Raw genomic sequence first — 114,549 nt, forward strand, 5'->3', positions numbered from 1 at the left:
CCCCAACTGATGTGTATGACGAGAATACCTGTACGCAAGTCGAGGCCTCTGACTCGACGCTCTACCTAGTCACGCGTACGGTCCTCGACGGTCATAGTCTTGAACACGGAAAGAGCGTCCTGCGAATCGATCAGGGCTCGAGCACCGGCTACCGTCGAACACGGAAACAGGCTCGAGCAAACCGGAAGGCCTCGAGCGCAAGGACGCCGCCCGCCGCCTAACGCAGGCGCAGGGATCAGGGGCATTTAATGCACCTGCAGTGTTCTCACCTGACCCGACAGTCACGGGAAGCGTGATAGGAGACCAGCACCCGTCCTATCATCCCTTTTACAGCTTTCCCCATCATACCAGCCAGAGCGTGGCAGAGTACAGAGAGCGAGTCGAGACGTCTAGTCACGAACCTCCTTGAGATGCCCAAAGTCAGCGCTCTGGCCCGTGAGTCGTTACATGGCACCGGACCCTCGAGTAGGCACGTTTCCTTCCTGGGGAAGGGTCGGGCGTCGAATGACAACGCTGCAACCACTCCGACGTAACTGCTACCACGACGTACAAGCATGCGACAGATAAACCAGTTCAGAATGGCGCACAGGAGCAGGATTCAGGGGCATGCGTAATCATCACCAAGGTACCAAGACAAGACGGCTCGAGGCCACGCCGGTATGGAGGCCTCGAGTAGGTCAGCGCGCCGCGTCCCTATCGATCCCTACTCAGTCGCCTATGCATGTAACCTAGGCCTCCCCTTAGAACTATAAAAGGGGAAGCTCAGGAACGCAACGCACAAGCCATACGCAGTAGAGCAAATTCACTCAAACTCCATCCATATCACGCTTGTATTCACCCCTGTACAAGCACTTAGGTGCAAGATAATACAAACTCTCCCCCCCCTCGCTGGACGTAGGGCCTTCTCTTACCCGAACCAGGATAAATCTTTGTGTCTTTTCTTGCATCACCATCTGGAAAAGGGAGCACGCATACAAATTTACTCGTTGGTGTGACCCCCCACGGGGAAAACACCGACAGTTGGCGCGCCAGGTAGGGGTCCTGCGTGTTTTTTTTGCCGATTTCCCATTCCTTTTCAGATGGCCACTCTCACTTTGCCGATCCCGCGCTCCACAGTGATTTGGTTTGGGAGTCTCGAGTTCATGTCTACTGGCTCCGGCTATGACATGATCTTGCTTTCGATCAAAGGACCGGGAGGAGCCCGCGTTGCGCCTACACGGTTGAGGGCCCCAAGATGTCCTTGCCACCACGCCTCCCCGCCCAAGAAGAGGCGTGGAAAGCACCACCATCACCCTTCTGCCTCGTCACGATCGACAGTTCATGCCAGGCAGGAGATGGCACAGGAGCCGACAGCCCCGCGCGCCGAAACCGCGGGTATGACGGCACAACGCCACGAAGATCGCGCGACGACAACAAGGGATGGCGTGCCCCGCGCGCTCTCCCCCACCGCCACACTGCTTCCACATGGGCTATTCGCCCCAAGAAGAGCGTTACCATTCGGTCTGGACAATGTCGCAGCGTCGCTCGCCAGGGCGAGATGCCCGAACGCCCAGACGTACATGGAGAGACCAATGGTCCTTCCACGCGACAATGGAGCACGGCCACAGGCGTCCGAGCTACCAGACTTCTCGCAGGTACGAGGCCTCCGCCGCCTAGGCCCTGGGCGGTACACGATTACCTCCCTCAGGCAGCGGCTGCTGGAAGAAGGACGCAGATGTTTCTACGCTGCTGAGCTGGACTCCGATTCTGAGACCGACAACTATGACCCTACTAGGGAGTGCTTCCATATCGACGGGATTGTGGAAACCACCGACGAGACACAAGACGTTGTTGCTGGCGGTCGAGCCCCCGCAGCAAGGGAAGACCCTAGGACACCTGGGAACGACGGTCGGATCGACCCCCCTCCACAGGAAGATAGAGCCGCGCAAATTGCGCAGCTACGAGAGCTCAAGGCAAAGCTCGACGAGGATCGCGAGCGCCTTGTTCTACTTGAGTAGATCCTCGAGCAGGACCTGCCTTACCCAAGTGGTGGAAGTGTCCGCAGACAGGCTCGAGAGGTACATAGGCAGATCATCGGAGACGAAGAGCCCAAGCAGCCCGTCAGCCGTTTCCCTCGAGTAGGCCAGAACGTCGTGGCGGCGACAATGCTGCTGCATAATATGCCCGAGCCCTCGAACTCCCAAGCACGGCACATCAGAGACGAGGTGCAGACTCTGCTCCAGGTGGCGGCAGTTCAGCAAGCAGAAAGCTCGGCCTCCCGACGTCGAGGGGTAGCTACAGAAAAGCATGACGAGCCAGCCCAGAACGAAAAAGAGGTGTCAGTCCATCAGCAGCCACCCCCTCGAGGGAAAAAGACCACGCTCGTCCTCCACGTCGACAACCAACGATGACACGACGCACGACGCAACATTGAGGAAAATCGTCGCCGTCGTTACGGGGACGCAGAAGAACGCGGTTACAGCGCCCACCGCGGCGGGAGATACGACAACGACGAAGACCGAATGGCCGCTGAGCCACCGGGCCCTCGGGTGTTCAGCAGGGCAATCCGCAACAAGCCGCTGCCCAGCCCGTTCCGACCCCCGACTAGCATTGCAAAATACAACGGCGAAACCAAGCTAGAGCTATGGCTGGCAGATTTCAGGCTAGCCTGTCAGCTGGGTGGCGCTCGAGGGGACGATCGAGCCATCATCCGACAGCTGCCGCTCTTCCTCTCCGACACCGCCCGCAGATGGCTCGAGGAGCTCCCGGCCAACCAGATCTACGATTGGGTCGATTTGGTCAAGGTGTTCGAGGGAAATTTCAAAGGGACCTACATACGGCCCGGCAACTCATGGGACCTCAGCAAATGCAAGTAGAAGCCGGGAGAAACTCTTCGAGAGTACGCTCGACGCTTCTCGAAGCAGCGCACCGAGCTGCCGCACATCCCTGACCACGACGTCATCCTGGCCTTTGTCTCAGGCACCACTAGCCGAGATCTGGTGCGGGAACTAGGCAGGAATCGTCCTCAGACCGTCGACGAGCTGATGGATGTAGTGGCGAACTACGCTGCAGGGGAAGAAGCGGTCGACGCCTTCTTTAGTTGTGAAGGAAGGAAGGGCAAGCCGTCCACCGATGATGGTGAGGGCCCCAGTCGAGGTCCCAAGAAGAACAAAAAGAAGAAGAAGACACGGTCATTCCAGCGGGAGGACCTCGACGACGATCTCGTCGCCGCCATAGAGCGCAAAAGGCCTCGAGGCCCCCAGAGGGGGCCATCTTCGACAAGATTCTAAAGGAGTCATGACCTTACCATAAGGGAGGGGCAAACCACAAACTCGAGGACTGCCATATGCTGAAAAAGCATTTCGACGGTCTGGGGTTCAAGAAGGACGCGCGTGACGACTTGAAGAAAGAAAAGAGCGGCGACAAGGGGGAAGGCAAAGACGACGACGGTTTCCCTGCCGTCCACGACTGCTATATGATCTACGGTAGGCCCTCGACGCAGCTGACCGCAAGGCAACGCAAGAGGGAACGCCGTGAGGTCTTTGCGGCAAGGATGGCGGTGCCCCAGTACCTCAGCTGGTCGAGCACCCCCATCACCTTCGATCGAGACGACCACCCCGACAAAGTAGTCGCCCCTGGCGTCTACCCGCTCGTCATCGACCCCATCATCGTCAACGCCAGGCTCTCGAAGATGTTGATGGACGGCGGCAGCAGCCTAAACATCATCTACCTCGAGACCCTCGACCTCCTCGGTATCAACAGGGCGTAGCTCCAACCAAGCGCCGGTGGCTTCCGTGGTGTCGTACCTGGGAAGAAGGCGTTACCGGTAGGTCAAATCAACCTACCGGTCTGTTTCGGCACGGCGGCCAACTTCAGAAAGGAGACCCTCACTTTTGAGGTGGTGGGATTCCGAGGCACGTACCACGCCATCATCGGGCGTCCGGGTTACGCCAAATTCATGGCTATCCCCAACTGCACCTACTTAAAGCTGAAGATGCCCGGGCCGAAGGGGGTCATCACCGTCAGCTCCTCCTACGAGCACGCGTACGAATGCGACGTCGAGTGCATCGAGTATGGGAAGCTGTTGAGAGCTCCACCGAGCTCTCCTCAAAGCTTGAGGCCCTGGCTGCAGAGGCTCCAGAACCCAAGCGCCACGCGGGCAGTTTCGAGCCAGCAGAAGGAACGAAGAAGATCCTGCTCGACCCCAACGGCTCCGACGGCAAGGTGCTGACGATCAGCGCTGACCTCGACCCCAAATAGGAAGTCGTGCTCGTCGACTTTCTCCGTGCAAATGCCGACATGTTTGCATGGAGTCCCTCGGACATGCCAGGCATACCGAGGGAAGTCACCGAGCACTCCTTGGAAATTCTAGCCGGTTCCAAGCTAGTGAAACAGCGGCTGCGTCGCTTCGACGAAGAGAAGCGTAAGATCATTGGCGAGGAAATCCACAAGCTTTTGATGGCCAGATTCATCAAGGAGGTTCACCATCCCGACTGGTTAGCAAATCCTGTACTAGTTAAGAAAAAGAATGGGAAAATGAGGATGTGTGTCGATTATACGAGTTTAAATAAAGCATGTCCGAAAGTTCCTTTTCCTTTACCACGTATCGATCAAATTATTGATTCTACTGCGGGATGCGAAACCCTTTCTTTCCTTGATGCTTATTCTGGTTACCATCAAATAAAAATGAAAGAGTCCGACCATCTCGCGACATCTTTCATCACGTCTTTGGGGATGTATTGCTATGTAACCATGCCGTTCGGGCTTCGAAACGTGGGAGCACATATCAGCGCTGCATGCTCCATGTGTTTGGCAAACACATAGGGTCGACGGCCGAGGCCTACGTCGACAACATCGTCGTCAAGTCAAAACAACGGGGAGACCTGATTCAGGACCTCGAGATCGCTTTCGGTTGCTTACGCGCCAAAAAGATCAAGCTCAATCCCGAGAAGTGCGTCTTTGGTGTCCCCCGAGGCATGCTCCTGGGATACATAGTCTCCCAACGTGGCATCGAGGACAACCCCGAGAAAGTCTCGGCAATCACAAGAATTGGGCCGATCCGAGATGTCAAGGGAGTGCAAAAAGTCACGGGATGTTTGGCGGCGCTGAGTCGTTTCATCTCGAGGTTGGGAGAAAAGGCATTGCCACTATATCGGCTCTTGAAAAAAGCCGAGCGTTTCTCTTGGATCCCCGAGGCCGAGGAAGCCCTCGATAACTTGAAGAAAACGCTGACCTCTGCACCAGTCCTGGTCCCACCTCAACCCGCAGAACCTTTGCTTCTGTACGTTGCATCGACGACTCAGGTTGTCAGTGCGGCGGTGGTGGTCGAGAGGCAGGAGGAGGGGCATGCGCTGCCAGTCCAGAGGCCAGTCTATTTCGTCAGCGAGGTGCTCTCAGAGACCAAGGCACGGTATCCGCAGATCCAGAAGCTAATCTACGCCGTGATCCTCGCCCGACGCAAGCTGCGACATTACTTCCTTGGCCACCCTATCACGGTGGTCTCGTCCTTCCCTTTGGGTGAGATCATCCAGAGTCGGGAGGCCACGAGAAGAATCGCTAAGTGGTCGGTCGAGCTCATGAGTGAGACCCTCACTTATGCGCCCCGCAAAGCTATCAAGTCACAAGCCCTGGTGGATTTTGTCACAGAATGGATAGACTCCCAGCTCCCCCCGGCTCAAGTTCAGGCAGAGCTGTGGACGATGTATTTCGACGGGTCTCTCATGAAGACGGGAGCTGGGGCGGGCCTGCTATTCATCTCGCCCCTAGGCGTTCATATGAGGTATGTCATCAGGATACATTTTGCCACATCCAACAACGTCGCGGAATACGAGGCCCTTGTCAACGGTCTGAAGATCGCCATCGAGCTAGGAGTCCGACGCCTCGACGTTCGAGGCGACTCCCAGCTCGTCATCGACCAAGTTAAGAAGGCCTCGAACTGCCACGACCCGAAAATGGAGGCATACTGCAAGGAGGTCCGTCGACTCAAGGATAAGTTCCACAGCCTCGAACTCGTCCACATCGCCCGTCGCTACAATGAGGCAGCTGACGAACTCGCTAAGATCGCGTCGACTCGAGGCACGGTCCCACCCGACGCATTCTCGAGAGATCTTCGCGAGCCATCTGTCGATTTAGGCTCGGGGGCTGATGTCGAAACCACTGCCCCCCAACAAACCGACGCCATCAAAGCCCTGCTAGCGGCAGCGGAGGTGATGAAGGCCGAACAGCGACCCGGTCGACCGTTCGACTGGCGCACGCCGTTCCTCGACTGCCTAATTCGCTGTGAGCTGCCAGAAGACCGATCCGAGGCCCGCCGTATCGCTCGACAGGCCAAATCGTATGTAATTTACGGCGAAGGCAACAAACTATACCGACGAAGCCCGACAGGGATCTTGCAGCGCTGCATCACCATAGAGGAAGGCCGAAAGCTCCTCGAGGATCTGCACTCGGGGGCTTGTGGCCACCATGCTGCTCCACGGACCCTTGTAGGGAACGCCTTTCGACAAGGCTTCTACTGGCCAACGGCCGTAGCTGACGCCATCGAGCTTGTGCGCTCGTGCCATGGATGTCAATTCTACGCCAAGCAGATGCATCTGCCCGCCCACGCTCTCTAGATGATCCCCATCATATGGTCGTTCGCGGTATGGGGACTCGACCTAGTAAGGCCTCTACAGAAGGCAGCAGGGGGGTACACCCATTTGTTGGTGGCCATCGACAAATTCTCCAAATGGATCGAGGCTCGACCCATCACAAACATCCGCTCCGAGCAAGCCGTCCTTTTCTTCACCGACATCGTCCACCGGTTCGGGATTCCCAACGTCATCATCACCAACAACGGCACTCAGTTCACCGGCAAAAATTTCTTGGACTTCTACGATCGGCATCCCATCCGTGTGAACTGGTCTGCAGTGGCCCACCCTCGAACTAATGGCCAGGTCGAGCGTGCCAACGGCATGATTTTGCAGGGGCTCAAACCGAGGATCTACAACCGCCTGAAGAAATTCGGCAAAAAATGGGTCGAGGAGCTTTCTTCGGTCCTATGGAGCTTAAGAACGACGCCAAGCAGGGCCACAAAATACACCCCATTCTTCATGGTCTATGGCTCTAAGGCCGTGCTCCCGACGGACCTCGAGTATGGATCCCCTCGACTCAAAGCATACAACGAGCAATCAAACAAAGAGACTCGAGAGAATGCGGTCGACCAACTCGAGGAAGCTCAAGACATGGCCCTCCTCAACTCCGCCAGATACCAGCAGAAGCTTCGACGCTACCATGATAAGCACGTGCGCAACAGAGATCTGAACGTGGGGGACCTTGTCCTACAGCTGCGGCAAAGCAACCAAGGACGCCACAAGCTGACTCCACCTTGGGAGGGCCCATACGTGGTGGCCGAGGTACTGAAGCCGGGGACATACAAGCTCGCGGATGAAAAGGGGGCGGTCTTCACCAATGCATGGAACATCGAACAACTACGTCGATTCTACCCCTAGAATTTCAAAGCTTTATATCCCCATGTACATTCTGTACCAAAGGCCTTATAAATGAATGCATGAATGAATAAGATCTTTCCCTCGAGCGATTTACTTTTTCACGGGCCGAAATCTCGAAGTTAGAAGGGAGTACCAACTATGACCCATCATAGTCGATACCCCCTCGGGGGCTAACAGGGGGATACCCCCCCAAGCATCGAAAAAACCAAATAATTCTTTCGTTCCTATCAGTAAACCTTGTAAGGTCGAGTAGTAGAGGCACCTAGAGCCCCTTAAAGGCTGAGAAACAACGATCCTGAGAGCTCCTATGCCCCCGAGCTACGGAAACTCTACTCACTTCCTCACCCTTGAGGCAATCGAGATCACCTCAAACAAAAGACCAAACGAGGAATACAAACATAGGCGCAAAGGGAAGACAAAGGAGCCTCGAGCAGAAATACAAACATTTACAAATCTTATAACCCACTTAAAACATGGTATCATTTAAGACAGAACGACAAAGTACTATACAAGGGGCCTCAGCACCCAGAGTAGGCTCGCAGGCCTCAGTCTACGTCCCGACCCTCACCACCATCGCCCTCGCCCGGGCTAGTCTCGGGGGGAAGTACTTCCGGCTCGAACATCTTGGCCAACCTCTCCCCAGGGACCTCCGCGTCATCGATCGAGGCGTGGAGCCTCTCCTCGTTCTCCGCATCAGTCTTGGAGATGTCGGTGACGAAGCCGTGGGACACCACCTCCATATCGTATGAAAAGCCTGAGCAGACTACCGCCATCGCCCGCTTCACTCCGATATGAAGAGCATCCCGCACTCGATCCCTCAGCGTCGCGCCTAGGTAGCACAGCTGATCGACCAGTGCGTCGCCTCAAGCCTCCTCCCTCGACTCGTCCATGGGCTCAACTTCCCAAGAGGTCGAGAGATCGCGTATCGCCGTCCGCAACCGACAGTTCAAAGCGACCTCCCCTCGAGCTGGGCCTTGGCGGAGCGAGCCTCGACTTGGGCGGCCAGCAGCTCGTCTTTAAGCCCTGCAAAGACCAACACGAAGAAATTAGCTAACACCAAGCACACCTCAGAAAAGAAACTCGATAGTAGAAACGTACCACGAATGCCCTCCTCCAAAACTGTGTTCTCACCAACCAAGTTGGTGTTGGCCCTCTCGATCTCCTTATGGGAGCACACCAGCTCAGTGTTGGCGACGCGCAGATCCTTGATCACCTTGCCGGCTTGCGCGATGGCCCCATCTTTTTCCAACAGCGCTCTCTTCAGACGATCAACGTCATCAGAGAGGCTGTGGGATCGAACCCGCTCCGCCTCGAGATCCTCAATAGCCTTCTTTTTGGCTTCCTCCGCGGCGCTCCTGGCGATCTCACCATTCACGCACTCCACCTTCATCCTTTGGAAGGATTCTCGGACAGAGGCCTGGTCAGTCTTGAGGAGGCCCTTCTCCTTGTCCAGGTTAGCGACGGCGTTCTTGTAAGACAAGGCCTCCTCCCGGGCCTTGGACGCGACTTCCTCGACCATCATGGCCCGCTCCCTCAGCAGCGTGGCCTCCTCCACCGCCTTCTTCGAGGCCTCCCAAGCTTCTGACAGAGTGTTGGGTATTTTAAACGCAAACAGAAAAATCCGCAAGCGCACGGATACCGATGTAGCTTTCACCCGGAAGTATTCCAGAGTATCGATTTTCCACAGAGAACGTGAGTGTACTAATTAAGATCCAAGATCGCCCAAGGATAACTATATAATTATTTTTAGTGGGAAGAGAGAAAGTTTCCTAAGAGTTCTCTAGTTGATCTAAGAATCAAGAATTACTTCAAGATTATCTATTTTGGGACATCAGAGCACTAACCACAGAAAGAGATGAGAAGGGGGCTAGGAAGGTCTGACTACGGTCCTACAAACACCGATCCGAACGTGGTGGAATACGTCGACCGTTAGGGCTGTCACTACCCTAAGGCTACCACAACAATCCGCAGGACTGGGTGCAATTCTAGGTAATTGCAAGACTAAACACCACGTCTAATCTATTAATTACTACTCTAATGTTTCAAAGATTAGAGCACTTGATGCAAGCAGGAATCCAATAAATAACTTGAATGTAAATAAAAGTAATTAGAGAACTCAGGAGTTATGAATTGAAGAACCTGGAGAACGATGAAGAACGAACCAGATGCTGCAAAAGTACAATGTTGAGGAAGATCCGACAGATCCGGCTCCTCCTCCGCTCTCCTCTTCTCTCTCCCTATTTTCTAGATTACAACTAGAACTAACTAAAACTAGAACTAGAGGAACTAGAACTAGAACTAGATGAACTAGAACTAGATCTAGATGAACTAGAGGTAGAACTAGAAGAACTAGAGGGATCCTCTCTACTTGGATGAAGAATTGAAACCCTAGCTTTGATTCTGTAGAAGAGGTATGATCTCCAGGGGCCAGGGGGTCTGGTTTTATAGTCCCTTCAAGTGAATCTGGGCCGTCGGATCAAACCGATATTGATCGTGTGGTTTTCCTTGATCCTTTAGGTCGGTGGAGCATAATACGTGAAACGGGTCTGAATTGGACACTGTAGCTGGGCGGGCGCCCAGGAGAGTTGGGCGGGCGCCCTGCCTCCGAGCCTGATCGGCCTCCCGTTCGTTCCCGTGGCTTCTGGAGTCTTCTAGATGGTAGAAAATTGTGCGGCACGTTAATATCTCTATGTAAACCCGACGTGTGGGCCTTTCCTCCATATTTCCTGATAACCCCCTGCAGAAATAGACAAACACCAAAACTCGTGGAATTCTGTCAGATAAAACCCTAAGTCTAGGTGTTGGTTGCATTTGGATCCTTTTCCATAATTAGTTGATGGTTAAATATGAGCATTAAGGACCGTCAACACAGAGCAGCCTCCCTCTCCTTCTTCTCCTCCTCGAGCGCCAAAAGCTCTTTATAAGCCTTGAGGAGCTTCTCCTGCGATTCTAGGAGTTGATCCTTGAGGAGAGGGAGTTGCTCCCAGCCACCCCTTGTTGCATGGATGAAGCTCGATTTGATGCGGGAGGTCTCTTTCAAGTCCTGCGAGCCAGCAATTGGGTAGTTAGAACACAAAGCCAAATGTTCTATAAAGATTAAGGCCCGAAAAGCACTTACAAAGTAGGCCGGTCCGAGCCTGTTGTTAACAACGTCGGACAGGAGCCCCACCGTATGCTTCATCGAGAGGCGAAGCTCCTCGATGTGCTCCCACTTTTCGGCCTCCTTCCGGTCGTCTAGGAAGATGTTGGGTTCAGACGGATCGGTGGAAGCCCGGATGCGGATCCGGTCGGGACACCAGTTCTCCATCTCCTGGTCGGCGCGCGCCTTGACGCCTCGAATGAGCTCCTCGACGGTCTCAAGCGACCCCCCGTGGCGCAGGAACAAGTCGACGAGGGAGGGGAACCGCCCGTCGTCGTCCACCATTTTCCAGGTCCCGGTCTTGCTGCCGCCACCGCCGCCCGACGTCCCGATCTCGTCTTCCTCGGTGGGGATGCGGTCCTCCCACGACCGACGCTCCTGGAGGAACCCCGGAGCAATCTCGTCCATGCCGTAGATCGTGCGCCTGATCTCGGACTGAGGATCAACGAGGGTGCGCATCATACAGGCGAGCGCCACCACGCCGTCCGCCCGCCCCGACTCTGCTGGGATCGAGGCGGGTGCCCCTGGACGGAGCCACGCCGGGGTTGGAGGACCGTAAACTGGTGGACCCTCCTCCCGGTTTCCAAGCTCTTGCGGCGCCGGAGGCACTGGTTGGGGCGGACCGTGAGAGGGAGGCTCGAGCAGTTCCTCCAACTGCTAACCTCTCTGCTGCTCTAGCTCCTGGAGCTCCAGCAGCTCCTGTTGACGGTCCTGCTCCAGCAGCTCCTCGAGCTGGGGATCCGCTGGCGGATGCCCTTCCTCTCCTTCTTTCTGCTGCAGCCGCTGCTCCTCCCGCGGCTGCTGCCGCGTCTCCTGCTCGCGCTCTTCTTCCTCCTTCTTCTGCTCCTCGACGGAGCGAAGCCCGATGGGCCAGGGAGTCCGCTTCGCGACGAGAGAGGTTTCAACACCCTCGTCCATAGGGCGGACATCCTTCCAAGACCCGTCGCCACCAGACCCATCACTTATGGTGATTGGATCCCCCTCGACCCCAGATCGGGGAGGCTCGGGGGCTCCCTCCTTCTCTTGGGGGTAAGGTACCTCGGCCCGCTTCGGCGGCGGCGGGATGGACCCCCCCGTCGATAGGCGAGGCGGGGCGATCTCAGCACCAGCCGGGGGCCGAGGTTCGAAGGAGCCAGCGAGCACCCAAAGGCAAAAAGTCAATCGCTGTGGTAATCGACAACACAACCCCCTTAACAACGAGGAATGAGCCGCTAACCTGAGTCTTTGGAGGCCGCTCCCGCTTTAAGCCTCTTGGCCATCGAAGGCTGGGCCTGCTCGAGCGTCCGCTTCAACCTGAGGAGAGAGGAACGAGCATAAGAAAGACCGTTACGCGAGAGAACACAAATACATGGGAAGAAAAGAATCGTAAAGCCAAAGATCTTACCCCACAGAGAGAACAGCCCGCCTGCCGGTACCTCGACTGGTAGGCCTCGAGCCACCCCGCGCCAAGGCTCTAGGCCCCTCACGAACTGGTGGGGGCCTCGGCTCGGCATCCCCGGCCTGGTGAGCGCCAGGACTAGTGCTCCTGCGGCTAGCTTCCCCCTTGCTGGAGGCCGCGGCACGGCCACGGGTCTACGGCCCCATCGCCAGGGGCTTAGCCCGGTCGTCTGCCTTAGACGCAGGGGGAGGTTGCGGCCGCGGGATGGTCCGACCTTGCGCAGACGCAGGAGGGGTATCAGCATGGGAGCGGTGTAAGGATGACTCCCTCTGTCGCCTCTCCGGAGACCCGCTTGGCCCCCCTTTGGAGCTCCTGTCCGCGGGGCGTCAACGTCGGTCTGGAGATCCTGTCCAGACGGGACGCCATCCCCTCGGAGTCGTCGCTATCATCGTCATTGTCGCCACAATCGTCCTCATCGGGGGACTCTTCCTCAGGCTCCCCCCTCTGCCTGGACTTCGATCGGCGCGTCTCCAGCGCTTGGCGCTCGAGATTCTTCTTTTTCTCCTTTTTCTTCTTTAAGTCCAATGCGGACTTCTGCTTTTCAGCGGACTCTCGCCGCTTGTCGCGGTCGACCTCGTCCTCCTTTACCGGAGGCCTCGAAGACCGAACATCGATTGAGCCCTGAGCAAGTGGAGACAAATTTTAAGAAGGATCGAAGAAAATCCAGAATCAAAACCATGAGCAATAAAGGAACTTACCAGGTCGATCGACCCTTGATCGGGCCTCATAGGGAAGCCATTGACATGTTTAGGTTGGAAATCGCCTGCAACAGCCGCCTTAACCCTGGCAGCGACCTCATCGTCCGCTGGAGCCTCGTTGGACATCCGGCAAGCCTCGAGATCCTGGAACGAAACGCCGGGACCCATCTCATCCATCCTCAACGGCCGAGACATCAATGGGAGAATCCTCCGATGATGGACGGCCGAGAGGACGAGAGCGGCTGTCAAACCTTCCTCGCGTAGCTTCTTCAGGGCGCCGAGGAGGGGGTCAAGCCGCGACTGGTGAGCTTGGACGACGCCATACTTCCAGTGCTCGGGGCGCTCTGAGATCAGGCGCCCGGTGTAGGCCGGGAGGACGTCCTCGTCGTTCCGCAGATAAAACCATTGGGAGTCCCATCCGGCGTGGTTCGACGTCAACCCCACTGGGATGTACTCACGCGGCCTCTCTGACTTGCCGGTCTTGAGCACCAGGTTGAGGCACCCGGCTCGAACTGGCTTCCTTACTCCTGTGCTTCCACCAGGGGCGTTGAAGAGCTCGCCCCGGTACAGATGGAGCCACAGATCCCAGTGGGGCATCATCCCCAAGTAGCCCTCACACATCGCGGCAAAGACCGCCGCAGCGGTGATGGCGTTTGGGGAGAAGTGCTGGAGCTCTGCCTCGTAGTGGTGGCAGAGCGCCCGCATGAAGCGACTCGGAGGAGCGCCCAGGCCATGGCGATGGAATTTGGCGAAGGAGACCACGTAGCCCTTGGGCGGCCTCGGCTCCCGGTGGTCCACCGCCGGCGCGATCCACTCCAGCCGCGACGACGAAGTACGGGGGCGCAGGAGCTCCTTCTCGAGCTCCAACAGCCGGTGCTCCGTCATCGACGACGGGTGCCAGTCATCGGCGGCAATGAGTCTCACAGGCATTCTCAGGTTGGAGAAAGGCGAACTCGCTATTGCTCGAGGATGCGCGCGTGGGAGATGGCAAGAAGGCTGCGGCAAGGACAAAGGCGAAAGGCGGAAGGAGCGACGCCAACGAGGCCATGGCGTATTTATAGATGGCAGTCCACCAACAGACAGATCCGATAAGCACGGTAACTCCTCCCATAAATACGCCATCTAACAGTCCTTACCTCTCTCACAGATGGGACGCTACGAATTCCACGCCAGTTCAGTACAGCAACGGCTCCTGTCTAAAAATACGCACCCAACGGGTGAAAAGGCGAACCGCCACGGCCTCTTCCTTCTCCCGTAAGCTAAGGTACGCGTTCGTCATAATTAAAATCTCGAGAGGTTGCAGGCTGACCCGCCGAATGGGTTCGACAGCCGATCTCGAGTGCCAGAGTCAGGGATGCCCGGCGAGTGGTCAAAAATCGAGGCCCGCCTCGAGAACTCACTGGGGATGTCCAAGGTAGGGCTAAGACGGTCAAGAGGAATCCCACCGAAGGGAGGCATCGAGCCGCTGGACTCTATCGAACGAGACCAGTAACCCCGACCTCGTCGACCCTGCTTTATGAGGATGCCTCCGAGCTAGAGCTAACCCCCTCGAATGGGGCATGGGTCCTCACTTGGATTACCCGTTAGGAACTCAATCTGGGGTGGATGACGCTCGCGCTATCGAGAGTACGTCGAGACCCCTGCGCAAAGCAAGCCAATCAGAGCCCCCCACCACAGGTGTCGAGGGCGTTTCAGCAAATTAGGCGATATAACCCTCAAAGGAGTCAAAAACTCCTCCAAGGGCTTGGGGGCTACCCCCGCGGGATCACTCGAGCGCCCCCACAGAACCTCGATCACAAAAATATAGCCTCCACTCGAGTGCAAGCGCTCGAATTGAGACTCGAGGGCTACTGTCGAGGATATCAGTAAAGGGTACCCCAACTGATGTGTATGACGGGAATACCCGTACGCAAGTCGAGGCCTCTGACTCGACGCTCTACCTAGTCACGCGTACGGTCCTCGACGGTCATAGTCTCGAACACGGAAAGAGCGTCCTGCGAATCGATCAGGGCTCGAGCACCGGCTACCGTCGAACATGGAAACAGGCTCGAGCGAACCAGAAGGCCTCGAGCACAAGGACGTCGCCCGCCGCCTGACGCAGGCGTAGGGATCAGGGGCATTTAATGTGCCTGCATTGTTCTCACCTGACCCGACAGTCACGGGAAGCGTGATAGGAGACCAGCACCCATCCTATCATCCCTTTTACAGCTTTCCCCACCAAACCAGCCAGAGCGTGGCAGAGTACAGAGAGCGAGTCGAGACGTCTAGTCACGAACCTCCTCGAGACGCCCGAAGTCAGCGCTCTCGCCCGTGAGTCGTTACATGGCACCGGACCCTCGAGTAGGCACGTTTCCTTCCTAGGGAAGGGTCGGGCGTCGAATGACAATGCTGCAACCACTCCGACGTAGCTGCTACCACGACGTACAAGCATGCGATAGATAAACCAGTTCAGAACGGCGCACAGGAGCGGGATTCAGGGGCATGCGTAATCATCACCAAGGTACCAAGACAAGACGCCTCGAGGCCACGCCGGTATGGAGGCCTCGAGTAGGTCAGTGCGCCGCGTCCCTATCGATCCCTACTCAGTCGCCTATGCATGTAACCTAGGCCTCCCCTTGGAACTATAAAAGGGGAAGCTCAGGAACGCAACGCACAAGCCATACGCAGTAGAGCAAATTCACTCGAACTCCATCCATATCACGCTTGTATTCACCTTTGTACAAGCACTTAGGTGCAAGATAATACAAACTCTCCCCCCCTCGCTGGACGTAGGGCCTTCTCTTGCCCGAACCAGGATAAATCTTTGTGTCTTTTCTTGCATCACCATCTGGAAAAGGGAGCACGCATACAAATTTACTCGTTGGTGTGACCCCCCGGGGGGAAAACACCGACAAGTAGCGGGATGTTTTGCAATAGCAACCATAGAGCTACCATTACCGTCCTTTCTAAGCATAGTATTATCATCAATTGAAATAGGCTTAGGATTATTACCTAAGGGACATGAATAAGCCATGTGTCCCCTTTCCCGACACAAGTAGCAACTTCTCTTTGATTGAGCCTTTTCTTCCTTGCTCATGTGTTGCTTCTCATTGCCTTGCCTCTTGAGAGTTGCTTGAGCCTTCTTCTCAAGCTTGGTAGGACACCTCGAGGCAAAGTGTCCATCATTCTTGCTCATCATCTTGGCATCTTGGATTTGCATTGGATGCTTTGCTCTTCCACCCCTTCTTGTTTTCTTCTTCTTCATCATCAAGTCACCGTGATCGTTGAACTTGACTTGAGCTTGGGGATTCTTTTCTTGCTCAACTTGTGGCTTAGGTTGAGGCTCTTCTTGTTGCTTCACCAATTGCTTGGTTGGGCACATTGAGGTGAGATGACCCCAAGTGCGGCACTTGAAGCACTTGACATGCTTTAGCCTCTCTTCTTTTATCATCTTGAGCTTCTCTTTGTTTGGGCAACCATTAGCAAGATGACCCATTTCATGGCACTGATAGCACATGAAATGAGAGAGCTTTTCTCTCTCTTGCTTTCTTTTGCCCTTTGTCTTCTTCTTCTTGAATCCAAGGCCACATTTGTCACCATAGTTTCTTTGAGTCTTCAATATATGCTCAAAGGTGACTTTTGAGTAGTAACACCTCTCTAACTTGTTGCTCAAATTCTTTACTTCACTTTTGAGCTCATTTTTCTCCTTCAAAAGGTTAGTCTCACAAGACATAGAAGTAGAACAAATGTCTAATTGTGAAGAACATGGCATAGATAATAAATCATCACAAGAGGTGGATACATGCTTCTTGCCTACATCACAAGGGTTAGTAACAATATATGATTGATTATTTGACCCAAATGATGAGCTGTCACTAGTTTTAGTTTCTTTAATAGAAATCTTCTTAGTGAGAAAAGCATGATCTTTTACAAAGTTATCATGAGTAACACAAAGTTCCTCATGAACCAATTTTAGCTCCTCATGTGAACAAGTAGTAACATAAAGTAGATGCTTTTGTTGTTCACATGTGGTCTTTAGAAATGAGTTTTCATTTTTCAATTTACTTGTTTTAGCCATCTCATTTCTTAAAGCTTTGGTGAGTCTACATACAAGCTCAAAATTTGGATCATCACAATCAACAATCACACTTCCAATAGATACCTTGCCGTCGCCGTGAGACATGGAGGAATGTGATGAAGTGGATGAGCTTGTAGAAGCATCACTCTCATAGCCATCATCTTCATCCTCACTTGACCATGAGGTGGAGCAATCCTCCACAACCACCATGTTGTGGTCATGCTCAACATCCTCACGTGCATCCACCTTTGGCACATCATCTTCTTTGGTGATCGCCCCATATTTCTCATTGAGATAACTCCAAATCTCATGAGCGAACTTCATATCCATGATCTCACCAAATATGTTATCTTTCATGGATGAATAGAATATGTTAGTAGCTTGGTAGTCGAGATGTAGACATTTCTCTTGTGCTTGAGTTAGATTCTCTTCATCCAACACATGAAAAGCCTACATCTACCATCCACCACATTTGAGGAGAAATAAACTTAAAATTGCATGTCATCCAATTTCTCCACTGTGCAAAGTGTGTGCCATCAAAAATGTGTGGACACTCAACATCTAGCCCATAAGCCGCCATCCTCTCTGGTTGCTAAAGACCACAAATGAGAGACCTAGCTCCGATACCACTTGAAGGGTCGAGATGACGGACTAGAGGGGGGGTGAATAGTCCTTTCTAAAACTTATTACGCTGGCTAACCGAAACAAATGCGGAATTAAAACTATCGGTCTAGCCAAGACTACACCCCTCTATCTAAGTTCTCTAGCACCTTGAAAAGATCCTAAACAAGCAAGCAAGGTGCTACCTTAGCAAGAGCTCACCTAACCAATTCTAGGAGCAAGGTCACACAAATCTATGCCACTAGTACTTTGCAAACTAGGGGAGCTCCTACACAAACTAGTGAGGCAAAACGCACAAAGCCTAAGCTCACTAGCAAGCTCAATAACAAGGCAACTAATGCCAAATTAGGGAGCGCAACTTACTTAGCTACACAAACTAAGCAATGTGACTAACAAGGTTACACAAACCAAATTAGTCACGCAAGGAAACTACTTCTAGCTACACAAGCATGAAGGTAACTAGCAAGCTACACAAGCTAACTAATTACAAGGGAAACTACACAAGCACAAGTATATGAATGTAAGAACAAGCTTGTGTTAGGGACTCTGCAAACCAACGGGAAGAACAATGTTGACACGATGATTTTCTCTCGTGGTTCACTTGGTTGCCACCAAGCTACGTCCCCGTTGAGACAAGCTCCAAGGTTGCCGCCGGTCCTCTTGCTAGTGGTGACCCACAAGTCACACTCTCCCATGTGGAGTGCTTACCACAAGCTCTAGCACTTGACCTGGCCGGACTACTTGTTGCTCTTCACGTCTCGCTCAACTAGAGTTGCTCTTCGCGATCCCGGCGGGGTGAGCACCATACCCCTCACAATCTCTTCTCCGGAGCACCGCACAATCTCCTTGCGTGCTTCGACGGAGTCACAAGCCACCAAGCCGTCTAGGAGGTGGCAACCTCCAAGAGTAACAAGCACCACCGGCTTGCAACACGAACACCTAGTGCCACTCAATGCAATCTCTCAATGCAACGCACTAGAATCGCTCACTCGCTATTGATTCACACTCTTGCGAGCACAAGTGAGTTAGAGGCTTTCCTAGCACTCCCCAAGCATGGACACCAAGTCCCAAGGGTGCTCAGCACCAGCCAAGGCCGGCCACCACTTCTATTTATAGCCGCAAGGGCTAAACTAGCTGTTACCCTTCACTGGGCAAAAGTCGACCATACCGGACGCGTCCTAGTTCACACCGAACGCGTCCGGTATTGAGCAGACCAGCGTCCGGTTCTCCTGACCGTTAGAAAAGTAGCCGTTGCCTCTGACACTGACAAGGCATCGGACTCTCGCTTTTGAAATACCGGACCCAAACTCAGGGAGCGTTGCAAACTTGAGCCAACACTGGTCGCCACACCGAACGCGTCTGGTGTGCACCGGACTCACACCTAGAGAGCTTTGCAGGAGGAGTTTGCACCAGACGCTAACTCAGACGCGTCCTAGTTCACACCGGACGCGTCCGGTGTGCACCGGACGCAAACTCAGAGAGTTTCACTGAGAAAGCGACCTCACCGGACGGAGCACACCGGACTCTGTGCGAAAACTGTTTCCGCGTCCGGTACCTCAACTTGAACGCGTCCGACCTCATACCGGACGCGTCCGGCTTGAAAGCACTGCGCGAAAAGATCTCAACTGCTTCCCTTGCTTCCATGTGCTAACACCAAAGTGTCTCCACACTTGTGCATGTGTGTTAGCATTTTCACAAACATTTTTCCAAGGGAGTTAGCCTCTCAACTTGCCACGCCACTCGATCCTAACATGTATGCAAAGTTAGATCGCTCAAGTGGCACTAGATGACCGATATGCAAACAAGTTTGCCCCTCTTGACAGTACGGCCATCTATCTTAAATCCGGTCATAAACTTCTCTACACACCTATGACCGGTGAAATGGAAATGCCCTAGGTTATACCTTTGCCTTGCACATTCCATTCCATCTCCTCCGATGTTGATGCAACACATGCACCAACCAATCACCAAATGATATGATCCACTTCATATCATCACGTGACCGTATTGGTTCATCGATCTTGACCTCACTGGCTCTTCACCGTTGCCTCGGTCCATCGGCGCCAAGTCTTGCTCAAGCTTCACCGTCACACGCGGTCCCTCGCTTCAAAGCCTCCGACTTGCCCTTCACTCTTGCAACCGGTCCATCGAGCCAAGCCTCATCATGATCTTCTCCACCTTGGTCACATGACTCCATGTCATGTCTCATGTGCAATGAGCTCCTCCATCATCACATCATCACCTGTGGACTAATGTCCTGTGTATCTCACATAAACACTATTAGTCCACCTAAGTTGTCACTCAATTACCAAAACCAAACAAGGACCTTTCATCGGGTGCTCTAGTTATTAATTGTGCACCCAGTTCTATGGATAGTTGTGGTAACCCTAGGTGGTGACAGCCCTGACGGCCGACGTATTCCACCACATTTGGATTGGTGTTGTAGGACCATAGTCGGAGCTTCCTAGTCCCCTTTCTCATCTTTCCGTGAGTAGTGTTCTGATGTCTCGAAGTGTTATTGTGTGATTGCTTTACCTACCATGAATTAGTTATTATAGAACCCTAGTAATAGAGAAGTATTTAGGAACCTTAAACTCTCGTGTTGTCCTCTCACTTTAGCTATCTACTCTTTTATCATAAATTCTCCATTGTGTGTCATATATGCATAATTCCTATAATCTATTATTTACCCCTACTTTAGTCTAGTTGGTGTATTAGTTAGTATATACATGATGGTGAACTATCAATCTTTATCCATTGTTTCTTAGTGGTAAAATATAAATAACAATACCTAGAATACTCCCGGTAAAATGCTACAATGGTCTTCTATGCACTTGCGGAATCCTTCATATATTAATTGTGCATAAGAAATACCAACACTGGCTTGGGCTCGCTCTCTTGGCCATTTTCATTGACATAGCAACCTTGTAAGCCTAGCTAACACACTCCCACTCAATTACATCACTGATTCATCATCTTTGTAAGATTGGGAGAGCATCCAAGTGCATTGCTTGAGTGATTGTATCTAGAGGCACTTGGTCATTGTGTTTTTCTATGGGATTCACTTGTTACTCTTAGAGTTTGCCGACTCCTAGATGGCTAGGTGTAGCGAGGATTATCGAGCAAAAGATGGTAATTGTCTCCAACTCTGATCGTGGTGATTGTGAGAGGTTCTTGAGCCTTCTCTTTGGAAGTTCACAAAAGACATCTCTAGTGGATTGCCTGTGGCTTGTGTGACCCTCATCTTGTGTTAGACAGGCTCAACATACTGGTTGACTGCTATATCCTGAAGCTAGCTATTGGGCTATTCCTATGGGATCCTAGAGGACATCGACATCTTCATCAACCGTTGTCCAAGCTTCTACCTCGAGGACGACTTCTCAATAGAGGGAGAGATGTTATGTGGGGCCGACAGTACCAAGCCACGTCATGCCTTGAGATGCTACTAGGAATCCAGCAATAGCATGCAACTATGATCAATAACAATTAGTTAATGGTTGAGGATTAGTAGTTATGGCTACAACAATAGAGGCGCATGCAGCTGCTAGCAGCATAGTAGTAAGAGCATACGGCTGTAATCAATGAGAATAAGTAGTATGGTTGAGAAATTAGAGTTAATAGTGGGGAGAGAAATGAGAAGCTAGAGGCTAGGCACCTAGAGGCCGACCAGCTCTATTTATACCCTCTAACCAGCTTATGATGAATCAAGCAATGAACAACACATAATCTAGTTACCACCAAATATTCTAGTCTCCCTCCACGCCAACTTTGACCGAACTTCCTCTTGGCAATGTTTATCCTCCCTATCCCTGATATGAACTAGGGTTCATAGCGGTTATGCAGTCACTTAAATCACTTGTTGCTGGAATATTTATGCAATGGTTGTGTCATTTGTTCCAATATGTGTTTAAATCAAACTCTATACGATCACTAAACACACAAACACACACGGTTCTAACTCTTATGAACACAAACATGAAGATCATTATCTTTAGTCAAACTTGAGATGTTTTAACTCTCCAAGAATATTAGAACGTCATACAATTTGGGATGGAGGAAGTACCAAAATGGTGGAGCTCTCCTAGTATTTTAAGTAGTAATATGAATAATACACTAGTCCTAACACATGGAAGTCCTCTCTAAGAGACATTTGGTAGGGAAAAGCTCGTACTAAATGTTGAATGTTAAATACTAGGAGAAAACCCCACATTGCTAGTGTTTCTTGCCCTAATTAAGCCCTATACTTAGCCCATTTCACCCCTATGTGCCTAAAAGTGTTTCTATTGATCTACCAAATAAAAGTTTTGCACCCTAGATTCCAATCCTACTCTAGCATGGTAATTCTAGGAAAGTAAATACAAGAATTGAAATGTTTTAAAGTAAATACACAAAGTAAAGAGAGGGAAAGGAACATGGTGATGTTTTGCCAAGGTATTAGAGAGTTGCTGCTGCCCACTAATCCTTGTTGGAGCACCCGCACAAGGGTGTAGCTCCCCCTTGATCCGCGGAAGGATCAAGTGCTCTCTACAGCCTTGTTCTTCGTCACTCTGACATGGTGAAACACTCACAACTACTCACAACATGAGTTGGGTCTTCCACAAGCTCTATTGGATGATCACCAAGCTCCCAATCATCACCAAGCCATCTAAGTAATGGCGATCACCAAGAGTAACAAGCACAAACTCTCACTTGACCATAACACGTCTAATGAGGAAGGTGGATGCACACTTGCTACTCCCTATGCACTAATGAGGTCCTTAATCTTAGATTCTCAAATCTCAATCACCTTACTAGGCTCCTACACTCCCTTGCACTCCAAAGGTGTCTCTCAATTGAAGAAATGAGCGAAAGAGCTAATTTGGATGAGTAGAGGAAATACAAATACCCCCACTCTAAGACATGATTGTTACTGTCCAAATCAACTAATCTTGGGTGCACCGAACGCATAGGTCCAAATGGCTATTGTATATCAGCTGATAGAGATGTTAGTTATGTTGCATCAGACATAGTCTAGCATCCAGTCCATAGCCATCGAACACGTCCGGTCGCTCATAACCCATTCTGGAACATCTCTGAGTAGTGACCGGACCCTGCACCCAACGTCTGATCCAACCCTGGTCAGCTTTCAATCCTTCAATCAACCAAAGACATGCTATTGTGCAAGTATCGGCTCGTCTGGTGCATATTACTATGTAGCTTCCAGTCACGCTAGAACAACCCTATACTGACCGGACTGACACCCTAGCGTTCGGTGCATGTACTTCCAGCGTCCAGTCAATAGAAAGACACTGCATCAAAATCCTTTGTGAATGACTTTGACTCCATGTGATCTTAGGGCCTCCCCTAAGCTACCTAGTGCTAAGTTTGACAAGTGTGCACCGCACCTAACACATTAGACTCACCTAAGTCAAGCTACTAGTCCATACCCCCTTTGTAGTACGGCCAAAGGAAAAACAAAATCCTAAACTAGTCTAAGTGTCTCAGCAACGCTAAATGACACTTAGAACTAGTGCATTTTTAACCTTCTCATCCATAATTTGAAAACCAAAATCGATTTCCATCAACGGGGGCAAATACCATAATCGCTGAATCAATCACTATTACCATGACCTAACTTTCATTGCCTCTGCAAAACACACGTTAGTCATAGTAAACTCATGTCGTCATTAATCATTGAAACCCAACTACGGGCCTAGATGCTTTCAGGTAGGAGAAGCTACTAGGAGACATTTAGAGATTGTGGTTGTGATTAGTGTTGGCTCTTCCTATGGCTTATTAGTCTATTATTCATCACTAACGTGTGACTAATTAATGGGTCATCAAGTCACAATATATGTTGTTAATTTGTTTTTGATGTATTGAAGAACACTAACATTTGCTTCATTTGTGATGAATTAGGCTTGATAGGTTGGTCTCAGTTTTCAAATCTCTTAGATAGCATTAAGACGTACCCACTAAACTTTTCACGTATGCACAAGATATTTGAGACATGATTTTATTGAAACATATAACTCGACCACACGATAGAAAGATCGTGTGAGTGTGTGTGTATATATATATATATACTAGGTTAATGCCCGTACGTTGTTACGGATTTTAAAATCCACATACTCTATGTTTCTTCATTGTTATTTTATTTTTTGTCTATATTCTTCCTTTTTCATTTCTTTTCAGCTTTTGTTTTTCGATTTTATTTTATTTCCTGTCATTTCCTTATTCTTTTCTTGTTTTAAGTTTACCTTTTATTTTCTTTTTCTTTTGGTTTTATTTTATTGTTCTTCCTTGCTTCTATTTGTTTTTCTTTTCCTTGCTTCTATTTGTTTTTCTTTTGTCTTCTCAGGTTTTCTATGTTTCTTCATTCTTATTTTATATTTTAATTTCTTTTAATCTTCTTTTTATCCTTATTTAAATTATTCATTTATTTTATTTGCTCTATGCACTTTTTATCATTTGTTAATCATGTTTGTTTTTATATTTTTCTTAGTAATTTTATTTTTTATTTTTATGTTCTATATATATACGATGTTTATGTAGTATATAGTTAGTGTTCTATGTTGTGTTATGTCATGTTTACGTAGTATACATGTGATGTTCTATGATGTTTCTTATGGTGTTCACTTAGTATACATGTAATCTATAATAGATGTGATGTTCTATAATACATTTAATGATGTTCTATGATGTATTTAGTGATGTTAATATTCTATAAATATATTTACGATATTCGAAAAGTAACCCTTTGACATTATTTGAATTTTTTCTCCATTTTGTGTTTTTATTTTTTTCTTATGCTTTTTTACTCTAGATTTTATTATTATTTTTATCGATGTCATGTATTTATGTATTTTTATGTATATTGTAATATCAGTTTCATAAACCTAAAACCAAAATACTCTTCTTCTAAATCGATAATATTTTTTTAGAAAGACAAAACATTGTCTGTTCAACCTAGAATATTGTCTCTACTTAATAAAAGAAAATATTTTATCTTTATAAGATAAATATTCATTAATAAAATTTTATCCAAATATATCCATGTGTGATCTTATTTTGAAGGATTTGTTATAAGAAATTTAATGGTGCAATCAGAATTTAATTTATATCTTTAGTTTATGAGTTATGATTTTTTTAAATGGCTAAAATAATTTTGCATGCATAAGTGAGTAGGGTATAGATTGATGGGATAGCGTGTCATCGCGCAGTAAAAAGACCACCAAAGGAATGAGAGTTGTGGATGGGTCCTCTCCATAATTTTTAGTTGTAGAGATAAATATTCATTAATAAAATTTTATCTAAATATATCCATGTGTGGTCTTGTTTTAAATGATTTGTTATAAGAAATTTAAAAGTGCAATCGAAATTTAATCTATATCTTCGGTTTAAGAGTTATGACTTTTTTTAATTTGCTAAAACAATTTTGCATGCATGAGTGAATGTGGCCTGAGTTGATGGGCTATCATGGCATAGTAAAAAGAGAAGTTATGGCTTCACCATGGATATGGTAGATGAGTCCTCTCTATAATTTTTAGTTATCCTAATTAATGCTACTGTATGAACATTTCTCTATACATGATAATATATTGGTGGCCCAAATTTGCTCACTAAAAACCATGTTTAGGCCAAATAAATTGCTTGCAGCCTTAAAACATTGCAACACTACTGGAAGCTCAAAATTCCTGTCGGTACTAGACCAACCAACAGAAAAAATTATTCCATCGGTTTATAGTAAAACACACAAGAAATTTGCAAAACCGAAAAAGATCATAATTATTTTGTGTGTTACTGTAGAACAGACAGTAAAAATCATAATTTTTCTGTCCATTATTGTAGTACCGATAGAGAAATTCTGATTGACATGCGCCCACAAACAAAGCTGGTTACCAACCTAGGCCTGGGCTGCGGTGGCCTTTCAGCCAGCCCAAATGAGGACAGACTTAGCTAGGACACATATATAAATGGTGCCCCATGCTCCACTGTAGGTTTTGTTTGATGAGGATGAACCCTGATAAGTATTCAAAGAAGCCTAGTGCAAGATAGGTTAAATTAATCTTTGTATACATAGTGTTAGTGATATATATTGCCCCTAGATTGTTTGTTGTACTTAATAATTTATTTATATGGGTGGATTATTTTATACCTATCATTTGAATCTAGTTATATGTCGGTTGTGCCCAATATATTATGATTTGTTAAATGAAGATTCGTGATATATAAATGGTCTAAACTAAATTTGAGACTGTTTCAGTGATTTAAAGTTCTTTTTTATTTTTCTTTGGCTAAAGTGTTCATTTGTTGATATAAAAACAAATGAGATTCACATTTTCCTATCGATTATTTACATTTTTTTGTCGGTTATCTGTAGCACAGATGCAGTTCTAGACCTGGTGGCTACAAATTTTCCTGTCGACATCATGCCGACAAAGAAATTGGTGTCCCAACAGGAAAATAGGTTCACCGACAGGCATTTCCTATATTTCTCTATCGCTTCAGTTTTGTTTGTATTTTTCTATCATTTTGACGACAAGAAAATTGATTTCCTAATTTTTCTGTTGGTACATCGTTTTTCTCTGTTGGTTTTTCATCGACGGGAAAATTTTAGTTTCCAGTAGTGCAACAATATAATTGTTTTTAACATATGATGAATAATTATGCTGTGGAGCTTGGTTGCTTGGTCCCAACTATCATATCTAATGAAAGCTATATGCCAGATTGATATTTGACATTTGATGTACATAATGACATAATATGTTAAGAAACATCATCAATTAATTAAAAACAAGAACACAAGGAAAGTAAGGACACCAACAAGAAAAAAACAATCATAAATAATTTAAGTCAACAGCTATGCTTCTTCAAAGTTATAGCTAGGAACTTGGACATATATACATTACTGGGCCTTCCTAGTCAATTAAGCAACTTCTATTTGGTCAAGAACGTGATCCATATGATCATTTATTGGGACTTTGATAAACAACTTAAGTACTATATATTGGGACATTGATAACAACATAAGTATATATTAATTAAGCATATATGTATATGTACGGTTACCACATTATATTAGGCTCTGTTTGGATCCTTTTTTTTTTCAGTTTTTAAGAATCTGACTTTTGAAAACTGTGGTATCCAAATAAGCCAGTTTTTGCTGCCAGTTTTCGCCAGGTTCTTAAAACAAGAAGTTGTTTTGCCAGATTCTTATGAACCCAATGAGCAATAAATAAAGTCAGATTCTTAAAGAAACTTGTTTTAAAGTCAAACAAGAGATAAAAACTTGTTTTTAAGAATCCAAATTAAAACTGATCAAACAAGGCGTAAAGGATGCGTGTATGTGAAAAATCCCGGCCGTAGAAGCGATGCATCAAAAGACGATCTGTAGAACTAGAAACCGTATGAATTGAAGTTGTTCCCGCGTCCAATGCGGCTTTAATTTGTCGTTCATGGTGGCGTGCGTGCGTGCATGTGCTTATCATGTTCTTCTCCTCGATATCCTCATACGGGTACAAGTGACCCATACATACATTGTCATTATATTAAACACGGTCTAGAGCTAATGCATGACCCGTTTTCTATAGCGTCGAGGCTTGACGATTTTAGGCATCAACCAATGCCTCGTTCTATAGTAGTGGGCCAGTCATAGAAACCAGCGTAATCAAAGTTTTTTTTTTGTTTTTTCAGGGAAGGCTTCTTTGGTGGCAGAAGCAACTGACATGGTCATGTGTGGAGGTTTGGCTCTGGCTTCGATTCGATTCCTCTATTTCCTTTTCTTAAAATAAACTAATCGTTGAAGTTATTGTATTTGGTTTACCAGTTCTGAAATCAATTCTTGCACCATGCATGACGAACCAGACCTTATGGTACTAAACAAAGCATAGGAAGGAACACATGCAAAAGGATGATGCAAAGGCAGGAAATTAGCGCGGCCATCGATGAGCAAACACTATGCTCACGGTCACGGAGAATGATTTAGCCCCACGTCGGCCTGATTCGTGGAGCTCCAGAACCGCTAGCTGTACACGTATATATAATACTCCTGAAGCTAGCTAGGCAACTGGGATATTGGTACGGTGGATAATATTGTTTTGCTGCAAATTATACAGGTAGCAAGGTCCTATATCTGGACCATCGTCTAAACAGATCTCTCCAATCAACAGCATGTTTCATGGTACTAAAGTTTCATGCCATTTTGTTTTTGGCAAAAGGGGATTCCTTACGTATGGTCTAGGTAAATTATAAAGGTAGAGAAAGGGTTCCTTGCATTAATTTACTTTGGACGATCGACCAAATTTGGTCTCTCCGATCAAAATCCATGTTTTTTTCTTTTTGCAAATAAATGGAGAAAACAGCTAAATACAAGAATGCATATACAGGCGACAACGTTGTACTTGATTTGTCAAGTACGTTGTGTGATGAAGAATACAACGGACGTAATGAATAAATGAATTTAGACCCTATTTGAATCTCTCCTCATACATAAAATTTAGCTACTAAATTTTGGACCACTTTAACTCTAGAGATTCTAAACATGTCAAAACTTTAACCGTGGGCCTTTTGCATTTGCCAAAAACCTCCACGGCCACAAGGTACCTAAAAAACTAAAAACTTGCGATTCTAAAGAGTTAAAAACAGGACCTCTCGTTCAACACACCACACAATCATTTATTTGTATATATAATACGTTATCTTTTTATATCAATATTTTGTAATCTTACATTGGGTATTTTAGCTACTAAATGAACTCAAATGAAAAACTTTTAACTACAAAGTTTTAAAAAATCTTATCGAGTACTACAACTTTGATATATAATGTATCGCCATCAGAGAAAGTTTGAAAAATTCAAAAAAATGAACCTTAAAATATATGAATTTCAAACACATATTTGAGACTCTAGGTGATTTTAAATCAAAAACTTGTCAATATCAAACATGTTGATCAGGTGGACCACTAGAACTTTGGCATTAACTATGTGAACATAGGAGATCATTTAGGAATTCAAAATTTTAAATTTTAAAATCTATAACCTTCGAACACATGCTTGAGACTCTAAACATATTCAAATAAAAAACTTTTCAACTACAAAGTTGTAGATTCTATCGAGAACTATAACTTTTGTATAGACCATGTCAATATCTGAGATTGTTTGATAATTTTAAATTTCAAAATTTGCACACTTAAAATAATATTTTTTGGACCCTAAACATTTTCAATTCATAAATGTTTCAACTAAAAAGTTGTAGATCTCATCAAGAGCTACAATTTTGATATAAAAGTTTGTCTTCATCCGAATTCATATGAATAGGTTATGAATTATTTTTTGTTGCAATCATTAACCGAGGCGGAAATTGTAACGTAACCGCCACAGTTAATGAGTTCCTAACCGTGGCGGGTGTTATAAGCAACCGCCATTAACCATGGCGGTTACCTTACAATGTCCGCCACGGTTAATAACCGTGGCGGTTACCTTATAATGCCCACCATAGTTAATTATTAACCGTGGCGGTTGTCCGGTGGGCTGGCCGGCTTCAGCCGGCCGTGAATAACCGTGGCGGGCAAAAGCAACGCCCGCCTCAGAGCCTTTATATGAGACGCTACGCAAAATGAAACGTGTAGTAGTGAGCCACATACGTGAGCTAACATGGTAGTATAAAGTTTAGTCTTTAACCTTAACCAACTAAGATTTTAGACCATAGCATCTAAACAGATTCTTAGTTATGTTGCCCGGACACTCGCTCGTCCTTTGCCTTTGCTATATGTCGGGCCAATGATGGAGTTAGATATTTGCTTTTCTCAAGTTTGGTCAAGTACGTTAAGCACATCTAACAGCAAAAGCAGCCAACTGAAATTGCCGGCGAAGCCGCGATAATGATGAAGGGGGCCTGTTTTATACTTCCTTCATCCCAAACTATAAAACATTTGACTTTTTTATCCTAAGTTTGATCAATCATCTTATATATTCAAAAAATTTATGTAAACATAGTCAGATTTAAATCATTGAAGAATTTTTATTAATAAATCAAGTCATGATAAAAAAATAATATTTTACATAATTTTTTGAATAAGATGAGTGGTCAAATTTGATGTTAAAAACGTCAAATATCTTATAATTTAGGATGAATTGAGTAGTATGGGCCTTTGTTATGGATTATAGAAAATTAATAAAACTATCCGTTAATATGATTCTGAAGAAGATTCGCAAAAAAAAAGGTTCTGAAGAAGAGTAGTGTTGGAGCAAGATCTTTACTCTTATTTAAAAAAAAAAGAAAAGATCTTTACTCCTTTGCGCTGAAAAAAAAGTAGATGTGCACATATATTAGGGCTTCCATGACGCTATATGTAGTCTCCTCGGGACTCAGGAGAAGAAATACTTGTAAATATAGGAAAAAGTCTACATCACCCTCTGAACTATAGGATGGTGTCTACTTTACACTCTGAACTATGAAATGGTCTAATTTACTCCCTGAACTATGCAAAACCGTTCAAATCATCCCCTAGTTTCAGGAGGTAAATTAGACCGTTTCATAGTTCGGGAGGTAAAGTAGACATCACCGTTTAGGGGGTGATGTAGACTTTTTCCGGTAAATATATATGTGAGTGAGTATATATACGACTGAATGTAGGTAAATGTGCATTTATCTTTGCACGCCGCGGACACACATATAAAATAATCGCAGTTTTAAAGCATAATTTTATTTCTAATATTAATTAGAAATGGAAATGCATACTATTTGTTTAGGAGTCATAGATGGGTTGTTGGACAATTAATTAGTTAGGTCGTACGAAAATCAAACTTTCTAGAATCTGGGCATCTAGTCTACGTTGAAACGAAACCTCTGACCCAGGCAAGCCCACATCCAAAGTATCTGAGCTCTAATTCACACATTGTTACATGGGTTATGTCGTATGATGATGAAGGGAGAAAAAGGAGGCAAGTAGCAATATCCTGATATGGAAATATACTCACTCTGTCCTAGAATATATAATATAGAGAAGCATAAAAAAATAAGGAATATTTTCTTTGCGTTAAATAAGCACAGAAATTTGATAGATATTATATCGTTTATCTTTTATATTCACTTTTAGTCTATATTAAGTATTCGGTAAATACTAAGTATTTATACTTAAATAGGCTTAAAATTATCGGTCTAAAACAAGACAAAGGAGCGAAAAACAGCAACATCATATGAAGTAATAATCAATTATTAAATAATATATTATCTTAACTTTTATGTTAAACAACAAGACAAACATAGATACGTTCCCACTTGTGCATATTTTTTTTCCTATGATCATCTCTAACAGACTAAAATAATAAATTTTGTGTTTGATGAAATTACCATAGGGCGCGCCCACTAGTGAAAGTCCACTAATTTACTAAAATAAATCATGAAAATGTGAGTAACCGAGGACTCCCAATGGGAACGTATGTTCCACCTAAGACCTAGCTATATACTTAGGCTCTGTTTAGTTTCTAAAATTTTTCTTTTTGTCTCATCACATTGAAGAATCTATAGACACATGCATGGAACTTTAAATGTAGATAAAAAATTAATTGCGCAGTTTGTATATAATTTGCGAGACAAATCTTCTGAGTCTAGTTAGTCCACGATTGGACACTAATTGCCAAATAATATGAAACTACTATAATACCCAAATTCCAAAAAAAATCATGAACTAAAAAAGTCCTTACTTCTTGAACTATTTTAATTAATACAAGTAATCACGAAGAGAAGTGGCAAGTTTATGCAAAGATGACATCAACCAATACAACTTGGCAAGGCAACAGGGGTCATAAACATGATGTCAGTTTAGGTATATGATTTTATTTTGTTTGGCCTTGTTTACTTCCATTCCAAAACCTAAATTTTTTTCAAAATTTCCCGTCACATCGAATCTTTACATGCATGCATAAAGTATTAAATATAGACGAAAATAAAAACTAATTACACAGTTTGGTCAGAATTAACAAGATGAATCTTTTGAGCCTAGTTAGTCCATGGTTAAACACTAATTACTACAAATAAATAAAGGTGCTACAGTGTCATGAAATTTTTCCCTCCAACGACTAAACATGGCCTCGGTGGTAGGGGTAGTTAGTGCAACGCACTTCAATCGTTTTTTTTGTGGGTTTGGTTTTGCGGACTTGCGGTTTCCTCTCTTGTTGTTTTGGTGTTTCTTTTGACTCCGGCTAAAGGGCGTACTTGAGTTTGAGTCTGCAATCATTTTTTCCCCTTTCTTCGCCTAATGAAAATAACATCAAAACTCTTACCGTCCTTTTTTTAATTAAAAAAAAGAAGAGCTAACCGATCCAATTTTTAATTTCCAAATCAGGTAGAACAATTAGTTCATCTAAAACCTTATTAATATACTGCTGAAAGATGGTCAACGTAGCACAAAAGACAATGAAACAAAAACCTATCTTATCCATCAATCTCTGTAAGGTAAAGTAGAACAATAAAAATGGGCATTGAGCTTAGTTAATGAAAGCACGCAGGTCTGTATAGGCCATTGCGACTGCATCTTTTGTCATCAAAGAAGTCTTGCTTGCACCACGTTCCCTCGCCTCAAGATCTGTGCTTGCTACTAGAATCCCTTCTATATAAACCGTCGTGTGTTATACCTCGCTGATACAAAACACACACACACACACTCTCTCTCGGAGAAACATACAAGTAGAGAGTAGCTAGATCCAGCTCCAGAGGCATACATTACGGTCATGTCTCCGGCTGCAAGCAAGGGAGGAAGAATGGGCGGTGGTGCGGTGGCGGCAGCGGCCATGGCGGCCGCCGCTGTGCTGCTGTGCCTCCAGCTGCCGGCGGTGGCCCGTGGCCAGCTGCAGGTGGGGTTCTACAACACGAGCTGCCCCAACGCTGAGTCCCTGGTCCAGCAGGCCGTGGCCAGCGCTTTCGCCAACGACTCCGGCATCGCCGCCGGCCTCATCCGCCTCCATTTCCACGACTGCTTCGTCAGGGTACGTATACATACGACATGGATGCTGGCCGCCATCCGTCCCCTTGGATTTGGATTTGGATTTTTTCTGTTTCTTCCCTGCTTGCTTGCCTTAATCTCGATCTAGCTTCTGCACAATAATGACGACCGATTCTTTATCAACTAACCTTGCTAGCATGTTGGATTAACTCGCTAATAGAGTCTATCGTTGAATGCATGTTTCCATTCCTTTTTTTAATGGTTAACTACTCTAACAGTCCAGGGAGTACAAGATAAGGGAATTAGGTAGCAATTACACATTAATATTGGCCTTGTTTTGCGGCCCATTTGTATATGGTCATATGGACGGAATAAAGAGTTGAGTTAGTCGACAGTCACATATGCCTTGCTTCCATGCATGATGCCATCCTAACTGGTTCTTCACCTAATCACCTTTTGTTTTCTTTTGTCGGTTTCCCCTCTTTTGGAGATATGGACAACACCTCATGGACTTGTGATTTTCCAAGTAACAGTAGTTGGAAAATGTTGTATGTATTTTTTATAAATCGAGTCAAAGTTATTGAAATCCAAATCATGGCGACAAATATTTAGAAATAAAGAGAGTAGTTTATAATCTCTCTGTTCCATAATAGATAACGTTACATGATACATGTTGATCAAATTTCCTCAACTTTAATTAAATTTATTAAAATTATGTGCAATACTTATAGTCCATAGGCCATAGCTGCTAGCTTTAACCCATCATCTCCAGTTTCTCTTGCATGGCTAGAAAGCTCCAAATAATAATAAAAAAGAGCAAAAGTTCACATACAGTACATACATACATGTATATGAATTGTCAAACAAAGTAACGAACCATCAAGATCGACGTGAAAAAAGTAAAGGAGATAGCTCCGTTACTCCGTACCGTCGTTCGTCTCTCTGTCTCTGTCCCTCTGCTGCAGATCGAACAGCTTTTTCGTAGTCCACACAGATGCAGATGAGCACGGCACCACGTGCATCTTCTTCCTCGTGGACAGACTTGTGGTCATCGCTGGCCACTGTAGCCACACTGTCGTAGTACGTCCTCTGGGTGGGAGAACATTCAGAAAAAGCATCTGCTGTGATTGATGTTCCTTCTTGGAACAACGACACAAACAGCGGTAAAAGATCCACTGTGACTTTTTTTTGTTAAATGGCAAGAATTATTACCACAGCACACATAACATGATTATCGAGCAACTTGGAGTTCTTTTAATTGCACAATAACGACGACCGATTATCACTTGACCTCTAGCTATTAGCATCGGATTATTAACTAAGGCCTTGTTTAGTTCACCCTGAAAACCAAAAAGTTTTCAAGATTCCCTGTCACATCGAATCTTGTAGCACATACATGAAACATTAAATATAAACGAAAACAAAAACTAATTACACAGTTTAGCTGTAAATCACGAGCCGAATCTTTTGATCCTAGTGAGTCCATGATTGGATAATATTTATCACAAACAAACGAAAGTGCTACAGTACCGAAAATTTTTCACTTTTCGGAACTAAACAAGGCCTAAGTAATATATAGTAGATTCTGCAGTTCAATGTTTCCAAATTTTTGTTACGGCTAATTACTCCAGCAAGTACTATAGCTAAGGGAATTAGCTAGCAATTGTATGCACGATAATAATATTCAAGTATTTTGGCATGCTTTTGCAGTTGCATATGGACGGAATAAAGGGTTCAGTTTTAGTTGACAGCCACATATGTCTTGCTTCCATCCTAACTGGTGCTTCCTTCACCTTTTGGTTTCTTTGGTTAGTTTCCCTTCTTTTAATTAGGAGATGTGGACAACACTTCAGAGACTTAGAGACTTTTGTGCTTCAAGTAGTATCGCAAAGAAAAAAATAGTAGTAGCTAAAATACAACTCATCATCGAAGATGTAAATACTCACCGACGATGCATGCAGTCCAAGAGAGATGTCATGCATATAGCACACCTACATAGCGAACTCATCATCATCTCCGTTGTCCTTACATGGCTAATATAGTATAGCTGGAAATTAGCTCAGCGAAAGTTGTTCCCCCATAATACTAACGTCCATGTACCCTTGTCAGGCCTTGTTTCCGATCGAACAGCCTTTTCAATGCAAGTCACAGAGATGCGGATGACCATGCACCACGTGCATGTGTTCTTCCTTCCCTTGTGGTCAGTGGTCGCCGGCCGCTCGCCACCGTAGTCACACTGTCGTAGGTGGAACATTCAGAAAAAGCATCCGCTGTTTATGTTCAAACAAGTATTACCACACCACACATGGTATTATTATCCTCCAATGCAATTTCTAAAATAACCTGGAAACTTTTACACATATATTAACACTGCATTAATTACTGCAACAGCAGGGAATGAGAAAGAAATTCACTACAGTATATATATCTTGAGATCATCTACCTACTCTACTTGTGTGATTTTGATTTTGCAAACGGCCGGGATGTTGATGGTGCACAAATATATAATATCAGGGCTGTGACGCGTCGGTGCTGCTGACCTCCCCGAACAACACGGCGGAGCGCGACGCGCCGCCCAACAACCCGAGCCTCCGCGGGTTCCAGGTGATCGACGCGGCCAAGGCGGCGGTGGAGCAGAGCTGCCCGCAGACGGTGTCGTGCGCGGACATCGTGGCGTTCGCGGCGCGCGACAGCATCAACCTCACGGGCAACCTCGCGTACCAGGTGCCCTCGGGCCGCCGCGACGGCAACGTCTCCCTCCTCTCCGACGCCAACACCAACCTCCCCGCGCCGACGTTCAACGCGTCCCAGCTGGTGGCCGGCTTCGCGGCCAAGAACCTCACCGACGAGGAGATGGTCATCCTCTCCGGCGCACACACCGTCGGACGCTCCTTCTGCACCGCATTCCTCCCGCGCATCTACAACGGATCCACCCCGATCGTACGTAATTAACATATGATGATGATGATATATATATACTAATAATAACAATTGACGTCTGATGATGCAAAATAATAATTCCTCGATCTGCATGCCATGCAATATTATATTTCAGGTTGACACGGGGCTGAGCGCAGGGTACGCCACGCTGCTGCAAGCGCTGTGCCCGTCCAACGCCAACTCGTCGACGCCGACGACGACGGTGATCGACCCGAGCACGCCGGCGGTGCTGGACAACAACTACTACAAGCTGCTGCCGCTCAACATGGGCCTCTTCTTCTCCGACAACCAGCTGCGGGTCAACTCCACGCTCAACGCCTCCGTCAACAGCTTCGCGGCCAACGAGACGCTCTGGAAGGAGAAGTTCGTCGCCGCCATGATCAAGATGGGGAACATCGAGGTGCTCACGGGGAGCCAGGGAGAGATCAGGCTCAACTGCAGCGTCGTCAACAACGGCTCCTCGTCGTCGTCGTCGTCGGTGGGGATCCAGCAGACCACCGCGTCCCTCGATGAGATCGCCACGAGCTGATCCCGATCGGCGGCCGGCCGGCGTGATGATGATATATGAGCACTCTGGATCCATTTGTGTGCATGCACCTGTCCATCTTTGGGGTTATCTTCTACGTGTTGTTTACAGTACCTGGCTATAGTACGTTTGTTCCGCATACGAGAGTGTAGTGCGTAGTTTGATCGTGTGTGTCATGCATATGCACGTAAACGAATTTTTCGTTATCACCATGGATATGTATCCCGTGAATGTCGGAAACCATCATCAGTAAATAAAACTGGTGCTCTTCATTACACCGGCTGTTCTGACCATTTTCTATCGCTAATGGGATAAACTTGGATGAAACATTTCACACTCAATGCAAAGTTTTATTATATATATTTTATAAGTATTTAATTTCATGACTCTTAGCTAGAGTTGATAATCATACCAAGATGAGCTCATTTCTTCTCTCTTTCTTAAATACTCTGCTATATTATAAAAAATACATATATAGCAACCTATTTAACGCAAATAAAACTCACATGAAATTTTTACTGTGACTGACCTAATGATCACCATGGAGGAGGAGACAGAGAGAGGGTAGCCTAACAATAATCATTCTGTAATTAGGGCTTTACTATGAAAATGTCAACTCACAGTTCTAATTTTAACCCTGAACAAATTAAAGACGACACGTCGTGCATACCATACTTACGTGTGTGACTCTTGATTATTCAAGCCAAAAACATAAAGAATGTCATCCATATGATTACTTTTAGTGCGGTGTGTACTGAACTGCAAATCAGTTTGGTAGTAATACACATAATAATAACTAGGAGTAAACAATATATAATTGTGTGTGTATGCAGAAGTAAAATCAACGACATGGATCAACAAAATCCGCTTGACTCGCCGCGTTATCCAACCTATAACAGGAGTTATCAAGATGGACACCACTTCTGCTGGAAATCAGGGACCTACCGCGGTACCTCTGGCTTGACTTCTGAGGCAACATCGATGGGAAAATGGGAACCAAACGTGAGTCAGTCCGCGTCATGCATCTATCCTATCATTCATCACTTCTACTGTACACGCTAAGAGCAACTCCAAGAGCTTGACTAAACTTAATAGCCAATTCTATTATTTAGCTATTTTGTAAAATAGAAAACGGCGTAAAAAAGAAGAAGTTCACAATTTGCCATTTTACAAAATCAGTGTGTCAGTGGTTGGCTATATATCGCCACCAAAAATCAAGGGATAGCCAACACTACTACAGAAGAGGCCTTTGGACGATTGCCAAAATCGCCAACAGTCTCGACAACTTTCTATTATACAAAACCAGATAGCACATCTGTTGGAGCCTACTTTTTACTTTGCAAATTCTAAAATAACCTTCACAACAAGAATAGTCAAGCTGTTGGAGTTGCTCTAAGAGGACACCTCATAAATAGATATGATCATGTAAGGATAATCTCAATACTAAAAACTACATGTAGTTTCTATACATATTAATTCCTATATATATATATATATATATATATATATATATATATATATATATATATATATATATATATATATAAACTATGGTTTCCACGAATCGTTTTTATAGAATATTTTTTTATCCAATCACATACATTCTCTCTCCATTCTCTATAATCACAATCCTTTCGTGCTTTGATTCTCGTGTAGACATGGTTTCTAATTTAGACCTGATTTTTATGGTTTTTGCTCTCTCTTTGATAATTATCTTACCACATCAGCAAAGCGCTTAGGTGATAATATAATTAATGTCTATAGAAACTATCCCGGTTGAAAGTGTCCTAAAGTAGTACCGCCACGTACCTATAGATTTATCATTTTCTTAATTAAATTACAAACTATCAATATTTTTTATGCATACTACAACGGATTCAATTTTTACAGGGTATCTCTAGAAATCAATATTTAGAATTTTAATAAACAACGTTAAAATAGAAAAAAGAAAATAAATCATAGACTGAACCCACAAATTACATAATAGCAAAATTTAGAGACGTCCTACAATGCAGATGGGGCTCTAATCCATCTAAAAATGGTTCCAAAAATAGACTATCTTTAGAAATCATCTAGAGGTAGTTTATATGTTTTAGTTGCTTCTAAAAATTGTCTTTATTTTCAAATGCGGTTGATAACGTCAACCGCCTTAATTTAGAATTTGATTTCTAGAGGCGGTTTGTCATGTACTCCACGCTCTAAAGACAGGTGCATCACAAAAAAGTCATAATATTGCAAAGTCGGATGGCTACAAAGTTTATATGAAAGTCATAGACCTCGAAGGAGTTCATCTCTTCACCATTTTTATTGGTCTCGCGAACAAAATGAGGTGCTCATCACCATCTTATTTCCACAAACTAATAATTAGTATAAACAGGAAAGTAGAACCGTTCTATCTCAAACCATAACATGAAAATGATAGATTTAATGGATGAATTCATAATGTACCACTGGGATGATAATTCTGGAGAAATTCTGAGCCTAATTTTCCCCTTCCCCCGAGCGCTCCAGCAACGGGCGACTCGGGGGTGACCTCACTGGCGCTCAAGGCCACCCGCCCCAGCATCCCCCCAGCCGCCGCTATCATCCTCTGGCGTGTGACAGCAGTGGCGGCGCCCCGAAGAAAGGGTGCCGCCCGCAGTCATCTCTCCCTCCCACCTCCCTCCATCTCCACCCCTAATCACCTCCCCTCTGGCGAGTTTGCGCCTCCGGTCGGCTAGATTCAGCGCCCCTAGGTCTAGATCTGCGCGCCCCTCACTCCTTTCTATCGAGATCTAGGGTGACGCTTGTCAGTCCTACCGTTAGCAGCGGCGGTGTGGACACACGACTGCTCGGCCAGACCCGGCACCCTTGGTCTAGATCCACGTGCCTCTACTTTGCAGGGATTCAGGGCAGCCTAGGCACCGTCGAGGTCTAGGGCCGTGGCCTGGATGCTCGACCGTCCGTGCCCACACGTCTCCCGGACACCGTTGTGCGTGTGTCTAGGCATCTGGCCGGCCGCCTGAGCCGTTGCCTGCGCGCGGGGGGTCCCCTGGCGGGCGAGTGCATGTCGTGCTCATGCGAAGGTCGTGGCGGCGTGTTGCGTTGCACCGTGCCTCCTGCCTACCAATTGCCAGGCGTGGGGCTGTAGTGGCCTCCTTAGGTTCGCTCTCCAAGCTAGGCTGGTGGGTGGGGCTGCTCCCCTACGCCGGAGCTGTGGTGGGTGGTGTCGGTGGCCTCTGCAAGGCACTATGGTCCTCGGTTCGCGGTCCAGCGCCGTCGTGGGTCAGTGGTTGGGGACAAGAGACCCTCCAGCAACCGTGAGCAAGCTCCTGAGTGAAAACCTTGCCCGTCTTTTGCCTAGGGCCTGCGGCGATAGCGCAACTGCGTCATCCTCCTTCCTGAAGGCGTCATCGAAGGAGTAGTTCATCTCATGGTTGCCGTTTCTGGGACGAAAGTCCTTCTTGTGCCCTTGTCAGCGTTGTTGACATCTGTGGACGTCATACCCTCCTTGGAGGCTTCGTTGTTGCCCTGCATCTGCCGACGCCGCTCCTTGCCTGTGTTGTCCCTGCCTGCACTTTTGTTTTCCTCGCTTTGGTCTATCCACCTCGGGTGTCGGTGCTATAGTCGTCGTCATCGTCGTTTTCTTCGTAGTGGCTACCTGGTCGCTGGTGGATTCGTTGCCTTCTTCGCAGCGGCTACCTGGTCGCTGGCGGATTTGGTCGCCTTCCTCTTCGCAACGACTACCTGGTCATTTGTGGATGGATGGATGGATGGATGTTGAGCTCTTTACAATGGCTACCTGGCCACTTGCGGATGGATGGTGAGATTTTTACTGGTGGATGCTTTGGCACCATGGCTTCGGCCACCCTGTTTTGGCGACCTTACCGCGGATGTACTCTTTCTTTGGCAGACATAGTCGATTGGTGTTTAGTGATGGAGTTCCACAACCCTCCCCCCATGTATTCTTGTTGTTCCTTGTGTCGTTCGGATTCCGTCGGTAATCCTAGAATTACTTGTGAGTCCTTGTATCCGTGCTGTGGCCTTTCTTATGGTCCTTCCTCTTAATGAAAAACGGATGAAAGACCCGATCTCGAAAAAAAATAATGTACCACTGCATCTATCTATAGGATTGATGGACAAGTTTCTCAAACCACAAACACCAAGTTAACACATCCATGTCAGATGGATGAAGAATTAGAATTTTCTGTCTCATACACTCATTTATTTCGCAACCACATAATTGACGATGACATTTCAGTTTGGACACGAGCCAAAGCTTATTTAGCCTCTATATCTATATAAAGTATGCTAAGGTTGCGTACTAGCTACTTTTCTTCTCCGGCTGCTATCTTACCCAGCACTCTGCTAAACAAACCTGCCAGACGCCGGGCGCGCCTCTTTATAAACACTAGCTGAACCATCGAGTTAAACAAGTGCCTGCTCAGAAATAGCAGCAGTGTGATTGAGACTATACAGCTAGCATAGCAGGCCTAAGTACTGGCAATGGCGGGAGAGAGGATGAGCACTAGCAGCGGCGGCTTTGCCGGCCTGGTGGCGTGCGTCGCCACCGTGTGCCTGCTGCTGCCGACGGGGAGCCGCGCCCAGCTCAAGGTGGGGTTCTACAACACCACCTGCCCCAACGCCGAGGCGCTCGTGCGTCAGGTCGTCACGGCTGCTTTCGCCAACAACTCCGGCGTCGCACCCGGCCTCATCCGCCTCCATTTCCATGACTGCTTTGTCAGGGTACGTACGTATATACACAATTAAACATGCATGCATGTAAGTGGTGTCTCGGCAGATCACACATGTGCAGTACATGTATAGACTCTACTTGATTTTTTTTCCACGTTTTTCATCTCTACTACTTCGTACTTCAGACGAGCTGGTTCACCCAATTCCATTGCCACGGTCGTTCAGTAGTTTTTAATCTAGCGAACAATCCGACAGCTAATGCATGCCGGTCGTCCATCCTTCTCCCACCACTTCTCTTTCCCTCTGCTTTTGACATCATCATGAAAAAAATAAAATATTTATTTCAAATTACTATAACTTTTGAATGATGTATCTATTTTTAATTCCGTCTTCACCGGTGTGTTCAACGTGACAAGACGAACAAAACTAGACCCCACTTCTATATGTTTCGAGGATTTTTATTTTTCTAATAACAATTTATGTATATAAACTTATAACATATAAGTTATGTTGCTAACTTATTCTGCTAAATTATGCTGCTAACCTATTCTGCTAAGTTGTATCGTATAACTTCTGTTTATGTATAATAAATGTCATAACTTTCTATATGCACTAGTGTATTAGTTGTGCAACTTATGTACATAAGTTGTATTGTGTAACTTATGTCTCTCTCTATTCTAAATTATAAAATGTTTTGATATTTCTACATATATTGATTTTGTTATGTGTATACATATATAGTTGTGTCTAGATACATACTAAATTCAATTTAGAAAAGTCAACGTGCCTTATAATTCGAAATAGTGGAAGTAAACTTATGTACATAAGTTATATACTATAACTTTTTGAGAACGACTAAGTTAGCAATGTTAAGTTATTTCTCGAACTTATGTTGTCTAGAAGCACTTCTAAGTTAGTACTGTTAAGTTTATCGTGAAAGTTACGCTTTTTTTTAATTCCATTTTATAAGTTATGAGCACATGCTTCTTAAAAAAAATATATTAAAGGGCGGGTGATCTAGGAAAAGAAAGTGAAAAGAGAATCGAATATCTAAAAAGAGAAAGAGAAACGATTCTTGTTCTGTCCAAAATAAAAAGTAATATATGCACTTTCCAAAAAAGGAAAGAAAATAGTTGTCGGAAACTGACCGCTGCTTTTATTTTCACTGAACGTTTGTGAAATAGTGGTGTCGGCTTGTTCATGAGAGATGGAAATATATCTCTCATATAATAATATTCGTCCTGTGAACAAGGAACCAAAAAGGAAATATAAGGTATAGCATGATCCAACAATAGTTGCGGTAAAACCAAACGTATTAATTTTGACCAATATATTGTAAAGTTAGACACATAAGAGGATGGGAATTCCAAAAATAATTTTCAACTGAAATCCTCTTGGTATACTCTGTCAGACCAAATATATACAAAAAATTATTAATATTTATAGTACATAATAAATATCGTTAGATTAATTGTTCATATTTTGACAGTAACCTTATTTGGAGATATAAATATTGCTAATGTTTTATATAACTGCCCATTTAGATCTTTATCATTCTGGAAAAATTATAATCTACTTTATGAACTAGGCTAGCTATTTGGCTAGCAAATTTGATATTCCACAACTTTCAAAGTTTAAATATAAACCTGTGTTAAATTCGTGGGTGAAAGATAGAGATAGATATTTCGTCAATTATCATGCCCTGTTTCTGCTTTGCATCTTATACCAAGCAGAAGTGCGGTGTATAAGTATCTCCCCTCTGTGGCCAACAACAACATACAAATATGTTCCACACGCAGTCATGCTAACTTAACTGATTCGTGCCTAAATTGTGATTATTGGAACGGATTTTAATTCAAAAACTCAAATGAGACCTAATTCTTCTAGTTAAATTTAAGAAAGCTTGAATTATATACATAACCATAAACAGCATTTTTTGTGGTTTTTGGTATGGATGGCGTAGTGGTTGCGGCTATTTATTTACAACCAAGTAAATATCTAAATTATTTAATTTGAACAATGGTGCAAAAACTCAAAAACGTTGGCCAATAACATATTTTCCTAAGGCCTTATTTAGATGTCCATGTGTTTATCTCAAATTTTCAACCCATGTGTGTTGAAATGGGTTTGTGGGAAATTTAAACTAAACTCTATATACCAACCCACCTCAACGCATACGTCTGAGATGAATACATAGATACCCAAACTAAGCCCCTAACATGGTCTTCAACATATTGTGAGCCAGAGATTTTTACGTAAAACACTACCAAAATGGTAAAAATCTCCTAGTATTTTTAACTAGTAATAAAACACTATCATTAGTCATATCACATACGAATCTCACTAGGAGACATTTAGTAGGCAAATTTATACTAAATTTTGAATACCAAAACACTAGAAGAATCCCACGTTACTAGGAAAAATCTAAAATTATGGTTGTGAAAGTTCCATCAATAATAATAATTTAGTCTGTTCGATCAGTGTAGGTAACAGATAAGGGTTGTTTGTCTCTATCATAAAAATAATCCAAACAAAACTCTAAGCTTCACGGAACACGTGCACATGTCTTGGTTATCGTTCTCAAACTTTCCTCTCTTGAATAATAGATAGTTCAACAGCAACGAAAGCTCAGTTTGGATCTTGGCAGCATATGCTCCCTCAACTCTTGAATTATATTCTTCATGGATATATATGACATAAACCGTTGAATTATTTTGGAAGAACAAGTCAATTGGTCGTTGGTACACACATAGTACATGAGTACAACCACCACCTAGATAGACCGGCCTGTACTAGCAATATATTGATGCCGTCCAACAGGTACTATATACTACAATTACGTAGGAGTACTAGTTAAGATTGGTATTAGGCCTTGTTTAGATGCACTAAAAAACCCAAAACTTTATAAGATTCTCCATCACATCGAATCTTACGGCACTTGCATGGAATATTAAATATAGATAAAAAAAATAACTAATTGCATAGTTTATCTGTAAATCACGATACGAATCTTTTCAGGCTAGTTACTCTATAATTGGACAATGTTTGTTAAATAAAAACGAAAGTGCTATAGTGTCAAAATCCAAAAAGTTTTTTATTAAAAAAGGCCTTATCCAACGCACTTGTGGTTTTATATACTGCCAGTCCAAGTCCAGAATGATCAGCGTTGAAGCATACGCGTGTTATGTTGATGCTTGACAATTAATGTAATGCCACATTTACTAATCATGGTGAGGACTGAAACAGTGAAACCTAATTAAACTTTGGTGGTTGGCTTTTGATGACCCATCATTCCACACACAGGGCTGCGACGCCTCCGTCCTCCTATCCGTGAACCCCGCCGGCGGCAACACGGAGCGTCAGTCCCGGGCGAACAACCCGAGCCTGCGCGGCTTCGACGTGATCGACGCCGCCAAGGCCGCCGTGGAGCGGAGCTGCCCGCGCACCGTCTCGTGCGCCGACATCGTCGCCTTCGCCGCCCGCGACAGCGTCAACCTGACGGGCAAGCTCTTCTACCAGGTGCCCGCGGGGCGGCGGGACGGCCGCGTGTCCAACGAGACGGAGGCCGACACCAACCTGCTTGGCCCTGACAGCACGGCGCAGGTCCTCATCGACGGCTTCAGGAGGAAGAACCTCACCGTCGAGGACATGGTGGTGCTGTCGGGCTCCCACACTATCGGCCGCTCCCACTGCGCCTCCTTCCTGGCCACCAACCGCCGCCGGCTGGCCGACGGGACCATCAGCGCGGCGTACCAGGCGCTGCTGGAGGCGCTGTGCCCGCCCAGCCCCGGCCAGTTCGACCCAAACACGACGGAGATCGACGTCAGCACGCCGGCTGTGCTGGACAACAACTACTACAAGCTGCTGCCGCTCAACCTCGGCCTCCACTTCTCCGACGACCAGCTCATCCGCAACGCCACGCTCGCGCCGCTCGCCAACGCCTTCGCCGCCGACGAGACGCTCTGGAAGCAGAAGTTCGCCGCCGCCATGGTCAAGATGGGCAACATCGACGTCAAGACCGGCACCACGGATGAGATCCGCCTCAACTGCAGCGTCGTCAACCCGTCCTCGTCGTCGGCGGCCGCCGCCGGGGTGATCGAGATGCTGTTCCCGGCCGACGAGGTTGCCACGAGCTGATGAAGTACTGATGATCAGCAATATGTACACACGTTACACGTACGCGCGTGTGCATGAGTATTGATCAGCAGTGTCGTCTTTGCTTTGCATGTATGTGATTGCCTTTTGTACGTACGTGTGGACGTGGACCTACTAGCTTGTTGTTTGTTGCGCACAGTCGTACACCCGGGCTTGGTGTGGGAAATTAATAAACAAAATAATGATCGATGATCTACGTACTTCTTAAACTATCTCCAACAATCCTCACCCAAAATACAAGACTCATTTGTCCTTTGGGTAGCGCTACAGGTAAAAGGTTCCATACCTATTTTTAGTCTTCTCCAACAACAAGACCTAAAAGACAACACTCTCTGCAAATGGGTCTCGAGGAGAGAGGATACCCAAATTTGGGTTATGCCTCTCCTGATACCCAAAGTGGGTCTTCTGTATGGGTCCTCTGTTGGAGGCTATAGGTATTGTGTTGGAGACCCATTTTGGATTTGGGTTCCCAAATGAATCTCCTGTTGGAGATAGCCTTATCTAGCTAGTCGTACAATCATTAAAGTTCCACGTTCGGAAAAGAAGACACATGCATGCATATGCATGTTCAGTCCAACACGTTACGGCCAATATCTGCACGAACAGATGGCGGGCCGGGTTCAGTCTGACCGACCGACCGGGCCTTGTTTAGTTCGCCCCAAAACTAAAAAAAATTTTAAGATTCGCTGTCACATCGAATCTTTCGGTACATGCATAAAATATTAAATATTGACAAAAATAAAAACTAATTGCACAGTTTAACTGTAAATCACGAGATAAATCTTTTGATCCTAGTTAGTCTATAATTGCACAATATTTACCACAAACAAACGAAAATGCTACAGTAGCGAAATCCAAAATCTTTTCGCATCTAAACAAGGCCTTAATTGTCATACGGGGAAGCGCAGGCATGAGCCAAAGCCCAAGGGTGGTTGTCTCTACACTGGAGGTGGCGTTAGGCCTTGTTTAGTTGGCAAAAATTTTAGATTTTGGATAGTGTAGTATTTTCATTTGTTTGTGGCAAATATTGTCTAATCATAAACTAATTAAGGTTAAATGATTCATCTCGCAATGGATGGTTCAGTCTGACCGACCGACCGGAAACGATATGGATGGTTCATAATGCAAAAACTATGGTAGTTTCTATAGATACTAATTACACTGCCGTGTAGGTAACTCGTTGATGTGATAAGTGATTTACCTAAGAGAGAAAAAATATAACTGTCATATGCTATAGAAACTGCTAATAGTTTTATACATTGAAAGTGCCCTCACACCTCCAAGGGCTCCAACCATCGAACCTTATCCTTTCCATCGCGTAAAATAATAATATTTGTTACAGCAAACTCTCTCTACATAGCTATATAATAACTGTTAGACGAGCCTATTTGATTGCCAGACCACAGATTTAGCCAGGCCCTGCTAGTACAAACAGACTTTGTTTATTTGCCTAACCTACTGAAAGCCCAAGTTTGGTTTTAGTAATTAATGACACTAAGATGCTAATGCCTTGTGTTTAAGTGATTTGAGTTAGGCATAGCAACACATGTGATGAAGGTGCATGGTGGCATGGAAAGGTGGCCACATGACTACAAAGAGATGATTCTTGAGGTGGAGATCATGATGATAGACGAGGAGCAAAGTTATCAAGGCAAAGGTATAAACATAGGGTTTTACTTTTGCCGGTCTAAGATGAGTAGAGAAGTGATTGACCGGGTTTAGGATAGGTAGCCGACTATCAAGAGGGGAAATCACGGTTATCTCTCGAATCAAGTGCTACTAGGTCCATATCTTGAGCATATGCATTAGGATCTAGTAAAGTGCTAACCTAACTCTTTTGGGAAAATGTTTGTGAAAAGCTAACACACATGCACTTTGGTGGTGGACACTTGTTGGTGTTAGCACATTTACAAAAGAGGTGGAATTCCTAGGGTTGAGAGGGGTTTGGGTTCCTCTCTCCCTCCCGCCGAGCTTGCGAGGCGAGATTCGATGCTTTTGAGAAAAATAAGTGTATATTTTCTATTGCGCCGGTGGGAAATTTGGAGAAGTCACGGGAGTGTTTTTCGCTGAGAAACACTCACCGGACGCTGAGTGCGGAGGCACCGGACGCTGGCCTCAGAGTCCGGTGTGCTTGACCCTGCTAGGGTTGAGCACCGGACGCTCTCTGAGAGCGTCCGGTGTGTGGGCGTTTTACGACCCTCTCTGCGCATGGGTCCGGTGAGCACCGGACGCTACCGGTGCTTAGCGTCCGGTGACCCGCAGGTTTGCGGAACTCTCTGCGCATGAGTCCGGTGTGGACCTGCAGAGCGTCCGGTGATCCGCAGGTGACCGTTAGGATCTGACACGCGAGATTCAGGACGGACACGTGGCCAACTCTAGTGCACCAGACGCAGGGAGTCGAGCGTCCGGTGCTCACTTAGTAGCGTCCGGTGCCCCCATTTTTAGCCCAATGAAAACATCCAACGGCTAGTTTCTGAGAGTGGCTTATAAATAGTTGGTGGCCGGCTTTGGGAGGTTCACTCTTGCACATTTGAATACTTGAGGCATACATTGAGCTAGAAAACACTCCCTCCACTCATCTCCTTGCTTGATTGCTCATCCTAGTGAGATTGAGTGAGATTCAAGTGCATTGCTTTGAGAGTTGCATTTAGTGGCACTTGATTCTTAAGTTTGCTGCAGATTTCTTGTTACTCTTGGGTGTTTCCCGACGCCTTAGACGGCTTGGAGCAGCGGTGGTGTTGAGCTCGTGATTGGAGATTGTTTCGAGCCTCACCAAGTGACTTGTGAGGGGTTCTTGAGCCTTCCCCACAGGAGATCGCAATTGGCTACTCTAGTGGATTGCTCATGGCTTGGAGGATCCCCATCTTGTGAGTGGATGTGCGGCACCCGCTGAGGGTTTGGCTTCGGATTGCCAATTAGCTCGCGATCCATCAAGTGGGTGTATCGGCACAACGAGGAGTAGCTTGCCGGGAAGCAAGTGAACCTCGGTAAAAAATCTTGTGTCATCTCTTGCCGAGGGTATTCTATTGTGATTGTGATTGTGAGTGATTGGTTGGATATATCTCTACTCTACAACGTTGGTATAACCATCACTCTCCATTCCCTTTCTTACTTGTATATCTTGCTAGTTGTGTAGCTTGTTTAGTTTAGTCTTCTTGTTTAGGAGTGTAACTAGCCTTCTCTTGTTGTTGTGCTTTAGTGTTTAGCCTTGTACTAGTTTGTATAGGTGGCTTGCATAACTTAGTTGAGCTAGTGCTAGAATTGCTTCGCCATTTGTTTTACTAACTCACTTGCTTAGTGAAGTTTGTAGAAATTTTAAATAGGCTATTCACCCCCCTCTAGCCATTTGGACCTTTCACCTACCTTTTGCAAGCTAGCCTCACACACCCCTTAAAACAGGGATGAGTTTAGCCATGGAAAACATTTTATTTCTCTGAGTTCGGCTCGAGCAAGGGCTCGCTTGGCCTTTTTGGCCTCCTGGCTATTGGCTCTCGCAGGCTCACGTGGGAATGGTGAAATCTCTGTGCATATGTGGTGCTAGGGTTTTGCCTCATTCCTTCCCATTTATCCATCCCTCCTGTCTTCTTTGTCGCTTCTCCTTCCCTCACTCTCTCCATTCTCCTTTATTGCTTGTGTGTACACATTGTGGTAGTAGAAGCTCCCAGCCCTTGAGGTTGGGGAGTTCTCACATTGTCGTCTTTGTACTAGAGATGGCATTGCTGTGCCTCCTACATCTCGTGCTGTGGTCCACCGACTCGCTTGGTGGTGGTGGTGGCTAGTGTCTCTCACATCCCTCTTCTTCCCTCTTTTGGATCCGTTTTGTCTTCTCTGTGTCCATAGGGGTGCTGCTTGTTTGCTTGGACCTTTCCACCTCGCCTATTGTTTCTATGGTTGCTCTCGCTCGTAGCAAGGTGATATCCCCTCTCATACTCTTATCTTACATGGATCTCATTTTAATGGTACATGGTTCAGTCCAAATCTTTAGATTTGAGGTGGTTGTGTGCAAATCCCTAGTCACCGCAAGACTTTAGCTTTAAATGTGGACTATTTCGAGTCTTGTGGTGGTGGTGGTGTTGAGGTTGATTTCATCTTCGCTATGCTTGCATTTGTTTCCCAATTGGAGTTTACTATACATGGTGCTATTGAAAATCATGTTATTTCTTGGATTGCCTTGTACGATGTAGTCAATGATGCAGTTTGTAGGCTAATGCTGAAGCAAAATAAATTTATCAACCGACAGTCTATTACCAAAGTGAGATATTGTTGGGTACCATAAAAAGGGATACCCAAATCAGAGCAATAAAAAACGCAAAAAACAAAGCATACTAAATCACCGGGGCACGGCCCCCAGCTCATTTGACCCCCCAGGGCCTCAGACACGAGTTCCGACTCGCCCGACCCCGCAGGGCCTCGGGCACGAATTCCGACTCGCCCGGCCCCGCAGGGCCTCGGACGCGAGTTCCGACTCGCCCGACCCCTCAGGGTCTCGAACGCAGGTTCCGTCTCGCCCGACCCCTTCTGGGCTCGGGCGCCGGATCCCGATCCACCAGGTCAACAAGACTTCCACTATACGGCGCCCGTGCCCGCGAAGTGACAAGCGCGATGACTCCCATACCATAGCAGGGCAGGGTGCCGACTGTTTCAACCACCCTGGGCACTGCAGCCTCACCTCTTTCACTGTGTGACCTTACCTCTTTCACTGTGGCGTACTGCCGCACAGTAGAAAGGGAATGGGAGAGGTTAATCAGCACCACAATTTGAGGTCTTTTCCCACTATCGACAGGATGTGCAGCAGTGCCGGCGTTCCGACCCCCATAACCCCTACAGGGCTCGGTAACCCTCTATAGGAGCAGCCATGCTGTCAACCATCCCTCAAGGACGAGATGGACCAGCTTCAACAGGGTCGGGACTGTGGTTTCACCATTCAACAGAAGAAATCTACTCATGTAAATACCTGTCTTCCCTTGAGGCTATAAAAGGGGAGCCAGGGTTCACAACTAAAGACAAGTTCAGAAGGATCACACACACACTACCGCCACACTCTTTCACAGAGCAGCGATCATCACTCTGTCCACCACTAAGCCGAGACCTGGGACTTAGCCCTCTCTCGCAACTAGCTTGTACCCCCTACTACAAGCACCTTTGGGTGTAAGGTTATACAGAATCCACAACCACACTGGACGTAGGGCATTCTTGGCCCGAACCAGTATAAACCCTCGGTGTCTCACTTGCATCACCATCCAAGCTTGGGTAGTCACGCAGACTTATACTTGTTAGTGCCTAGACCACGAGTCTAGACGCCGACAGTTGGCGCGCCAGGTAGGGGCCTTCTGCGTGACATTCACCTGTTCCTACTGGGAAGGCTGGGATGGCAGACGGGTTTTACCCACTTCGCCGCGGCACCATCATGACGTTCGGGAGTTTGGAGTTCATGTCCCTCGGTTCCGGCTACGACATGGTCCTCCTCCCGCCTCGTGGTGATGTCGAGCCTCGCCCCGATCCGATCCCACCGCAGTCAATGCGTGGGAGTCGTTCGGGACGCAGTACAAGGGGCAACCGGAAGGGGCGTCAGAGATCCGGGATCTCTGACCCTACCACTAAGGCCAGGGTCCCTCCGGCCCTCCCCCCGCATATTCCTCATCAGATCGCCCGTTCCTCTGGCCCGGCAGGCGCTAGAGGAAGGGCTCGCGGGGCACCAAGCTCCGCTCCCCGGACCGACAGAGGGTCATCACGACCTCCCATCCCACCCCGGTCGAAGGGGAAGGCACGACCTACACCCGTCCCCCGTCTTCCTCCTTCTCGACCTGTGGACGAAGGAAAAACAGCAGCATCTCCCGAGTTCCCTTTCGGGCTCAGGAATGCTGCCGCTACCTACGCCTCTTCCGTGAGCACTTCGTTAAGTGCGTACGCGGAACTTCTAGGGCACCACTTGAGGTCTACCATGGACCTCATCTCCACGCCGCCCGTCTCATCATACCCAGAGGACCCCACCTCGGGCGATGACGAGTGGATCGGCCCTGACTTCTCCGGGTGTGGCGACCCGGAGACCTTCATGCGCTTCTTGGAGGCCAGCAACTACTGTCTTGGCTACTCCGACTCCGACAACGGGAGCTATGACCCGTCGCGAGAATGTTTCAACCTGGAAGCAGGGGGGATGTCGCATAACGCCCAGGGAGGCGCAGGGCCCCCTAGGCAGGGGAATGCAACCCCACCTCCCAACCCTACTCCCGGGACCGATCCTGGAGCCCGAGGGGCAGCATCAGCCCCCGTAGGAGGACACCGCCCTGACCTCGAGCAGCTCGATGAGCTGGAGGCTAGGCTCGAAGAAGAACGCACACGCCTCCGCCAACTCCGCGAAGCCCTGGTCCGAGACCCGACTGGCCGCGGAGATGGAGGTGAAGCTAGACGCCGCGCCCGAGACATCAACCGTCGCATCGTCGAGGATACAGGGGTTGACGCCCCGGTCTTCAGCACGGCCAGCCAGAATGTCATGGCCGCCGCACTCCTCCTCAGAGCCATGCCCGAGCCGTCGACTCCTGAAGGAAGGAGAGTGCGCCAGGGACTACGTGGTCTCCTGGAGCAGGTTGTGGTACAAAACGCGGAGAGTTCTGCATCACAATCCCAAGGCTCGAGACGTCGAGAAGACCGCCCCCCTCCTAACAAGGCACCAACGGTGCAGGGTCCGCTGCCCCCTGATCCACAAAGGGGCAACAGGGCCCCGTCAGTCCACAAACGCATCAGGGCCGACGCGGACGTTCGGGCCACCCTCGAGGCTAAGCGGCGTGACAGGGACGAGGCCGAGTCCCGACGCTATCGACCACGCCGAGGTGGAAGGTACGACCCCGATCACGACCACAACACGTCACCAGAACCTCTAGGCCCCCGCGTCTTCAGCGAGGCCATACGCAGGGCCAAGTTCCCGGCCCGATTCCGACAGCCTGCCAACCTCACCAAATACTCAGGGGAAACCAACCCTGAGCTCTGGCTGGCGGATTACCGCCTAGCATGCCAGCTAGGCGGAGCAGACGGCGACCTGCTCATCATCCGCAACCTCCCATTGCATCTGGCCGACACGGCCAGGGCATGGCTTGAGCACCTCCCTGAGCGCATGATCCACGACTGGGCCGACCTGGTCAGGATCTTTGTCGGGAACTTCCAGGGCACGTACGTGCGCCCTGGGAACTCCTGGGACCTCAGGAGCTGCCGGCAGAAGCCCGATGAGTCCCTCCGAGACTTCATCAGGCGATTCTCCAAACAGTGCACTGAGCTCCCCAACATCACGGACTCCGACGTCATCGGAGCCTTCATTTCCGGCACCACTTGCAAAGAGCTCGTACATGAGCTCGGACGCAAGACCCCCACGAGCACTAGTCAGCTGCTCGACATCGCCACCAACTTTGCCTCAGGCGAAGAGGCAGTTGGCGCCGTCTTCTCCGACGGCGCTGCGAAGGGGAAACAGAAGGCCGAGGCCACCGAAGCCTCGGGCTCACGCGACCCCAAGAAGAAGAAGAAGGGTCGCAAGGGGAAGCAGGGTCAGTCGGACGACAACCTGGTCGCCGCGGCAGATCGCAAGAACCCTAAGCGGGCCCCTGCTGGCCCCGGACTCTTCGACGAGATGTTGAAGAAGCCGTGCCCCTACCACAGGGGACCAACCAGGCACACCCTTGAGGAGTGCACCGTCCTCCGTCGGTACTACACCGACGTCATCACCAAGGAGAGCGCCGAAGAGCCACCAAAGGACGACGAGCCCCAGGGGGAGGGTTTCCCCAAAATCAAGAACTGCCTCTTGATCTTTGGGGGACGTGCGGCTCGCCTCACTGCGAGTCAGAGGAAGTGCGAACTCTGAGAAGTTTGTGCAGTCAGCGCAGTCGCACCCTCGTACCTCAAATGGTCCGAGAGCGCAATCACGTTCGACCGACAAGATCACCCGGATCGGATCCCCAATCCCGGGAGCTATCCTTTGATCGTCGACCCCATCATCGCCGAGACCCGCCTCACTAAGGTGCTGATGGATGGAGGCAGCGGCCTCAACATCCTCTACGCCGAAACTCTGGCCCTCATGGGGATCAGCAAGTCCCGGCTGAGAAACGACACAGCGCCATTCCACGGAGTGGTGCCGGGTCACCGTGCCCACCCCCTCGGACAGATCGATCTTCCCGTCTGCTTCGGGACCCCGGACAACTTCAGGCGGGAGGTCCTCACTTTCGATGTGGTCGGGTTCCCAGGGACCTACCACGCAATCCTGGGACGACCTTGCTACGCCAAGTTCATGGCCATCCCCAACTACACCTATCTCAAGCTCAAGATGCCGGGGCCAAAGGGCATCATCACCGTCAGCACGACCAGTCAGCACGCTTATCAATGCGACATCGAGTGCATTGAGCAAGACGAGGCTCTGGCTGAGTCTCTGGCCATCCTTACTGGCCTCGGCGACTGCAGCCAGGACGTACCCGACCCCAAGCGTCACGCCGGGAGCTTCGAGCCGGCGGAGGAAACCAAGCTAGTCTTCCTCGACCCCGGAACCTCTAAGAGCAGGGCGTTGAGGATTAGCTCCAGCCTCGACCCCAAATAGGAAGTGGTGCTCGTCGACTTTCTCCGCGCAAACGCTGACATATTTGCATGGAGCCCCTCGGACATGTCTGGCATACCGAGGGAAGTCGCCGAGCACTCCTTGGACATCCGAGCCGGCTCCAAGCCCGTGAAGCAACGCCTGCGCCGATTTGACGAGGAGAAGCGTCGGGCCATCGGGGAAGAGATCCACAAACTGCTGGCAGCTGGATTCATCAAGGAGGTATTCCATCCTGAGTGGTTAGCTAATCCCGTACTAGTCAAAAAGAAAAGTGGGAAGTGGAGGATGTGTGTAGACTATACTAGTTTAAATAAAGCATGTCCAAAAAACCCCTTTCCATTACCTCGTATTGATCAGATAGTTGACTCCACCGCGGGATGCGAAATTTTATCTTTTCTTGATGCATATTCCGGTTACCACCAAATCAAGATGAAAGAGTCTGACCAGCTCGCGACTTCTTTCATCACCCCTTTTGGAATGTATTGCTACGTAACCATGCCTTTCGGCCTCAAGAACGCAGGGGCTACATATCAATGATGTATGCTCCAGGTCTTTGGGAACCTTATAGGCAAAACAGTGGAAGCTTACGTAGACGACATTGTCGTCAAATCCAGGAAAGCAAGTGGCCTGGTTGCCGACCTGGAAGAAACGTTCCAATGCCTCAGGGCAAAGGGGATCAGGCTCAACCCCGAAAAATGTGTTTTTGGGGTCCCCCGAGGCATGCTCCTCGGGTTTATCGTGTCCGAGCGAGGGATCGAGGCCAATCTAGAAAAAGTTTCGGCCATCGCAAACATGGGCCAGATTCGCAACCTAAAGGGAGTACAGAGGGTCATGGGATGTCTAGCCTCCCTAAGCCGTTTTATCTCTCGTCTCGGGGAAAAAGGGCTACCTCTGTATAGGTTATTAAGGAAATCAGAGCATTTTCCTAGACCCCCGAGGCCCAGGAAGCCCTCGACAAGCTCAAGGCTCTGCTCACAAACCCTCCCATCCTAGTGCCCCCCGCCGAGGGGGAACCACTTCTTCTCTATGTTGCAGCTACCGATCAGGTGGCCAGCGCGGCTGTCGTGGTCGAAAGGAAGGAAAAAGGGCACGCCCTGCCGGTCCAAAGACCGGTATACTTCGTCAGCGAAGTACTATCCGACACAAAGACCCGATACCCCCAGATCCAAAAACTACTCTACGCTGTAATTCTGACCCGCCGCAAGCTCCGCCATTACTTTGAGTCTCATCCAGTCTCGGTGATATCATCTTTCCCCCTGGGGGAAGTGATTCAGAACCGAGAGGCCAACGGAAGAATTGCTAAGTGGGCCATAGAGCTCATGGGTGATGGGATCACCTACGAGCCTCGGAGGGCCATAAAGTCCCAAGTTCTGGCAGATTTCATGGCAGAGTGGACCGGGACTCAGCTCCCCCACCACAAATCCAGCACGAATGCTTGACCATGTACTTCGACGGGTCTTTGATGAAAACCGGGGCCGGCGTGGGCCTCGTTTTCATCTCACCCCTCGAGGTAAAGATGCGTTATACGATCCGACTCCATTTCGCCGCCTCAAACAACACAGCCAAGTACGAGGCCCTCGTAAACGGACTCCACATCGCAACCGAGCTCGGGATCAAACGGCTCGAAATCCGAGGTGATTCTAGACTCATCATCGACCAGGTCATGAAGGAGTCTAGCTGCCATGATCCCAAAATGGACGCGTACTGCAAAGCGGTCCGACGCCTGGAGGAAAAGTTCGACGGCCTCGAACTCAACCACGTGTTAAGGAAATATAACGAGGCCGCCGACGCGCTTGCCAAGATGGCATCCGAGCGGGCCACAGTCCCCCCGGATGTTTTTTCCAGCGACCTCTATAAGCCTTCCGTCGACTACAAGGGTGATGGGGGGTCGGACGAACTCCCGAACGGGCCAAGTTCCGACCCCAGGGGTTCCGTCGCTCCAGAGCAGGAGGCCATGGACATCGAGCCAGAGCCACCCACATCCGACAACTCGCCTGACTGGCGCTACCCTTTGCTTCAACGCTTGGTCGACGGCACTCTGCCCCTGGACCAGGCTGAGGCAAGGCGCGTGGCTCGTCGTGCCAAGACCTTTGTCCTCCTCGACGGGAAGATGTACAAGCGCAGCCCCTCGGGCATTCTCATGCGTTGCATCCCTCGTCGAGAGGGAATCAAGCTCCTGCAGGACATACACTCGGGGGCTTATGGCCATCACGCCGCGCCTCGGACGTTGGTAGGAAATGCCTTCCGACAAGGCTTCTACTGGCCCACCGCCGTGGTCGATGCCACGGACATCGTGCGGACCTGTGAGGGATGCCAGTTTTACGCTCGGCAGATACATCTACCTGCTTAGGCTCTGCAGACGATCCCCATCACCTGGCCTTTCGCTGTCTGGGGCCTCGACCTGGTCGGGCCTCTGCAGAAAGCGCCCGGGGGCTTCACCCACTTGCTTGTCGCAATCGACAAGTTCTCCAAGTGGATCGAGGTCCGACCCATCACAAGGATCAAGGCCGAACAGGCGGTGTTGTTCTTCACGGATATCATCCATCGATTTGGAGTGACGAACTCCATAATCACCGACAACGGCACACAGTTCACCGGGCGAAAGTTCCTGCAATTCTACGACAGACACCACATACGTGTGGACTGGGCGACAGTGGCTCACCCCAAGACCAACGGTCAAGTGGAGCGTGCCAATGGCATGATCCTCCAGGGTCTGAAGCCTAGGATCTTCAACCGACTGAACAAGTTTGGGAAAAGGTGGCTCAAACAGCTACCAGCCGTGGTCTGGAGTCTGAGAACCTCCCGAAGCCGAGCCACAGGCTTCACCCCGTTCTTCATGGTCTATGGGTCGGAAGCCGTCCTCCCCACTGACCTGGAGTACGGGTCCCCAAGGGTACAAGCCTACGACGAAAATAGCGGCAAGACGTTCCAAGAAGACGCACTAGACCAGCTGGATGAAGCCAGGGACGTAGCCCTCCTACACTCTGCCAAGTACCAGCAGGCCCTCCGCCGATACCATGCGCGACGGATCCGAGGCCGAGCAATTCAAGTCGGCGACTTGGTGCTAAGGCTCAGACAGAGCAACAAGGGTCGTCACAAGTTCACACCCCCTTGGGAAGGACCCTTCGTCATCGCCGAAGTCCTCCGACCCGGCACCTACAAGCTCGCCAATGAAGCAGGGGAGGTCTTCAAAAACGCGTGGAACATAGAACAGCTATGTCGCTTTTACCGTTAGAACTTTGTAAAAATTTCTTTGTTCGTTCATTACCTTCGAGGAATAAATGAAAGTTTAAGGCCTTTTTCTTATCAGAGAGCCTCGGACCTGCCCAGTAGAGTCAGAGCCTCCCTCGGGGGCTACATGGGGGAACCCCCTGTGTCGACTCTGAATCTTTTTTCCTTTTTTCACGCAAGTTAAAAGAACCCCGACCCAAGGTCTTCCTCCTCTCTCCTAAAAAGACTTAAGAAACCGAAAATCCATCCCCTAAATCTTAAGGCATGAGCGCGAGGTAAGATCTGCGCTTACGAGCAAAGACCGCCTCTACTCACCTTAGATTCGGGGAACGGATTCGGACTTCCAAGAGCTACTAAGGAAAAAGGAAAAGCACTTAGGCTCGGGGACTCTGGCTAGCGCAAAACTCTAAGTAGCTCACCCGACCTCGCGCTGCCGAGGTCGGATCGGCATAAGGAAAAAGAAAATAAGACGCCTTAGGAAAAAAGCCTAAAAAGAGCAGTTATACAAGTATCCATATTCAACATTAACATTGTATATATAATACAAGGCCCACCGGCCTCAACACCCACACACAAAAAAAAGAAAAACTAAGGGTCCTGCTGCCCTGTCTGCCCAGGTCCGTGAACCCCAAGGGAAGGAAGCTCCACCTCATCGTCGAAGAAGGTGGCCAAGGCATCTCTGGGGGCAGCCGCGGCGTCTTCAAGCCTCTGCACTTCCTCCTGGGCCTCCGTCTCATCATCAGGGAGAACATAGCCCTCACAGACCGCCGGCAAGTCAATGCCGGCGTAGTGAGAGCTCACCACCACCAGGGCTTTCTTCACCCCAGCATGGAGCGCCTCCCTCATCCTCTCCCCGGCCCGGGAGTAAAGGGCTTCGACCCGACTCCGCAGCGACAACCCCGACGCAGACACCGCGAGCCCCTCACATGCCGAGGTGACCAGGGCTTCAAGAGCCGAGCGGTCCGAAGCCTCGGCGTCAAGGGACTTCTGCAGGGCCTCGGCAGTAGAGGTTGCCTCGACCACCTTCCTCTCTAACTCTGTTAAAAAGTAGAAAAAACAAAAAGATTAGGAAAACTAACCCGGAGTACAAAGGGGGGCCAAGGTAAAAGGCGCAAGTCTTACCCTCGACTCGCTTCTCGTGCTCCGCCGAGCTCTGATGCCAGCGGGCCACCTGGCTCAGAGCCCCATCGAGGTCAGCCTGAGTTTGGTTCAGGGCAAGGTCTTTTTCGGCGAGCAGAGCCTCAAGCCGAGCGACCTCACCCTTATACCTCTCAGTCGTTGCCTTCTGCACCTCGGATTCCTAGGCAAGGACCCCAATCCTCTCCTCCAGGGGGGTGACCTTGTCCAGGGCCTCCCGAGCCTCGGTGGCCAGTGCCGAGCACTTCTGCCGAAGCTCAGCAGAAATCTCGCACTCCTTCGCGAGCTCCCCATCAGCCGCCTCCCTGGCGGCCCTCTCGTTCTCATAAGTCGCCCAGGCATCCCTTTCCCGGCGGAGAAAGACTGACTTCTCCAGGGATGTGGCCTTAAGCGCCTGCAGAGTCAGAAGTCGTGAAGGGAGTCAGTATCGCAAAATAGAGCAAAAAAATACTTCGACATGGGAGGAAGCCTTACCTGGGCCAAATTGAACATGTCGCGGCTCACGAGCTGAGAAGCTCGGTTGATGGCCTCGATGCTGGCACGCCCGCATGTGTCTAGACCCTGCCAGAGATAATTCTCCGACGGGTCGTCTAGAACGAACCTGGCCCCTCCCTCTGCACCATCGAGGTTGGGCCAGAATATGGGGCACTTGCCCCATCGGGCATCACCCTCCCCTCCCGCCGTGGGTGCCTCAGGCGCCGCACTGGACGCCACGATGGCTCGGCCTTCCTCAGCTTGCGCGGGTCGGACCGCACCTCCCAAATCAGCATCCTCCGGAGGAGGCACAGCCCCGGGGAGAAGGGCCGTCTCCTCCGGCCCTTGGGGCTTCGGCGCCTCCGTGTCCTGCCCCTGGTGGCGCTCTCCCACCTCGCAGCTCGGAGGTGGCGGCGACATGGGCCTAGCCGACCCGGGAGTAGACGGAGCCCCCCTCTTCACGGCCTTCAGGGGGGCCAGCGCCACCGAAGGCGCCTTTTGCTTACGGCTGGGGGAGCAACACCAAATCATAAGAAAGAGATAAACAAAAAATCAATGAAAGGATCAGAAATCCTATACATACCTCGCTCGGGGAGCAGACTTCTTCTGGGAGCTCGGAGCTCCTTGGGGGCCTCCCTCAGCGCCAGGGGCCGTCGGTCGGACCTCCGCCTCGCCTGCCGACGGCGCAGGGGGTACCACGGTGGTCTCAGCCTGCGACGCCTCCACCGAGGCACCGGTTCCTGCCCCGGACGCTGGGGAGGGTTCGGCCAGACCCTCTGGCACCACTGGTTGAGGGGGCCCCTCGGATTCGACCCCCGACGCCTTCTCCCCTTCTTGAGGACCCATGGGGGCTGAACCCTCATGAGGGGCGCTGTCCTCGTCATCTACAATGATGTGGGGGACGGCCTGTCCGCCCCCCGGCGCCTGGGTCTCCTCGGGGGCCTCCGACCCACCTCGGGCTTTTGACCCCTCTGGGGCCTCAATCCCCCCGCCGGCAGGAGGGATCACGTCATCCTCTTCCGCCAGCTTGTCGAGCCAGTCGGCGTTACCTCCTCCGCCCTCTATCTCCGAGACCGAGGTCTCAGGAGAAGGAGGCGGGGCAACCCCCGCCTTCTCGGCTTCGCGGCGGTTCTTGGAGGAGATCTCCCGCCTCTCCGCCCTTCTCGCCGCCTTGGCTTTCTTGTCCTCTTTTGCCTTTTTCTGTTCCTCATTCCGAGCCCTATTCTTGGCCCGGATCTCCTTGTCCTCAGGGATTGGGGGTGGGGAGTCCCTGACGAGCCCAATCCCCTATGAAACAAGCAGATAAAAGGGGAGTCAGGCAAAAGAAAAAAACGGCCACAAGAAATCGAAACAAAAGACACCTTCTTACCAGGGAAATGTAGCCCTTTTCAGAGCGCATCGGCACCACCCGGGAATTCTTCATCTCCGGGTGCGTCGTCTTCTCCACCCGGGCGGTGATGTCCGATGCCGATATCGGCTCGGCTAACATCTTCGTCCCAGCCCAGGGGACGTCCCGAGTCATCTCGAACATGAGCACCCGACGCTGCGCCAGCGGAAGCAGGCTCCTCTTGTGGAACGGTATTGCCACCGTGGCCGCGGTAACTCGGGCATCCCGCAGCTTCTGAAGCCCCGCAAGAAGCGGGGCGAGCTTCTTCTGCTCCTCTGACGGAGCACCCCACGCCCACTTCTGGGAGGCCTCCGTCACCATCTTCCCGGTGAACTTCGGCAGGAGAACACCGTCATTCCGGAGGTAGAACCACGCGCTCTGCCAACCCCGATTTGATGAGGGCATCGAGCTCCAGATGTACAACCCGGCCCGCTGCTGACGAAGCTGCAACGTGCAGCCGCCGGCCCGTAGGGGGAACTTCTCCTTCCCCACATAACGGGCCGACATCTCCGCCTTGAAAAGGTGAAGCCAGAGGTTCCAATTGACAGGAACCCCCAGGAATCCCTCGCAAACCGTGGCGAAGACGGCGGCCTGCATCACCGAGTTGGGATTCAGGTTGTGCAGCTCCACCTCATAGTAGTGGAGGATCGCCCTGATCAGACGACTGGCCGGAATCCCGAACCCTCGGTCTAAGAACGACAGGAAGCAAACCACATAGCCCGGTGGCGGGTTTGGCTTCCTGTCGTTCACCGAAGGAACGATCCACTCCGGGAACTCGACGTCCTTAAGAGGACGGAGAATCCCGGCCTTCACACGCGCCTCCAGCGCAGACTTGGTCACATTGCAGGGTGGCCACGCCTCAACGCCGGCCATGGCTACGGGGGAAGAAGAGTGTCTGCGCGGCGGAAACGGAGAAGATGGGGGCAGGAGAAAAGGCAGGAGGCAAAGGCTTATTCGCGCAGGAGCGAGAGAAAAGAAACCAAGTCCCCAGCGGCCGCTTTTATAGAAGGACCACGACGCCCGCGCAGAAGGCCAAGTGGCAAGGAGAACAACCATCGCCCACTCCCCACCAGGTGAAAAACTCGAAGCGCCAACTCCCTCCGATTCTCACGCCCGCCGCACGCGCGCATTTATTTCGCAGGCGAGACGTCCCATCCAGCCAGGACGAGACGGCATGGCCGTTTCGAGTTACCACGCGCCGCACCTCAAAAGAAGTGCCCTGAAAAGTTATGTCAGGGCGGTTCCTTCCAGGGGACGCGGCGCCCGACCCCCCGCTGACCTGGCGTCGCAGCAGGGTCTCCGTCGGGCGCGGCTTTCTGTCTCGCCCGACCCCATCAAGACCCCAAGCAAAGTCGCAAGGCGGTTTCCCGTCGGGTACAAATTCCGTCTCGCCCGCCCCAACGCCACAGAGCAAGTTTCAAAAAAAAGCCTTTCGAGGCCCAAAATCCCCAGGCCATGGCCACCTACGTTCCAGAGGTTGCGAGACTGACCTGCAACACAGGTTTGAACAGTCGCCTCAGGATGACTGAGCGAGGGATGACTGAAGATGAGCACAATAGAGGCCAGGGTCCGAGCCCCATAGGGAGTCGGCGCATCTTTACAAGCCATATCCGAGACCCATGCGGGTGTCACATGAGTGGGATCCCATCGAGGGAGGCATCGAGCCCTTGGAACCTAACGAACGGTTCCGACATCCACCGTGACTGTCCTCGGGTACTTTTTGAGATGTGCCCATAGGGCCACTAGCCGACCTCTATCGAATGGGGCTCGGACATCCGCTTGGATCTACCCGCCTGCAGCTCTCGGGAAACGTCGCTACTCGCCCATCGAGGGTAGTACGGCACGACCCACCCCTCCTCCGAGCGAAAGGAAGAATGAGGGGCGTAATCACAAGACGAGAAAGAACCTGATCGACCCTTACGGGGAAATGGCTCGGGGGCTTCCTTGCACCATGGGAACAGGCGCTACGTGTAAAGAACACGCAACCTATCCCTAAAAATACTCCGGGCTATAGCTGACAGGGGTAAAAGCCTTTGAAGGAATAACACCATTCCTCCAAAAGGCTCGGGGGCTACACCCGGCGGGTGCGCTCGCGCGCACCCTCCGTAGAAAAGTAAAAAAGCTCCCAGTCAACAAATAGTCTCGTGGGAAAGAACCTCTGAAGAGGTGACCTCACCCCTTCAGAAGCTTGGGGGCTACTGTTGGGTACCATAAAAAGGGATACCCAAATCAGAGCAATAAAAAACGCAAAAAACAAAGCATACGAAATCACCGGGGCACGCCCCCCAGCTCATTTGACCCCCCAGGGCCTCGGACACGAGTTCCGACTCGCCCGACCCCGCAGGGCCTCGGACACGAGTTCCGACTCACCCGACCCCGTAGGGCCTCGGACGCGAGTTCCGACTCGCCCGACCCCGCAGGGCCTCGGGCACGAATTTCGACTCGCCCGGCCCCGCAGGGCCTCGGACGCGAGTTCCGACTCGCCCGACCCCTCAGGGTCTCGAACGCAGGTTCCGTCTCGCCCGACCCCTTCTGGGCTCGGGCGCCGGATCCCGATCCACCAGGTCAACAAGACTTCCACCATACGGCGCCCGTGCCCGCGAAGTGACAAGCGCGATGACTCCCATACCATAGCAGGGCAGGGTGCCGACTGTTCCAACCACCCTGGGCACTGCAGCCTCACCTCTTTCACTGTGTGACCTTACCTCTTTCACTGTGGCGTACTGCCGCACAGTAGAAAGGGAATGGGAGAGGTTAATCAGCACCACAATTTGAGGTCTTTTCCCACTATTGACAGGATGTGCAGCAGTGCCGACGTTCCGACCCCCATAACCCCTACAGGGCTCGGTAACCCTCTATAGGAGCAGCCATGCTGTCAACCATCCCTCAAGGACGAGATGGACCAGCTTCAACAGGGTCGGGACTGTGGTTTCACCATTCAACAGAAGAAATCTACTCATGTAAATACCTGTCTTCCCTTGAGGCTATAAAAGGGGAGCCAGGGTTCACAACTAAAGACAAGTTCAGAAGGATCACACACACACTACCGCCACACTCTTTCACAGAGCAGCGATCATCACTCTGTCCACCACTAAGCCGAGACCTGGGACTTAGCCCTCTCTCGCAACTAGCTTGTACCCCCTACTACAAGCACCTTTGGGTGTAAGGTTATACAGAATCCACAACCACACTGGACGTAGGGCATTCTTGGCCCGAACCAGTATAAACCCTCTGTGTCTCACTTGCATCACCATCCAAGCTTGGGTAGTCACGCAGACTTATACTTGTTAGTGCCTAGACCACGAGTCTAGACGCCGACAGATATAGTGACTGATCATATGTTAGAATTCTTCAATGTCTGACCTTCAGACTTTAAATTGGCATTTTTAATGACTCCCATGCAACACTAAAGATGGGTTGTGGTATAATGTCCGTCACCATTAGTTTCGTGGATGGCAGATCCATCTACAGACGAAAGGTACGTGAGATGTGATTTGATCTACCTGTTGGGTACCATAAAAAGGGATGCCCAGATCAGAAGCGATACAAAACGCAAAGAACAAAGCAAATCATCCACAATTGCCAAAACACGGGCCCCAGATCATCTAACTCCCGAGCCTCAGGGCCAAACCACAACTCGCCCGACACCCTGGGCCTCGGACGCAGACACCGTCTCGTCCGATCCCCTTGGCCTCGGACGTAAGTTCCGTCTCGCCCGACCCCCAGAGGCTCGGACGCAGATACCGTCTCGCCCGACCCCCCAGAGGCTCGGACGCAGACACTGCCTCGCCCGACCCCTCCCGGCCTCGGGCGCAAGTTCCGTCTCGCCCGACCCCTCCAGGGCTCGGGCGTCAAATGACGCTTGTCCAGATCAAGGCAAGGCTTCTGACGCACGACGCCCGTACTCACGACGTGACAGGCGCAGTAACTTCCGTATCACGGCAGGGCATGGCGGCAACTATTCCAACCACCCTGGTCACTGTGGCCTTACCTCTTTCACTATGCAACCTTACCTCTTTTACTGTGGTGTACTGCCTCACAGTAAAAGAGGAATGGGGAAGGTTAACCAGCGTCACTGTTTGCTGTCTTCTCCCACTTTTAACAGGACGATCAGCAGTATCACCGATCCGACCCCCATGACTCCTACAGGGCTCGGTAACCCTCTGCAGGAGAAGCCATGCTGTCAGCCATCCCTCAAGGACGAGATGGACCAGCTTCCACAGGGTCGGGACTGTGGCTTCACCATTTAACAAAGGAAATCTACTCATGTAAATACCTGTCTCCCCTTGAGGCTATAAAAGGGGAGCCAGGGCTCACAACTGAGGGGAGGTGGAGAAGGTTCAAACACACACACGGTCACCACACTCACTCGCAGAATAGCCACCAGCACTCTGTCCACCATAAAGTCGAGACTTAGGACTTAGCCCTCTCTCGCAACCTGCTTGTACCCCCCTACTACAAGCACCTTTGGGTGCAAGGTTATACAGACTCCTCGATCTCACTGGACGTAGGGCATTCTTGGCCCGAACCAATATAAATTCCCTGTGTTCCACTTGCATCACCATCCAAGTTTAGGTAGTCACGCAATCTTATACTTGTTTGTGCCTAGACCACGAGTCTAGACGCCGACACTACCGTTACAATATGTCTGCTCACTACTACAAAATTAGACATTCACTACCAGCCCATCCCATCACTGTTGGTTATTTTGGATCCAACGATGATAGAGTATCACTATCGGTTTGTGGCTTCAACCAGTAGTGATAGCACAACATTTAGGGATAGTTGTTTTGTAAAAAAAATCATAACTTTTTCATATGAGATTGGATTATGATAGAATTTATATCAATATTGTAGAGTTTAAATATATCTAAAACTCTATAGTTGACAACTTTTAAATTCAATATGGCTTATAAGTCCAAATATTGAATATAAGTTCTTGGATTAGATCTGACATGATTAACAATGTTGAATAGAGACAAAGTTAGCATTTAAGTTGTAATACTCGATGAGATCAACAACTTTACAGTTAACAACCTTTTCATTTGAGATTGCTTTGAGTATCAAATATACAATATAAGATTTAAAATATATAGTTAAAAGAATAACGTCAGTTATATTGTCACATGTGTCTCTTAGCTTAGTTGGTACGTGCACTCGAGAAAACGCACACATTGCATTGAACTAGTATATTAAATTTGTACATGCTATCTGAGGCTGCCATGATCTCTATACTCTAAAATTAATCATAAAATTGCCTAATACTTCAACGATTATCTCTCACAAAATCACGTAGACTGCACTGTTTGAGCAAATTTCGGGAGTCAACAGTAGACGTGTATAAAATGGATTGGGCCCCTAGTTTCAGAATTGGATGACCAACCTCTCCCGCTGTGTGCACATACAAATAGAGGAGTGAAGTTAACGACCAGAATTTCTGTTCATTGTAGAGCGAGTGTCCATCAGATCGACCAGATCCATGCGCCAGGCCTCGAGGCCAGAGGTGCTTTTCTTGGTATTAGTACGGGATAGCACACATGCTTAAGCAAAGAACATTCTGTTGAGCTCTTTTGGCATGTGCTGCAATATGCTAACAATGAGCCAATGCATGTCGGGTCTTTTGACAAAAGAGCATGCCTGCCTAGCTAGTTTAGTTTATGCTGATGGAGTCGAGATCAGGCGTTAAGAATGAACAAAAATCTTTTCTGAAAGGAAAAGGGGAAAGGATGGTGTTTTAGGAAAACAAAAAAGCAAAGTTGTTGATGCCTTCGAGTAGATGTAAATAAGTGTAATCTTGCGGAAAGATCCCCTCGACCGCGATCAGGAATAGCAAAGGTACCAACGCTTGACCATTTGCACATGCATGTGTTTGGACCAGAGCAACTCTGAATCGTTCAGATTACATGAACATGCAGCAGTGGAGAAACTTCATCTCTGTTCTCCAGTGGCAAAGAAAAGACCGATGTTAAGGAGACGACGAATTGAAATGCTTGGATGTTCAGTACTTAATTAAGATGTCATTTTGACAATACCAAACCTAAACAAAGGCTAGGAGCACTTGCACTTGCACACTGTGCGTCCACACAACGTATTGATTCAATGTTCAATGATTCCCCTGTTCCGTCGTCGTCAGTCGTCACGTTAACAAACCTTTAATAATATCAACCTCTAAAGAAAGTGAGAGTATAGATTAGTAGCTAGTACCATACTATAAACAGCTCCAAAGCTGAAACAGCAAGGATTCCCGGCCTTATCAACTTGTCCACACTCCATTGTTTTCTTCCTGGGGACCGACAGATCCTTTTGCTTATTGTTCAGTAGAACAGTGACTGAACACATCTCTTAGTACCCCAGGATTAAAACGGTACGGATATTTTCCAAACGTATTCGAGACCGAATTCGTTTAGAGAGATTCAGATCTGTCCGTATCCGAGTCCGAATATTCAATATCCGATACCGTATTCGTATCCAAATACTTAAATCATATATTTATGATGTCAACATCTAATCTTATCTTATCCGATATGTTTGACATTATCCAATCCGAATTCGACTAGAAATATAAAAAACAAATATGATTCCATCCGTATTCGATTCATTTTCATCCCTACTCACACCGTAGTAACAGGGAAGCTTGAGCCTTGAGCCACATGGGGCCTAGCAGTGTGGCATCTCAGCTAGGGGTCATGCATGCACAGCACAAATGGTGGCATGCATGCATGCATGGTGTTAGAGAGAGAAAAAAAGAGCAACCCAATGGCACCACTTGTGCAGTGCACACTCTGGCACACTTTCACATTGTTGTTTGACCAACCTGCCCTTCAATTTCATATGGAAAAACGATAACAGGTGTAGTACTAGGCTATATAATCCACAAACACGGACAGGGTTTTTCGCAAGGATTTCCCAGCCTAAGAACCAGCTCCTGGAACAAGCTTCCTGACTGTCAAAAATGGAGGCTGCGCGTAGCTACTTCTTCGTCGCCGCGGTTGCCGTCGTCCTTATTGCGCTTCTCCCGGCCAGCGCCATAGCCGCCGGCCTCAAGGTCGGCTTCTACAACAAGTCATGCCCGTCGGCGGAGGCCCTGGTGCAGCAGGCGGTGGCTGCCGCCTTCAAGAACGACAGCGGCATCGCCGCCGGCCTCATCCGCCTGCACTTCCATGACTGCTTCGTCAGGGTACGTGCTGCGTGCTTCCTCTTCGTCTTTGCTTCTGCATGCATTTCCATTTCCACTGTCTGTTTGCCCAGCGGTAATGTTTGGCTTATGCACCATGTACCTGTTTTTGCATAGTTCAGACATGGTTGCTTATTATTCATGTTTTCGGGAGATGAAGCAAGGCGTAATAATCAATTATTAATTAAACTAAACCCATTAACAGCAGGAAATTAAAGGATTGCTACCATGCATACTCCACTGTATCTGTATTTTGAATACTGACACAAATCTAATATGCAATTCTAACTGCTATTTTTTTTATAGAAGTAGTAATAGAAAAATTTGTATAACTGTTATCATAGTACAGTAAATGCAAGTCTCTGATCCACATCGATCCTGTCTAACCACTCTTCGAACAACGAAGTAAACACTGACACGTACATATATGCATGAGGACAAACGGTACTGTCTAATTATGGTCATGTGCAGTTTAGACGGACTACCTCCATCTAGGAAAGCAAGGAACAAAACAGATCAGCAATACCATTTTTGCAGTCTTCCAAAAAAAAAAGAGGGGGGAGGTGTATCGGTTTTAGCATAATACAGACATGAGAAGCAGACATATGGGAGTAGGTTTTGCTTGGCAATAGTTATTGATCTGTTCATTAGTGAAGCACACCATGTCTACGTCATGAGCTCTATTAGGCATGTACTTTCCTTACGGTTGTGACTTGAATACGTACAGTAGCTATCATAATTCAGATGACTGAACATCTTTCAGACAAACAATGATATAATATGAAAAAAAAACGTGTAATGAAGTGGATCTTAAATGGATGAAGTTAGCAACCCCAATCACATTTTAATTTGTTTCGGTACCGTCGTCGAATAGTGGTTGCCAACTGCCCAACACAGGCAACAAATTAAACAAGTGTACTTGTTGCACACATGTATCTCGATGTGTGTACTGTACAGTACTTGTTGCTGGTCCCAACCTCCCAGGCAGACATATGTCGAGTGTTTGTGTATGGCATGGACAAATACAGAGACAGATGACCTTGACCTTGATGACTTGTGGCGAGCACTGCACTTCCTCTTGGGCACAGTTGGCAAGACAGGCACATGATGTGGACAAACTATCCCGGTGAAGGACGACCAGTTGGGATGCACACGGACCATGGACCAACGACCATGGCACATGCATGCACACCAAATAGTTCATCGCCAACTACTATATTATACTGCAGTAATGCTTTTAGAATTAATTATTAGGGGTTGATCTTCTTGCCTTGCTAGAACTAGCAGCATGGACAGAGATGACGAAGTAATTAATTAAGATCATGCATACATGTGAATGAAAGAAAATAAAATAAAATATCCACGGCGGATGAATTACACTACATCTACACGCACACGTACACGCGTACGCATCAATACAACATCGTAAGGGATGACGCATCATGCATGCAGGGCTGCGACGGCTCGGTGCTGATCGACTCGACGGCGAACAACACGGCGGAGAAGGACGCGCCCCCGAACAACCCGAGCCTTCGTGGCTTCGAGGTCATCGACGCCGCCAAGGCGGCGATCGAGGCGCAGTGCCCCAAGACGGTCTCGTGCGCCGACATCCTGGCGTTCGCGGCGCGGGACAGCGTCGCGCTGTCGTCGTCGTCGGCGTCGGGGAGCGGCAAGAACCTGACGTACAAGGTCCCCGCGGGGCGGCGCGACGGGCGGGTGTCGAGGGACACGGACGCCAACAGCAACCTCCCCTCGCCGCTCTCCACCGCCGCCGAGCTCGTCGGCAACTTCACGCGCAAGAACCTCACCGCCGAGGACATGGTGGTGCTCTCCGGCGCGCACACCGTCGGCCGCTCCCACTGCTCCTCCTTCACCAACCGCCTCTACGGCTTCAGCAACGGCAGCGACGTCGACCCGGCCATCAGCTCCGCCTACGCCTTCCTGCTCAGGAGCATCTGCCCCTCCAACACCACCCGCTTCTTCCCCCCCAACACCACCACGGACATGGACCTCATCACGCCCGCCGTGCTCGACAACAAGTACTACGTGGGGCTCACCAACAACCTCGGGCTCTTCACGTCGGACCAGGCGCTGCTCACCAACGCCACGCTCAAGAAGTCCGTCGATGAGTTCGTCAAGAGCGACAGCAAGTGGAAGAGCAAGTTCGCCAAGTCCATGGTCAAGATGGGCAACATCGAGGTGCTCACGGGCACGCAGGGGGAGATCAGGCTCAGCTGCAGGGTCATCAACAACGGCGCCGGCAGCAGCAGCAGCAGCGCTGGATTATTCGAGCTTCAAATGACAACCGACAACTCTGCTCAGGAGGAATCAGCAGCGAACTAGCAGGTAGGTAGTACCAGCTATCTGTAGAGGATCTAGTGATCCACTACTACTGCTGCTGCTGTCTGCATAGCCAGTGACGATGTTCTTCAGCACTGCGATGATGAGTTCTACCATGTCACCTACTGCTCTTGACCTGCAGAAATGAAATAAACATCTTCTGAACATATAAATTTAAAACATGGGGCAATTCCTTTTTCTGCTTGTCTGATGTTGGATTACCTGTGTGTAACTACCTCTCCATTAATTTCAAATTACAAGTCGCTTTTCCTTTTCTAGGTATATACACAACTTTTGCTATACATACATGTATCTAGACATACGTAGAATATCTAAATGCATAGCAAAAGCTATGTATTCCCTCCGTTCTAAATGATAATATATTTTGACTTTTCTAAATACATATCTTTTGCTATGCACTTAAATATAACTATATATGAATACATAGTAAAAACAATTTACCTAGAGATGTAAAAACGTCTTATAATTTAGAAGGGAAGGGGTACTTCGGAAAGCCAAACAACTGATAATTTAAAAATGAAGGAGAGTTGACAATGAAGAGTTCACAACGTTAAGCATGTTTGGGACATCTTAAAATCAGATTTGCAGTCGCTCCATTGCGAGAATCGAGAACATGCTAAACACCATACCGTAATCGATGATTCTTTTCACCATCGGAGACACAGAGAATGCAAGATTGAACTAGCGCTCGTGTTTCTGTATCACAGAATTTTTCCACGCGAAAACCACGCACTCTGTGTGGGCATTGGCACTTCAACCCTGTCAAATAGGATGCATAAAAGACTCATATGTACCCCAGAAACAGTCGCACATATAAGTAGACAAATCTCAAATGTACCATTACAGTGTTTATTACATAGCGAAATATAATATATCACATAGTCTCATACAAAAATGATAGCATAAAGTAAACGACGCTCTCAACGGAAGCTCCACACAGGGACACTGTTGACTGGTTGACTCCAAACCTAGTACTCATAGCGGTAATCCTCTTTCCAGTTATCTTCATTATCATATCCTGAGGTGTTGGGAAATTGCAAGAGTGAGCACATATCGTACTCAGCAAGTATAACCAGAGGTTCATGAGGCTCAAATAGCTGACACTGGTTTGACTGCATTTAGCTTTTAATAGTGGATAGCATGTTCATAATTAATGAGCAATTGTCAAGGTAGCATAAGTAATCCATTAATCACATGATCAAGTGTAAGCATAATTAATTCTTAGCATAAACGATAATCAAATGAACATAACAACTTAATAAGCTCATCGTCGGCGCAGCAAGAACCCCCAAGGCCGCTCATAACCGTGAGCACGGCTAGTATACCAGTTTTACACTCTGCAGAGGTTGTACATCTTTACCCATGAGTCATGATTTACCCTTTTGCCTCAGGTGATCAGCCTCTTAACCCACTACCAAGGAAGGTCGGCAGGGATCACTATGAAGCCTTTCAAAAGTTCGTCTAACATGTTAGGGCCGCAAGGTTTTCTTTGCGCGCAGATATAGAGCCCCCCTTCCGATGGCACAATGACTCGCAGCCTATACACATACAGACAGAGGCCACACTATACCCAAAACGGTTCAGCCCCTCCGCCCTTTCGGGTAACCTCTAACAAGCTAGAAAAGGGCTTCATACTGAGCTAAAGCCAGAGCCATTATAGCCCTCATGGTTGCGCTGTTGTCCCGGTGATCACTTACAGACAAGATCTCATACAGTTATTTGTCATTCTTTTATGTTCATTGCATAGCTATTAATCATCTTACAAGATCATGGATTATATCAAGCACTAGCACATCTACAACAAATGCATATCAAGTAGGTAGCAAGGAATCCAGGTAACAATCATCTATGATTTTGCTAAGATCGACAAGGTGATAGCATGCATATGATATATATGTGTACTTAAGTGAATAGGTAACAAGGATGATCCCAAGTTATACTTGCCTTGCTCAAAGCTCTCCTGAGCCTGCTGGTTTTCAAAAGCTTGGTCTTGATCACCAACGTACGGCTCACCGTCTATTCCCAAACATCAATCAACAACACGCAATCCAATGGAGACAATCATACACAAAGCAAACAAGATATAATTAGAACATTACACCAAACAGTGGTAAAACAAGTATAAAGGTTTATGAAAATATTCTACGCAGCGCTACGATCACACAAACGTAAAGTTCACGAAAATCGGAATTAAAACGTAAAAGATATGAATTTTCTACGATTTCCTATAGAGAAATAATTAATTAAATAGAACCAGGAAATTAAAAAGTTTCAAAACAGAGAATAAATAGTTCTAACATGTAGAGCTCGTAAATACGAATCTAACGTAATTTAGATGGACAAAAATGGAGTTAAAATGAACATTTTATGGCCTAAACAAACTCAATGGCAAAACTGTAAATACTGGAAAGCGCATTTAGGTTTCAGCCGACAGGAATACGTTTTCAAAGTTGGAAAACGGACTCTGTCCCAGGCGCCAAGGATCGCGGAGCTATTTGCGAAACTTCTAGGGACTCTTAATGAAAATGCGCAGCGAAGGGGTAAGTTTTAATACAGGCCGTTGATCGGTCCAAACAGCCAGGAGGGGGCGCAGGCGGTGGCCGGCCGGCTGCTTGCGTCCCGGCGCGGCGGCGCCATGGCCGGGGCCGAGCTCCTTGCCGGCGTTGTCCTACTTCTCGTTTACGAGCACCAAATCGAGAAATAAAAACTCCTGGAGGTCGAGGGGGAGGAGGCGAACCCACCTAGGTGGTTTACTCGAGCCGAGAGAGGGCGAGGAGGTCGGTTCGCGGCGGCGGCTTTCGGCGAGATCCCGAGCTTCGCGCTGAGGGTGGCTAGGGTTCCCAGGGTGCAACAGATGGTGAAAGGAGGTTGCGGGGTTGAGGAGAAACGCTTTATAGCGCTCGGTTTGCGAAGAGAGCAAGGAAATCCCGAACAATCCGGGATTGAAAGCGGCTGCAACGGAGTCCGACCCGGTTCCGACTCGAGGAAGAAGAACAGGGCGCTGACAAGCGGGTCCATGTCGTCAGCCGCAGAAAGGAGGGAGAGGGAGGGAGTGCGCGCGCGGGCTTGCTGGGCCGAGGGGTGAGAGGGGGGTTCGGCTGGGGTTTTCTTTTCTCTTTTTTTTATTTCTTTTCCAAACCCTTTTCCAAATAAAAAAATCTTGAATGCAAATAAATTCAAACAAAAAGGCAACAACACAAAAATAAATACGCTCCAGCATGAATGCAAATTCATGTTTCTAATTTATGGTGAATTTTAATTTGCACAAAATTATTCATTTTGCTAGATTCAAATGCTCACAAAAATTCTTAAATAATCAAATTAATTCCTATTAATTGTAATCAAAATTTTGGGTGTTACAAACCCCCAACCACCTACTGTGTTCATCCCCTAACCACCACATGTATGATGCTTGTCCATTCGGGATATTTGTTCTTCCTATTTTATGCTATTCTGGTTTTGAAATGAATATTTGGGATCCTAAACGAATTAAAATAAAAGACTATAAAATTTTATAACTCTTTAAGATCTATAACTTTGGTTTTGATTATTTCTCCATCCGAGGTCATTTGAAAAACTTGAATTTTAAAGTGAGAAAATTCAACCATATGGAGAAGGAACGCAGCTGATGGCCAACCATTGTCTGGTAGGCCGGGAGCGAGGCTGCAACCTCCTCCATCACCAGGTCAAAGCATCTCAAGTTTGACTAAAATCATAGAGAGAATTATAAAAATTTATGACATCAAATAAATATACTATAAAAATATAATTACTAAAGAATCTAATGATAATTAGTTGGTATAACTGATGTTATTATCTTATCATATAATTTTGGTCAGACTTTTACTCTCTAAGATTCTCGGAATATCTTGTAATCTAGAATGGAGTACTGCTTAGTAGACCCCAAAGAGCACCATAATATTACATCTGTTCAATTATCTTACGATTCAACCTCGTCCTCCTCCATCTCTTTAGCAACCGAAGTTTATGCCATTGTAGCAAGAAAGCGGTAGTGCTATTCTACACTCTAGGTGTAGAATATTATTCTACAGCGTAAGCCAAAATCGAGTTGAAAAAATACTGAGTAGTACTGAACAATGTTTAATATTATCTAGCACTATACTGTGGGGGTATAAACCCCTATACCCTTACGGCTAGACTTGGGCCAAGAGGCTTGGCCCATTACGAGACAAGTTCGAGGCTTGATCCGACAGCTTGGAGTTTCGTGCAAGGAAACAAGGCGTGGAGATCAAGCAGGATTCTAGTCGGTTAGAATAGAAATTGATATCGAACTATCTATGACAATTGTAACCGACTAGGATTAATTTCCAGATCTGTAACCCTACCCTCCGGACTATATAAGGAGAGGCAAGGGACCCCCCCTAGGACATCATTATTCTCTCAACACAAATCAATACAATCAGACGCAGGACGTAGGTATTACGCCAACTCGGCGGCCGAACCTGGATAAAAAGCTTGTCCATGTCTTGCGTCACCATCGAGTTCGTAGTTTGCGCACCGTCTACCGATAAACTACTACCGTGGGTATACCCCAAGGTAGACTGCCGACCAACTTTCGTTGACAGTGGCGCGTCAGGTAGGGGGTGTGCGTACAACTTCTCCGGCGAACAAGATGGTTATCGTTCCAGCTTCCGCGGCCGTGTCTGAAGGCCTCACGTTCACCGTCGGCCAGATCACGTGGACGACGCACGGCGGTGGTCTCACGACCATGGTTTCGAAAGGAACCCAGATCCAATCTGGGATGACGGCGGCATCGGCTCCGACCACACGGATGCTGGCACCGAGCACCCGACCACCGCTTCCGCGCTACAAGGGAAAGAAGATCGACAGCTCGGATCTTCTCCGAGCACTTGATCGCGCTGATCTCAAGCTTCTCGAAGCTTCCCGATTAATAGATGGGATCTTGCGCCAGCCTGATCAAGTCGCACCGACGGATTTTTTCAACTCTTTCCGGCCAACTCGTGTCATCACACACGAACGGCTGGGAACGTCTCTGACGATAACCTCCACCCCCTCAGGACGGTCCGTCAAGCTCGAGGCTGATCCGGAGGAAGGTTATCCTTGCGGTCTGAACAACTCGGCCTCTCTCTACTCGCGGCACATCCAATCCCTTTTTAACAAGGCTGGTTGGTTGCCAAAGTGGAGCGGTCGACCAGCTCATCACTACGTCAACATGGTGACGATCCGAGAACTACGGGACGGCCAGACTTCCAGCACAAATTCGAGCACTGGTTCCGTTCCTACTGAAGTCATAAACTCCGAGGACAAGGACTATGACCTGGATTTACCACCGTATCCTCCGGGTTTCTCTCGCTTCCCGGTCTTTCCACCTCGGCGTGGAGACCTCGTTTTCAACATCAGCGCCGACGAGCCGGCCGTCGACGGAGAAACAGACGAGCAGAGGCAGCTCCGCGAACAGCGCAAGGCTGACCGCGCCCGACGACGCGCGGACGAGGAACGCCAACTCCCGCCACATAACCTCACTGACGCTTCCGACATGGTTGGGGATCAGCCAGTCTACAAAACACCAAGCGCCAACGTGGCTGTTGCCATGGCCAACTTAGATTGACTCCCTAATACTCCCGAATGCCAGGGCATCCGATCTAGTGTTCGAGCACACCTGATCGCCGCAATGGGACAGACAGCCACCCTGCTCAAAAGAGTCCAAGCTATCTCCTACACAGAGGTCTCCTCCGACCAGACTCATCGCAGCCGGACCTCACCACAACCCAGCAGGCACCACCGCAGCCGTTCCCCCAACAATCATCGAAAAGATTCACGACGTGACGATGGCGGTCGGGATGCTGGAGGCCATCACGAGCAGAATCGCGGACATGGTCAGGAAGTAAACCAGCACAGGGATCTTCGATACAACATTCCTCCCAAAGACGCCCGAGACCGCATCAACAGGCGCGCCACGGAGAGAGCAGTCCACGAAAACCTGCGTCGTATTGAGTACGACGCAACGCACGGCGCCCCGGGCCTGAGACAGTTCTCTTCACATCTCCGCCAGGTCGTATGGCCCCGCAATTTCAAGCTCGAGAAACTCAAAAAATACGACGGCAAGGAAAACCCAGAAAACTGGATCACTCTTTACGAGATCGCCGTCCGATCAGCAGCAGGAGACGAGCACGTCATGGCCAACTACTTCCCAGTAGTCCTCGACCAGGCTGGTCACCAGTGGCTCCTTGGCCTGCCCGAGGACTCTTTCGACTCTTGGGAAGAACTACACTAGGCTTTCATCGACAACTTCATCGCCACATGCGAACAGCCTGGGAACAAGTACGACCTCGAAAGGATAAGGGACAGAAAAAACGAGCCTCTGCGCGATTACATCCGACGATTCTCGGATATGCGCCTTAAGATCCCAAAGATTTCCCACGACGAGGCCATATCTGCTTTCATCAAGGGGCTACGCTTCAATGAAGCACTGAGGAACAAGCTGCTGCGCAAAAGGCCAACAACGATGGCCGAGCTCCTCGCCACGGCTAAAAATTACGCCGACGCTGACGACGCAGAAAAACTCATCCGAGACGATGCGAGAGGTCCCGACCAGCCTCCTCGATGAGATGATAGTAGAGGTCGTTTTGACAATAGGAACCATCGTCGTCCCGACAACCGAGAAGGCTGGGACAGGCGGCGTGACAATCGTGACGAGTTCAGAGGCAAGCGCCCTCGCGACCACGACCACGAGGTGAATACGGTCAAGCGTCCCAATGCGCGGCGAGACTACCAGGAAGACTACAACAAGACGTTGAAGGGACCATGCCAACTACATCCAAAATCCAACCACACGATGGAGGAATGTCGCATCCTAAAAACGTCTACACACGGCGGGCTGCTCAAGACGACCCCGCCAAGAAAAATGGGAAACAGGACGGGCGCGATCACGAAGATGAGGACGAGGACCAGGACAGAGACCCACGACACCAGTATATCAGTCCCACTGACGTGGTCCACTCCATCTTCGGGGGAAAGGTCCCCATCGAATCTAAGCGAGAAAGAAAGCTCTTAAAGAGAGCCTGCCTCAACATAGACAGCACGGATGGCCTGATCGCAGACCCGAAATTCCCTCCCTGGTCACACAGGGAAATCTCCTTCAGCAGGAAGGACCAGTGGGCCGCTATCCCGGAGCCAGGACGTTTCCCTCTAATCTTGGATCCTTGCATCGACAGCGTCAGATTCGAGCGCGTGCTCGTCGACGGGGGAAGCTCCATTGACATCCTCTTTCGCAACAGCTTGCTTGCTCTCAGGCTAACCCCGGCACAGCTAAAGCCCTACGATGCTCAGTTCTGGGGAGTCTTGCCAGGTCAAAGTTCAGTGCCCCTCGGACAGATAACACTGCCTGTCCAATTCGGCACGTCCGACCACTTTCGAACAGAGTTCGTCAACTTCGTGGTCGCCGACTTCGACGGAACCTACCACGCCATACTGGGCCGACCATCGCTGACGAAGTTCATGGCAGTTCCACATTACACATATCTGGTCCTCAAAATGCCTACAGAGAAGGGCGTCCTAACTGTCAGAGGCAATGTATACACCGCATATACTTGCGAGGAGGAGAGTTTCAAGATCACTGAAGCAATTGATCTTTCAATCTGCATGGCAGAGACAGCAACCCAAGCTGCATAGCTACCTCCCGACCAGCTCCGACTACCCGAGCAGGAGACCGCCAGGAAGAATTCAAAATCCAAGGAGCACAAGGAAGTACAGCTGGTCGAAGGCAGCCCCGAGAAGACGGCACTCATCGGGGCCAACCTGGACCCTAAATAGGAAGACGCGCTCGTCAGGTTTCTAAGGGACAACGTAAGCGTTTTCGCATGGAAACCCGCAGACATGCCCGGCGTCCCACGAAACCTGATCGAGCACTCCTTAAATGTCTCGAAGACCGCAAGACCCATCAAGCAAAAGTTGTGACGGTTCGCTCATGACAAAAAGGAGGCTATTAGGACAGAAATAACACGGCTTCTAGCAGCCGGATTTATAAAAGAAGTGTATCATCCCGATTGGCTCGCCAATCCGGTTCTTGTACGCAAAAAGAATAATGAATGGAGAATGTGCGTTGATTACACTGATCTCAATAAACACTGTCCTAAAGATCCTTTTGGTCTCCCTCGCATCGACGAGGTGGTCGACTCAACAGCCGGATGCGAACTCCTCTCTTTTCTAGACTGCTACTCTGGTTATCACCAGATCTCGCTAAAGGAAGATGATCAGATCAGAACATCTTTCATTACTCCTTTCGGCGCATACTGCTACACGACCATGTCCTTCGGACTCAAAAACGCCGGAGCCACCTATCAACAGGCCATCCAGCAATGCCTCCACGACGAGATTCGCGATGACCTCGTCGAGGCTTATGTAGACGACGTCGTCATCAAAACAAGGGACGCAAGCACCCTAATCGACAACTTAGACCGAATCTTCAAGGCACTAAACAAATACAAGTGGAAACTTAACCCCAAAAAGTGCATCTTTGGGGTCCCTTCTGGCCTACTACTCGGCAACGTCGTCAGCCGCGATGGCATACGACCGAATTCCTCAAAAGTCAAAGCAGTGCTCGATATGCGACCACCCAAGAATGTCAGGGACATTCAGAAGCTCACCGGATGTATGGCCGCTCTCAGCCGCTTCATCTCAAGACTAGGAGAAAAAGGCCTCCCCTTCTTCAAACTCTTGAAGGCATCAGAAAAATTCTCCTGGACAGAGGAAGCTGACGCTGCGTTCACCCAGCTCAAGACTTTCCTCACCTCTCCGCCTGTTCTCACAGCGCCTCTGCCCAATGAAGATCTACTCCTTTACATCGCAGCAACCGACAGGGTGGTCTCCACGGCAATAGTGGTCGAGCGAGACGAGCCAGGTCACGTCTACAAGGTCCAAAGACCCGTTTACTTCATAAGCGAAGTCTTAAACGAGTCCAAGTCTAGATACCCACAAATACAGAAGCTCATATACGCCATTCTAATAACGTCGAGGAAGCTAAAGCACTAGTTCGACGGCCATCGGGTCTTGGTAACCACCAGTTTTCCTCTTGGGGATATTCTGCGCAATAAAGACGCCAACGGCAGAATCGTAAAATGGGCAATGGAATTATGCCCATTCTCCCTGGATTTTCAGAGCCGTACCACAGTCAAGTCTCAGGCCCTGGTCGATTTCATCGTAGAGTGGACAGATCTCAACGAGCCTCCCGTTTCCGACGTCTCCGACCACTGGTCAATGTTCTTCGACGGGTCCTTGAACATCAACGGCGCCGGCGCCGGGATACTTTTCGTGTCGCCTAACAAGGACAAACTACGTTACGTACTTAGGATCCTTTTTCCGGCATCAAACAACATCGCCGAGTACGAAGCATGCCTGCATGGCATACGACTAGCCGTTGAATTGGGAGTCAAACGCCTCTACGTCTATGGCGACTCCGCTTTAGTTATCAACCAGCTCAACAAGGAATGGGACACAACCCATGAGAAGATGGATCTCTACTGCAAAGAAATCCACAAATGGGAATCCAACTTCTATGGGATAGAGTACATCCACGTGGTCCGGGATAAAAACCAGGCAGTGGATGCGCTGTCAAAGTTAGGGTCATCTCGGGCCCAGATCCCGCAAGGTGTTTTCGTCCAGGACATCCACGAGCCAAGTGTGGGCACAGACCTGGTCGAAAAGCAACCTATTGAGGCAATGCTCATAGACGACGCTACTCCGACAACCAATAGCCATGATTGGCGCACCCCGTTCATCAGATATATATCGGACGGGTCAGGCTTTCAGGATAAAACGGAGAATGAGCGCCTCATTCGACGATCAAAGAATTACATACTGGTGGACGGCAAACTTATGCGAAAAAATGCAAGTTCTGAAGTGTTGCTCAAATGCATATCCCAAGACGATGGCATCAAGCTCCTAGACGACATACATGCCGGATCCTGCGGCAACCATGCTGCCTCCAGAACGCTGGTCGGGAAGGCTTTCAGAGCAGGTTTTACTGGCCAACCGCGGTCACCGACGCAGAAAAACTGGTCCGACATTGTGAAGGATGCCAGTTCTTCGCCAAAAGGACCCACGTACCTGCTCATGAGATTCAAACTATCCCGTCATCCTAGCCTTTTGCCTGCTGGGGACTCGACATGATCGGGCCATTTAAACCGGCCCCTGGCAACTTCAAGTTCATCTTCGTATTAATCGACAAGTTCTCAAAGTGGATCGAATACATGCCACTGGTCAAAGCAACCTCCGAGAAGGCTGTGGAGTTCCTCAATCAAATCATACACAGATTCGGGATCCCCAACAGTATAATCGCTCACTTGGGTACTCAGTTCACTGGCACTACATTTTGGGACTTCTACGATGATAGAGGCATAGTCATAAAATACGTGTCAGTAGCTCACCCACGAGCAAACGGCCAAGTCGAGCGCGCGAACGGAATGATCATTGACGCCCTAAAGAAAAGGTTGTACACCGAGAACGACAGGGCACCTGGTCGATGGATGAAAGAGTTACCGGCTGTGGTCTACGGTCTCTGAACACAGGCCAGTCGGAACACGGGGGTGTCACCCTACTTCATGGTTTACGGCACCGAGGCAGTGCTGTCGTCTGATATAACCTTCGGGTCTCCAAGAATTGAAAACTTCGACCAGTCAACAGCCGACAGCGCCAGGGAGCTCGAAATTAACTGCATGGAGGAAAAGTGTCTAAATTCATGTCTTCGAACAGCAAAGTATCTTGCAACCATCAGACGGTACCACAACAGGAACGTCAAGGATCGTTCTTTCGTGGTCAGCGATCTGGTACTCAGGTGGAAAACAAGCCAGAAAGGAATGCACAAGCTATCCACCCCCTGGGAAGGACCCTTTGTGGTCGCCGAAGTCACACGTCCTACAACCTACAGATTGGCGTATCCAGACGGAACACGCGTGCCTAATTCTTGGCACATAGACAAACTGCACCGTTTTTATCCATAAGTTCCAGTAACTTTTGCTTGTAAGTTTCTTATAATTGGCAATAATAAAAAGTTTTCCTTTTTCGCTATACTTTGTTTACACGCAGAGCTTTCGACGAGCACAACAATATCCTCTGCGACGGAGATCCTTAACGACTATCAATCAAACACAGTGATACATCACTCAGATAACTTTACAGCGCTCAAAATAATAGGTCATGACAAAATCAAACTTTATTACAAAGTTTACATACAAAGTTTACAATAAATACCCTGACGGGCGGTCACTAGTCTACTCCTACAGACTATCCTACTGGCCTACTGCTCGGGCTGATCACCCGCCTGGCCTTGCTGCCCGGACGAAGGGGTCGGGGCCACCGGCGCCTGGCTGGTCGAGACCGCAGGCGTCGACCGCCCATCTCCGGCAATAGACGCCCCCGACAACTCCCTGGCCGACCTGTCTGAACCCGGCTGGTCGGGGGGAGTGGCCGTCCCGTATAGGTTGATGTCGCCGATCACCGTCGATGACAAGTCTAGCAGACCAGCCCGAAGGTCGTCCGCCTCCTGCGGGCCGACTTCCTTGGGGTACCCCCTCTCCAGCCTGGACAAGTCGACCAGGGGGTAGTGGGCGCACACCATGCTGAGGACATGTGCGACGGCGAACTCCCCGGCGTCCTTCACGAACTGCTGGAGCCAATCCCACGCCCGTTGCGCCTTCTCGACTGGCGTCAGCTTCGGCACGCGGGGCTGGTCTTCTGGAAGCTCGGGGCTGATCAAGTCCAGGACCGGGGCTACTCCTTTCCAAAGCCTAATGCAGTTAGTCTTCCAGGAGTCCCGATCCTTGACCAGCTCGTCTAAGTGCTTCTTGGTATTCACCTTGAGCACTACAAATCAAGCAAGAGGTCAGTCTAAGAACAAAGAAAGGAACGTTGAGCAGCCAAATAAAGGGGGGCGGCACGGTTATTACCAGACAACTCCTTTTTCCTCTGGCCTAGCTCCTCCCCTGCTCGGCGCCCGGCCTCCAGCGCCCCGGCAAGCTCTCGGCCGAGCTGCTCTTTCTCTTGTCGGAGGCGCGCAACCTCTTCCTCCAAGTCTACAAGAACACTTTCCTGGTCAGCAGAACTAATTACACGGCTATATGCAGCTGCTCGGAGTGTGCAACTGACCTGTCCTCTGCCGATACTGATCGGCTAAACGTCGAGTAAGCTCGAGACGGCGCTCTTCCTGAGCACCCATCTCGGCCACCTTCTCACCGACTTCTGACCGCAGCCGGTCCACCTTAGTGGACAAGGCCTTGTTCTCGGCCACAATGCCCTCGATTTGGTCCAAGCACCGTTTCCGGTACTTCGCCGTTTCCATCGCGCCCTGCAAAGAAGAACATATGTCGAACACAGGAGCACTGCACATAATTGTCGAGCAGCACACAGGACCACTTACCTTAACCTCGTCCACGAGACGCTTGGCCGCGCGTTCCACCCTCGCGGCCTCTTCCGTCTCCGCGAGCTCCTCGTGTCCAATAAAGTGGTCCCCGTGTTGGCGCCACACGTAGACGTGCTGGCGGCCGTCACGGGGACGACCCTGGATCTCCTCCACATCGTCGTCAGAGGCCACCTGGGGCTCCTCGTTTGCCGCACTGCCTCCGGCCGCGGTCGTGGGCATCACTGGCCCCTGGTCCAGGCCAGGGGAGCCTACGGGCGAAGAGGCCCCTGCTCGGGGCGGTGTTGGGACTCTCCCTTCTCCGGCTGGAGGAGTCGAGACTCTGCCCTCCTCCCCCGCAACAGTACTCGGGGGAGGGGTCCTCGGTGCCTCTTCATCCCTCGGCGGAGTGCTCGCCGTGGCACTCGCCGGGGCCGGTTGTTCCTCGGCGCCCGTAGCAGCGGCCGCCGCCGCAGGCCGCTCCGTGGCCTGTGGCGCGGCGTCTCCAACGGCGGCAATAGGCTCGGCCGTCCTCTGTTCAGCGATCTAGTTGGGGTTGACGTCCGACGCCGCGCTAAGCAACGAAAACGACATTTAAACAATGTCAGAGACAGCAACAAAAAAAGAACGTCACAGTACGAAAGTTAAACACTTACAGGTCAGATCGCCGGTGTGTTGCGGTGAACCTCCTCCTGGTCCTACCGGTTGGCGCCTGCGCTCCCGCCTCTGCGACGCGCGGTGCAGGAGGGTCGCCGGCCACCCGATCAATGGTGGCCGGCGCTATGTCCGATCGACTGCGCGGTCTCCGGACCAGAGAAGGCGCGGCCTCCTCCTCCTCGTCGTCGTCATCGGTGATCCGGACGAGTCGACGGCGCTTCGGCGCGTGACTGCTCTCCGCCGGCAATGCCTCTACGGGGGCGGGGTCTGCCGCCATCGGCCTTTTCCCCGCCACCCTGTCCTCGGTGGTCGGGGCGGGGCGGGCCTGCTCCTCCTCACTGCTCGTGTACCGAGCACACCGAGCAGCGTCATCCTTCGGCGGATCTTCCCCCGTGGGATTCTCCATCCCAGGTGCCAGTGACACGTACACTGTGCACCGGTCAACGTCTCCGATCTGCAAAAGTAACAAAGACAAGTCAGCAGCTGGAAAGAACAAAAACTAAGGAGGCACAATCAGTAAGTAATGTTACCTTAGGAGCTGGTCGCCCCAGCTTAAAGGCCTGCACCCGATCACTACCACGGATGAAGCTCCCGTCCGCAAAGTTGAACAGCTCGTTCAACAGCTGCTGCACCTCCGCCTTCTTCAAGATCTCAGGCGTCATCCTGGTCGGGTCCTGGCTTCCAGCGTACTCGTACGCCGAGTGCACCCTCTTCTGGCGGGGCATCACCTGACGACAAATGAAGTTGCCGACCACTCCTAGCCCGTCCAAACGCGACCAGTCGATCAGCTTCATCAGGTCCGCTACTTGGCCGGTGAATTCTGGGCGGTCGGTCCAACTGACCCTCTTCTCGGGGATGTACCCCACGTCGCAGAACGTGGAGCTGCCCGGCTCTTCCCTGACGTAGAACCACTTCCTGTACCATTCGGTGAGGGAAGTGTTCCATAGGCAGCTTAGATACCGGTTCTTCATCCCGTCACGAAGATTGAGGTATACTCCACCTGCAATCTTGGAGCCTCCAACCGCTCCCTTCTTCCTTAAACAGAAAAGATAACGGAAAAGATTGAAGTGCGGCTCTATGCCAACATAGGCCTCGCACAGATGAATGAAAGTGGAGATGAGAAAGATTGAGTTCGGGTGCAGATTGCAGATCCCGATCTCATAGTACAAGAGAAGCCCCTGAAGAAAAGGATGGACAGGAACCCCAAAACCCCTCTTGAGAAAATCTTCGAACACTACAATCTCACCGGCGCGGGGGTCGGGGTAGCTCTCCCCCTCTGGCGCCCTCCAGCCGCCGAGCTCTGGGCTGTGCAGTAGCCCCATGTCGACGAGGTCACTGAGGGACTTCACAGTGCTTCGGGACTTTTTCCATTCCTTGGCCATCAGCTCGGCCCTCTTCTTGGAGTCGCTCTTCGCCATTGGCGATGCAGGAGTGACTGCGAGCTAGGAGGATGCAGGTGGTTGTAGAAGGCAAGAGCGGAAAGCTTGAAGGCAATGGTAGGGTAAGCAGTGCGGGGGTACTGTCAGGATTTTATAAACCACAACTCCACCCCTCCCACTTCCCGCATTCTTGGGAAGTGGGCGGGCCCAACGGCGGACGCGGCGCTTCGGTTTTCAATAATTATCGGCAGTTAATGCGGCGGCCTTTTCGTATAATTGATGGTTTCCTTTTCTCAAACCGCGCAAAGGGCGGCTGCACAGTTACCAGGCGCAACTTTTCACGCAACCATCTGACATTACGTCAGGAGGTCTCGTCACGTCAATCATTTACGTGGTAAGATTTTTTCAAAATAAACAGACAAAAATTGGTGGAGGGTCAACATTCCTGTGGACTGTGCCGACCACCGAGCACAATATGCTCGGGGACTGGTCGCCCAATCTGTCAACTCGGTAATCCAGGGACTGCACCGACCACCGAGCACTGTATGCTCGGGGACTGGTCGCCCAGTCTGCTAGCTCGGTAATCCAGGGACTGCACCGACCACCGAGCATTGTATGCTCAGGGACTGGTCGCCCAGTCTGCTAGCTCGGTAATCTGGGGACTGCACTGATCACCGAGTACTATATGCTCGGGGACTGATCGCCTAGTCTGTTAGCTCGAAAATCTGGGGGCGGTACCGATCACCGAGCATTGTACGCTCGGGGACTGGTCGACCAGCCCGCCAAATTGATAAGTCTATCCGATAGTAAAAGAGTATGAGATGCTCGGGGACTGGATAATTTTAATTTTTTAGACCTTGCTACAAGGTTCATTCTTCGCCTTCCAGCAAGCTCGGGAACTACATCGGTACGATGCATCTGGCGATGCATCTCAGTTTCAAAATCTCTTTGAGGACTTTTCTTTTGACCCTGACACCACGTGCCTACGTCACCTACTGCCAGGCTCGGGGACTAAGTGGGCACACTTCACCTTGCGGTGAATTTGCTTGTTTTATGGCACACTTTGCTATACAGAAAAGTAAAGTGGGCACACTTCATCAGAAAAGAAATATTTTTTCTCAAGAGCACCATGCATTCTTCGAACAACTGGCTTCTTCGATGATGATGTTGATCAAATGTCTTTAGATTTGGTCAAAATACCGTTGCAACTGTTTGGGCAACTTTCATGCTAATTGAAGACGTCAAGTTTCACTGGTCGAAGAAGCTCAAGACGGCGTGTTACTTCACAATACATGGTGCTCGGGGACTAGCTGTGGGGGTATAAACCCCTATACCCTTACGGCTAGACTTGGGCCAGGAGGCTTGGCCCATTACGAGACAAGTTCGAGGCTTGATCCGACAGCTCGGAGTTTCGTGCAAGGAAACAAGGCGTGGAGATCAAGCAGGATTCTAGTCGGTTAGAATAGAAATTGATATCGAACTATCTATGGCAATTGTAACCGACTAGGATTAGTTTCCAGATCTGTAACCCTACCCTCCGGACTATATAAGGAGAGGCAAGAGACCCCCCTAGGACATCATTATTCTCTCAACACAAATCAATACAATCAGACGCAGGACGTAGGTATTACGCCAACTCGGTGGCCGAACCTGGATAAAAAGCTTGTCCGTGTCCTGCGTCACCATCGAGTTCGTAGTTTGCGCACCGTCTACCGATAAACTACTACCGTGGGTATACCCCGAGTTCGTAGTTTGCGCACCGTCTACCGATAAACTACTACCGTGGGTATACCCCAAGGTAGACTGCCGACCAGCTTTCGTCGACATATACCAAGGACCACGAAATTCTGAACAATAGTGAAACGCGAATATTGAACGATATTGAATTCTATTCAGTATAATAGTTCGGTGTAAAGTTGTATTCTACTAAGCAGTAAAATTGTATAATAGCACTTGTATATGTACAAGTGCATGATAATTGTTGTGATTTAAGTTAAATTATGTAGGAAAACTTTTCTAAACCAAATTGCATGACATAAACTTGAATTTTGGTGTGATCCATAAAGTAACAACCAATAGGCTACAACAAGAGCTAATGTTGGCGTTCACACACATTTTTAGTATCGATTTTAGTGGCAAATTCATGTATACTCTTAGCATATGTCCCTAACATTGAACTCATATTCGAGTATGCCTTGTGTTTTTGTGCATCTTACTATTTATAGAAAAATAAGAAAAAGGATGCATTTGGATACGTGAGCTATCGATTTGGGCTTAATTAGGACGATCCAAGGAGTAAGAATGGGAAAAATGAGTATCACCTAGGGGAAAAAACACCTTGGGCCGATCAGCCCACTCCATAAATGGGTCAACCCTAGGAGGAATGTGGCCCTCAAAATTTAGCAGCCATAAATTTGGTTGCATATTTTTTTAGTAAATTTGGGCATCAAAATATGTCTATGACATGTGGAGTATGTGGCTAAGAAAGTTCGGCAAGCCATAGTTGTGGCATGAACCAAATACAAGCCTAAAAAATTGTGGCGTGCCAAATTTATGTATGGCAAGTTCTGGCCATGAACCAAACAGCCCTAGCTCCTCCACCCAAGGAGCCAAGGCTATGCATGATTCCTACTAAATACTAGATGACGAATGTCATGTATATATATGGCGGATTCACTATAATGTTTTGGAACAGAGGAATACTCACTCCGTACATAAAAGAGCTAATTTCTAGAGTTGTCTTAAATCAAACTTTTTAAACTTTGACCAAATTTCTAGAAAAAAAATACTAAGATTTATGGTATCAAATTAGTATCATTAGATTCATCATAGAATATATTTTCATATAATGTGCATTTTATATTATAGATGTTGTTATTCTTTTTTATAAAGTTAGTCAAACTTTAAAAAGTTTGACTGGCACGGATCCTAGGAATTGATTCTTTCGTGGACGGAGGGAGTACAAAATAGAGGAGTCAATTGTAGGGTGGAAAACACCACCAGAGCACTGATGATGGGATCGTAGAAAAAACACCAGTGCGGATGCAGCACTTTGTACTCACGTAACCGCAAGAAAGAGATGTACCGTGTTGATCATAGTGAATCGCTTAAGGACACATACCAATAAGCATCCATGCTAACATCGACCATAGGTACATGCATACAATACAAAAGAACTGAATAACACACGGCGAAAAGAGAAGGGAGATGGAGAACCACACAAGATCCAGATGTATACTAGTAGACACCACATGATGATGAGAAAGAAGTCCTTCGCACACAAATACACTACTACAAAGTACAAAGACACAAAGCGCTGACAAGTGACAACCAGGACACAACACGTAGGAGAGTGAAGTCGACAGCCAGGCGCAGCAAGAACAAGCCACACAGACTCGCTTATGCCTCACAAAGCATACCAAGCTCCCCATCACCGCCTCACACACGGCCCTCGCTCAACCACCTACACAACACGGCCTCACACTCCGTCGGGGCCACCTGCTGTCACGGCTTCTTCGCCGCGGCATCAGCACCACCACCAGCACCGTGGATGCCAACCACGCCGCCGCCGCCGGGCGTGAACGGCGAGACGCCGCCACCGCTGCCTCCGACGCCCGGGAAGGCGCTAGAGCCCGGCATCCCGCCGAAGCCGACCTGCGGGGTGACGCCGTTGGGGCCCGGGAACACCCAGCTGACGGAGGGGCCCGGGTAGAAGCCGCCGAACCCGAACACGTTCTGGGGCCGGAGGGGCTTCTTCTCCGGCTCCGCGGGGACGTCGCGCGCGCCGTGGCACTGCCACGACGACAGGGAGGCGGCCAGCAGGAGGCCGGCGAGGACGACGAGGCTGGCACGACCACTGCTGCTTCTCTTCTCCATGGCTAGTCGTAGTCGCCCTCTACTAGGCCTCTGTAGCTGCTTGCTCTGCTCACACAGTCACAGACTGATAAGTCTGATCGAGCTCGTTGCTCGGCACCCACATTTATATGCGCCATTGATGCACAAGTGAGAGCTTGAGACGCTCAGCCTCAGCGGAGCTACTGGTGCACGGTCCAAGCCTTGATGGTGGAGGAGCACTGCGCGCCCTCGCTGAAAGTGGACTCGCCACATGGTTCTTTTGCACCAGGACCCTCATGTCCGTAGCAGTAAGTGAACTGGCTACAAAGGACAGATATGTATGGATATCATCATCTTTTGCACCCAGACAGTACGGTTCTGTCTTAACCTTTCTTTAAGACCTTGACCCCAGCTTAAAACGACGAAATCAGTGGTAGCACTGAACTTTGATGCTGCCCAAGTGCCCAAAGCACTGGCCTGACTGGCTCCACCTAGTTTGCGAAAAATTTTGATTATTGAGTCTCTTCTCTTTTCTTTTCAGTCGTACTTTATCTTTTCAGTCGTACTTTTTCTGACAGCCAGCAGTATTTTTTCTCACAATAAATCAGCTAACAGTAATTTCAGCCTTAACTAGTTAGGTTTAAAAGATTTGTTTATAGTTATTTTTTTATCTATATTTAATGTTCTATGTATATGCCACAAGATTCAATATGATAGAAAATTTTGAAAAAAATTGGAAAATAAACAAGGCTTAATATCAAGGGATGCATCAGTGCAAATGCAAGCCGAGGAGGAAACGAGGTTTCAGAGTGCAGTAAAGCCTCTTTATTTTTACCTGTGGCTACCCAACTACCCACAACCCACCAGAATCATATCCGTCCCAGGTCTGCAGCGAATCAGGCAGAGGAAAGCTAGAATTCAAGGCGCCCTCAGCTTGGTTGGCGGAGCAAGCCAATGCCCAATCGACAGGCGTCCTGATGTGCCTGACAACAAGACAGGCTACGTGGGCCGTGTTTATTGGCAACATTAAATATAGATTAAAAAATAATTAATTATATGATTATCTATAATTTGTAAGACTAGTTAGTCTATAATTGAACAATGGAGTATTTGTTAAATTCATGTCAAAGTGCTACGGTGTCTATTTTACAAAAAATTTTTGCAACTAAGGTCTTGTTTAGTTCACCCCAAAAACCAAAAACTTTTCAAGATTTCCTATCACATCGAATCTTGTGACACATGCATAGAGTATTAAATATAGACAAAAACAAAAAACTAATTGCACAGTTTGCCTGTAAATCACGAGATCAATCTTTTGAACCTAGTTAGTCTATGATTAAATAATATTTGTCAAATAAAAACGAAAATGCTACAGTACCAAAAATCCAAATTTTTTTCGGAACTAAACAAGGCCTCCAAATTTTTTTCGGAACTAAACAAGGCCTAAACAAGGTCATAGTATGCTACATGCATTGATACAAGTTCTCCATTTTTATCAGTCTATACTCTATGCTTCAGCTTTTATCGGACTTTCATCAAAAACAAAGAAATGGAGACCCCTATTCAAGAGAGAAAGGTCAATCAAAATTTGAAGCTTTCATACAGACGAAGTGTTCCTGTACAGTGTGAATATGTATGCCCTACCCCACCACACACACACACAACAAAATGAAACACCAACTATAACCAGGCTCCACACAAAATTCAACTTAACAGATGGAAAGAGAGAAACCACCAAAACTTCACAAGGAGAGATGGTCACCGGTACTCCAGCACTGGAGAAGCACCTAATGGCACATTTTGAGGAATCCATCTTCAGTTCCAACCACAAACAACCTTGACAAAGGAAGCACCGCAATAGTGGAAAGGACAGATAGGTTTTTGTGTTTCACCCCTCTATCAGCCGAATACAAATTCTGGAGTGCAAGCTGCTGATGTCCAATCTGCTTAAAAATAAATGGAAATCACTTTCATGAGAGCCAATTTGATTTCCATCTCATATAATTTATAAAAATTGCTAAATGGGAGGTACACTACTGCTGGAACTTGGAAGCAGTAAGTTATTTCAAGATTGAACAATGGTGCCTGTTACGAAAAGGAAAGTCTTACTTCACTTGCTGGTCTCGATAGGGAAGTTAGTGCAATTTTGTTCCTTGAAATTGATACCACGTCCTGACCCCACACAGAGAAGTTGGAAATGCCGTCTGAATGACTTTTGAAAATGTTTGACTGTGTTCCCAGGTTCCTATCACATTTTCCAGCACAAAAAACTTTTAAGAACATGCAAGCCAGAAGGCATACAGGGAATCCATATCCAAAATCTTTAAGAGAGAAGTCTGTGAGTGTGTGCCACTCAAGTTCACGAATCCATCAGATTAGTAACTAAAGTTGCTACAGTACAAACTGGGAAGGTGTTCATCTAAAACAATTCCAAAAAAGAAAATAGTAGAAGTAGATTTTAATCTACAGAGTATGTCAATCCCCGTATACATTAACAATAAAAAAAGATACATCCAAACAGGTAAATAGACAGTTATTGCATCAACAGAATAATACCTTCTGAGGTCCCACACTCGAAGAGTCTTGTCAAGGGAACTTGATACAATTAAGTGATCATCTGGCGCTGCCAGCTATAAGCATAAACGCGAAAAAGAAAACAAAAAAATCAGATCAGAAAGTGTCAAAGTAATCAAAGTTTTCTTGTACCATTCTGCGCCAGAAGGCTAGGAGTGCATTAGCATACCTTTGTAATGTGTCCATCATGTGCTTGCCAAACTGCAATGATGTTCCCACTACGCTTATCAAGCAATCGGCAATATCCAGAACTTAAACCTGCTGCTATCCAGGATGAAGCCATTGGACTTCCTTTGTTTGAGCCACACGAGCAAATAGCTGACACAAGTGATGAGAAAGATATTTCAGCCGTATCACTCTTCCACAAATGTAGTTTCTGATTCCGAGATATGTCAATAAACCTGTAAGAACTCAACCAATGTGCAACGAAATAATTAGTAGACTAATTCAGGCTACTTTTCAAGAATAAATACAGTAAAATAACAAGATTGGAGAGAGGAATTATACTCTCAGCTTCATATTACTATCCTTCTAGAAAAACACTACAATGCTCCAAACTATTGCTCCCTACGTTCCAAATTATAAGTCACTTTAGTTTTATCCTAAGTCAAACTTCTCTAATTTTGACCAAGTCTATCCTTGGAGCATGTCCGAGCTCAAGATGTTCATGCACATACAAACCGCTTCTGGAGTTCTGGTTCTGTGATTAGTGGTGGACAGTGGAGGCTTAGACTTCTTCACCTATTGATAAAATACACAGCCTTCAGATTTGCTCTTTGCACAGTCTGAGCTCGGTAATTCCTACCATCCTTTGAGTACTATAGAAACGCTCAAGGCATGTTGCATTTGTTCCTAGGTCCTATGGAGCCTGGTCCCAAATTGCTATACCACCCAGCCTACAAGGTATGTGGTCAATAACTTTTGAAGACTTGTCATCAAAGGCTGTAGCATCTCCCACCCGGCGAGATCATTGAACAAGCTGCTAGAGAAAAGTGGCTAGCATAATAAGCCGCTTGCCAAATTGAAGCAAATGCAGGATATGGAGACTGCTGTGGTCCCCTAGAAGTTCCAAACTGGGGGCACAAGGCTCCAAAATAAGGGAGGTGCATCAGCTGCTAGTAGATCGACTCTTAGTGAGCATCACATCCGGATAAGTGCCCCATTTGTGATCAAGAGGATGAGACAGTAGAACACATCCTAACAACGTGTGTAGCGGTAAGAGAAGTTTGGTTCAGATTGTTGGCTACAATTGGACTAGCTGGGTCTGTTCATAGGCAGAATGTGCGTAGCTTTGCCAACTGGTACAATGAAAAGAGTGGAGAAAGAGCACAGAAAGGTAATGAATACTCTAATAATTCGGGGCGCTTGGATTATCTGCAAGCATAGGATTGCATGTGTCTTAAAGGGTGCTGCACCTTCGATTACATCGATTCTGAGGGAGTTCAAAGATGAACAGTCTCTGGTGCTTAGCGGAGCAAAGAAGCTGCAAGGTTTGGAGCTTGGTGTTCTTTGTTTTGCTGCTAAAACCACCTCTCATATTTGGTCCCCGTATGAGATGAGTACGGGGGACCATTTTCTTCTCTAATACAATGAAGCGCAGCTCTCCTGTGTTTTCTATAAAAAAAAGTGAGCGCCAAAACCAGAAATACTCCTTCCCCAAAGAAGTGTAGGATCTCTTTATGGTCCTATGAGAGCTAAATCATATCGAGCTCCCTAAACCAAGAAGGCTGGAAGAAACTTCCAATTTCAATGAGCCAAATTTTTGCCACTTAAAAATCTTTCATCGCATATTGGGTCATATGCCCAAGACTTGCTTTGTGGTCAATAACATCATACAAAAGCTCATTGATGAAGGCACCATAGCTGCCAATCTCCTTAAAAACATGAAGGGAAGAAAATAGCTACATCAAACGTCAAAAAATGTACCCAAACATTTCCAAACCATTTAGTTTCTTTCAATCCACCATGCAATATGTCTTTAGACTGCACTTATTTGGTATCATAGATGTCAGTATATATTTCTGTAAACTCGGTCAAAGTTAAAGAAGTTTGACTTAGGACAAAGCCAAAGTGACTAATTATTTGGATTGGAGGGAGTATTGCATATCACTACCTAACCAGTTGAAGTAAATTTCTCCCTATTTTGTTATGTCTTTGGCTCTTTGCAAGTGTATTTATTGGCATTGCATCCTGTCAGGTCCTGCTGGGTGCTGGCCATACATGCCTTCCCAGTCAAAGAGTAGAGTTGAAGGAAAGATATTTTTCTCAACATATATTCACAGAACATAATCAAACAAAAAAAATGATGACACAAGATTAATACCTGATTGAACCATTTCCCATACCAGCAACAAGTATACCCTCAGATTCCATATAATGCATAGTCGTATACAAACTACCACGAAATGCATTTGACAATATTCCACCTGAGAGTGCGTCTTGATTAAGCATGTTTGCCTGCTCAATAGATGGGGTTTGGAGTGGAAAAGTTGTAGACGACTCGGCATGAGCTGCAATTAGCTTTCCAGTTTGCCCATTCCATATATGGATAGTGCCATCACAAGAAGCCACTCTGCCAGTAATTGACAGCATACAGATGGAATTGACAACCTAGATAAATGAATTTATTAAAAAAATGGAAAGCAAACTGGTTGCGCTTAAAATATTTCATTACAAAATTATGAAGAGTGGACGATTATTTCAAACAGAGAACACATGAAAGAGAGATCAAGCAATCTAATACATAAGATGTCAAGCTGCAACACAAGTCAAAATCACTACCACGGAATATTAACCACACATTTTATAATGTTTGACTTTCTCTTAAATAAAGAAAGATGTAATATATTACGATTGGAAATTTTACTGAATATATTTGAGCATGTTCGATGGCATCTTTTCCTAATATTTAAATTCTCCATCACCTGGGTGTAATGGTTACAAACAAGTAGAAACAATTCAAGCCATGTAGACTGGGAACTCTTTAACTTCATCTTTTATGTTTGTTATTTCAATCTGGCAATTACCAGTGTAAAATCAGATCTTGTTAAATCAGACAGAAGTATCAAATTAGACAAGGACCTAATGACATTGATAGTCTTTGACACCCTAAAGCCTACCATTTCCTCTCTCCATGCCTCCTGGTACTAAAGTTGGTCATGGGCATACTTCAGATTGCCCTAAACCCAAGCAGCGTGACCATGCAGATACCTGACGGCCAAACCATACGATCAGGGGTAGATGCGATACAAGGAACCTTGCTATTTCTTGCTTAATCAGAAGAGGTGGCCAGTTACTGAGCAAAAGCCACAAGCATAACCTCTTAGGTTCAGTTTCTAGTCCTAAAAGATTTATAAATACTGCTTTGTTTTCCTAGCTATTTAACTATATGGTGGTCCAACCAGGAAGACCCCAAGCAGAAGCTGGGTCCATCATAACAGCGGCAAGTAAAAAGTTCTGGAGGGCTCAAGTTATCCCTTAGACCACCTGGATTTAATGGTGGTCCCCACAAACAATTTGGTCTTTGGAACATATCATGTTTTAAACAAATTTCCAGCTGATACTTTGCAAAGTGAAAAAATCAAAGTTTTTCTATAGATACAAAATAAAATCATCCATCATAAAAGCAGAGAGAAAATAACCTTATTAAAACTCCAGTAAAACAACTGACCTCTTCATGCCCATAATAACCAGATGTGCAGCTCATGTTTGGCAATTCCCACCTCTGGATACTTCCTTTAAAACCAGGACCAACTCCTCCTGTAAAAACTGTGCACTCATCATCATGGACTGCTAACGATCGCAGAGCACCAGGGTGAGCACGGGCTGAGTAAAGGATAGAAGCTTTAATCTTCCAGGGAAGTTCATCCCTCATACCACCGCCACGACCAAGAAATTCTGGAACACCCCAACTACTATCAGGGGTGGGGAACCAAAACCATGGTTGATTACCAGAACTTGAAGTAAACAAATTGTCACTAGATGTCTCATTCTCAAGGTTGGAAGCTGCAGTGTTCCGACCAATTTTTTTAGTGGTTTCTGATTGTGGCATGGACCAACCTACCCCATTGAAAAGCAGTTTGGTTGGAACAAACTCTGATGACATATAGTTGCCAGGCTGAAACCTTTGACCTTTCATATTTTCAGCATTCTTAGAACAATCACCAGAAGGTTCCCACTAAACAAAAGCACAGATGAAAATAAGAAGGTAAAAGAGCATGATAAGGATACTATCTTAACTCTTAACAATTGATAACATAAAGAAAAAAATGCAGAGTTATGTACCTTCCAATTGTACAACCTTTGAAGTGCTTGCTCCAAAAGAAACCATGTTGAGCAAGACTCTCGGAGCTTCTCTATCCCAACAAGTGATGCCAAGAAAGGATAAAGCAGCAACCTACAATTATTTACTTTATTAAAAAATATATGTATACAAAACTAATTATAACAAAACACAGAAAAACTTTTTGACTTACAAAAGATCAATTCTGGATTCCACTTTAATTGGCTCGCTTTTGTTTCCATCAGAACTTTTAAATCCTTTTGTAGGATGGTTAAGACCAGATGAATCATGAGAAAAGGCTAGTTCAGCAAAAAGTTCCTTTAGTTGTGGCAAAACATATATAAAAGTGTTTTCTGGTCCAATTCGTTGACAAAGGTCAATGAGTGCTGTAGCAGCCACCTGATCAACAAAGCAGTTTTGATAGTGAAAAACCTTCAGTTGTACGAGTAAAAATAATAGAAAAGACTAAAAAAAGGTAATTTCAATTACTTGAATCACACGAAGATCCAAAGGAATCTGCATAAGAACTTTTATATAAACACAGGCTTGGTCCTGCAGATCCAGTAGAAATACAATGGCGTAATGAATACATAAATACTATGCAATTAAGGGTGAAAATGCATACAATTAAAAACAATACATACATATTTAGACTAATATCCAAATTTTGATATTAAGTTTTTAAGGTCAACATCAAAATGCACAAGTCAAGGAACACTTGAGCATTTAAATCAATGCAGGAATTTGATAACATCACAGATGATATTATCAAACACTACTAAAATGATGCATCTGCACAACCGAGATCAGATATACATTTGATATTTCGTTCAAAATTTACTGGAATTCTGTAAGGAATTAATTTGAATTGTGAGCTAATTCTGTATTTATTTCTATAATGAACAAAAGAAGCAATACTATTAATTGATCAAAAAGGTAAGTAAAATCTTGTTGGAATATGGTAGTCTTTCAATTTACACTTAAAATCAGTGCTACCTGAAATTGATTTGAACTTAGTTTAAAGAATATGGTTTCCAGTTTCGTTCAGCTTCAATCCAATATAAACTATCTATTTTCACCCCTTTCTAATGTGTTTTCGTTAAGCTGTGTTTTTGCCAGTAAAATACCTGAAGAAGCTCCTTAATAACAGTTTTGACAGGAAGAACCGACACAAGACCTTCCAAGGCGGATAAGCTATCAATCAGCGCGAAAGAATTCCAACTATGCTGTGGCTCAGGCTTATTCATCTTAGATGAATCGATACAAGAGAATATGACATTCCAAAGCAATGGAAGAATTTGCTTTACAACAAAATTTTCTCCAAGAAGTCCACCTATAATTACAAGGTTAAGTAGTGATCACTTCGCAAATAATTTCAACATAACGAGAAAGTATTAGGTGGTTACCGATCCTAACCAAAGTATCGATTCCATCAGCACATAATCCTTTGCCAAAACAGTGAATTAGTGGTAAAATTGTCTGGAGAAAGTGGAGACATCCATCAGTAATGCATAGTATTATGATGGTATACCAATAAAACTTTCCACTTAGACTTGCCTGATGAATGGTAATTGGTATTCCTAGTTCCTCACTTGAGACGATCAGAACAGTAGATGCAGCAGAGGCGATAATCTTGTTAGGTGAACTGTATAAGTTTGAGATCACCAAAGGATGTATCTTTTCAATATAAGTTTGTTTGCCCAATTTCTTCCACAAGTCCCGAATAAAAGAGTCTTGAAGGAGGGCAACCTTCAGATGTGAATATTCTGGTGCCTGTAGCAACCACCATCAGACAAAACTCATCAGAAAGAAGGAACTTTATGTTCCATAATCTAAAACTTCGACAAAAAGGAAAAAAAATACATGTGAATATCTTTCATACTGATATATCTTAACTTGCCTGTAAGATCTTCTGAATGATGCGCAGAACAAGGTCCTTAGTTGCTTGGATAGTCAAGCTCCTTAGAAATTCTTTAAGCAGAGACAAGGCTGATTCGGTATCAACATCTGACAAAGATGATGAAATAAGAGACAGGCAGTAAGGTGCACACATTTCAGCAGCAAATTCTCCCATAGCTTTGAGTGCCCCTTCACTTGAAAGCTTAGCAGCATACTTGATTCGCTCTCTAGATGTACACAAAACTTGAAGTGGAGCAAGAAACATATATGCAGATCGAACTGATGGAGGAAAGAATGATGACTCCAAAAGGTACTTGGCTGATGGCCTCCTGCAAGAAATCACAAAATCAGTATCAATAACAGTTATGTCTTTGAATTCCGTCAAAACATCATCAAAATGGGATATGAACTATAAACATCAGGCTTCATTGCTGAAGTTACCTTTTCCATTCCCTCTGTATGCATGACTCAACAAGAAGTGCAACATGAGAAGGCAGGCCTTGAAGTGCTCCGGGCATTATCCCAATTTCTTTGTATGCAGATAACAAGGCACTGTCAAAAAGTGGTTTTTGCACATAGATTTCTGCCAGAATGCACCCAATAGAAAATACATCATTTGCGTGGCCTTCGTTTTCTGAATTAGACTTTTGATTCCAGAGCAGCAGTTCTTGATATCCCATATGGGAATTATCATCAGACTCAAAGCATTCTAGAAAGGAACCAATATCAAAGTTAGGTGCTGCTGGCAATGCATTGTCATGCTGCAATATCTGATCTGCATCTTGGTTCTTGGGATATTTGTCTGAAGAGAAACAAATTGAAGGATCAGCATCAGCATCAGCATCAGCATAATCATAGACTGGATTCAACTGGTATTCTAGCTCTGCAAACAAAGTTGCTTTCTCAAATTCCTCCAGACAGCCAATTTCTGAAAGCATATTTGGAGATCCACAGCCATTTAACACTGCATCAGTTGTTGCACCACTTCGTTTGCCACAGCATCTAGCACAAGAGTCCATTTTGTTGTGGTAGACAGCATGAGGTGTGCTAACAAGGCGCTTAGGATGAGGCCTTGTAAAAAGCTGATGCCGGCCAATTGATTTTGGCCTAGATGGATCACTAGAGGGCAACATGACATTTTTTGCTTCAACAGATGCCTCTCCAGAAAGTTTATAGCCAAATGTTATGTCAATCCAGTGATGCAGTTGTTGCGAGACTCGATCACTCTCTAATGCATCCCTGTGAAGACAAATGAAATCTTCTGCAGATGTTGCCCAGGAAGGTAATGCCAAATCACTCATTTCAGAATGAAGAGAGGAGAAAATCCGTGGATCGCTATAAAATTCAGGAATGCATTCATCAGGAGTCCATTGATAAAGCCTTTGCATACTCGACGGGTATTCATTGGGCTCATAGACAGAACGCACTGCTGATCTCAAGATGGTCTTAGGTAACCTCCTTGCTTTGTAACTGCAGACAGCTAGCTCTGAGAGACACTCGTCAGAAACATGATGTGGAACTTCAGATGATGAATAAGTAAAATCCAACTGTTCATCACCTTTTGCCAACCGCCATTTACTTTTGGTTAGGTCCCTCCAACCATTATCAGAACTTTCATCAGGCATCACTGTGAAATCTATTACCCAAGGCATCACAGTGTGAAAAGCTGGATCACCCCATCTTCTACCAGCTAACTTGTTTAAGACAAGAAGGTATTCATAATTGGTCAGTTCACCTTTCCACCATTGCTTAAAGTGAGAATGCCAATCTAACGATGATTGCAGTTTGAAACCAGTATAAATGGCTTTTGAGGAACAGTCCTCCATAAAACAACATGAATTAGGTGAACATTTACGATCGGCAAAACCCCAACTATGTTTTACAGGGCAGGTATCACTTATGTTCAGGTAAGGCCATAAGGAATCTGACATCAAGATCTTTGATGGCCTTAGATTGCCATGATGAACTCCTAAATCATGAAGGTATGCCAAAGCAGATATTATCTGGTAGACAAGAAATCTAATATGCCAATCTGAGCAGAATGCCTCTGGACTGTAGTGCATAATGTTTTCCAAAGTGTATGGGGCCTTTGGTTGTAACATGTAGCAACAATCAGATGTTTCTAGAACACCTAACACTGGTAAGATGTTGGGATGCCTCACACAGCCAGAAGAATGCAAGTCATCGAATGCTGAAAATCCAACAAAGCTGAGGAAATCTAAACCAGCAGATCCACTAATTTTGTTTTCAGATAGCAGATTTAGCGAATTAATCACATACTCTTCAGTTGATGAGGTCAGATAACCTGTAATAAGGTCTCTAACCTCTGAAGTGTGCCCTATGCTAAGACAGCAAGCAGGAGTTAATTTGGTAATCGTGCTTATGGCCAGTGGTTTCTTACAGGGGCCAGAGGAACTTTTGCGATCTTCAATGCATTCTATACAAGATGATGAATCAGACTGCTCAGTATATTGGTTATCACCAGTATATATGGTTTGCTCTGTCTGGGGATCTTTATGAATGCCATTCTCCAAGGAACTGGTGTCACTGTAGGGAACGAAAACGTGGAGAAATCCGTACATGTTGATACATCAATTTTGCAGCCTTTGAAGATAATGTAATCCTCAGGTAAGAGAGTTACCATTGTTGGCTATTAAAAGGCACTTTGCCACCACATAGGCCCACTAAAACAAAACTGGAGATGTGCTGCCTGCAACATATACAACACCACTTCTGTGTAAGAGTTAGTGCAAAGATGAAGAAAAAGGAAGCCACATTAAATTGAAAAACAGGTAGATTCAAAAGAACCACTGACTGCAACTGGCTGATAAATACAAAGTGCATAGTGGTGCAGATGGCTTACCATTTTTCACTATGGTTTTCTTTTACAGGTGAGTAATTTTTATATGAAAAACTAAGAAATTGTGTTCATGTGACTAATTTGGCTGTTTTCTATGAATCAGAACTTCTGGCATACATTTGGTGAATTGGTGGCTGTCAAACTGGGATGACCCTACACGGCTATAATTGTATTCCAAGGTCAACTAAACAAGAGTCTGAAGCAGCATTGACAAGACAGCTTGTAAATTGACCATCTACAGTTCAGTTTGGAGGTTTACAATTATGGTTTGAAGCATAGAGCTCAATGTAGTTGAAGTTGCATCGAAGCACATTTCTGCTACTTGCCTAGTTGCCTGACTCAGCAGGAGTATGTTGTGACACTATAAGAGTTCAATTTAACATCATACTGTACGTGGATACATTTGAGCGGAACAATTTTGTCATAACGGCATCTACGCCATTGCAATAGTATCCAGGTAAGTCTCACGTAAGTCAAGAATGTAAAGCCATACCTCCCATTACTTTCCTCGTCTCCATCAGACGCTATCTGCAGTGAAGAGGAAACGAGGATTAAGACAAAGGTACAACCAATAGCTCTAGCAAAGGAAGCAAGGGTTTATGCAGCGGAATGGAAGCCCAATAAATTGTGCTTCCAACCGCGCTTGAACGGACGGGAACGCTAGCAACGGTTTTGAGAGCGCAAGCCGACCAGAGCGCCCAGAGATCAAGAGGTGGGACCCGGCGCGGACCTGAACGACGGCGGAGGCGGCGAAGGGGAGCGGTGAGTCGGAGAGGCCGTGGACGAAGGAGAGGCCCGAGCCGGCGAGGTCGCGTAGGACAAGGCGCCCCAGGCAGTCCGGGCACGCCGCAGCGGCCCCCTCCGGCGAGCAGCCCATCGCCCGGCGGCCAGGCTGGATCGGAGTAGCCGGCGCCAAACTCGTGCAGCTGCGACGAAACAAAAGGCTGTTTGGTATGGACCCGTCCGGTCCAGACTCCAGAGGTGCGCCGTCGAGGACCTGAGCGGCCAGCGGCGTGAGTGAACTGGTCTGGCTCGACCAAATCCACCGGTCGGACTCAGACCCGTTGGCTCTCTCCTGTTCTTAGTTCTGACTTCTGAGTTTCAAATTTTTTTATAAAATACATACTGTAGCACTTTCATTTGTATTTGATAAATATTGTCCAACCATAAATTAACTAGACTTAAAAAATTAGTCTCACAAATTATAAATAAACTGTGTAATTAGTTTTTATTTTTATCTATATTTAATACTCTATATATGCATTCAAAATTCAATATGACAAACAATCTTTGGAAACTAAACAAGGCCCGGGGGAGAGACTGCACCTGCACTGCACACCCGAGGAGCAAGTGCGCGCTGCAGAGATCGAACGGCCTCCAGCCAGTCACCCTTCTCTCGTACTTTGCTCACGCTTTGTTTAGTTGGAGAAAATTTTTAGTTTTGACTAATTTCATTTGTATTTAGAAATTATTGTCAAATTATAACTTAACTAGACTTAAAAATTAGTGCTACCAAGAAGAAGCAATAATGACAAATAACATCATATATTTTGTTTAAATATATAAATATAATAATGACAAGAATATCAATATGCAACAATGAATTAGTAATGACATCAACTCCTGCAGTTCAATTGGGCTACTACTACCAAGAAGAAGCAATACCTATTTGGCCCGAAACCGATCGATCTAGCCATGAGCAGGTTGAAGATGATTTATTCTTTGCAAGTTTTTTCTAGAATCAATATATAATTCGATTGATTTATATACCCTATATATCCGACCAAAAAAAGAGAAGCAGAGATGAGATGAGATCGGACCAAACTTCTCAAAGACCAAAAAGAGAAACAGATAGATGAGATGAGATCGGACCAGACTTCTCGAAATTGCCCACGCACGACCATGTCACCGGGAGCACACCAATCTCGCTGATGGTGCAGGCGACCGTGGACCTTATCCTAATCCCGAGCACCATCCCGCGCTGCACCTGCTTGATGGCACGCTGGTGGTTAGTCGTGTCACAAGCCTGTCACACCGCCCACCACCCCCACGTCGTCGAGCTGCCACGTGCGAGTCCACCGTGTCACTGGCCTACCGTCGCCGCGTCGCACTGCCCGCTCGCCGCAGAGCGGCGCATCGTTAGCCTACCAACCCCACACTCCAAGCATGGTGCCACCGGCCCTAGCACATAGCCTCCTCATGGTCACGGGAAAGAGGAGTTGAGGAGGCCGTATGTTTTGGATAAGGGATGGGGCGATGGGCAGAATAGTCTTTTTTCCTTTATTTTTTCCAAACATTTTTTTGTTGGTCCATTATTAACCAGCAGCTAACGAAGTTGAAAAACAGGGACAAACATGCAGTTAGAGTTGAAAGTGAGAGTAGTAATGCAATTGTCCCATTTTATTTTCATGAACAGTGAGTATTTATAGGTCTTTAACTCCGTTATTCCTATACAAAAGACTAAAATACCCCTAACTAGATTGAACACAAGTACACAACTTCTCTTTCTCTTAGAGGCAAACTAGTCATTACTTAATATATTACATGTCCTAGACGATTCCCAGAAGCAAAGTTGTTATTAGTAGGTTTTGGCTTGGTGACGATAATTTGACGTTTTCTTTTGACTTCGCGTAATAGTAAAGTGAATCCATCAACTTCGTTCCTTGGTTGATGGCAAAGCGAACCAAGCCACTTCGCTCTTTATTTTTTTGTCTTCGTGTTTGAGCAAAGTGGTGAAGGTGCCTTTGCCTTCTTTCCTTGCTTCTTTGAACCTAGATACTCCTATATGCAAGCGCAAGGAAGGAAAATTCATGAGCCAAACTTTGAAGTCTTGGGAGCTGTGTTTGTCTAAGGTCAAATCCACTACAAATAGAGAGGAGACTTAGAGCATCTCCAAGAGGTTAGCTAAATCATTTTCTAAAGATAAAATTAGTTATTGTTGAAGGAAAAACATTTTCAACACGTTTTGTAAATGACTATTCAAATTTAGTAGCTCTCCATCCCACCTTATTCACTCTCTACTTTTAGATAGTCTACCTAACTAACCATCCTTTTTACAGAGTCTATTGAAGTACTCTAATATTGTGTCAAATGTATTTTAGAAAGTAGCTAAATTAGTAAATTTGACTAATGTTTTTGGCTAATCTCTTGAAAATACTCTTACTTGTTTGAATCTCTCGCCTAACCACTTAGGGACCTTTGCGAGTGAGCCTTTTCTTGTCAAGACCGAGAGAGTTAAATTGATTCTCCTAGCTCGTGCTTCGTGTAAGGCTGTAAGCTAAACAAGCCTAGGCTAGACTAGCTGCTCTAAGAAGCAGCCCTAAAATATATTGCTGATGCCACCCCTAGCACTATCATAGAGACTCCTTCGTAATAGGAGGCCTATCATCATAAGAATTTCATGCACCTTAATCCCGAGAGAATGCAACTTGATACCGATATAAGAGTTTACAAGATATTTACTCTTTCGTTTCCAAATTATAAGTCATTTTGAATTTTTTTTTATATCAATTGTAGCAAGAGGATAGTATTTTAGTCAATCAGATTTTTTCTGGATATTTTTTGAAAACAATTGTATAAACCATTTTTGAGAAAAAAAATGATAGTAATAATATAATAAATAATAGTGTTGGGTACCATAATAAGGGGTACCCAAATCAGAGCAGTTAAAAAATACAAAAAAACATACTAATTACAACCATCAGGGCCTCGGACGCAAGTTCCGACTCGCCCAACCCCTCAGGGCCTTGGACGCCAGTTCCGACTCGCCCGACCCCTCAGGGCCTCGGACGCAAGTTCCGACTCGCCCGACCCCTCATGGCCTCGGACGCCAGTTCCGACTCGCTCGACCCCTCAGGGCCTCGGACGCCAGTTCCGACTCGCCCGACCTCTCAGGGTCTCGGACGCAAGCTCCGTTTCGCCCGACCCCGTCCAGGCTCGGGCGCCGGACCCCACTCCACCTGGGTAACAAGACTTCCCCCGACATGACGGACGCGACGACCCCCATAACGCGGCAGGGCAAGGCGACGACTGTTTCAACCACTCCGGTCACTGTGGCCTTACCTCTGTCACTATACACCCTTACCCCTGTTCACTGTAGCACACTACCGCACAGGAGAAAGAGAATGGGTGAGGTAAATCAGCACCACTGTTTGTGGTCATTTCCCACTGTTGACAGGATATGCAGCAGTACCGGCGATCCGACCCCCGCGACCCCTACAGGGTTCGGTAACCCTCTACAGGAGTAGCCATGCTGTCAACCATCCCTCAAGGACGAGATGGACCAGCCTCAACAGGGTCGGCACTGTGTTTTCACCCTTCAATAAAAGAAATCTACTCATGTAAATACCTAGCCTTCCCTTGGGACTATAAAAGGGGAGCCAGGGTTCACAACTGGGGAGAGATCGGACAAGTTCAGAAAAACACACACGCACACAACACTCTTTCACAGAGCAACATCCCGCACTCTGTCCACACCAAGCCGAGACCTGGGACTTAGCCCTCTCTCGCAACCAGCTTGTACCCCCTACTGCAAGCACCTTTGGGTGCAAGGTTATACAGAATCCACCGCCACACTGGACGTAGGGCATTCTATGCCCGAACCAGTATAAACTCTCTGTGTCTCACTTGCATCACCATCCAAGCTTGGTCAGTCACGCAGACTTATACTTGTTAGTGCCTAGACCGCGAGTCTAGACGCCGACAGTTGGCGCGCCAGGTAGGGGCCTTCTGCGTGACGCTTGCCAGTCCCTACTGGGAAGGCTTGGATGGCAGACGGATTTCGCCCACTCCGCCGCGGCACCATCATGGTGTTTGGGAGTTTAGAATTCATGTCCCTCGGTTCCGGCTACGACATGGTCTTCCTCCCGCCACGTGACGACGTCGAGCCTAGCCCCGAGCCGATCCCGCCACAGTCAGTGCGTGGGAGACATTCGGGACACCATGCGGGGGGTTCACGGAGGGGGCGTCAGAGATCTAGGATCCCCGACCCTACCTCTGAGGCTAGGGCCCGTCCGGCCCTCCCCCCGCATATTCCTCACCAGGTCGCCCGTTCCTCCGGCCCGACAGACGCTAGAGGAAGGGCTCGCGGGGCATCAAGCCCCGGTCCCAGGACCAGCAGAGGATCATCGCGGCCTTCCGTTCCACCCCGGTCGAAGGGGAAGGCACGGCCCGCGCCTGTCCCCCGCAAGGGGGACAAAGGGGCCTCAACGTCCCGTTCTCCTCCACTTACGGATGAAAGAGCAGCAGCGGCACCTCCTGAGTTACCTTTTAGGCTCAGGAATGCCGCCGCCACCTACGCCTCTTCCGTGAGCACTTCGTTGAGTGCGTACGCGGAACTTCCAGGGCACCACTTGAGGTCTACACTGGACCTCATCTCTACGCCGCCCGTTTCGACATACCCTGAGGATCCCACCTCGGGTGACGACGAGTGGGCTGGCGCTGATTTCTCCGGGTGTGGCGACCCGGAGACTTTCATGCGTTTCCTCGAAGCTAGCAACTACTGTTTCGGCTACTCCGACTCCGATGACGGAAGCTACGACCCGTCGCGAGAGTGCTTCAACTTGGAAGTCGGAGGCACGCCGCATAACGCCCAGGGAGACGCAGGGCCCTCTAGGCAAGAGAATGCCACTCCACCTCCCAACCCTACTCCCGGAACCGATCTCGGGGCCCGTGGGGTAGCATCTGCCCTCGTTGGAGGACACCGTCCTGACCTCGCACAACTCGATGAGCTGGAGGCCAGGCTCGAAGAAGAACGCACACGCCTCCGCCAACTCCGCGAGACTCTGGTCCGAGAGCCGACAGGCCGCGGAGACGGGGGTGAAGCCAGGCGTCGCGCCCGCGATGTCAACCGTCGCATTGTCGAGGACCAAGGGGGAGACGCCCCAGTCTTCAGCACGGCCAGCCAGAACGTGATGGCCGCTGCGCTCCTCCTCAGGACGATGCCCGAGCCATCGACCCCTGAGGGAAGAAGAGTGCGCCAGGGGTTACGTGGCCTCCTGGAGCAGGCTGTGGTGCAGAACGCGGAAAGTTCTGCCTCACAATCCCATAGCACAAGACGTCGTGGAGACCGACCCCCTCCGAACAAGGCACCAACAGTACAGGGTCCGCCGCCCCCTGACCCCCAAAGGGGCGACAAGGCCCCGTCGGTACACGAGCGCGTCGGAGCAGGCGCGGACGTGCGGGCCACCCTCGAAGCCAGACGACGCGACAGGGACGAAGCCGAGTCCCGACGTTACCGATCCCGCCGAGGTGGGAGGTACGACCCCGATCACGATCGCAGCACGTCACCAGAGCCTCCGGGTCCCCGCGTCTTCAGCGAGGCCATACGCAGGGCCAAGTTCCCGACGCGATTCCGACAGCCCGCCAACCTCGCCAAGTACTCAGGGGAAACGAACCCTGAACTTTGGCTGGCGGATTACCGCTTAGCATGCCAGCTGGGCGGCGTGGATCACGACCTGCTCATCATCCGCAACCTCCCACTCCACCTGGCCGATATGGCCAGGGCATGGCTTGAACACCTCCCTGAGCGCATGATCCATGACTGGGCTGACCTGGTCAGAATCTTTGTCGGGAACTTCCAGGGCACATACGTGTGCCCTGGGAACTCCTGGGACCTCAGGAGCTGCCGGCAGAAGCCTGATGAGTCCCTCCGTGACTTCATCAGGCGATTCTCCAAACAGTGCACCGAGCTCCGCAACATCACGGACTCCGACGTGATCGGAGCCTTTATTTCTGGTACCACCTGCAAGGAGTTGGTACACGAGCTCGGACGCAAGACCCCCACGAGCACTAGCCAGCTGCTCGACATCGCCACCAGCTTTGCCTCAGGCGAAGAGGCAGTCGGCGCCATCTTCTCCGACGGTGCAGCTAAAGGGAAGCAGAAGGCCGAGGCCACCGAGGCCTCGGGATCACGCGACCCCAAGAAGAAGAAGAAGGGCCGCAAGGGGCGGCGGGGTCAGTCGGACGACAACCTGGTCGCTGCGGCAGATCGCAAGAACCCCAAGCGGGCCCCTGCTGGCCTCGGTCTCTTCGACGAAATGTTAAAGAAGCCATGCCCCTATCACAGGGGACCAACCAAGCACACCCTCGAGGAGTGCACCGTCCTCCGTCGGTACTATACCGACATCATCACCAAGGAGAGTGTCGAAGAACCTCCCAAGGACGACGACCCCGAGGGGGAGGTTTTCCCCAAGATCAAGAACTGCCTTCTGATCTTTGGGGGACGAGCGGCTCGCCTCACTGCGAGTCAGAGGAAGCGCGAACTCCGAGAAGTCTGCGCAGTCAGCACGGCCACGCCCTCGTACCTCAAATGGTCCGAGAGCGCGATCACGTTCGACAGACAGGATCACCCGGATCGGATCCCCAATCTCGGGAGCTATCCTTTGATCGTCGACCCCATCATCGCCGAGACCCGTCTCACTAAGGTGCTGATGGACGGAGGCAGCGGCCTCAACATCCTCTATGCCGAGACTCTGGCCCTCATGGGGACCAGCAAGTCTCGGCTGAGGAACGATACAGCGCCATTCCATGGAGTGGTGCCTGGACATCGCGCCCACCCCCTCAGACAGATCGATCTGCCCGTCTGCTTCGGGACCCCGGCAACTTCAGACGGGAGTTCCTCACTTTCGATGTGGTCGGGTTCCCAGGAACCTACCACGCGATCCTGGGACGACCATGCTACACCAAGTTCATGGCCGTCCCCAACTACACTTATCTCAAACTCAAGATGCCAGGACCAAAGGGCATCATCACCGTCAGCACGACCAGTCAGCATGCCTACCAATGCGATGTCGAGTGCGTCGAGCAGGCCGAGGCTCTGGCTGAGTCTCTGGCCATCCTCACTGGCCTCGGCGACTGCGACCAGGACGTCCCCGACCCCAAACGTCACACCGGGAGCTTCGAGCCGGCGGAGGAGACCAAGCTAGTTTTCCTCGACCCCGGGACCTCTGAAGGCAAGGCGTTGAGGATCAGCTCCAGTCTCGACCCCAAATAGGAAGTGGTGCTCGTCGACTTTCTCCGCGCGAACGCTGGCATATTTGCGTGGGGTCCCTCGGACATGCCTGGCATACCGAGGGAGGTCGCCGAGCACTCCTTGGACATCCGAGCCGGCTCCAAACCCGTGAAGCAACGCCTGCACCGATTCGACGAGGAGAAGCGCCGGGCCATCGGGGAGGAGATCCACAAGCTGCTGGCGGCCGGATTCATCAAGGAGGTATCCCATCCCGAGTGGTTAGCCAACCCCGTGCTAGTTAAAAAGAAAAATGGGAAGTGGAGGATGTGTGTAGATTATACCAGTTTAAATAAAGCATGTCCGAAGAATCCCTTTCCATTACCTCGGATCGATCAGATAGTTGACTCCACCGCGGGATGTGAAATTTTGTCTTTTCTTGATGCTTACTCCGGCTACCATCAAATCAAAATGAAGGAGTCCGACCAGCTCGCGACTTCATTCATCACCCCTTTCGGAATGTATTGCTACGTAACCATGCCTTTTGGCCTCAAGAACGCGGGGGCTACATATCAACGATGTATGCTCCAGGTTTTTGGGAACCTTATAGGCAAAACGGTAGAGGCTTACGTAGACGACATCATCGTCAAGTCCAGGAAGGCGAGCGGCCTGGTCGCCGACCTGGAAGAAACATTCCGATGCCTTAGGGCGAAAGGGATCAGACTCAACCCCGAAAAGTGCGTTTTCGGGGTCCCCCGAGGCATGCTCCTTGGGTTTATTGTGTCTAAGCGGGGGATCGAGGCCAATCCAGAAAAGGTCTCGGCCATCGCAAATATGGGCCCCATTCGTAACCTAAAGGGAGTACAGAGGGTGATGGGATGTCTAGCCTCCCTAAGCCGTTTCATTTCTCGCCTCGGAGAAAAAGGGCTGCCTCTGTATAGGTTACTCAGGAAATCTGAGCACTTTTCCTGGACCCCCGAGGCCCAGGAAGCCCTTGACAAGCTCAAGGCTTTGCTCACCCACCCTCCCATCCTGGTGCCTCCCACCGAGGAGGAACCACTGCTTCTCTACGTCGCAGCCACTAACCAGGTGGCCAGCGCAGCTATCGTGGCCGAAAGGAAGGAAGAAGGGCACGCCTTGCCGGTCCAAAGGCCGGTGTACTTCATCTGTGAAGTGCTCTCCGACACAAAGACCCGATACCCCCAGATTCAAAAACTGCTCTACGCAGTGGTGTTGGCCCGACGCAAGCTCCGCCATTACTTTGAATCTCACCCGGTCTCAGTGGTCTCATCTTTCCCTCTGGGAGAAGTGATCCAGAACCGAGAGGCCAACGGAAGGATTGCTAAATGGGCCATAGAGCTCATGGGCGATGGAATCACTTATGAGCCTCGGAAAGCCATAAAGTCTCAAGTACTAGCGGATTTCGTGGTAGAATGGATCGGGACTCAGCTCCCACCACCTCAAATCCAGCACGAGTGCTGGATTATGTACTTCGACGGGTCTTTGATGAAGATCGGGGCCGGCGCAGGTTTTGTCTTCATCTCACCCCTCGGGGTAAGGATGCGATACGCAATCCGGCTCCATTTCCCTGCTTCGAACAATGCAGCAGAATATGAGGCCCTCCTTAACGGTCTTCACGTCGCGATCGAACTTGGGATCAAGCGGCTCGACGTCCGAGGCGATTCCAGACTCATCATCGATCAAGTCATGAAAGAGTCTACCTGCCATAACCCCAAGATGGACGCATACTCCAAAGCGGTTCAACGCCTGGAAGAAAAGTTCGACGGCCTCGAACTTAACCATGTGCTAAGGAAGTATAATGAGGCCGCCGACGCGCTCGCCAAGATGGCATCCGAGCGGGCCACGGTCCCCCCGGATGTTTTCGTCAGCGATCTCTACAAACCTTCCGTCGACTACAAGGACAACGGGGGGTCGGACGAGTGCCGACCCCAAAGACGCTGTCGCCCAAGAGCAGGAGGCCATGGACATCGAGCTAGAGCCACCTGCGACTGACGACTCGCCTGACTGGCGCTACCCTTTGCTTCAACGCCTGGTCGATGGCACTCTGCCCCTGGACCAGGCTGAGGCGAGACGCGTGGCCCGTCGTGCCAAGACCTTCGTCCTCCTCGACGGGGAAATATACAAGCGCAGCCCCTCGGGCATCCTCATGCGTTGCATCCCACGTCAGAAAGGAGTCAAGCTCCTGTAGGACATACACTCGGGGGCTTGTGGCCATCACGCCGCACCTCGGACGTTGGTAGGAAATGCCTTCCGATAGGGTTTCTACTGGACAACCGCTGTAGCCGACGCCACAGAAATCGTAAGGACGTGTGAGGGATGCCAGTTTTACGCTCGGCAGATACATCAGCCCGCCCAGGCCTTGCAGACGATCCCCATCACCTGGCCTTTCGCTGTCTGGGGCCTCGACCTGGTCGGGCCTCTGCAGAAAGCGCCCGGGGGCTTCACCCACGTGCTTGTCGCAATCGACAAGTTCTCCAAGTGGATCGAGGTCTGACCCATCACAAGGATCAAGGCCGAACAGGCGGTATTATTCTTCACGGATATCGTCCATCGATTCGGAGTGCCGAACTCCATAATCACCGACAACGGCACACAATTCACCAGACGAAAGTTCCTACAGTTCTATGACAGACACCACATACGTGTGGACTGGGCGGCAGTCGCTCACCCCAAGACCAATGGTCAGGTCGAGCGCGCCAATGGCATGATCCTCCAGGGCTTGAAGCCCAGGATCTTCAACCGCCTGAACAAGTTTGGGAAAAGGTGGCTCAAACAGCTACCGGCCGTCGTCTGGAGTCTGAGAACCTCCCGAAGCCGAGCCACGGGCTTCACCCCGTTCTTCATGGTCTATGGGTCGGAAGCCATCCTCCCCACTGACCTGGAGTATGGGTCTCCAAGGGTACAAGCCTACGACGAAAACAGCGGCAAGACGTTCCAAGAAGACGCGCTAGACCAGCTCGACGAAGCCAGGGACGTAGCCCTCCTGCACTCCGCCAAGTACCAGCAGGCCCTCCGCCGGTACCATGCGCGGCGGATCCGAGGCCGAGCATTTCAAGTCGGTGACTTGGTGCTAAGGCTCAGACAGAGCAACAAGGGTCGTCACAAGTTCACACCCCCCTGGGAAGGACCCTACGTCATCGCTGAAGTCCTCCGACCCGGAACCTACAAGCTCGCCAATGAAGCAGGGGAGGTCTTCAAAAACGCATGGAACATAGAACAGCTACGTCGCTTTTTCCCTTAGAGATTTGTAAAAATTTCTTTGTTCATCCATTGCCTCTAAGGAATAAATCAAAGTTTAAATTATCAGAGAGCCTCGGACCTGCCGAGCAGAGTCCGAACCTCCCTCGGGGGCTACATGGGGGGATCCCCCTATGTCGACTCCGAATCTTTTTCTTTTTTCGCACAAGTTAAAAGAACCCCGACCCAAGGTCTTCCTCCTCCTTCCTAAAAAGACTCAAGAAACCGAAAATCCGTCCCCTAAATCTTAAGGCATGAGCCCGAGGAAGGATCTGCGCTCACGAGCAAAGACCGCCTCAACTCACCTTAGATTCGGGAACGAATTCGGGCTTCCAAGAGTTACTAAGGAAAAAGGAAAAGCACTTAGGCTTGGGGACTCCAGCCTGCGCGATAACTCTAAGTAGCTCACCCGACCCCGCGCTGCCGAGGTCGGATCGGTATAAAGAGAAAGGAAATAAGATACTTAGGGAAAATGCTCAAAAAAGAGCAGTTATATTTACATTCGACATTAACATTATATATATATATGTTACAAGGCCCACCGGCCTCAACACCCACAAAAAGAAAAAAAACCTAAGGGTCCTGCTGCCCTGTCTACTCAGGTCCTAGAGCCCCAAGGAGCGGAAGCTCCACCTCGTCGTCGAAGAAGGTGGCCAAGGCATCTCCGGGGGTAGCCACGGCGTCTTCAAGCCTCTGCACCTCCTCCTGGGCCTCAGCCTCATCATCCGGGAGGACGTAGCCCTCACAGACTGCCGGCAAATCAATACCGGCATAGTGAGAGCTCACCACCGCCAAGGCTTTCTTCACCCCGGCGTGGAGTGCCTCCTTCATCCTCTCCCCGGCCCGGGAGTAAAGGGCTTCGACCCGACTCCGCAGCGACGACCCCGACGCCGATACCCCGAGCCCCTCACACGCCGAGGTGACCACGGCTTCAAGAGCCGAGCGGTCTGAAGCCTCGGCGTCAAGGGACCTTTGCAGGGCCTCGGCGGCAGAGGCCGCCTCGACCACCTTCCTCTCCAAATCTGATCGAAAAACAGAACAAGAAACAGGAAGTCAGGAAAAGCTAACTCAAAAAGTATAAAGGAGTCCAGGGTAAAGGGCGCAAGTCTTACCCTCGGCACGCTTCTCGTACTCCGCCGAGCTCTGATGCCAGCGGGCCACCTCGCTCAGAGCCCCGGACAGGTCGGTCTGAGCTTGGTTCAAGGCAAGGTCTTTCTCAGCGAGCAAAGCTTCAAGCCGAGCGACCTCACCCCTGTACCCCTCAGCCGCCGCCTTTTGCGCCTCGGTTTCCTGGGCGAGGACCCCAATCTTCTCCTCCAGGGGGGCGACCTTGTCCCGGGCCTCCCGAGCCTCGGTGGCCAGTGCCGAGCACTTCTGCCGAAACTCGGCAGAAATCTCGCACTCCTTCGCGAGCTCCCCCTCGGCCGCCTCTCTGGCATCCCTCTCCTTCTCAAAGGACGCCCAAGCATCCTTCTCCCGACGGAGAAATACCGATTTCTCCTGGGAGGTGGCCTTGAGCGCCTGCAAGATCAGAGGTCACACAGGGGGTTAGTACCGCAAAGGTAAGCACAAAACTACTTTATAACACGGATAAAAATCTTACCTGAGCCAAATTAAACATGTCACGACCCACGAGCTGGGTAGCTCGGTTGAGGGCCTCAACACCGGTGCCCCCACACGCATCCAGACCCTGCCAGAGGTAACTCTCTCACAGGTCGTCCAGGACAAATCTGGCTCCCCCCTCACCATCGCCGAGGTTGGGCCAGATTACGGGGCTCTTGCCCCATCCGGTTTCCTCCTCCCTCCCCGCCGCGGGGGCCTCGGGCGCCGCGCTGGACACCACGATGGCTCGCTCTTCCTCAGCGCACGCAGGACGGGCCGCGCCTCCGAGGTCAGCGTCCTCCGGTCCTTGGGGCTTCGGCGCCCCCGTGTCTTTCCCCGGGTGGCGCCCTGCCTCCTCGTAGCCTGGAGGTGGCGGAGACACGGGCCTAGCCGACCCGGGAGTTGATTGAGCCCCCCTCTTCACAGCTTTCAGGGGGGCCAGCGCCACCGAAGGCGCCTTTTGCTTACGGCTGGGGAAACAATACCAAGTTAGAAGAAAGAGAAAAACAAAAAAATCATCAGAGAAACCAGAAATCCTATACATACCTCGCTCGGGGAGCAGACTTCTTCTGGGAGCTCGGAGCTCCTAGGGGGCCTCCCACGGCGCCAGGGGCCGCCGGTCCGACCCCTGCCTCGCCTGCCGACGGCGCAGGAGACACCACGGCGGTCTCAGCCTGCGACGCCTCCACCAGGGCACCAGTTCCCGCCCCGGACGCTGGGGCGGGCTCGACCGGAGCCTCTAGCACTACCAGTTGAGGTAGCGCCTCGGATCTGGCCTCCGACGCCTTCCCCCCTTCTTGAGGACCCACCAGGGCTGAACCCTCACGAGGGGCGCTGTCCTCGTCATCCACAATGATGTGGGGGGCGGCCTGTCCTCCCCCCGGCGCTTGGGCCCCCTAGGGGGCCTCCGACCCCTCTCGGATCTCCGACCCCCCTCGGGTCTTCGACCCCTCCGGGGCCTCGATTCCCCCGCCGGCCAGAGGGATAACGTCGTCCTCCTCCATCAGCTCGTCAAGCCAGTCGACGTCGCCGCCCCCGCCCTCTATCTCCGAGACCGAAGTCTCGGGAGAGGGGGGCGGGGCGACCCCTGCCTTCTCAGCTTCACGATGATTTTTGGCGGAGATCTCCCGCCGCTGCGCTTTTCGCGCTGCCTTGGCCTTCTCGTCCTCCTTGGCCTTCTTCTGCTCCTCGTTCCGAGCCCGATTCTGGGCCCGGATCTCCTTGTCCTCTGGGACAGGTGGTAGGGAGTCCTTGACGACCCCCATCCTCTGCGAACGATCGGGAGTCAAGGACATGACGAGAAGGAAACGAAAAGAAGGCGCAAAAAATCCATACTTACCAGGGAAATGTAGCCCTTTTTAGGGCGCATCGGCAACACCCGGGAATTCTTCATCTCTGGGTGCGTCGTCTTCTCGACCCGGGCGGTGATGTCCGAGGCCGAAATCGGCTCGGCCAACATCCTCGTCCCGGCCCAGGGGACCTCCCGGGTCATCTCGAACATGGGCACTCGCCGCTGCGCCAGCGGGAGTAAACTCCTCTTGTGGAAGGCGGTTGCCACCGTCGCCGCAGTGACTTCGGCATCTCGCAACTTCTGAAGCCCCGCGAGAAGCGGGGCGAGCCTCTTCTGCTCCTCGGACGGAGCACCCCACGCCCACTTCATGGGAACCTCTGTCACCATCTTCCCGGTGTACTTCGGGAGCAAGCCGCCGTCGTTCCGGAGGTAGAACCACCCGCTCTGCCACCCCCGGTTCGACGAAGGCATCGAGCTCCATATGTACAACCCGGCCCGCTGCTGACGAAGCTGCAGCGTGCAGCCGCCGGCCCGCAGGGGGAATTTCTCCTTCCCCACGTAACGAGCCGACATCTCCGCCTTGAAGAGGTGGAGCCAGAGATTCCAGTTGACCGGAACCCCCAGGAACCCCTCGCAGACCGTGGTGAAGACGGCAGCCTGCATCACCGAGTTTGGGTTCAGGTTGTGTAACTCCACCTCGTAGTGATGGAGGATGGCCCTGATCAGGCGGCCGGCCGGAACTCCGAACCCCCGGTCTAGGAATGACAGGAAGCACACCACATAGCCCGGCGGCGGGTTTGGCTCCCTGTCGTTCGCCGAGGGAACGATCCACTCCGGGAACCCGACGTCCTTGAGAGGACGGAGAATCCCGGCCTTCACGCGCGCCTCCAGTGCGGACTTGGTCACATTGCTGGGCGGCCACGCCTCGACGCCGGCCATGGCTTCAGGAGGAAGAGGAAAGTCTGCGCTGTGAAGGTGGAGTGGACGGCGGCACAAGGAAGAGTAGGAGGCAAAGGCTTGGTGGCGCAGGAGCGAGAGGAAAGAAATCAAGCCCCCAGTAGCCGCTTTTATAGAAGGGGCGAGCCACGACCACGCCCCTACGAGGAAGGCCAAGAGAGAGAGAGAGAGCAACCGTCGCCCACTCAGGTGAAAAACTCGAAGCGCCAACTCCCTCTGATTCCCGCGCCCGCCGCACGCGCGCATTAATTTCACAGATGAAACGTCCCATCCAGCCGGGGCGAGACGGCACGGCCGTTTTGAGTCCCCACGCGCCGCGCCTCAAAAGGAGCGCCCTGAAAAGTTATGTCAGGGCGGTTCCTTCCAGGGGACGCGGCGCCCGAGAGTGGGATCCCATCGAGGGAGGCATCGAGCCCTCGGGACCTAGCGAACGGTTCCGACATCCACCGTGACTGCCCTCGGGTACTTTTTGAGATGTGCCCATAAGGCCACTAGCCGACCCCTATCGAACGGGACTCGGACATCCACTTGGATTTACCCGCCTGCAGCTCCCGGGAAGCGTCGTCACTCGCCCGTAAGTACGGCACGACCCACCCCTCCTCCGAGCGAAAGGAAGAATGAGGGACGTAATTACAAGACGAGAAAGAACCTGATCGACCCTTACG

The 114,549-nt window shown here is 48.8% G+C and overlaps 5 protein-coding genes across 5 annotated transcripts; 3 read left to right on the top strand and 2 right to left on the bottom strand.

Annotated features, from left to right (window-relative positions):
* Window positions 31,911-36,101, top strand: LOC8086301 (peroxidase 1). The gene is made up of 3 exons (XM_002455521.2): window positions 31,911-32,385; window positions 34,857-35,282; window positions 35,398-36,101. Exons 1-3 carry the CDS (start codon window positions 32,131-32,133, stop codon window positions 35,809-35,811), a joined length of 1,095 nt encoding a protein of 364 aa, XP_002455566.1. The 5' UTR covers window positions 31,911-32,130; the 3' UTR covers window positions 35,812-36,101.
* Window positions 40,141-44,846, top strand: LOC8086302 (peroxidase 1). The gene is made up of 2 exons (XM_002455522.2): window positions 40,141-40,533; window positions 43,786-44,846. Exons 1-2 carry the CDS (start codon window positions 40,294-40,296, stop codon window positions 44,617-44,619), a joined length of 1,074 nt encoding a protein of 357 aa, XP_002455567.1. The 5' UTR covers window positions 40,141-40,293; the 3' UTR covers window positions 44,620-44,846.
* Window positions 66,185-69,153, top strand: LOC8086303 (peroxidase 5). Its single transcript, XM_002455523.2, has 2 exons — window positions 66,185-66,612; window positions 68,062-69,153. The coding sequence occupies exons 1-2, from the start codon at window positions 66,388-66,390 to the stop codon at window positions 68,950-68,952; spliced, it is 1,116 nt and encodes a 371-aa protein (XP_002455568.1). The 5' UTR covers window positions 66,185-66,387; the 3' UTR covers window positions 68,953-69,153.
* On the bottom strand, window positions 86,517-87,576 carry LOC8086304 (translation initiation factor IF-2). Its single transcript, XM_002457721.2, has one exon. The coding sequence runs from the start codon at window positions 87,253-87,255 to the stop codon at window positions 86,884-86,886; it is 372 nt and encodes a 123-aa protein (XP_002457766.1). The 5' UTR covers window positions 87,256-87,576; the 3' UTR covers window positions 86,517-86,883.
* On the bottom strand, window positions 88,776-99,804 carry LOC8075296 (protein GFS12). Its single transcript, XM_021456706.1, has 17 exons — window positions 99,559-99,804; window positions 99,322-99,356; window positions 98,610-98,678; window positions 96,410-98,515; window positions 95,970-96,297; window positions 95,627-95,842; window positions 95,476-95,548; window positions 95,197-95,402; window positions 94,559-94,621; window positions 94,263-94,468; window positions 94,072-94,183; window positions 93,458-93,964; window positions 92,111-92,397; window positions 89,957-90,188; window positions 89,770-89,843; window positions 89,323-89,458; window positions 88,776-89,156 (listed from the first exon to the last, which is right to left on the bottom strand). The coding sequence occupies exons 1-17, from the start codon at window positions 99,703-99,705 to the stop codon at window positions 89,001-89,003; spliced, it is 4,953 nt and encodes a 1,650-aa protein (XP_021312381.1). The 5' UTR covers window positions 99,706-99,804; the 3' UTR covers window positions 88,776-89,000.

The sequence above is a fragment of the Sorghum bicolor genome, chromosome 3, assembly GCF_000003195.3.
Source record: "Sorghum bicolor cultivar BTx623 chromosome 3, Sorghum_bicolor_NCBIv3, whole genome shotgun sequence".
Lineage (NCBI taxonomy): Eukaryota > Viridiplantae > Streptophyta > Magnoliopsida > Poales > Poaceae > Sorghum > Sorghum bicolor.

Excerpts from the sequence above, each read along its gene's own strand:
- LOC8086301 (XM_002455521.2), top strand. The coding sequence starts at position 32,131 with ATGTCTCCGGCTGCAAGCAAGGGAGGAAGAATGGGCGGTGGTGCGGTG. Across the intron at positions 32,386-34,856 it reads TCCACGACTGCTTCGTCAGG|GGCTGTGACGCGTCGGTGCT; the intron begins GTACGTATACAT and ends ATATAATATCAG. Across the intron at positions 35,283-35,397 it reads ACAACGGATCCACCCCGATC|GTTGACACGGGGCTGAGCGC; the intron begins GTACGTAATTAA and ends ATTATATTTCAG.
- LOC8086302 (XM_002455522.2), top strand. The coding sequence starts at position 40,294 with ATGGCGGGAGAGAGGATGAGCACTAGCAGCGGCGGCTTTGCCGGCCTG. Across the intron at positions 40,534-43,785 it reads TCCATGACTGCTTTGTCAGG|GGCTGCGACGCCTCCGTCCT; the intron begins GTACGTACGTAT and ends TTCCACACACAG.
- LOC8086303 (XM_002455523.2), top strand. The coding sequence starts at position 66,388 with ATGGAGGCTGCGCGTAGCTACTTCTTCGTCGCCGCGGTTGCCGTCGTC. Across the intron at positions 66,613-68,061 it reads TCCATGACTGCTTCGTCAGG|GGCTGCGACGGCTCGGTGCT; the intron begins GTACGTGCTGCG and ends TCATGCATGCAG.
- LOC8086304 (XM_002457721.2), bottom strand. The coding sequence starts at position 87,255 with ATGGAGAAGAGAAGCAGCAGTGGTCGTGCCAGCCTCGTCGTCCTCGCC.
- LOC8075296 (XM_021456706.1), bottom strand. The coding sequence starts at position 99,705 with ATGGGCTGCTCGCCGGAGGGGGCCGCTGCGGCGTGCCCGGACTGCCTG. Across the intron at positions 94,184-94,262 it reads GAATCCAGAATTGATCTTTT|GTTGCTGCTTTATCCTTTCT; the intron begins GTAAGTCAAAAA and ends AAATAATTGTAG. Across the intron at positions 90,189-92,110 it reads ATGGGAAATGGTTCAATCAG|GTTTATTGACATATCTCGGA; the intron begins GTATTAATCTTG and ends GAGTTCTTACAG.